A 144,179-nucleotide genomic window follows, 5' to 3' on the forward strand; every position below is an offset into this window, starting at 1 on the left:
GTAATATCACAGTTTAGAACCTTAAGATTGCTTAGATGCCTTGGTAAGACCTACGAAGGCCAGATGGTAGTGAACCATATGGTCTCCCATCTTAGTAACATTTCTGGAATTCTAGAAGTTTCAACCTGTTAGTACTTTAATTTACTGAAAAATAAATTAGAAGTCACTGCATATTGAACGCCAACCAATGAGATGGGAGACACTGTCTTCTTTAGGTTTTGGAGGTCAAAAAATACCACATTTGGAAGTGCTGCTATTACCCTATTACCAGGGGATCTCCCAGGCTGTCAGCTTGAGAGCATCTCAAAACGAGATAAAATAATCTGTCTAATGCAGATTGCAGTGAAAGCACTTGGTGCTTATGCACCAGAAGTTACAATGTTGCTTGAACTCTTGGTAGGCAAAAAGGATGCTATATGTAGACTGTGGTAAACCCTGATAGGAAAATCGCAGCAGAGAATCTCAAGTTTCTAGAGGAGTGGCTAGCAAACTAAAACCTCTACAGGCCAAATCTACTCTACTACCTGTTTTTACAAGTAAAGGTTTATGGAAATATAGCAATACTCATTCATTTGCATACTACACATTACTGCTTTTGTGCTATAGCAGCAGAGTTGAGTAGTTATGACAGAGACCACAAAGCCAATATATTTATAATTTGTCTCTTTACAGAAAAGGTTTGCCAATCCCTTTTTAGAGCAAAGCTGTGCACTTTTCATCACATAAATATTTTCCTTTTGAAAAATAGCTCTTGGCTTATAAGGAGTTTGTGGTAGATACTGAATCTTTACTATTGGATGCTAGATGACCATGCAATTATACTGCCCATAATAAAACTGATATATCTGACCCACCTGGCTATAAAGTCAAGCACATCTAACATAATCCTATCATTAAGTAGGACCCATTCCAAGGAGATCCTGAAGGCACACATAAGTTGCATAATCAGGTAGCTCACACTCCCAGTATGCCTATGACCACTGCACTGCCATCCTCCCTCAAACCACACTTGTGGATTCATGCAGCAGTGATGTGAATCAGTCTGCTGAGAGAAAATGATTTGAACATAATTTGCCGACTTTTCTGCCAGAAGTAGACTGCTGTGGCATTAAGTTCTATTTAGAGTGGCTCTAAAGGACGGTGGAGAAGGCTTAACCTTAAAATGAACATAATTTCAGGTGGTACATCTCTACTTTGCCTGGAGAAAGACTATGCCTCTGGTTAGAATCTGTATTATCTCAGAGGCAATGGCTAATGACTTGTCAAAAGATTAGATGCTGAAAATTAATATTGGGAGATAGATGAAAAGAAGAATTGAGGAAGAAATACGTGGATGACACTTTTGAAATCAGCACAAGTCATGTGGATATTTTTACACCATACAAATACTAAAAGACTCTCACTACAAAAGGAAGTTCTTAACAATTACATGAAAATGGTAAACTCTCAGTCAGCCTTCTTTCCCAGCTATTCCAGCTCACTACCTTGAGATTATAAATAAAGCAGTTATGGTGAGAGTTTAAAAGCCATGCATAGGTCCAATGACATAGATAACACCACACAATAAAGATGACCAATTCCACTCCACTGCTGAATGCCCAAACCTAAATAGCAGAGCCCAAGAAAGAGAGTGATATGAAAGACATTAAAAAAAAAAAAAAAAAAAAAAAAGATGAATCTGGAAACAGTAAAACATGGTAAGTATAAAATATAATAGTGGAAATAAAATTCCAGATGATTAAAATATAGTACATGGGAGATTAAGAAGACTAAAGTTCTCAGCTGGAGAGATAATATAGATAAAAATTAATTCTGAATGTTAATGAAAACATGTAAATTTAAATATTTTGTTAAATTTAAAAATAGGAGTTCTGACACTGCTAATGATAGAGAAGGTAATCCAGACCAACCCACACACCAAGAACCACTAAAAAGGCTTGAACAACCACAAAAGCTAAAGTCATTGGAGGGCTAATAAGACAGGACCAAAACCCAGGAGAAAGAGAAAAGAGACAGAGAGGTCAGCATTTTGGCTACTTTTCCCCTGGAGGCTTTTGCTGAATATGGGACAGGTGACTGTGAAGTGGAGACAATGAGATGTTAGCAGAACCTTGGCAGACTCCTGGGCTGGAGTTCAACAACCCCTAAAATGGAAGTGCCTAATATAACCCCAAACTTGGAGGTGGAAATCCAAAGGCTACATCCTTAGGAAAAGAGGAAAAACTGAAAATACACTGTACCTTTTGAGTCATCTCAACTATCTAAAAGATGAAAGAGAAATCAAAACATTTCTTTCAGTCATTAAAAAATGAGAAAATATATAAAGCATAGAGAAAACAATAAAGATATGAAACACAATAAATCTAAAATATTGACTGATAAAACAACAACAATAAACCAGGTGTGGTGGCTCATGGTTGTAATCCCAGCACTTTGGGAGGCTGAGGCAGGTGGATTACCTGAGGTCTAGAGTTCAAGACCAGCCTGACCAACATGGTGAAACCTCCTCTCTACTAAAAAATACCAAAAAATTAGCCAGGTGTGGTGGCAGGTGCCTGTAATCCCAGCTACTTGGGAGGCTGAGGTGGGAGAATCCCTTGAACCTGGGAGGCAGAGGTTGCAGTGAGCTGAGATTGCACCACTGCACTCCAGCCTCAGCAACAGAGTGAGACTTCCTCTCAATAATAATAATAATAATACTATCTTGTGTGTTTGTAAATGTAGTCATGTGTCACTTAACAACATGGATACGTTCTGAGAACGTATCTGCATAATTGCATAATTAGGTGATTTTGTCATTGTATGAACATCATAAAATGTGCCTACACAAACATAGATGGTGTAGCCTACCACACACCTAGGCTATGTAAATAGCCTATTGCTCCTAGGCCACAAACCTGTATAGCATGTTATACTATACTGAATACTCTAGACAATTGTAACGCAGTATTAAGTATTTTTGTATCTACACATAATTAAACATAGAAAAGTTATAGTTCAAATACAGTGTAATATAATCTTAAGGGACCACTATCATATATGTGGTCTGTTGTTGACTGACACATCTTTATGCAGCACATGACTACATAAGGAGAGTTAACAAACCTAACAACAGTAGAATATAACAAACAACAACAGACTGTAAGATTGAAGGAAAAGGTAGTAACTGGCTTTGAAGTGTTCTAAGATACTGATATTGTCTGGGACCATGAGTCTGAGAAACATTTGATACAGATTTTCAGACAGATTTATGGGGTTAAGCAATCTGTACCCCACTGTGGTGGCCAACTCAGTAGCATAACCTTGTTTTTTCCCAATTTGCTCCCACACTTCCTCACTCCTGCTCCCCATGATTATATTTCCTATTAAAGTATTAGCACACTTCTATCAGGCTTCGCTTTCTAGGGAACCCAGGCTAAAACAATATTTATAGATTAGAATAGTCTGTATTATAAAGATATCAGTTATCCCCAAAACTGATCTATAATGCAATCCCAGTCATATATCAGCATGTTTTTGTGGAAATTGATCACTGAAATCTAAAATTTACATTGAAATGAAGAGAACCCAAAATAGGCAGACAAGCCTAAGGAAGAAAAGCAAATAGGAATGACTTACTCTGCCAGATATCAAGACTTATTTCTAAAGCTACACTAATATTGGTATTTGTTGGGGTCCGTGTGTTTCCTAAACAAAGGAATGAACACACAAGACAACACAAGACAAGACAAACATGGCGGCTGCCTCGAATGGCGCACTCCGCTTTAGTTTATACAGTCGTTTGTGGAATGTTGCCAAGTCACAAGACACATTGTTGTTTTTCTGACCTTTCCCTGACTTTCTGGATTTTCAAGATGTTTACATATAAACAGGCCCCCAACGCCCTGCTTCCTTTGCAAGAGCAGGACTTGTCGGGAACGCCCTGCTTCGTTTGGGAGAGCAGGACTTATGGGGAATGCCCTGCTTCGTTTGCGAGAGCAGGACTTATCGGGAACACCCTGTTTGTGAGCACGTAGTCCTCTACAGGTACTGGTATTGGTATAATAATAGACACAGAGACAAGCATAACAGAATTGTGTCTTTAAATCGTTCTATGTTTAAAGATAACTGATTTCCAGAAAGGGTGCTATGACAGAGACAGAACAATTGGAGAATAATTTTTTTTCAAATCAACTCTACTATGCCAATTAAATATCTTTATTGAAATATGTGACACTTGATACCTATTTCAAGTATACATCAAAGTATTATTCCTGAAACATTGTAACTGAGATGTAAAAAATAAAACAGTGGAGCTTCTAGAAGAAACAGAAGAGAATATCTTTATAACTTTTAGGTAGAGAAAGATTTCTTAAATAGCATACAAAAGTATTATTCAAAAAGAAAGATTGTGCATTTTATTATATTAAAATAAAAAGGAAGTTTTTGTTCATCAAAAGATAGCATCAAGAGAGTGAAAATGCAAGCTGGGTGCAGTGACTCACGCCTGTAATCCCAGCACTTTGGGAGGCCAAGGTGGGTGAATCACTTGAGGTCCAGAAGTTTGAGACCAGCCTGGCCAACATGGTGAAACTCCATCTCTACTAAAAATACAAAAATTAGCCAGTCGTGGTGGTGTGTGCCTGTAATGCCAGCTCCTTGGGTGGCTGAGACACAAGAATCACTTGAACCTTGGAGTCAGATGTTACAATGAGCTGAGATCATGCCACTACACTCCAGCCTGGGCGACACAGTGAGACTGTCTCAAAAAATAAAAAATAAAATAAAAAAATAGGTGAAAACGCAAGCCACAAAGCAAGTGAAAAGACTGCAGTACAAGTGTATTAGTTTGCAATTGCTTCTTCAACATATTATTACAAGCTTAGGACTTAAAACACTAATTTTATATTATAATTCTGGACATCAAAAGTCCAAAATGAACCTTATAGAGCTGAACTCAACGTATTGGCAGAACTTTGTTTCTTCTGGAAGCTCTAGGGGAGAATCTGTTTCTTACCTTTTCCAGCATCTAGAGGCTGCCCCTGTTCCTTGGGTGTTGGCCCCACATTACTCTGACGTCTGCTTCTGTCTTCCCCTCTCTGTCTCTGACTCTGACCCTCTGCCTCTGTTACACTGGGCTCACCCTCATAATCCAGAACAACCTCCCCATCTCAAAATCCTTACCTTAATAGTATCTGCAGAGTTCCTTATGCCATGCAAATTAACATATTCATAGGTTCCAGAAATTAGAATATGGACATCTTTGTGAGAGAAGACATTTAGCTCTACCATAACAAACAATAGAAAAAGGACAAACATCCAGAATATATAAAGAATTCCTACAAATGAATATGCCATATTCCTAGGCAAAACTATCAATTAATTCCAAATTAACATATAAATTCAGTGCAGTTCTTGTTAAACACACATATGCGCGCACACACACACAAACATACACATATGATTGATTCTTTAGTTAGCTTGACATGTTTCGTATGAAGTTACCTGAAAGAAAAAAAAATGAAATAATAATAGCCAAATGATTTTGGAAAAAGAACAATGTGTGTTTCTTGCCCTAATAATCATTAAAGCAGTGCAATGCAAACCCCCAAAATAGAGAAATGGATGAAACCAAATGGAATCCAGAAATAAACTCACGTAGACATGGGAATTAAATATGTAGTGAAGATAGCATTTCAAATTAGTGGGGAAGACAGGCACATGATTAATATATTTTGATTACTGAGTATCTTTTTGAATGAAAATAATTATGTTATACACAAAAGTAAATTCAAGATGGCTTAAAAAGATGAATGCTTCTTAAAACTATAAAGTGTTTGATTATAATAAATATATCAATTATTGAGTGCCAAGCAATGTATTTGTAGGACTTCAGTTAATCTATAAAACAATCCTACGAAATGGGACTATTCAGATCTGCATTGTAAGATGAGAAGACGGAGGCACATACAGCTAAGGAATCTTGCTTGTGGTCACAGAGCTAGAAAAGGATGTAGCTAGGATTTGATCTCAGACATCATAACACTGATGCCTAACCACTTAACTGTTAGTCTGCCAACGTTAAGGTGAGGAATGCCTCAGTAGGAAATAAACAACTCTCAAAGCTTTTAAAGGAAATAATGCTAGATAAGATTAAATACCTATTAACAGTTTTTTGCATTTCAAAAAATGCTGTAAACAAAATTAATTAAAAAGCAACACACTAGGAGAAAGTGTTTGCAAACAGTTTCTTCGATAAAAGTTTAAGAAACAGAAAATCTACAAAGACCCTAGTCACTGAGAAAAGAATTTGGGAACAATAAATAAATAAAAAATATAAGTAGACAATTCAGGGAATCAGAAGCACAAATATTGTATATAAAAGGATGACAAACTTCACTGGTTCAGCATCAGATAGTCAAGAAAATGCAAATTAAAACATTGATTTTATTGTTGTTACCCACATTGAATTGAATAAACTTGTTAAAGAAAACGATGATATCCAGTGTCATTGAGGGTGTGGAGAAACATACACTTTTGGGAATGTAATTAATACCAGTTTTTAGAGTATAATTTAAAAGTACCTACTAGAATGCAAAATACGTATGCATACCCTTTGATTTAAGAATTCTATTTCTAGTTATCCATTTTACCAAAAATACCCCTCAGTGCATCTAAAATACACAACAAAGATGTTATTTACAACATTTTAGTAGAAGTGACCTATTATCGAAATGAAATAGTTAATTATGAAACTGTAGTACTATGAAATCCTCTGCAAAAGTTAAAAATGAGATAATCCATAGATATTGACATAGAAATGTCTCTAAGACACATATTTCTAAGTTATAAAAGAATTTGAAGAATAATATATTAGAAACCTATTTATATGTTTTTAAAACTACATGATGTCCATGTACTACATAAAAATACATAAAATGCTTAGAAATGGGTTAAGAAAGATACACAGCAAATAGTTAAAAGTTATTACCTCTGGAGAGGAGAGTTACATTGACAAAAGATGATGATTGATCGAAGGGGAACGTTTTATACCTTTGAGTAATTAACAAAAACAACAAAAACATGTTTTCAGCCATTACTTAAAGTTTTATTTTTAAGTTTATTTTTGAATTGACAAATAAAAATTGTATATATTTGGCTGGGTGCGGTGGCTCATGCCTGTAATCCCAGCACTTTGGGAGGCAAAGGCAGGAGGATCATGAGGTCAGGAGTTCAAGACCAGCTTGGCCAATATGTTGAAACCCCATCTGCCAAAAATACAAAAATTAGCCAGCCGTGGTGGTACACACCTGTAGTCCCAGCTACTCGGGAGGCTGAGGTGGAAGAATCACTTGAATCTGGGAGGTGGAGGTTGCAGTGAGCCGAGAAATGCGCCACTGCACTCCAGCCTGGGTGACACAGCGAGACTTGGTCTCAAAAAAAAAAAAAAATTATTTATTTATGATGTACAACATGTTTTGAAATATGAATACGTTGTGGAATGGCTAAATCAAGTCACTAACTTATACATAACTTCACACACTTATCTTTTCTTTTCATGGGGAGAACACTTTAAATCTACTCCCTGAGCAATTTTCAAGAAGATAATACATCGTTTATAGTCATCATGTTGTAGAACAGATCTCTTAAATGTATTCCCCTTGTCTAACTGAAATTTTGTGTCCTTTGACCAACACTTCCCCAACTCGTACCTTACCACCCCATCTCTAGCGCTGGATAACCACCATTCAACTCTCTACTTTTATGAAACCAACTTTTTTAGATTCCACATATGAGTGAGATCATGCAATATTTGCCTTTCTGTGCGTGGCTTATTTCACTCATGATAACGTCCTTCAGGTTCATCCACATTGTCATCACATTGTCAGGATTCCCTTCTTTTTTAAGGTTGAATAGTATTCTGTTGTGTATATACCATATTTAAATATTTATATATCATATTTTCTTTATCCATTTATCCATTGATGGACACTTTGATTGATTACATACCTTTGCTATTTTGAATAATGCTACAATGAACATGGGAGAGCAGATACTGCTAACATACTGAAATTATTTTCTTTGAATATATATACTCAGTTTTGGAATTGCTGGATCATACAGTAGTTATATTTGTTGTTTTTTGAGGAACCTCCATACATTTTTTATAATGACTCTACTAATTTACATTCCTACCAACAGCACTCAAAGGATTCCTTTTCTCTGTATCCTTCACAACATTTGGTATCTTTTGTCTTTTTGATAATAGTCACTTCAAAAGGTGTGAGGTGATATCTCACTGTAGCTTTAATTTGCATTTCTCAGATGATTAGTGATCATTTTTTCATATACTTGCTGGACATTTGTACATCTTCTTTTAAGAAATGTCTATCCAGCTCCTTTCTCCATTTTTAAAAATTAGGTTGTTTTCTAACTATTGTATTGTTTGTGTTCTTTATATATTTTGGATATTAACTTCTTATCAGATGTATAATCTACAAATATTTCCTTCTATTCTGTAGGTTTATCTTCACTGTATTGATTATTTCCTTGTCTGTGCAGTAGCTTTTTAGCTTGATCTACTCCTGTTTGTCTATTTTTGCTTTTGTGCCTGTGCTTTTCGGTTCGTATCCAAAAAAAAAAAAAAAAAAAAAAAAATTGCCCAAACCAATGTCATGGAGCTTCTCCCCATGTTTTCTATTAGTAGTTTTACAGTCTCAAGATTTACATTTAATTTTCTACTCCATTTTGAGTTGAATTTTAGTTATGATGTGAAGTAAGAATTTAACTTCATTTTTCTGTAAGTGGAGATCCAGTTGTCCCAACACCATTAATGAAAAAACTGTCCTTTGCTTATTGTGTGTTCTTGGCATGTTTGTTGAAAATCTATTGACCATAAATGCATGGGCTTGTTTCTGGGACCTCTATTCTGTTCCATTGATCTATGTACCTGTTTTTATGTCAGTACCATTTTATTTTTATTACTATAGTTTGTAGCATATTTTTAAGTCAGGTACTGTGATGCCCCTGGCTTTGCTCTTTTGTTAAAGATTGTGTTGGCTATTTAGGGTCTTTGTGGCTCCTTTTGAATTTTAGGATTCTCTTTTTTTATTTTTGTGAAAATATCATTAAAAATTTAACCAGGGATTGCACTGAATCTGTGGTATGGATATTTTAATATTATTAATTCTTCCAATCCATGAACATAGGATATCTTTTTTCATCAATCTTTTACAGTTTTCAGTGCACAGGGTTTTCATTTTCTTTGGTTAACTTTATTTCCATTTCATTTTATTTGATTTTTGTAGCTATTGTAATGAGATTTCCTTGCTTTCTTCCTTAGTTAGTTCATTGTCAATATATAAAAATGCTACTGATTTTTGTATGTTGATTTTATATCCTGAAACTTCACTGAATTTATTAGTTCCAATTTTTTTTGTAGAGTCATTAAGATTTTCTATGTATAAGATTATGTCATCTGCAAATAGGGAAAATTTAAATTATTTTTTCCAATTTGGATGCCTTTTATTTTCTTCTCTTGCCTAATTCCTCTGGCTAGAACTTCTATACTGAAATAAAAGTGTGAGAGTAGACATCCATTTCTTGTTCTAGATCCTACAGAAAAAGCTTTCAATTTTTCATCATTGAGTATGATGTTAGCTGTGGGTTTGTCATATTTGGCCTTTGTTTCATTGGAGTACATTTCTTCTATACCTAATTCATTGAGAGTTTCTATCATGAAGAAATATTAAATTTTATCGAATGCTTTTTTGGATCTATTGAGATAATTACATGGTTTTTGCTTTTTAGTCTGTTAATGTGTTGTATCACATTTATAGATTTGTGTATGTTGAACCATCCTTGCACGCCTGGGATAAATAATACTTGATCTTGCTGAATTATCTTTTTTTAATTTAATTTTTTTTTTTTTTTTTTTTAGATGGAGTCTCACACTGTTTCCTGGGCTGGAGTGCAATGGCGCGATCTTGGCACACTGCAACCTCTGCCTTCCAGGTTCAAGCAATTCTCCAGCCTCAGCTTCCCAAGTAGCTGGGATTACAGATGCCCGCCACCATACCTGGCTAATTTTTTTGTAGTTTTAGTAGAGACAGGATTTTACTACATTGGTCAGGCTGGCCTCAAACTCCTGACCTTGTGATCCACCCGCCTCAACCTCCCAAAGTGCTGGGATTAGCGGCGTGAGGCACTGCACCTGGCTATATTGGTGTCTTGTTTGTTTGTTTATTTATTATACTTTAAGTTCTAGGGTACATGTGTAGAATGTGCAGTTTTGTTACATAGGTATACACATGCCATGGCAGTCTGCTGCACCTATCAACCAGTCATCTACATTAGGTATTTATCCTAATGTTATTCCTCCCCTAGCCCCCCACCCTGCAACAGGCCCCAGTGTGTGATGTTGCCCTCCCCATGTCCATGCATTCTCATTGTTCAACTCCCACTTATTAGTGAGAACATGCTGTGTTTGGTTTTCTGTTCTTGTGATAGTTTGCTGAGAATGGTGGTTTCCAGCTTCATCCATGTCCCTGCAAAGGACATGAACTCATTCTTTTTTATGGATGCATAGTATTCCATGGTGTATATGTACCACATTTTCTTTATCCAGGCTATTACTGATGGACATTTGGGTTGATTCCAAGTCTTTGCTATTGTGAATAGTGTCACAATAACCATACATGTGCATGTGTCTTTATAGTAGAAAGATTTATAATCCTTTGGGTATATATCCAGTAATGGAATTGCTGGGTCAAATGGTATTTCTAGTTCTAGATCCTTGAGGAATCACCACAGTCTTCTACAATGGTTGAATTAATTTACACTTGCACCAACGGTGTAAAAGTGTCCCTATTTCTCCACATCCTCTCCAGCATCTGTTGTTTCCTGACTTTTTAATGATCCACATTCTAACTAGCATGAGATAGTATCTCGTTGTGATTTGGAATTGCATTTCTCTAATGACCAGTGATAATGAGTATTTTTTTCATATGTCTGTGGGCTGCATAAATGTCTTCTATTGAGAAGTGTCTGTTCATATCCTTTGCCCACTTTTTGATGGGGTAGGTTTTTTCTTGTAAATTTGTTTAAGTTCTTTGTAGATTCTGGATATTAGCCCTTTGTCAGATGGATAGTTTGCAAAAACTTTCTCCCATTCTGTAGGTTGCCTGTTCACTCTGATGATAGTTTCTTTTGCTGTGCAGAAGCTCTTTAGTTTAATCAGATCCCATTTGTCAATTTTGGCTTTTGGTGCCATTGCTTTTGGTGTTTTAGACAGGAAGTTTTTGCCCATACCTCTGTCCTGAATGGTATTGCCCAAGTTTTCTTCTAGGATTTTTATGGTCCTAGGTCTTACATTTAAGTCTCTATCCATCATGAGTTGATTTTTGTATAAGGGTAGGGAAGGTGTCCAGTTTCAGTTTTCTACATATGGCTAGTCAGTTTTCCCAACACCATTTATTAAATAGGGAATCCTTTCCCCATTTCTTGTTTTTGTCAGGTTTGTCAAAGATCAGATGGTTGTAGATATGTGGTGTTATTTCTGAGGCCTCTGTTCTGTTCCTTTGGTCTATGTATCTGTTTTGGTAACGTTACCATGCTGTTTTGGTTACTGCTGCATCACAGTGTAGTTTGAAGTCAGGTATCATGACACCTCCAGCTTTGTTCTTCTTGTCCAGAATTGTCTTGGCTATTGGTTCAATATGAAGTTTAAGGTAGTTTTTTCCAATTCTGTGAAGAAAGTCAGTGGTAGCTTGATGGGGATGGCATTGAATCTATAAATTACTTTGGGCAGTATGGCCATTTTCATGATATTGAGTCTTCCTATCCATGAGCATGGAATGTTTTTGCATTTGTTTGTGTCCTCTCTTATTTCCTTGAGCAGAGGTTTGTAGTTCTCCTTGAAGAGGTCCTTCATATCCCTTGTAAGTTAGATTCCTAGGTATTTTATTCTCTTCGTAGCAATCGTGAATGATAGTTCACCATGATTTGGCTCTCTGTTTGTCTGATAATGGTGTATAGGAATGTTTGTTATTTTTGCACATTGATTTTGTATCCTGAGACTTTGCTGAAGTTGCTTATCAGCTTAAGGAGATTTTCAACTGAGACGATGGGGTTTTCTAAATATACAATCGTGTCATTTGCAAATAGAGACAATTTTACTTCCTCTCTTCCTATTTGAATACCCTTTATTTTTTTCTCTTGCCTGATTGTCCTGGCCAGAACTTCAATACTATGTTGAATAGGAGTGGTGAGAGAGGGCAGCCTTGTCTTGTGCTGGTTTTCAAAGGGAATGCTTCCAGTTTTTGTCCATTAAGTATGATATAGATATGATAGATAGTATGATATGATACAGAAAAGGCTTTTAATTTTTCATCATTGAGTATGATGTTAGCTGTGGGTTTGTCATATTTGTTTTCAATGAAGTAGATTTCTTTTATACCTAATTTGTTGAGAGTTTTTATCGTGAAGCAATATTAAATCTTATCACATGCTTTTTCTGGATCTATTGAGATAATTATATGGTTTTTTCTCTTTATTCTGTTAATGTGTTGTATCACATTTATAGATTTGTGTATGTTGAACCATCCTTGCATCTCTGGAGTCAATAATACTTGATCATGCTGAATGATCTTTTTAATGTGCTGTTGAATTCCATCTGTTAGTATTTTGTTGACAATTTGTGCATGTATGTCCACCAGGCATATTGGCCTGTAATTTTCTATTCTTCTAGTGTTTTTGTCTGGCTTAGATAAAAGAGTAATGCTGGTCTTGTAAAATGAATTTGGAAGTATTACCTGTTCTATTTTTCGGACATATTTGAGAAGAATTGGCATTCACTGTTCTTTCAGTGGTAAAATTCAATGATGAAGCCAATATTCTGGGCTTTTCTTTGATGGGAGACTTTTTATTACTGATTCAATCTCTTCACTTATTTTTGGTCTGCTCAGATTTTCTATTTCTACATGATTCAGTTTTGGTAAGTTGCATGTGTCTAAGAATACATAACTTCTAGGTTATCCAATTGTTTTTATAAAATTGGTCATAATAATCTCTTATGATCCTTTTTATATCTGTGGCATATATTGTAATGCTTTCTATTTAATTTCTGATGTTACTTATTTATCTTATTTTGAATTCTTTGTCAGGTAGTTCTCATATCTCCATTTATTTGGGGTCAGTTACTGGAAGATTACTGTATTCTTTTGATGATGTTATGACTTCTTGGTTTTTCATGTTTCTTGTTGCCTTTCATTGATATCTGCACCTTTGAATAAGTAGGGACTTATTTCAGTTTGCAGACTGGCATTGTCTAGGAAAAGTCCTTCACCAATTAGCTTGTCCAGAGATGCTGGGCAGGCTGTCTGGCATGGTCCAATCGTGGACTTGCTGCTGGGATCCTTGGGCAGGCTAGCTGGTGCCTGGGTCAGCAGGTGGTCAAGCCTGGTGCCTAAGTCCACAGAGTTGGACCTGAAGTCTGAATTCACTGGGATAGGCCTGTTGGTGGGGTCTGTGGGGATGGGCCTGGAGCTTGTATCCATGGAGACCAGCCTGGAGCTTGGGTCTACAAGGGCTTACCTGGCACTGGGATGGGTCTAGAACCTGAGTCTCCATGGGTTAGCCAGATGCTTGAATGAGCCTGGCACCTGGGTCCACTAGGAGGAGTATAGAGCCTGAGTTCAAGGAGTTGACCTTGCACTGGGTTGACCTTGCACTGGAGCATGAGACTACTAAGATGGGCCTGGAACCCAAATTCACAGGGACTGGCCTGGAGCTTGGTGGTCTTGGAGCCTCAGTCCACAGAGTTCAGTCTGGAACCAAGGTCTACTGGAGTGGGCCTACACCCTGGGTCTTCTGAAACAGGCCTGTACTGTAGAGCCTGGGGCCACTGGGAGTGGTCTGGTGCTTGAGACTGCCTTTGTACTGAGGCCAGTTTGAAGCCTGGGTTTGTTGGGGCTGATCTGGAGGCTATAATTATGGAGCGTGACCCGGGATCTGAAGCCACTGGGGCTGGCCTGGAGCCTGTATCCACTAGTGCCAGCCTGGAGGCTGAGAGTACAGGTGCTGGCCAAGAGGCTAGGTCCATGAAAGTTGGCCTGGGGCCTCAGGGGCTGGCCTGGAACCTGGGTACACAGGGAGGTCTTGGAGGTTAGATATATGGGGGCTGACCCAGAACTAGAATCTACTGGGACAGGCCTGGCCCCTGGGTCTGCAGGAGCCAGACTGAAGGATGAGGCTGTGGGGACTAGCCTGGCAATAGGCAGGCAATACAGGGCAGCCTGCATCCATGGTGCACACCTGGAGTTTGAGGTCTGAGTGCCAGACTGGCATGAGGACAGGTCTAAAGCCTGGTGCCACAGGAACTGCCTTGGAAGTGGGTGGGCCTGGATTCTATGCCTTCAGGTGCCAGTCTAGAGGCTGGGTCTGTGGTTGTCAGCCTGATGACTAGGACTATTGGGGCTGGCCTGGTGCTGGGGCATGCCTGAAACTTGAGTCAGTGGGGGCCAGCCCAGTAATATGGACAGTCTGGAGCCCAGGGTTTCTAAGGCCAGCCAGCCCATGGGACAGGCCTGGAGCCTGATTCTGTGATGGCTGGCCTGGTACAGGGTTAGGCCTGAAAGCCAGTGGAGACTGCCTGGCAGTGAGACCAATCCAGAGAAAGGGCTGCTGTTGTCAGCTTGGCAGTGTGATGGCCCGGAGACCGAGTCTGTCACACAGGCCTGGAGTCTGCAGCTGCAGAATCCCTCCTGGCACTGGGGCAGGCCTGAAGCCTCAGTCCACGAGTACTGACATGAATTCTGGGGCTGTGGGAACCTGCCTGCACTAGTTTTACTTGAGTAAATCCTGTGTTGGGGTTTGAAGCACAATCTGGTGCTCCTACCCTCACACAGAGGCTATCTCTTTCCACTCTGTGCTGCCTGTGGTTGGGGGTAAGGGAATACGGTTGATGTAAAACTGTCCTTCCTACCTTCTTCAGTGTATCTTTTCTTATTTCTGTGCTACACCCAGGCGCTGTAATCTCTCATCTAGTTTTCCTAGCTTTGGTGAAGATATTTTTGCAGGAGGATAGTTGTTCAAATTGATGTTTCTGTGGGGGGAAGAGCACTGGAGAGTCCTATTTTATCATTTTACTGACGTCAGTCCTTGTATAAATTTTTAAAAGAAAAAAATACATTGTAAGTAAATACTGTGACTGGGAAAGAGTTTTCTATGGATGGCATGAATTGCCCCAGCAAAGCCCAGGACAGACACTGGCTGTCTCTTATTTTGGTTCCTAGCTAATGAGAATAACAGGTCCAGGCCACCTGAAAACAGAAAGATTCTTCCACATACCCCATACCATTCCCAATTTAAAGTTACAATATTATAACCCAAAGACGTCACTTGGAACTTAAGTGATTCTCATTTAAGCTCTCCCCATGGATTAAAATAAAAGCACAACAATATGTTTTGGAGATATTTATTTCTTTTCATTCCATTTCCCCCAAGAGCAGTATATTATCTTCAGCAGTTTCTTGTCCCTGCAGTGTAGCTGCTCTTGGGGAAGTACCTCTCTTCCTGAGATGAACTAAATTTTAACAGTTGCTTTCCATTTTAATCATTAACATGCCATGCAATACAGCTACTGCTAATTCAGAATTTATAACAAGCACTAGGATAGTTTCTGGATTAAAGAAACCCAAAGAAACAACTAGAAAGGGGCAATGGAAGAAATACATAAATTCCCCTTTAAATCTCTGCTGTGGACTATATTTTGGAGTGAGGAAAGAAATGAGCTTTCAAGTGCATAATTGCCCTTTTAGACAATAAAAGGCTTTCCTGACATTAGTTCCATATGCTGAAGATGGCATCTTCTTTTTCTTTTCTATAACCAGAAATCAGTAGTTAACACAGGCATTGAATTCCACATCTATTTCTAGAAACCACCTTTCTATGGCTATTTTTTAAACACAAAAATAACAGTTTGCAGCTTGCACAGCCTTAACCAGTAGGCTCTAGCCTCTATTGTTCTTGCTGTCTTCACTACATGCAGAAGTTCACTTTGCCCATTTAGAAAAACAACACTTAAATCTTTTGGTGCACGAAAGCATATACCCACAATATTAATGCCTTTGCCATTTCTCCAGATTCAAAATGGCTTTCCTATCACAGAGAAACTTCATAAACCCATACACTGATAAATCAGAATTTTTAGTAACTCAGATACTTTATATACTTCTCTGTTACAGATGCAGGTATGTTACCTGCATCAAATGAATTAAGAACTAATGGCATAGATAAAAACAGTAGCTGAATCTTATTTATAATTTTAAAATTCTTTGCCACTGAGTAAACTCCATTTTCCAGATTGTAAAGGAAATACAAGTCTTCCACATGAACAATTAATGTGCTAAATAGGTATAACTCAAGTTTTCTATACTGTACCATCTGGATGAGAGAAAGGAGGACAAGAGGTAGAGTGGAGAGTCTCATCGAAATCAAGAAATAATTATCTTTCCTCTGAGCCCATAAGTGACATCCTTATAATCCTACCAGCTCCCAAATTCCTGCTCTTCTTATTTGTAGAATTTCAGAGGCAGATAAGCTCACAACTTGAAATGGGACTTGAATATTAGAGTATTTGTATGTTGCTTCTTCCTTGGGCAATTTGCTTAGCTTTCCTAAGCCTTAGCTACCTTATCTGTCAAACAGAGATAATAATAATTGCTTTGAGGATTGAAAAGAATTGTACATGTAGCCTAAACATAGCACCTAGTATAAGTTCTTTGAGTTTCCCTGCTCTGTTCTCCTTCCCTCACTTAAGTTTTCCCTTCCCTGTGTTCCCATCACTGGTTGCATTATCACTCTCTCTGGTTGTAGCTGCTGTTCCAAAGGCTTCACTAGCCTCCACATGGAACAAAATGGTGGCAGCATTTTTAATTACTAAAGGGATCCTGAATATAAATTTTACTACTAAATGGATCCTGAATATAAATTCACTGCAAGATTTAGATCTAGGGAAAAGCGCAATATAGATTTGCTGGAAGTCTCCGAAAATTCCTTATATCAATGATGCCAGTTGAGTCAGTGTCTATATTTCTAACCAGCTGCTGTGGCCAAGGGATTAAAATTGTTGATTGTCTTGGGCCTAAATTACATGTTCCATCCTTGGAGAAAATAGCAATGCTCTATCCATCCACATAGACCAAATACAGGAAGGAATGAATCTCCTAATGACTTTTGCCAGTAGGGTGGATAGATGCAGAGAAGATACATCCTGTTATATTTTATGTCTCCCCAAATTACTTATCTTGGTTATATGATGCTTTTGCTGGAAGTATTCTTAAAAAAATTCATAATACACATATTTACATATTAATCCAAAGCGTCTGCTGCCTGAACATTCCCAAGTCTTTTAGCATTTGGGGAACTCATTGCTTTAATAATTAAATTAAAAGAATTAAATCCTCAGCCCATGTCCTGAGGAAAGTTCCAAACTCTCCAAAAAACGTTCCACATATTCTTGTGTGTAGATAGAATCTCCTTATCATCTCTCATTCTGAACGTCTCTTCTTGGTAAATTTCATGCCTTATTTCCTCACTTTCTGCAGCTGTTATCTTCTTTCCATACCACATGGGCCCTTCTCTCTTGCTCCTCCCAATAGAATGTAATTTGTAAATATTATTAAAGTTTTAAGTAGAATAGGAAATGATTACAGACAGGTGAAGATCAGGGGATAATTTTAAACTGAATTTGAGAATTACTATTCGTAGAAATTGTATGGCCACATGCCAAAGTTAATTCCTTACTACCTTGTTTTCTCAGATCTTGATATCTTACAAGTCTGCTACCTCTCCAATAGCCCCCTACACTCCACATTTTAGGAGTCATAAAACCCTGCCTCCCCAATTCATCAAGGAAAAACTTCTAAATTCCCTTCCACTGCATGCAGAGCGGTTTAGTCCCACACCCCTATTCAATGGAGTATGTCTCTTATTCATTTGATAATATAAATTTGATATAGTGTAATGACACATTTTCTAATATTTAATTTTCTTGTGTTGAATTTAATTCCTTAGGTGTAATACTCAGACTAAAGAAGGAAATGAAGACATATTAAGACATATTTTATTGGCCCTTTGCAATTTCAAATTTTAAAATTAAAAGAACAATACAGAACACCTGGTCCATTCTATAGAGCCCCATGATTCTGCAGCCCTGGAAGTTGTCAGTGGGTTTCACCTATTTTTTTCATATGTAAACTATGTTTGACAGCAAGGACTAATTCTTCATCTCAAGGTTTCCTGGCTCAATGTTACCATAAATTCTGTGGCAATTCTGTCTCCATCAATTTCATAACCATTGTTGTACTCATTTTCCAAACTATAAAACGTTATCATTGTGTCCATGAAAGTTAAAATATTCTCTAAGAAGGCATTTAGGCCAGTATTCTGCTTCCATGCTTGTATTTTGTTAAATGTAATACAATATCACCATTTACGTGTATAGTAACTAAGACTCAGACATGCTGTTTGCTTGTAGTAAGTTACAGAAAGAAAATAACTTTATCTCCTGATTTCTGGCACCATACTCCAAATCAGTAAACTTGGTAGATCCCCACAAGTATGTGAATAGATGCAAACTCCATCTTCGTGTGACCGCTTCCCTGCCAGGTTTTGGCAGTTCTACTACTATTCACAGATTGACCCAGGCCTTTTCCTCTGCTGTACTGCATGAAAGTCACAGTCCCTTTTTCTCTTGTTCTCTGCAACTTCAGTTCTACAGAGGTTGGCATTATGACCTCTAAAATAAATTTCAAGCCACTTTCCAGATGTCTTTCCTGAAAGCTACAAGCCAACGAGAAAAGACAGTCAATGCCCGATCCAGACTAAGATTGACTGAATATTTACCAACAAATCCACAGGTTACTGATCAACACATTGCTTCATATTTAAGATTCTTTTAAAACTGTAGCATATGCATAACTTTTGGGACTTTTTACATTGATATCAAGTTTGCATTTCATAATTTATATGTAATGGTTTTTGTGTTTAACTGATTGTTACCCTTCTTATCCTGTTAAGTAAAAACAGACAAACAAACAACAACAACAAAACTAGAGGTTCTCCACTATTCTAGGTGCTAGGCACAGTACGTGACATATTAGGAAAGCATGACAATGTAATCAGATGCCCTTCCTATGGAGAATGCACAGGGGCTAAGCCACCTGATTTTATAGTAGTGCTGCCTCCCAGCTCAACCACCTGTGCCACTCACGGGCTTCAATGTTCTCATCTTTTAAATTGGGGATAATAGTACCTACCTCAAAGGAGGATTGTAAGAATTAAATGAATTTCTATATGAAAAGGATATAAAGGAGTGGCTTGGATATGGTGAGTCATCTCTAAATGCTTACCACCATTGATTTTCATCAACTGGGTTGACATAACCTCATCGACTCAAAACTGTTTTTTAAAGTCTGAGAGCATTTGCATTGTAAAGCACGCAACTCTGCCTATTTTGCTGGAAAATTGTGTATATATATATATACACACACACATATATATGTGTGTGTGTATTGCCTCTCTACTTTTTTAAATCTTCATTTATTATTTTCACAAATATATATTAAACATCCAAATGTCATGCACTAGAAGAGGTGCCAAGCTTAAGGTACTAAACAAGAAAGAAAAATTCCCATGAGGCCTTAATTCTAGAGAAGAGAGAAAATAAATGTAAACAAACAAAATGATCAAGATGATATCAGATAGTAGTAGGGCTGCATATAATACCACATGAGTGATTAATAAGTGGGTAGAAAGGGTAGGGTCATGGTGGAGGGAGTGATACTCTAGAAGTGAGATGGAAGCTGAGATCTAAAGACAACTGTTGGACAAAGACTCAGCTGAGCACATTCCAGCAGAGGGTAGAGCTGCTGTGCAAAGAGCAGAAGGAAAGCCAGCATCGCTAGAGTGGATTGAACCAAGAGCATGGGAGATAAGGTCAGAAACATAGTCAGGAGCCAAATAATGTACAGCTTATAGGTCCTGCTCAAATTCAGATTTTATCCTAAATGAAACAGGAAGCCATTGGAAGGTCAGAGTGAGGAAGGATGTGATCTGATTTGTAATTCTAATCACCCTGGAAACTAGGCAGCAAATGGGTTATTGGGTGAAAGAGTACAAGGGGGCAGAGCAGCTAAGAGGCCACTGCAGTCAGGTGAGAGATGACAGTGACAGTGGGGATGCACAGATTCTGGATGGACTTTAAAAACAGAGCTGACAGAGGCTAGATTGGATGATGATGAAACCAGGATAATAGAGAGATGGGATCAAGAACGACCCTTGGCTTTGGCTTGAGAAACCACATGGCTGCTTATTTATGGAATTCAGAAGACTTGGGGAGGTATAAGTTTGGAAGAAAAAATCAAGTGTTCTTTTATGATGCATTTTATTTTGGCTACTCATACTGAATAAGAGACGTTTGTATTTTTCAAATTTGGAAATGCATTTTAAAAACTCATATTTTTGCCTTCTGAAATGTTAGCATGGGTGAAGCTAATCTTAACTGACCAAAGGGGAAAATTTTCCCTCCCTTAATTATCTGAGCTATGTTTTCCATCTGCACACACGTAACAACCATAACTTAAAGAATGTCTGTTATTCATGTTCCCCTATATCTTTCTATGGAACATTTTAGAAAGCATGAACTCAAGAGACACCAAAAACCATACCTGCCTAACTTACATTCTACCAAATACACCATATGACTTAAAGGGACATGGAATAAATGAACTTAATTGTGCTGACAATACAACAGCCAAACATGTAACACACGGGGGCTAACAAAGTCTAGAACAGCTTGTGCACAATGTTTTACACCATTTCTTAAACATTAAATAGTTCTCATTCCTAATGAGTAATTCTTCTTCTATTTCAGGTCTTTGACAAAGAATATAATCAGTTTTGCTATAAGTCTTGTTTTGGAAATGTGAATTTATTCCTACACAATTTATATAGTAGAGAACAATTTGAGGACAATGCAAATTTTGTATTTGCGTATGCACCATGTTGTCCATAAGCTACACTAGAGGAATGCAGGAAGCTGTACCCAATTCATACAAGCCACACAGAAATACACAACACACACACATGCTCCTCAAACATCTGCCAGCTACTTCAGTTCACCAGCCTGTGTTATGAGCCACACCCATCCGCATCTGCCATTAGAACTTTCCAACTGATTTCAGATAAGCCACCTTCTACAATTTCTCAAAAACTCGTAAGTTGCAACCCTCTGACACCCACTTACACAAGCAAACTTCAGGTTTGTTTCAAGGTAATGGGCCATATTTATGTTAAAATAGTATTTATGTATTTCCTGACCATGTAATGTGTGTAAAAGAGAACTCTCATGTTTGTTAGATTTCATACTTGTTTTATGTATCACTGACAAAGGTTTTGAGTGTTATGCCCCTCGTGCATAAGTCCTACAACACATATGTCATATTATAGCAGAGCTGGCTGTATTTGAAATGCAAATTCACAGTCTTTCTGAATTAAGTTTCTAAAACTAAGCAAACATCTAGGATCACTAGGGTGATTAGAGAACTCTAATTATGGTTTCTTTGAATCATAAAATGTGTTTAATAACAATTCTTAGAACAAGAAGGATTTTATAAGCTTAAGAAATTATAACTTTCTGATTGCATACGCTTTATATCAGGTGTTATATTGTGTTTCTATCTCATTTGGGTGTTAAATTTTTGTACTTTATTTTATTTTTCTGTTTATATATCTTACTTGCTTATATGAGATAAAAGAAGTAACTAAAAATAATTCCTTTTAGTTTTAAAAGAAATTGTGAATTTTGTGAAATATGTGTGTGTAGAAAATGGAGTTATAAGTTCAACCTAAATTCATCCTGAAAGAAAAGTGTTAATGTTGCCTAAATGTGAGATCCTTACAGTAAAAGGAAAGGGAGTAGGAAAAGTAAAAGAAAGGAAACTTTACTCTTTAAGCAGGCAAGAGGATCAGTGCTTTCAAGAAATTTTAATAACGCAGTAAAAAAATCTTAATGTTCATTAAAATATTATACAATTCTTATAAGCCAGACATACAATGGTCATATCTTTGTGGGAAAAAAAAGAGAAGAAAATATTAACATCAAAAGTCTTGCAGACGGTTTCATTCTGAAGCCCTTGAGGTTTAAGAAGGCATCCCTCCAAATTGTACCTAACCAGCTCAGTGTGTGGGCGTGTACCAGAGACTCCTGTCCACTAGGGGCTAGACTTTCACCAAAAAACTGCTTTTAACTATAGCACTTAAATCAAGTCCTATTTAACTGGCATACAAATACAAGGATATTTTTATTAAATTTCTGAAATATAATTCCAATCATAAAGAGATAATTTTAAAATAAGCACTTCTGATCAGTTTAATAGTTTAAATGTAACTGACTCAAAGATGTATAGTCTCAGATAAAATGCTACTGCAGGAACTTTATACTGTGAATTAAAATGGTTTGATCATAGAAATATTTGGGCTCTTTTCCTCTCTTTCACTTCTTAGCTTTGTGAAGACTAAAGACTTTGTCAAGTACTAATCATGCTTAATTAACATCAAGCAATCAGGTCATGGTGTGCCTATTGTCATACAAATATATTAGAAGCAGCACAAGACTATAAGTAATTTTTTTTTTAATTTTTAGAATTCACTCATTCATCAAAGATGTATTGAATTATCTCTGGATACTGTTATTTGGAAATGACTTATACTCTTTGTTTTTTATTGTCTAGTTATTCCTAACAAGGAGGTGTAACTTTTATGATAACAAAAAGGAGTAATTTTTAAATTTAAGTTTTGTTCATTGAACTCTTATGCATCCTGCTCTAACCATACAAAGATGAACAAAACAAGAACCCTATCTCAAGTTTGTCAGTCTCATTAGAAAGACAGACAGGCATAGAAGCAAAACCCTCTCCAAACCATGAACTTCTACCCCTCTAAGGTATATAAAGGGCAGCAGTACACTACAATGCAAGGTGTGCAACAATTAAAAGCAATGGCTTTGGAATCAGAGAGAGTATAGTCTAAATATTGGCACTACCATGTAGTTCTCAGCATGTTTTTAGTCACTCTCAGTCTCCCTTTCCTCACAGTGAATCAGGAATAGTAATTCCTACCTCACAGGATTAAGTGGAAAAATGTACGTAAATCTTTCAGTACAGTGCCTGGCATGTACTAAGTCTTCAAAAATGGTATATGTTTTCACAGTGGAGCACTAAGGAAGTGTGGAGCAGGGCATTGAGAACTGACATCTACCAATCAACACGTAATGAACAGAGGCGGGAAGATTGTCACTGCACCAAAGACCATCTACTTAGTGTTGCACAGCATTGGAGTTTTAGGGTGAGGTTGTGTGTGTGTGTGTGTGTGTGTGTGCGCGCGCGCGCATAAAAAGCATAACCACTTAATGGCACAGAGTCTATTTTGAAGCTCAAAAACCAGTAAGACCATAGAACTCTCTCAGGAGGAATGAGGAGTTGGCTGAGTACTGCCCAAGGAAGTTCTCACAAGAGGGCATTGTAAAATGTCCTTATTCCTCAGAACTTAACTTTAAAATGTTCCCACTGAAGTCCAATGGGAGTTTTATGGGAGTAAAGGATAGAATTAGGTCTTGTGTATTTTTAAAGGGTCATTCAAAAAGGCAAAGTCTAAATTTTTTACAGATGGCAGAGTAGGAGTAATGAAGTTGGCCAAAACTGACCTTTTATGTTTTCCAAAAGCAAATGTTTACTGAAAGAGGACTCTACTATACTACCAATGGAAAAAGAAATACTGATGCTTACATTGGAGAGCTCAGTACACATTCACTGCCAAATACATTTATAAAAATCAATAATAATATTTTCCATGGTACCTGTTTTCAACCTTCCTCCAAAATTTTGCCCTGCAGTTGCTTTTTCTCAAACACAAATATTTCGGAGGAAAAATAATATTTTAGGTGAGAATAGGCTTGTGAAATCATATGCATTTAGGAGCCTCACTGTACCTTCACAGTCCTAGCTCCATCACAGTGATGCACAGACAGGGGAGAGGATGACCAATGTCGCCAGGTCTTCTGGATAGTGAATTTAAAACTGGTGTCAAGTTCTTCCAGAATGAAACTCCTTTTAAACTTTGTTCAAAGAGGGAAAGCAATGTTAGAAATTCCTGTGCTCTTTTGAACATTAAATAACTCTTAAAAAAACAAAATTTCGATGTGTTCAGTAAGTTTTAAAATGTAAGAAATATTGAAATCTATCGAACATGAAAGGGAAAACTTAAAGTGGCTTGTGATGATACACTTTGGGTTTTGTAAATTTTAAAAGTTCAGGGAGAAAAAATGGAAATGTGAGCTCAAATTATCAGTAAAATTTAATCAACCCACAACAGCCATAGTTTAGAACTTTCTTATCTTTGTACTTATTAAGTGGGTTGCAAGTACCATTATAATGTGTAGATTTTTAAAAAAAATTGTTCCATAGCCAGTCCCCAGAAAATCAGAACCATCCCACTTTTCTCATTCAGCAGAAAGCATACACGGTAGATATTTAGACAACACTTCAGTACCTGGCATATACAGAACGATTTTGGCAACTAGTCCCCAGACGGCCATGTTCTGTTAAGGAATGGAGAAGTCTATACCTTTTTAAAAAACAATAAAAATAAATAGATAGCTTAAGCGTAAAGTAGTATACTCACTTTGGAAAAAGTTGTGACAGTTCTTATAAAGTTAAATATATACCCACTTTTTGAAAATTGTAATTCTACTCCTTGATATTTACCAAAAAAATAAAAACACATCAAAAAATAAAACCCACACACTTGCACAAGAATGTCCATAGCAGCTTTATTCATAAGTGGCATAAACTGGACACTCAAATTTCATTAAGAAGAGAATGGGTAAACAAATTTTAGTATGTTCTTACAAAGGAATACTACTCAGCAATAAATATATTAATACACACAACAACATGAACAAGTCTAATAGATTTTACATTGAGCTAAAGAAACTGAAAACAAAGGAGCATGATTTCATTCATGTGAAGGTCAGTATTAGACAAAACTAATCAACAGTTTTAAAAATCAGAAGAGTGGTTGCCTCACTGTGATGGGGAGGATTAACTGGGAAAGACTATGAGAGTACTTACTGCGATGTGACAGCAGTGGCAGTGTCTAATTTTTTTAGGGGTGTAAGTTACATGGGGCTGGCTATGTGCGTTTATCAAAACTCATTAAATTATAAACTTAAGATTATGCATTTCATTGTAGATTAGTTTTATCTCAAGAAAGAACAAACGAATAGATTCTTAAAGATTTAAATATATCATGCAAATAAATAAAAGGAAATATGGCCTCTTTTATGTGCCTTCCTTTATTGCTGTTTTTGAACTTAAATAGTTCTAACAACTCAATGAACATATTTATTTCTGCAACTGTGCATCATTTTTCTAACTGGTCTATTTTCCAGAAGGCAAGAGCTTGCCTTTTTTTAAATTTAAATTGTTTGTAATACAGCACATAAATTGCCATTAAACATGGCAATGCAATGAGAACCTCTAGAAGGAACAGGTGGAATCACTTCCCTTTTTTTTTCTTATGACTTTGAGAATAAATCTCCCCCAAATGACACCTTTCTCCTTCAAATACTTTAGTTGTATATTTTATAACTTTTACATATGTCATTTTTACATGACAGTCACAGCTCCCACCTGGAGTTTTGCAACACTGTCCGCATGTTACCTTTTTTTTTTAGAATATGCATGTTTTATTCTGAATAATTTTGCATAATAAAAATGGAAGTACAAAATAATTAAGACACAAAATATTTTAACAAGCTGAAATAAATCATGAAAGAAAAAAGCAGAAATGCAAATCCATGGCAAAGTCTTTCTTATAAAAGTTCAAAAACATCCTTTCAGTTTCACTAATGGAGATACTTGAAGGTCAAAATCTAAATCCCAATATCAAGAGTCTAAAATATATACTATAAAGGCAATGAATATTAATGTTAAGAATAGCCAGATTCAACCAGTGAAGTTAAAAAAAAATATCATGCAAATGGTTTAATATACCACAGGAATTGTGACTAAACATGCTGGAAAAAATCTTCAAGGATCCCAAGATTTATATCAGTCATTTCGAAAAAGATTGACTTTTTCACTGCCCCCTTGTTTATTCATTCATTCATTCATTTGTTCAATCTATAACAAGTATTTATTGGGCATGTATTATGTACCATAATATTCTAAGAGCTTGGAATGCATAAGAAACTAACAGATAAACATCTCAATTTTTCAATGAGAGAATGTTGATAGTTATATGTACTGAAATGCAAAAGTAAGGTAAGGAAAAGAATATGAAATTAGGAGAGGGAGTTAAAATTTTTAAGAGGGTAGCCAAGGAAACTCACTGGAAAGGTGAGTTTTGAGAAAGAACTAAAGGAAATGAGAGAGTTCAATAATGCCAATATATGTTGAGGTAAAAAGTGATGTTGTTTCTTCCACTAAAGGGATGTATGTGATTAATGGTAGCATCAGGGTATATTGGAATGGTTTCCTGAACCAATCAAGCCTCTTTCCCAAACAGCCACTCTTATTACTGGTTCTTTACTTCTTTTCTCTTCCTTTCTTCCTTTTTTCTTTTCTTCCTTCTTCCTCTTTTCTCCTTCCCTTCCTTTCTTTTCTCTTCTCTTATTATTTTTTGGTCCTTGTGCATGACAATTGATAAATAGAATAAAAAGAGGAGATGGGAAATGACTTTGATTTGCCCATAGCACGTAAGGTTAACAACCTGTAAGTCTTATTTGTAGTAATTTAACAATAAATATGACATAGAAAATGCATTTTATAGCAATAACACTGATGATATAAGAGTAATATGAGCTAAGTAAAAAGTCATTTCTCTCAAAAGAGAACACTCAAGCAAAACTCTTTAGATATTTCATTATTTATACTTTCCTCTTTTATAGAGATGGCCAACGATGGTTGAAATAGTTTATATGACAAAAAACTTGTGGAATATAACAATTTCTGGCAGAAACATCCACAGTTAGCTATAATAATAATCAATATACTTGTTCTTTACATTTGCTAGCATCCTCTCGGATAGGCCAAAATGTTAACTATTACATTTCACTGTAAGAACCCAAAGGCATACAAACATCACACCCTGGGATTTGATTAAGAACCATAGCAAATGTTTTGCTTTTCTGATAAAGAAAAGAGTACTATTCAGCAGACTGCTATAAAGCTAGAATGAATGAGAATGTGTGTGTGAGAAAGAGAGAATTAACGTGAAAATCTGATGTCAATATAATGCTGAAGTTAGTGCAACTAATCCTTGATTTAAACTAAACATGGATCTTTCCATCTACAAATAACACAGCTGCTTTTCCTCATGTAAGATCCATCTCCAAGAGACTAAGCTTAGGATTCCAGGATTACTAAATCCCACCAATCCTCTTGAGATTTCTGAGAACAACAGTTAACCTTTGTGCACACACTAACGTCAATAATCACAGTCTGGGTGGGCATGTGGATAATATTATCCCAACTCAGGGACCTGGATCATCTTTAGACAGACATAGGGAGAGGATAGGGAAACAAGCCATCAACTCTCAAATCTACTGAGGGAAAAAACTCCTCTCAATGTATATGAAAACACCATTGCTCCCAAAGATAGATGTCTTTAAAAAAAAAAAAAAAAACAAAAAAAACTTGGAACTCTACTAAAATTCTAGAATGTTTCTGGTGCAGCCCCAATGAAAGACAAAAACAGAATGAATGAGCTCAAGCTCCTCAAATTTTCAATTGTAAAGAAGGCAGTATTCAGATCCTAAGTCAGAGAGGTACCTGATCTGGATGAGAAACTCAAAAACCCAGCTCCTCAGAGTTTTTAGAGTGGCCCTATTTCAGAAAAAGGATCTTTTGGTAATGGTGCATGGGCAAATGACCTGTGCAACAAATTGTATATGTCCATCAGTGGATGACTGGATAAAGAATATGTGGAACACATACACAATTGGATATTATGCAGCCATAAAAAAAAAGGAATGAAATTATGTCTTTTGCAGCAACATGAGTGGAACTGGAGGCCATTATCCTAAATGAAATAACTCAGAAACACAAAATCAAATATCATATCTATTTATTACTAGGAGCTAAATGATAGGTACACATGGACATACAAAGGGAAGTAACAGGCACTAGGGATACCAAAAGCAGTTAGGGAAGAGAGGGGAGTAAGGGTTGAAAAATTACCTACTGGGCACAATACTCACTATCTGGGTGACAGGCACACTAGAAGCCTAAATCTCACCATTATGCAATTTATCTACGTGACAAACTTGTACAAGTACCCCCTAAATCTATATATGTATTTAAAAACTATATGAATACACACACACACCAAAAAAGATTATTAAATATCTCCTTTATGTTAAAGCTCTGCCCTAAGTACTATAAGTACGGATAAGTTACAACTTCTACCCATGAGGAAGTTCCATTCTAAGGGGAAAAGGAATATAAATATGTACTATCAGACAAAGATATCAGCAAAATAGCAGATGACTTGGGAAATCACTGGAAGAAATATGCTGAATGTTTTAGTTAAGAAGAAAAGGCAGCAAACTTCTGCAGACTTAAATGTCCCTGTCTGACAGCTCTGAAGAGAGCAGTGGGTCTACCAGCACAGCATTTGAGCTCTGAGAATGGACAGGCTGTCTCCTCAAGTGGGTCCCTGACCCCTGTGTAACCTAACTGGGAGACACCTCCCAGTAGGGGCCGACAGACACCTCATATAGGCAGCTGCCCCTCTGGGACAAAGCTTCCAGAGGAAAGATCAGGCAGCAATATTTGCTGTTCTGCAATATTTGCTGTTGATACTCAGGAAAACAGGGTCTAGAGTGGAACTCCAGCAAACTCCAACAGACCTGCAGCTGAGGGACCTGACTGTTAGAAGGAAAACTAACAAACAGAAAGGAATAGCATCAACATCAACAAAAAGGTCATCTACACCAAAATCCCGTCTGTAGGTCGCCAACATCAAAGAACAAAGGTAGACAAAAACCACAAAGATGGGGAGAAACCAGAGCAGAAAAGCTGAAAATTCTAAACATCAGAGCAACTCTTCCCCTCCAAAGGATCACAGCTCCTTGCCAGCAACGGAACAAAGCTGGACAGAGAATGACTTTGACGAGTTGACAGAAGTAGGCTTCAGAAGGTTGGTAATAACAAACTTCTCTGAGCTAAAGGAGGATGTTAGAACCCATCGCAAGGAAGCTAAAAACCTTGAAAAAAAGATTAGACAAATGGCTAACTAGAATAAACAGTGTAGAGAAGACCTTAAATGACCTGATGGAGCTGAAAACCATGGCACAAGAACTTCGTGACGCATGCACAAACTTCAAAAGCAGATTCGATTAAGTGGAAGAAAGGGTATCAGTGATTGAAGATCAAATTAATGAAATAAAGTGAAAAGATAAGGTTAGAGAAAAAAGAGTAAAAAGAAATGAACAAAGCCTCCAAAAAATATGGGACTATGTGAAAAGACCAAATCTACGTCTGACTGGTGTACCTGAAAGTGATGGGGAGAATGGAACCAAGTTGGAAAATACTCTTCAGGATATTATCCAGGAGAACTTGCCCAACCTATCAAGGAAGGCCAACATTCAAATTCAGGAAATACAGAGAATACCACAAAGATACGCGTTGAGAAAGGCAACTCCAAGACACATAATTGTCAGATTCTCCAAGGTTGAAATGAAGGAAAAAGTGTTAAGGGCATCCAGAGAGAAAGGTCAAGTTCCCCACAAAGGGAAGCCCATCAGACTAACAGCAGATCTGTACACAGAAACCCTAGAAGCAAGAGAGTGGGGGCCAATATTCAACATTCTTAAAGAAAACAATTTTCACCCCAGAATTTCATATCCAGTCAAATTAAGTTTCATAAGTGAAGGAGAAATAAAATCCTTCACAGACAAACAAATGCTAAGAGATTTTGTCACCACCAGGCCTGCCTTACAAGAGCTCCTGAAGGAAGCACTAAACATGGAAAGAAACAACCAATACCAGTCACTGCAAAAATATGCCAAATTGTAAAGACCATCAATGCTATGAAGAAACTGCATCAATCAACAGGCAAAATAACGAGTGAACATCATAATGACAGGATCAAATTCTCACATAACAATATTAACTTTAAATGTAAATGGGCTAAACGCCCCAATTAAAAGACACAGACTGGCAAATTGGATAAAGAGTCAAGACCCATCAGTGTGCTGCATTCAGGAGACACATCTCACATGCAAAAATGCACATAGGCTCAAAATAAAGGGATGGAGGAAGATCTACCAAGCAAATGGAAAGCAAAAAAAGCAGGGGTTGCAATCCTAGTCTCTGATAAAACAGACTTTAAACCAACAAAGATCAAAAGAGACAAAGAAGGCCATTACCTAATGGTAAAGGGATCAATACAATAAGAAGAGCTAACTATCTTAAATACATATGCACCCAATACAGGAGCACCCATATTCATAAAGCAAGTCCTGAGAGACCTACAAAGAGACTTAGACTCCCATACAATAATAATGGGAGACTTTAACATCCCACTGTCAATATTAGACAGATCAACGAGACAGAAGGTTAACAAGGATATTCAGGACTTGAACTCAGCTCTGCAACAAGCCTACCTAATAGACATCTGCAATACTCTCTACCCCAACTCAACAGAATATACATTCTTCTCAGCACCACGTCACACTTCTTCTAAAACTGACCACATAATTGGAAGTAAAGCATTTCTCGGCAAATGCAAAACAACAGAAATCATAACAAAGTGTCTTTCACACCACAGTGCAATAAATTAGAACTCAGGATTAAGAAACTCACTCAAAACCATACAAATACATGGAAACTGAACAAATTGCTCCTGAATGACTACTGGGTAAATAACGAAATAAACACAGAAATAAAGATGTTCTTTGAAACCAACGACAACAAAGACACAACATACAAGAATCTCTGGGACACATTTAAAGCAGTGTGTAGAGGGAAATTTATAGCACTAAATGCCCACAAGGGAAAGAAGGAAGGTTCTAAAATCAACACCCTAACATCACAATTAAAAGAACTAGAGAAGCAAGAGCAAACACATTCAAAAGCTAGCAGAAGGCAAGAAGTAACTAAGATCAGAGCAGAACTGAGAGCTATAGAAACACAAAAAAACCCTTCAAAAAATCAATGAATCCAGGAGCTGTTTTTTTGAAAAGATCAACAAAATTGATAGACCACTAGCAAGACTAATAAAGAAGAAATGAGAGAAGAATCAAATAGATGCAATAAAAAATGATAAAGGGGATATCACCACTGATCCCACAGAAATACAAACTACCATCAGAGAATACTATAAATACCTCTATGCAAATAAACTAGAAAATCTAGAAGAAATGGATAAATTCCTGGACACACACACCCTCCCAAGACTAAACCAGAAAGAAGTTGAATCTCTGAATAGACCAATAACAGGCTCTGAAATTGAGGCAATAATTAATAGTCTACTGACCAAAAGAAGTCCAGGACCAGACGGATTCATAGTCAAATTCCACCAGAGGTACAAAGAGGAGCTGGTACCATTCCTTCTGAAACTATTACAAACAACAGAAAAAGAGGGAATCCTCCCTAACTCATTTTATGAGGCCAACATCATCCTGGTACCAAAGACTGGCAGAGACACACACACAAAAAAAGAGAATTTTAGACCAGTATCTCTGATGAACATCAATGTGAAAATCCTCAATAAAATACTGGCAAACCGAATCCAGCAGCACATCAAAAGCTTATCCACCACAATAAAGTTGGCTTCATCCCTGGGATCCAAGGCTTGTTCAACATACACAAATCAATAAATGTAATACATCACATAAACACAATCAATGACAAAAACGACATGATTATCTCAATAGATGCAGAAAAGATCTTCGACAAAATTCAGCAGTGCTTCAGGCTAAAAACTCTCAATAAACTAGGTATTGATGGAACATATCTCAAAATAATAAGAGCTATTTATGACAAACTCACAGCCAATATCATATTGAATGGGCAAAAACTGGAAGCTTTCCCTTTGAAAACTGACACGAGACAAGGATGCCCTCTCTCACCACTCCCATTCAACATAGTATTGGAAGTTCTGGCCAGGACAATTAGGCAGAAGAAAGAAATAAAGGGTATTCAATTAGGAAAAGAGGAAGTCAAAATGTCTCTGTTTGCAGATGACATGATTGTATATTTAGAAAACCCCATCATCTCAACCCAAAATCTCCTTAAGCTGATAAACAACTTCAGCAAAGTCTCAGGATACAAAATCAATGTGCAAAAATCACAAGCATTCTTATACACCAGTAACAGACAAACAGAGAGCCAAATCATGAGTGAACTTCCATTTATAATTGTTACAAAGAGAATAAAAGACCTAGGAATCCGACTTACAAGGGATGTGAAGGACCTCTTCAAGGAGAACTACAAACCACTGCTCAATGAAATAAAAGAAGACCCAAAAAATGGAAGAATATTCCATACTCATGGATAGGAACAATCAATATTGTGAAAATGGCCACACTGCCCAAAGTAATTTATAGATTCAATGCCATTCCCCCCACATCAAGCTATCAATGACTTTCTTCACAGAATTGGAAAAAACTACTTTAAACTTCATACGGAACCAAAAAAGAGACCACATTGCCAAGACAATCCTAAGCAAAAAGAGCAAAGCTGAAGGCATCATGCAATCCAACTCCAAACTATACGACAAGACTACAGTAGTATACTGTATACCAAAACAGCATGATACTGGTACCAAAACAGATATATAGACCAATGGAATAGAACAGAGGTCTCAGAAATAACACCACACATCTAAAACCAACTGACCTTTGACAAACCTGACAAAAACAAGAAATGGGGAAAGGATTCCCTATTTAATAAATGGTGCTGGGAAAACTGACTAGCCATAAGTAGAAACCTGAAACTGGATCCCTTCCTTACACCTTATACAAAAATTCATTCAAGATGGATTAGAGACTTAAATGTTAGACCTAAAACCATAAAAACCCTAGAATAAAACCTAGGCAATACCATTCAGGACATAGGCATGTGCAAAGATTTCATGACTAAAATACCAAAAGCAATGGCAACAAAAGCCAAAATAGACAAATGGAATCTAATTAAACCAAAGAGCTTCTGCACAGCAAAAGAAATTACCATCAGAGTGAGCAGGCACCCTACAGAATGGGAGAAAATTTTTGCGATCTACCCATCTGACAAACATCTAATATCCAGAATCTACAAAGAACTCAAACAAATTTACAAGAAAAAAACAACCCCATCACAAAAAGTGGCCAAAGGATTTGAACAGATACTTCTCAAAAGAAGACATCTATGCAGGCAATGGACACATGAAAAATTGCTCATCACTGGTCATCCGAGAAATGCAAATCAAAACCACAGTGAGATACCATCTCACGCCAGTTAGAATGGCAATCATTAAAAAGTCAGGAAAACAGCAGATGCTGGAGAGGATGTGGACAAATAGGAATGCTTTTACACTGTTGGTGGGAGTGTAAATTAGTTCAACCATTGTGGAAGACAGTGTGGCGATTCCTCAAGGATCTAGAACTAGAATTACCATTTGACCCAGCAATACCATTACTGGATATATAACCAAAGGATTATAAATTATGCTACTATAAAGATACATGCACACGTATGTTTATCGCAGTACTATTCACAATAGCAAAGACTTGGAACCAACCCAAATGTCCATCAGTGATAGGCTGGATTAAGAAAATGTGGCACACATACACCTTTTTTATGCAGCCTTAAAAAAGGATGAGTTCATGTCCTTTGCAGGGACATGGATGAAGGGAAACCACCATTCCCAGCAAACTATCACAAAGACAGAAAATCAAACACTGCATGTTCTCACTCATAGGTGGGAATTGAACAATGAGATCACTTGGACACAGGATGGGGAACATTGCACACCGGGGCCTGTCGGGAGGTGGGGGGCTGGGGGAGGGATAGCATTGGGAGAAATACCTAATATAAATGGTGAGTTGTTGGGTGCAGCAAACCAACATGGCACATGTATAGCTATGTATCAAACCTGCATGTTGTGCACATGTACCCTAGAACTTAAAGCATAATAAAATAAAATAAAAATCGGGAAAAAAAAGACAGGAACAATTCTCCCCAATATGAATTCCTGTTAGAATTTGAGACAAAATGAGAATAATACAACATTAATAGGTGAAAAGTTCAGAAAGAATAGGAAGGCAATGTATGGAGTCCTATAAGCAATGCTATCTCTTGTCAGACAAAAAGTGGGAAAGACCATGGAAAATAATCTGAAAACCTAATGTGTTGATTATTTATTCAACGTATCAGTTATAAAGCACATTCTGGTGCTGATAATAGAAGTCCAGGCTTCTGTCTCATATAAAAGAAGTACAGCGGTTGATCAACCAAAGCTGGTATGGGGGTTTCATTGTCATCATGAGCCCAGGTCCTTCGGGCTTTCTGATCCAACATCTTTAAAACTGCCTCACGATCTGAGAAGACTACTGCAGCTCTAGTCATCATAGTCACCCTCCAGGAAACAGAAGAGAGGAAGATGGCTTGGGACAGAAGAATTTTCACAGATATCACACCCAGCAGTTTCCACTAATACCTCATTGTTCATTGATGTTGGTAAGGAAGGCTGAGTGATATGTTTTTTTACTTGCTCAATGTTAGGAAGGAAGATAGAAAAGATGAACACCCATTTTATAACACTTGTGTTGGACACAAAGATTAGTTATATTCTTTTGTCTGACAGAATATAAAACTCCAACTGTAGCTGTTTTTTCCCTTACATAATGATAATAGCAAAAACTAACCACAGTGTTTAGCACATGCCAGGCAGTGTTTTAATTACTTAACCTGTACTAGTTTATATACTTCTCACAATAACCCCATTGAAGCTGGAAACCATCATTCTCGGCAAACTGACACAGGAATAGAAAACTAAACACTGCGTGTTCTCACTCATAAGTAGAAGTTGAACAATGAGAACACACGGACACAGGGAGGGGAACATCACACACCGGGGCCTGTCGCCAGGCTGGAGGGGACTAAGGGAGGGATAGCATGAGGAGAAATACCTAATGTAGATGATGGATTGATGGGTACAGCAAACCACCATGGCACGTGTATACCTGTGTAACAAACCTGCACGTTCTGCACTTGTATCCCAGAACTTAAAGTATAATAATAATAATAGGTATATTTTATCCCGGTTTATACTCAAAAAATTAAAACACAAAGAGTTTAAGAAATTTGCTCACGGGCGCAGTGGCTCATGCCTGTAATCCCAACACTTTGAGAGGCCGAGGTCGGTAGATCGAGACCATCTTGGCCACCATGGTGAAACACCGTCTCTACTAAAATACAAAAATTAGCCAGGCGTGGTGGCATACACCTATAATCCCAGCTACTTGGGAGGCTGAGGCAGGAGAATTGCTTGAATCCAGGAGGCACAGGTTGCAGTGAGTCGAGATTGTGCCAGAGCAATCCAGCCTGGTGACAGAGAGAGACTCTGTCTCAAAAACATAAAAAATACAAATAAATAAATAAAATAATAAATTAATTTAATTTAAAAAATATTTTCTCAAATTAATAGAACTGGCAAGTGTCAGAACCAGGATTTGAATCCAAGTAGTCCATTTGATTCTGTAGAATAAAAAGCTGTGAGTGAAATAGTGTTTTTTAAATAAAAAATAAATGATATCTCCAAAACAAAAATATGACCCAGAAAAGAAAATTACAGTATTTTATTGATGCCATCCATATTTTTTTTCTCTGTGGCAATGATCTATTACTTTCTTCTTTAAACTTTTCTGAATTCTTCAAAATCCCCATAATGGATGGGGATTGCTTTTGTAATGAGAAAGAAAACATGTTTACTAAAATAAGGAAATATGGCGACTAAAATATGGAAAATATATTTAATCTGTAAGTCTAACAACAAGTATTAAAAATATCAGCTTGAGAGAACACCGCATAGTACTCTTCATAAATGCTGACACCACCCAACCATTGATGCATGCAAAGCTATGTCAGTTAATGAACTTAAATGTAATTCTCTCTAAAGGCAAATACTGTTGATCAACAAGCTCTCTCTGAGTAATTATCAACTTAAATGCTAGATGTTTAAACAATGTGCATTAAATTCATCTTGACCAGGCACAAATTCTAATAACAATATTTATTGGAGATACCACATTGTGGTTCAACAATCCTTAAAGAATATTTCAGTCAAACTGTCAAAGAATGGGGAGGAAAAAGGCCAAAAGCTATGATGTGGGGAGAAGGAGAATTTTCTATGGTGAATAAGGCTAAATTTTGCTTAATGGCTAATTTTATCACTCTCAATGTGATAAAGACAAAATCTTTGTGCTAATGGAAAAGAAAAGAAAAAAAGCTTGGTAACAACTAAAAGGGTGGCTGACTAAGCATTGTACAAGAATACACTTTGTTTTATAGGTCTTTAATGCAGAGCCATTACAATATAAGCAGTGACAATTTAACATTATTGAACCTAAATTTGGGGTTTAGGTCTTTTACATCAACAACAAAACAAGACCAATAAAACAAGACATTAAAAAAAAAAAAAAAACCTTTCCAAGAATTGACTCTGTTGCAAGACCTATTCAATTATAGAACTCTTAAGAACTGAGAATGTTTTTAGAAAAAACAAACCATTCTACTTCACCCTCAAATTATAGACCTTATGGAAAGAGAATTACTGACAACTGGGGATATGAATCAGAATATTTAAACACTAGGGAGGCAGTGGACACATGAGTTTCTGGGTTTTGTACATTAGACGGAATTAGATGGAGAATAGAACGTGAATCAGAGGGTGAGAAGTCAAGTAGGTCATAAAAAGGCCAATCTCCTCTTCCAAAGAAGAACACACAGTCAGGGGACACTGAGAGGCAAGAACGGGTGAATATCTGAAAGTTCAGAGTTCACGTTCAGTATATCTAATAAACAAAACAAAACTTCAGATGCTTATTTGAATCTTCTACAATCACCTGAGTTTACAAAACTGAGCATGTGCAGCTGCCAAGAATACCAGCTCTCTTGGGAGACTGCTGGTCCTTCTACGTCTCCTCCAAGCAGAACTACTCGAATCTGAGCTTATCTGGGGACTTCTCTGGGCCCTCCTTCTGGTCAGAAACTAGAAATCAAAGATATCCACTTTAATTCAACTGCAAGAGGTCTGTGCATAATATTTTACTTTCTTAAAAGGTTTTGAAGGAAACTCATAGTTTATTGTATTTCACTCATGCTTATTAAAAAATGAAACAATATTCTTTTTTATTTTGTCAGATATTTTTTAATGAATGTCAAAGAACCATGCTTTCTAGGAAAGCACTCAGTTGGCATCTAAAATTAATTCCATAGAATATTCTGAACCAAATATGATATGTGGTTTCTGTGCTCTTTTCATTTTCATTGTTTAAAAGAAGACAAAATGGGGACATAAAAATGTTTCTTCCTCACTTGTTCTAAACAAAGCCTTTATTGATATACACATGAAACAAAACTTCCCTTACTTTAGAAACTTTCGTGGATACTTTCTATATTTCTGAAGTAGAGTGATAGGGCAAAAATTGTTGTGTAGAAGACACCAGGAGGTATCTCTCTCAGCAGCCAAAGAACTGAGGTGAGTCTATGAATTTAGGCACCATTTGTAAAATCACCCTGTTTTTCCATTTTCAAGCATTGTTCCATTTTCTCACTGTTGTTTGAGGAAGTGATCTTATCTGTTAGACATGAGTGTCTTCAAAGGAAATCATTAGAGGGAACATCTGAAGTTCAACATCTTGCCCCTTGTTGGTGGGGCTGTTCATGGAGGATAGCAGTTGTTCCCCAATATCTTCTTCCCCTTCTTCCACAGTAATTGAAGTCTTAGCTATGCAGATGTATTCCCAGAGAAAAAGACTATCTTTCTCAGCCTCCCTTGTAGTGAAGGGGACTAGTTACTAAGTTTTGACCAATAACATATGAGCAGACATTTGCTTTGGCAATCTCCGTGAACTTTCCCTAAAACACAGGTGCTGAGAACACCTTGCCTCTTTTCCAATTCTTCAACTAAGCCTGGACTATGGAATGTGGGCAGGACCATCTTAGACTCTGAAGATAATAACTATTCTCTTAGAGGCAGAGAGAGAGAGACTGGAAGAAGGCTGGATCCCTGAGGATTTTGAAAAGTAGACACTAGTAAAACTTTCAGACTTTTCTGTGGAGGCCAAAAACACTTCACATCACACTCCACGCTGTTTCCTGAACATGTTAAGCATCCTACTGCCCCAGCACCATTACACTTGCCCTTCCCTGTGCTTGAATCTCCTCACCTCAATATATCTGTATTAGTCCATTTTCATGCTGCTATAAAGAACTGCCCAAGACTGGATAATTTACAAAGAAAAGAGGTTTAATTGACTCACAGTTCTGCACGGCTGGGGAGGCCTCAGAAAACTTAGAATCATGAAGGGGAAGCAAGGCACGTGTTACATGGTGGCAGGCGAGAGAAGAACGTGTGAAGGAGGAGATGTCAAACACTTGTAAAACCATCAGATCTCATGAGAACTCACTCACTATCATGAGAACAGTATGGGGGCAACTGCCCCCATGATCCAATCACCTCCCATCAGGTCCCTCCCTCAACATGTGGAGATTATGGGGATTACAATTCAAGATGAGATTAGGGTGGGGACACAGAGCCAGACCATATCAATATCTTTTTGACTTGGTCCTTTATTCACATGTCCTCTCTCAAATAGTTTTGCACAAGGGAGTTCCCTAGTCACCCCATTTGAATCACAACCCTACCCCCATTATTTCTGTTTCTCCTTCTCTGCTTTATTTCCTTTTCAGAACTTACCAACTAATACACCGTATGTTTTTCTATTTATCTTGTTTGCTATCTGTCTCCCCTACAAAAATATCTGGCTCAGCAAGAAAAAAAAAATTACCAATAGCTCACATATCCCATAAATGTTTGTCAAATGAATGAAACCAGTCAGGTGTGCAGAAATGACAAAATGAAGTGCAGAGATGACAAAAATAATCATGATGGAGTGAAGTTAATCACATGTGCTTTTCTGATTCACATTCCACAAATACTTTCTGAATGCCTGATATGTGCCAAGCATTAACAAGTTACCTTTCCATGTAACATCTAGTATAATCCCAATGAGAACGTACTTCAGCAGGTGTTAGTATCCTATTTTTACTGATGAGGAATCTGACATGTAAAAGAGCATTTTGAGCAAGTTACTGAAGCAAGTAAGACAAGGATTTTCATAGAGAATGATCACCAGACTGGGTTATCTCTAATTCATGAAAAGAAACGAGGCAGGAGAAGTCAGGAGAGGGGCATCTGCACCAGCATCTAAAACTAAAATGAGATATAAATAACAAAGCCTTAAACAGGGCCTCTTCTTCATTCTGTACTCAGGTTAAATAGGTAAACTGAAGAAAATTTCTATAAGTAAATTTGCACAATAATCTTAAGAAAATTGTAGTCACTAATAAAATACATAAGGATGTATCATAGTTAATAAGTGTATCTAGACCAGTCTTTTAAAAAACACAATCATAGCTGTGCCCTTCACATCTGCACTGGTTAGCAATCTACTAGATAAGCATCTTCTAAGAGTGAAAATGAATGAAAGTGAGCAAAAACAAATAAAGCACAACTTTCAAATTACTTTTATGTCTTCAGTTACAATAATAATTAAATCTTTTATTTTATTCTTATCCAAAAATTCATAAGCAGTATATTTTTAAAAACAGCATTTGTTTGCTCTCCTTATATGTGTTCTTTATAAATACATGTGTGCAGATAAATACATATAAAAGACATAAAATGCTTGTAGCATTAAACCTTCTTCAGATTAATAAAATAGTATCTGAATATTCACATTATGTTAACATCATTTCAAAATTCTTCCTCAGTTTATTTGGGCAGGAGCAGAACATGTGAAAAGAGAACAGATATTTCAGCCAAATAGAAGTAGATTCAAATCTACTAGTGATATAATCACAGATAAATCATTGAACATTAATCACTAGTCAGTACTTTCCCTACTAGCAAAATGAGAAAGAGAATATCTACTTTGCAAGGATTCCTACCTACGAGGAATAGAAATAACAACATATGCAACATGGCTAGCATGTGCCTAGCTCAGCATGGATGTTCAACAAATGCTAATCAGCATTATAATAGCTCTGAAAAGATAGCCCATCCCTCTCCTTTCATAAGAGGTCAATAATTACATTTCCTCTTTTTTTCCTGCAAATCCTTAGGGAAACAATATATCTCAGATTTCCCAGATTCAGCTAATAGATTAGTTCTTGGAACTTATTCTTCACAATGCTTTATTTGGTACAATATTCAAACCCAGCCTCCAAAAATATTAGCCTTTTTTCTTTGATCAAATAATCTAACCCACAAATTATAATTCTATCAAAAGTTCTATAGAAAAAAAATGATGGAAACTATATGAAATCTGAAAACTTTGCAAGAACCTGACCACAGATGTGAATATCTCTTCCATAAACATATTTATTCCCTTTCATACTGAATAATATTCCAGATGTTTTTGGGCAACACTCCTCCAGTGCAGCTGGCATCTACAGCAGTGTACCTGGGATGTTCTGACACTTCAGTCATTCTAAGAGATGTGCTAAATGAAATTGCGTGCAAGATGTTCATCTGGGCTATCGGCAGTTAGCTGATTAAAATGAAATGATTACTGGAGAAATTGAGAAATGGCCATTTAAGCATGTGTTCATGGTACATAAAAGAATAGTATTAGATATTAGTAAGAAACTTGTTTTCAAAGTGCCATTTGTTTTGAAAGTGCCACTATAGCAAAGAAATACACTCCAAGGAAATTCATTAGATTACATGTTTGTAATTTGGTCTTTGGGTAATGTAATCATACTAGACTTTGCCCCAAATGTTCCTTCAATGAATGAGTTCAAGGATAAATGGCCCAATATTTTGTTCCAAAGAACTAAAATAGTGAATTCAAGATTAAACTATTTTATACAATCTAAATATAAAAGCTGTAACAATGAATGTTGTTTTTGTAAAAATTTGGCATGATGGAGGCAGTTTTTAACTGCTAATTCCTCCACCTGTATACAAATTATTTCCTATTCTGACTGTTCATCGACAATGATCCAGTCCAACTGCTATATATTGTCAACTTTTTGATATTTATTGGGTCTTCCCATCAGCATTTCAGGTGGTTCAAGTCTCTACAAGCTTATGAAAGTCAAATGCTTTCGTCAAACATGTGACCCCATACCCCCCTTTATCCCCTATCCCTGGATCTCTTTTCTCATCTAAAATTTAGATGATTTAAGCCCTCTACAATTATATCCATAAAATAACACCTGAATACTCGTAATATTACTAACATTATTTCAAAATTCTTCCCTGGTTTATTTAAGTAGCAGCCATGGGTCTTTTTTAAGAAAAGGCCTACATTCACTCTCCCCTCCACTTTACAGCTTCACACACACACACACACACACACACACACACACACACACACACAGACACACACAAAGTGTTGTCATCAAGGTCACCAGAGAACTGTTGTTGCCAAAGGACAGGGGACTCCTTCCACTTGACCTCTTATTTCTCACAATCATTTAGTCGCTTGTACCAGGAAACCCTCTCTTTGCTTCATTTCCATGACAGCTCACCTTTCTGGCTTCTATGCTACCTCCCTTAATCCTTCTTGTCTGCCTCATTTTCACATTTGTCTTCTTCTACCTATTCCTTCCCGTTTGGTTCTTAGTCCTCTTCTCTACAATCCTTCTTGACAAATCATCCATTCCCATGGCAACAGTTAGTGACTCCTAGTCATCACTGTCCACCACCCCACACCTTCGGTTCTCCCTGTGTTCCCTGTTTCAGGCAACAGCATCACCATAAACCCAGTTGCTCAATGGAAGAATAAGAGTTACTTTAACTCCTTTATTTCCCTCACTCTCCATATCCAGTATATGGCCAGGTTCTATTGTTCCTGTTTCCTAAATACCTCTTGAATCCATTTACCTCTTTCCTTCCCTTTAGCCAGAATACCACCCTCTCCTTTCTCAATGACTGCAGCAGTCTAACTAGTCTTTCTGCTTCCCACTTTTGCTTCAGGCGCACTCCTATTTATTCTTTTGCCATGTAAAAATTTAGATTGTTTAGATCCTCTTAAATTTGTTTGAGTGACAATCTTCTTCCTAAAACAGAATCTTTCTAAAATCAAGTTGCTACCATGCTTAAAATGCCTCAACAGAGTCCTCTTGCCGCCATAATGAAGTCTATATCAGCACTGTTATATCAGAGGCCTGGTGACTTGTAAACTAGGTTTAACTTCCCAACATCATCTCCTTCATTGACTTCCCAGTCCAGTGGGCTGTACTGAACTAATTGCAATCGAACCCACATGACACAGTCTCCTGCACTTTTCAATGCTACATATGCTGTCTTCTGTCAGAATGCTCTTCCTCCAACTCTCATTTCACCAGCACCTATTCTTCTTTCTCTACTAACATGTCACCTGCTTCCTTCTCTGACCACCTCATTCTCAATCCTAGATTAGATATTCTTCCTGTGAATGTGCCTATCTCCCTTGACTCACAGCACTCTAGCACTTACCTCATTGTGTTTTAGTTACCCATTTGCCACCTCCCTCCTCCTCACACCCACTAGATTGTAAACTGTTTTCAGGCAATGACAGTGTGTAGTTCTTTCTTGCAGCCCCAGCACAAACTGTATGGTCCTGACACAAAGTCAGTACTTGATAATATTCACTGAGTGTAGAAATCCTTGCATGACAAGAATGACCAGTTGGAAATTGGCCCCCAGATTTATGATATTTTCCCACTACTACTTTATATCAACCTTCTCTCCAACCAAAACAAACTATGGCACAGTATAATCATGACTTTCTCTGCCTTTCAACTGTTAAAGTGCTTTCAGCCCAATTCATATTCCATGTCCTCCTTGAGTCCTAAAATAATTTCTCAAATCTAACATGCAATTTTCTTCTAAGTGTTCATATAATGCTTTCATACCTTTGTGACTTCTTTTAGAACAGAAACACCTGTAAATCTATGCCTTAGTCCCTAACAGGTCATCAGTATAATCAAATATTAAATCTCTAAGTTTAGGATGGTTTGTTACACGGTAATAGACAACCAGAAACATTTATGGAGTGCCTACTATGTTCTAAGCATCCTTTCTAGCATGTTCCTCCACATTCTTACAAACACTGATATTATCAGAGTTTTCATTGTTGACAGTCTGACAGTTGTGAAATGGCATTTATTTAGGTTTTAATTTGCATTCTTACCATGAAGTTCAGCTCCTTTCGACATGTTTGTTGCCATTCAGGTTTATTCTTTTGTGAATTACTTGCTCATGATTTCGCCCATTTTTGTTACATTGTTTGCTTTGATGTTAATGATTCACAAGAGTCTCATATAATATTACCAAACACCAGTCCTCTGTAGGTTGCAAGTATTGTAAATATCTTTTCCCAATTTTTGGCATGTCATTTCCCTCTCTTTATGTTGTCTTGATAAAGAGAAGTTTTATATCTGTTTTTTAAGGTTTATCCTTCTTCCTTTCTCCTTACCTTTCTCTTCCACTTCTTTTTCTTCTTCTCTCCTCTTCTTCCATAGCCTCAGCTCATTACAATAGTTCTCATATATTTTTCTGCAATGCATTCTAAAGTTTTGCTTTTGACATATAAACTCTTGATCCACCTCAAATTTACTCATTCATTTATATTGATATGGTTTGATTTAAGGATCCATTTTTTAACCCTAAAAGAACCTTTTGTTTGCATTGATCAGACTATCCTTTCCCCAGTGACCTTCAATACAAGCTCTTTGGTCTATCAGGTATCCATCAATAAATGGCTCTGTTTCTGTACTCCCTACACTATTCTGTTGGTTGATTTGATTATTCTTGTGCCAATATCAAGTTGTTAAAATTACTATTTTGTAGTAATTTTTCATATTGGGTAGGGGAAGCCACTTCATCTTCAGAAGTACCAGTATTCCTGGCCCTTTCCTCTTCCATGTGAATTTTAGAATTAGTTTGTAAAGTTTCATAAAGAAACCTTTCTGGAACTTGGGTTTGGTGGCATGTAAAAATGAAATTAACCTGGGTGAATTTAGCAAACTGGATAAACTTTTATAATAGTTTGTCTATGGATTCTTTAGGGTCTTCAATGTGGACAAATGTTTCATCTGTCAATGAATGTATGAAAGCTATGTATCTTCCTTACCATTCCTTACTTTTGATAAAAGAAAAACTTCAGCTGAATTAAGTTTAAAGGAGTTTAATTGTGCAATGAAGGATTTGCAAATCTGGCAGCCCCCAGTATCACAGCAGATTCACAGAGACTCCAGGGGTCCATGGTCAGAACAAACGTATAGACAAAAAAAGGTAAAGTGACATACAAGAATCAGAAGTGAGGTAGAGAAACAGTGGGATTGGTTACAGCTCAACATTTGCCTTATATGAACACGGTTTAAACGTTCAGCAGTCTATGAGTGGTTGAAGTATAGCTGCTGAGATTGGCCAGCACTCAGTAACTGTTACAGGTGCATACTATTTAGGATTTCAATTTTGTCTGACTTTTAAGCTAGGTTACAGTTCATCCACAAGAACTCGAATATAGAAGTACAGAGTCCTTCTCAGGCCATATTTAGTTTGCTTTAACACACTTTTCTTGTGTATTTTACTGTACAAACTGAAACTTCATGGACAATGTTGAATGGGTATAAAGTGTGGTAGTACTGATCTTGCTTTGTTCATGTTTTCAAAGAGAATGCTTGTAATGTTTCTTTGTTAGTATGATATTTATTCTAGATTTTTTGTAGATATTATTATCAGGTTAGAAAAGTCTCCCTTTTATTTTTAGTTTTCTATGAATTTTATCATGAAATGTTGTTGAACTTAAATGAATGCTATTACTGTATTTAATGAAATGTTTATAATTTTTCCTTTAATCTGTTAATTTTTAAATTCAGTAATAGATTTTCTAATGTTGACTAACTTGCATTTCTGAAATAAGGCTAGAGTTCATGTTTTAATCATGTCTGAATTCATTTTATAAATATGTTGTTTAAAATTTTACCATCTATAGTTAAGAATAAATTAACTTTTAATTTTTCTTCCTCATACTATTCACTTTTGGTTTCAATATTAAGGTTATATACTAGGTATGTAATATTAGTTTGTGTAAGATAGGAACAACATGATTATTGATTGCTTCAAGAACTCAAAGGTAAAATTATCTGGGCTCTTTATAGGAAGGCATTTGATCTCTGATTCAAAATGTTAATGGTTACAGACTATTAAGTTTTCCATTTAGCCTTGAATCAATTTTGTTGATTTGTATCATCCAGAAATGTATCTATTCTACTTTTGTTTCAAAAGTATTATAAAGGTTTTCATAATACTCTTTTCCTTTTTAGTGTCTGCTACATCTATAATTATATCTGCTTTTTTATTCATAATATTGCTCATTTCTTCTCTCCTTTTAAACTCAAGTTGTCTTTTGTAAGGGAATGTATCATACTTTTTTATCCAAATAACTAATCTTTAGTTTTATTGATCCTGTATTTTATATCTTTATGTTCATTTCATCCATTTCTGCTCCCATCTTAAGTTATTTCCTTTCATCCATATTCTCTACATTTAGATTGTAGTATTTTGTATTTGAATGCTTAGCTTGTTTATTTTCAAATGGTCTTTTTAAATATGAATATTTAAAGCTGCAAATTTCTTACCAACTATAGCTTTAACTGCATCTCATGAGTTTTAATATGTAGAATTTCCATTTTTGTAGAATCCAAATTTTTTCCTAAATTTCATCATAATTTTTTAATACACGAGTTATGTAGAAATATATTTCTAAATTTCAAAATACATTCAGAGATGTGTAATGGATTTCCAGCTTTACTGAATTATGGTCAGTGTAGGTGATCTGTAAGAAATCCCTTTTCTATAATTTTTTGAGATTTGCTTAATGGTCTAGTATATGGACAATTTTATAAAAGTTCTCCATATGCTTGAAAATGATGTGTATTCTTTCATTGTTAGATCAATTTTCTAAGCATAACCATTAGATTAAGCATGGTATTTATCATAATTTTTCATCAATGTAGATCCAACAACTTCTGAAACAGATGTGTGAATATCTCATCATGATGACATATTTGTCTTTCATCCTACTTTAACTTTTCTGTATATGTTTCAATACCATAATATTAATTACATACAATCTCACTTATAAATCCAATTTTAATCAACATTTAAGAGGCCTTGTGAGCTCTAGCAATGTTCTCCCAACTTGAAAATCTAAATCATTTGGTGTTAATGTGGCTTTCTAGTTTTCTTTTGGCCAGTATTTACCTAGTGTAGCTTTTCTCCATCCTTTCACATTCTACCTCCCTGTGTTGCTATATTTTTGGTGTGTTTGCTGTAAACAGAGTATGGCTACGTTTTGTTTTGTTCTGTTTATTCAGTCTGACAAACTTCGTCTGTTAACTAGAGCGTTTAGTCCATTTACATCGATTGAGATTGCTGTTCTATTTGGAATCATTTCTCCCAATTTGTTGTATACACTTTATGTGACCTATTTGTTCTGGATTTCTTTTGCTATATTTTTTGACTTCTTTTAGGTTGAGATTTTTTCTTTTCTTTATTTCTTATTAATGACAGATGTTTTATGCTCTATTTCTGTATCTTTAATGTTTCCTATATAGTTTAACATTTATATATAACATTTTTAGTTTAATCACCTCTTTGTATTTCTGGTAAATTATACAAAAACTTCAGAACACTAACCTGTATCACTTCTTTCTTGTTTGATATGCAATTACTATCCAGCATTTTAGTTTTTCTCTTGACTTTAATCCAACATAATAGACATTTTGTTACTATTTTATAAAGTAAACTATTTTTATTAAAAATCTGTCATTTTCTTTACTCACCATTTCTTCTTGCATCAGATTTTTCTTTTGGGATTCCTTTTCTTCTAAAAGTTCACTGTCTAAAATGTCCTAACTGAAGATCTGTATATAATAAATGCTCCTGATCTTATATTTTGAATTCAAATTATACTTACGTTGCTCTCAGCTCTGAGATATTATTTCACTCTATGTAACTCTAGTTTGACATTTATTTTTCTCAGTATTTGACGACATTATTCCACTAATTTCTAATTTCCATTGATGTTGTTGAAAATCAGTTATCAATATCACTCTCATTCATTTTTTATTATTTGTCTTGTCCCTCTGGCTGTTCTCAAGATCCTATCTTTATATTTAGTGTTACACAAATTTACTGCCACAAGACTACACATTTACACAGCTTAGAATTCATCAGGTTTCCTGAATCTAAGAATTTTAATACAATTCTGGAAAATTTTCATTCATCATCTCTTTGAATATTGGTAACCAATACTCCCTTTGAGAAGGATACTGCGTTACATATTTGTTGCACCTTCTCACTCTTTCAAGTTTCTTCATCTCTCTCCATATTTTCTAGGTATTTTCCTGACCTATCATCTAGAATACTAATTCTCTTTATTAGTCCATTTTGATTATAAAATATAACATACATACAAAAATGTATAAAACACAAGACGGTTTTAAAATTTACTTCATGAACCCCCATCTAAGACAAGAAATAGAATATTGCTAGCACCCTAGAAACGCCACCCCTTCCACCATGCACTTCTTCCCAATCATAACCTCCATGCTATTCTCTAAAGGTAACCACTTTATTGACATTTGTGCTAATTATCTTCTTGAATCTTCTAAATATGCATCCTTAAACACCATATTTTAATTTTATCTATTACTGAACTTTAAGTAAATTGAATCATACGGTATTCATGCTTTCATGTGTAGCTCATTTATATCAATACTACTATTGTGACATTTGGCATGTTATTGTGGGTAGCTATAGTTTGTTCATTTTCATTCTGTAATTAAAGATGCCCGAAGCAAAGCCAGTCCCAGATATTCATCTCACTTCTCTGAGTTTCTACCTTCTTTAAATTTTTGAACCAATAATCTTATTCTGTTATGTCTTCAATGCCTTCAAACACATGCTTTTTTGTTTTGTTATATTTTTGATACAGGGTGTCTCTCTGTCACCCAGGAAGGAGTATAGTGGTGGGAATATAGCTTACTGCAGCCTCAAACTTCTGGGCTCAAGAGATCCTGCCACCTCATCTTCCTGAGCAGTTGGGATAACAGACACATGCCACCACACCTGGCTAATTCTTTTTTATTGTTTGTAGAAACAGGATCTCCCTATGTCGTGAATCCCTGGGCTCAGTGATTGTCCCACCAAGGTCCCGCAGAGTGTTGGGATTACAGATGAAAGGCACCACACCAGGTCAGATGCCTTTTTGAAAAATAAATTGTCTAATTTTTACAGTTTCTTTAATGCATTGATTACACCAGATTATGTAGTATGTCGTAAACAAAGTAGAAGTCTTCTGACTCTCTTATTGCATCCTATCCATTGAGCTTATAAATTGAATTATTATATTTCTTTATTTCTAGAAGTTTATTTTGGTCATTTTCAAATATTTCTGGTAAATTTTTGTATTTTTTAGTATACTTTTACTTATCTGTGTAAACTTGTTTTTGTTCTGTGTTTTTAATTGTCTGATTCTATTGCTTGCTATTTCTAACAACTTTCATGCATGCTGGTTTCTTTGCATATTTAAGTGTGTGTGTGTGTGTGTGTGTGTGTGTGTGTGTGTGTTCTCGGAACTTCATCTGTAGAAAACATTTGAGTCCTGTGTTTAAAGTAGAATGTGTTCCTTCAGAGAAGACCAGTGTTTGCTTCTGACAGGTGTCTGAGGTCATTAACAACCTGAGACATTTTCAAACGCAAATTTCACAATTATGTTTTGCGTTGTTTCATTTTTTAATCACACAAGGATACAAATTCATGCTCCAACTTACATCAGTACAAATTTGAAGTTAAGAATTCTCAGGAGAGGCTTTTTTTTTGCCTCAGAGCCAAGGCTAAAACAGGCATGTTCTTTACTGTCTCTTTTCAACGGGTGTTTTTCTTCCTAGTTCACTCTCTTAAATATTACTCTTAGATGAGCAAAAATTTTTTGAGAGAGTGTCTGGTCTCACCTCATATCTTTCTTGATTCTTGGGTTAGAGCACCTGACACCTTCACATGATCCATTTAAACCCATTTAACAGGCTACCAGGGATGCCAGAGACTTGTGGGTCAAGTGCCAGTTCCAGAGCCAGAGTCTGCTAATCCTATGGATTTATATTTATTTATGTATCATTTTTGACCTCTGAGGATTTCTTTCTTTTCCTGCGAACTCTGGTATTACAAAATATTTTTTATATTTTCAGCATTTTAGTTTTGCTGTGCCTGATTGTGTTTTTCTTAGTATCTAACTCAGAATAATGAAGAAATGAACATATAATTAGGTTTTTTTCGCATTAGCATGCATTTCTGCTGATTCGATGACACTTCTTACCTGTAACACCTTTGCGAGATGATTGACCAGATGTTAAAAGGAAAATTTGTGTCTGTGGAACAGAGCTGTTTTCTATAAGAAGTCAATTTATGTTCTCAGACCCATAGTTAGAGCCTGATACAATTTTGACCCCCTACAATGTTGCTTTAACCAATTCAATTAATCAGTCTTTTAAAATTTAAATGACAAACCAAAAATATTCCATATTATCATAATATATTATTGCTTAATTTATTGCAGGACACATTATCAAGACCCTAAAACACAGCATTTATTTCTAATTTAAGCAATTAGAATACTTTCAATAATTAGTGCTAATTCTTTGTGGCTGATTAGAACTTCTCTTACAACCACAATGAAAGGAAAAGGAAAGACTCAGTTGCTAGGGCAGGTGAAGCAGAATCACAGAAGGTAAACATCTTGGGGACTATTTTGAGAAGGCGATACATTCTTACAGTGACACCAGCACTGTGGCTGAGTATTCAACAACTGATTCCTTGGCACACTGTTGGAGATTTTCAACGCATTCTTATTTTTGCTGCAAATATATTAAAGAGGTATATGACAAGTTGCATGCTGAGCTTTTGATGACGGCTCAATTCAATAATTTTTTTCAAATTTTATTTTACTTAGTCTTAGTTGAAATTCACTTCTATGAAAATAAATTTGTTTCAGTGAAGGAACTTGAAAAGTAGATATTGGGATCACATATGCTACATTAAAACGGTAGTATTCTTTTAACAGCTCTTCATATAAATTTTGTTCAGTATGTGTATTCTTTAATCAAACCAATTTTAAACTTGTCACCAAATTTTTTATTTTCATATCTTAGTTCAAATGAAATCTTTTTTTTTTTTTTTTTTTTTTTGAGGCGGAGTCTCGCTCTGTCGCCCAGGCTGCAGTGCAGTGGCCGGATCTCAGCTCACTGCAAGCTCCGCCTCCCGGGTTCACGCCATTCTCCTGCCTCAGCCTCCGGAGTAGCTGGGACTACAAGCACCCGCCACCTCGCCCGGCTAGTTTTTTGTATTTCTTAGTAGAGACGGGGTTTCACCGTGTTAGCCAGAATGGTCTCGATCTCCTGACCTCGTGATCCGCCCGTCTCGGCCTCCCAAAGTGCTGGGATTCAAATGAAATCTTTTTAAAAAAATCTCTTTGATGTTACACTTCAAGAGGTTACACTTAAAGTATAGCATCTTAACACTTAAGTGTAGCATCTAACATGTAAGATGTTAGAAAAATTAATGCTACACTTTGTTCACATTAATTTTCTTCTAATTTTAGAAATATATTTAGAAAAATTTCACCAATAATAATAATGCATATACAACATTTAAAAATTGAGAAATGAAAGAACACCATAAAAATTACTCATATTTCTACCACCCAGAGATATTTATTGACATTTGCTTCATTTTTAGTTATTTATTTTAAACCATTTTTATAAAATTGAGATATGCTACATATACTGTTTTATGTCTAGTTATTTTCACATTAACTCAGCATTCTTCTTGTCATCAGATGTTCTCCCATGACAAATATGTCACACATGTATTTGTTTTATTTATTTGTTATTATTTCTATTTTTCAGTATTTTAAATTATGTTGTGGTGACTTTCCAAAAACTTACTTGTCTTCATTCATTATTATTTTATAAGGTAAATTCTTTGAGGTTTAATAATTAGATAAAAAATACTATATTCATCAAATATTATCAAATTATTTTAATGTATATACATATATGTGTATGCATATTTTAATATTATATATATGATCATTTATTCCCTGATGCCCCATAATATTAAAAAGAATCATGGGTAAGTATTTGTCCTTTATGTAAATATTAATAATCTCCTTTAGGTTTTTATCATCTTGTTTTCCTTCTCCTTTTGTACATTTACTTTACACACAAATTAAAATATCAACGGAGATCTCCCTGTGGAGAAATTGAAATGGTATTTCTTTTATTCACCAGACTTGAAACCAAAGCACTTTTCATAATCACTTTTCATCATATTATGGCAGGAGGCATGCAGTGTAGGCTATTACCCAATAACCAGTCAATATTAATATACAAAAAGCTTAGCTGGCCAGCTCAAACCCAACCATAAGAATACTTGAGTTATAAATGATGTATATATAAAATGCAAATACAAGATAAGAACATTGATGATACTTTTGCCTAAGATAAATATTAAATTACAGTCTTCTTGTGTGAACATCTCTAATTAAAAACTTACAATTTTCCTCATTGCAAATCTCATAATGTCCTCTTCATTCACTATACCATTAAAGCATTTTACAGGGATTAGAGATGGTGTTTACCAACCAAGCATAAATACTTTAGGTGCAAATTATCAGTAAATTGGCATCTCCCATGTACAGAACTCGTTTACCCATTATATGGCAATGAACCAGAAAATAAGAGGGGAAAAAAAGCCATACACACAACCAGAATAGATTTTCCTTAATCTCATCTTGTCAAATGCGTGTATTTTAACAGAGAAGAATTCAGATTCTCACTCAGAGCATCTTTACTGTTATTTTAGTTGAAATTCTAACTAGAGTAGTAATCTTATTTTCAAGCAAGTCACAGATTAGACAAGGCAAATTAGAAGTGCAAGGAGAGGATCAGGACTGACCAAGAGGTGACTGAGCTCATTAAATACATTTCATGTTGGAGTAAACATGCCTTTATGTAGATTTCTGCACAGACCCAATGGTTGGGTACAGTGGAGCTTACACAGCCTACACATTAACCCAGAGTCATGAAGAAAATGTTAAATTACACTCAATTTTTTTTTGTTTTAAGAGACACAGAAATATGTAATCTGTTTCAAAAAGAATTTTATCAAAGCTGAAATAATTTTAGGCATTTAAAGACTTGCATGGATTTTATTATTACTATGTATATGTTTTAATTTCTGGCCTCTAATAATAATATCTATTTTAAAATTTTCAACAAAATGGTAAATATTCATTAATATTAAAAAATTCTGGCTACTTAGTCTTTACCTTAACTATCTTTTATAGATCAGTATTTTTAATGGCTAGAGTACTGCAATCAATAGTATCAAAATAACTTCAGAAGCTAACTCCATTCACCCAAACAGGCAATAGGCCAAATATTCTAACTCATAGGTTTTCCCAAAGTAACTTTACTACATAGGGTATACCAATTAACTTCATTCCATGGGAAAACATATATTTTATGTTACCTATCATATATTTGTTTAATACATAGCCAATATATCTGTCCATGACAATGTAGTATTATTTCAGATTGTTACTCTCTAAAATGAAGAATAAGAATTATGCATTTTCAACTCAGCCTATACATTGATGTACACAGATGCAAAAGAATACATTGTTTGCTCTGGGTGCAGTGGCTTAAGCCTATAATCCCAGCACTTTGGGAGGTGGAGATGGGTGTATCATGAGGTCAGGAGTTCAAGACCAGCCTGGCCAACTTAGTAAAACCCCATCTCTACCAAAGATACAAAAAATTAGTTGGGTGTGGTGGCACATGCCTGTAATCCCAGCTACTCAGGAGGCTGAGGCAGGAGAATCCCTTGAACCCGGGAGGCAGAGGTTGCAGTGAGCCAAGATTGAGCCATTGCACTCCAGCCTGGGTGACAAGGTAAGACTCCATCTCAAAAAAAAAAAAAAAAAAAAGAATAAATTATTTGATGACTTGGCATGAATTTATGGACACATAATATTGAGTAGAGTTGAAAATACCATCATATTTTTAAATTAATATTGCTTTTCTCCGGTCACTATAGTGACATGGTTATTATAAATTCATGTTGTCAAATTTCATCTGTGCCTTTACTGCTTCTCAAATAGTGTTTTATTCATTCCTTGTTGATTTTCTAGGGTGGATTCCCAAAGAGAAACTTTCATTTCTTTAAGGCTTTCAGTCCCTCCAACTTGCCCTCCTCCCAATTTACCTCTTACTTTATTTTTAAAAGATTATGTCCTTAGGTCTTCTGAGCACCAACAGATTTAGCTAACAATACCTTATTTATTTTACAAATCAGAATTTCCTCTGAAAATCCTATTCACTGTGAACTGCTATTCCCAATGCCTCTAAAAAATTAAGACTAACCTATTATCAAATGTAGGAAAAAAAATAAACTATTAGTGAGGCCTGCACTGAAAATAAAGGAGAAAAGAAAAACAATTCTCATTATTAATGCACACCATGTATTATAGGTCAGAAGTTAACCTGATCTATAATAATATCTACATTTAATCCTCAACAAAACCATAAATATTTATCAACATTCCAAAATTCTGGCTATCAACCTAGTTTTTACATTAATTGTTATTCATAGATCAGAGCTATTAGTAGCTCTAATTAGTGGAGCTAGGATCTATATTAGCATCACCGCCACACTCTGAATTAGAAATTCAGCACTTTAGCACTCTGCTTGGTAGACATCAGTTTTCCATGCAGTCCGGATCTTGTTGGACTATCACATTAACTATCTTTCATAGATCAGCATTATTAGTGGCTAAAGTTCTACAATCAACAGTTATTGTTATTACTTCCCATAACATACTGTTCAGTAACAACTTTCAAGAAGGAAGCAGGCTATATAGTAGCCTGCATGATGTAGTTGCTACATGTAATGCTTTTGAGTCAGAGCAGAACTAGGAGGGATGCTGAGAGCAGCACAGGTCTGAGATAATGGCTTCTCAAGTTTCTTATCTAGGCTAAGATTCTGAGAGCCAGCAGAGCGGATAGAAATACTCATCTCATTCCAGCAGAGCCACACTACGGGAAAGCCTACTCAACACTAGGAACCAGAGCTACAGTCTTCCATTTCTCATTGCCAAGCTTTCTCAAAATTATGGTTTGTATCAATTAACTCTACTCCGCCATTTTCTTTAGCTCGGTGTGATCTGTCTTTAATCCACATTTGGTTTGCTCTAATAATATCCTCAACATTTTAACAATGACTTCCTAACAAACCCAATGGCTTGTTTTTAGGTCTTTTTTTCTGACTTCTCGCAAACATAATTGTTGAAAATTCCTTCCTTGAATTTTTTTCAGCTTTTATTTTTAGTCCCTCTTCATTAGCGTTTTCTAAAGTGTTTTCTTCAAATCAGTGACACAAAAAGAGGAGATTCAAAAGAATACTTATGGGCAACTAATTTTCCCAAACACTGCTCCCTGGAAGAATCATGGTCCTTATTAATATGTTAACGTCTCTGTGAAATCCGATAATAAAAGAAACTTGCATAACTGTGGTGAATCCAGGCTTTCCAAACTTTTTGGACTATGGAACTCATTTTGTCACAATAGTTACCTATTTCATCATTTATGTTAAAATGTGATAAAAATGTACGTCATGATAAACATGTTTATCACATGACATACATGTTTATCACATTTTAACATAGGGTTGTATCTAACAACCAATGGCATTTTAGAATCACTATTAGCTGGTAAGAGTCATGATGTAGTTGTCATTTCCTGTGCATAAGCAAACACGATCATAGCTGTTCATTTTTTCATCATAGCAACTGAGTAATGTGTTTTGTTGGTACTACACATGTCAATTTTAATTGCTATTTAAAATATCTTTAAAAAGAGTACACTATAATTTAGCATTTAAACAAAAAACTTACTTTTTAAGTAGAAAAGCATGAAAATAGAATGGGGTATAAAATATTACCAAAGCAAATATTTGTCATTGGAGAAATAACTGCTATTGCATAGTTGTTATTGTTTTTTTGTTTGTTTGTTTTTTAAAAAAACAAAAGCACCAACCAATTGTTTTATAAGACCATAGGAAAGAACTACCTATAAACTACCTCTACATACACGAATTGTGTTTTGTTACTGAAAAACAGAAACATATTTCCTATGACACATCAAGCAATGTAATTGAAGACTGGAGAAACTGCTCACTCTCTCAAAATGGATCAAAGAGTTTCAATGAGTTTCAAGAAATGAGCTCATATGGCTGTTGTTATTGTTAAAGCATTGGGTTACAATTGAATTGCCAATATGTTTTTTAACTTAAAAGCACATAAAGTTATGATGTATCTTATAACCCTTAAAGGTATCTTAGTTTCCTAAAACATGGTATGAACATGCTGTAAAACTAGTATTCTTTATTTATGAAATGCTGCTCTAATTATCTTTATATTCTAACCATTGTTCAGTTTATATTCTTTCTACCACTTATGCTGGACATGTATGCCCACTGCCAGCCCCCTGCCATATGATTTACTCATTATCTTGCTTTACTTTTTCTATAAACAAAATGACTAGATCTCATCTGTCTTTCCAAGTTGAGTCTATGGGATAATTTTCTCCCAGGTACCGAAATGTAAGGTATCAATCATGGAGGCAAAAGTGCCAAGATCAAACTCAATATTCCAAAAGAATCCATCTCAAATTCGTCACAGTCTAGACCTTCTTTGTAGGTTTCACACCCTCCTACAGAATAGGATTCCACCATTGGAGAAGAACACTAAAAGTTCCTAAGTGAGTAAGCTTGTTTCTCCTCTTCTTCCAGGATCAGAGCTTTCTCTAATAGATCATGGGCTTTCTTTTTTTTTTTTTTTTTTTTTTTTTGAGGTGGAGTCTGGCTCTCTCGCCCAGGCTGGAGTGCAGTGGCGTGATCTCGGCTCACTGCAACCTCTGCCTCCCGGATCCACCTCATTCTCCTGCCTCAGCCTCCCGACTAGGTGGGACTACAGGCGCCTGCCACCATGCCTGGCTAATGTTTTGTATTTTTTAGTAGAGATGGGGTTTGATCATGTTAGCCAGGATGGCTTGATCTCCTGACCTCATGATCCACCTGCCTCAGCCTCCCAAAGTGCTGGGTTTATAGGCATAAGCCACCGCGCCCAGCGGATCATGGGCCTTTAAATGCTAAAATATGTCTTCTGATGGGTGAGACAAATCAAATAACAAAAATGTAAACCTCTAAATTTCAAAGAGAAGCCTTTGTGAAGGTATTGGTGTCAAGCCCACTTCTCCTCCTGTCTGTAGCCATGACATTCCTTGATTCTGACCTGGGAGAATGTGACCAAAGGAAATAAGGGAAAAGGGATAATAATAACTATGTTATAGCAGGTTCCCACATATCTCAGTTTATCTGTATAGCACATACTGCTATGAGAGTTATTACTACACACATGCTATAGATGAAAAACATCTGGAAAGTTGACATTTTTTAAGAATCATAAAGCTATTAAGAAATTCAATTAGGGCTCTAAACTTGATACCCTTTGGGTAGAACACACACTGGATTTTTTAATAGCAATCACTCCAGGTGATATTGAATCTGTGCCTAAACAATTCCAGTGATAGAATAAAAAATTCTTTTCTCAAGGCACCTCAGTTCATCTTTGGACAGGTCATAACCTATGTAGAAACTTGATTTTCAGGAGCCCTGAGAATTAAGTAGGTCAGGTAAGTGTGCAAAGAGAGAAAGCTGGGAGAGAAGTGTAAAAAACTGACCCAGCTAAAACTTATCCCTCTGAGTACATGGTCAGCTTGTCTAATTTGTCTAATTGCCAAAGATGGGGCATACTTTAAGTGCTTTGGCCTACCAGTAATATAGAAGAAATTTGGATCCCGAGTGGTTATCTAGCAGCTGCAGTAGGATCAGCAAGCTTCATTTGCTGTCCAGCATCCTTGACCAAGGCATCCTTACATGGTCAAGTCTGACTCCATAGTTAAGAGTATAGGGGTGTGAAGGTCACTATCTATGTGAGGTCACTCCTGGAGAAGATATTAGAGAGGCTGAAAGGTGGGAGAGGAAAGAATTAGGCAATCTCAAGAATCTCACCAAATGGTTGAAGTTCAAAATAGCTCATGTGTCAGCAAAACCAGCAAAAGAAAGTAAACCACATCAGTAGATTAGTTATAGGATCTGGGCCAACCCTGTAGGGGTTGAGGAAATGTAACCATGGAAGACACTGTGGACTGAGGCTAAGGCAAGACTTTACCAATAGGTGGGCTCACGTAGGCCAGAAGTGCCTCATGAATGAAGCCTGGCAAAATGAGCTTCATGAACTGAGCAGGAGTGAGCCTGCGTGGAGATAGCATCACTGATGACTGAGAAAGGATATGAGTAAGATGTCTTGTTCACTGCTAAAACCCCAGAACTTAACAAAAGATCTAGTCCCCAGTATGGGTTCAATGAAAATTTTTTCTTACATAATGGATATAAAATTTACAGCTAATGTTCACTGAAAATCATATAAAAGAATGAATAAAATGCTACATAACAGTGAATATGAACAAACTATGCAACAGCAAGGCTAAATCTCCCTGATATAATGTTAAGCAAAAGAAGCATGAGAGAGGATAGAGCAAGATGGTGAAATAGAAGGTTCTACTGATTGTCCCACCTGCAAGGACACCAAGTTAACAACTATCTACACAGAAGAAGCACCTTTATAAGAAACAAAAATCAGGGAAGCACTCATAGTACCTGCTTTCAACTTCATACCACTGAAAGAGGTACTGAAGGGATAGAAAAACAGTTCTGAACCTTCTTCTAATGGTGGCAGGAGAGAGAAGGGGGATGTACCACACACTTTTAAACCATCAGATCACAAGAGAACTCACTCACTATCATGAGAACAGCATGGGGGAGATCCACCCCCATGATCCAATCACCTCCCACCAGGTCCCTTCCCCAACATTGGGAATTACAATTCAAAATGAGATTTGGGTAGGGACACAGCCAAACCATATCAGATAGAGAATTTAAAACAGTTGTGCTGAGGAAACTCAAAGAAATTCGAGATAACAGAGAGAAGAAATTCAGAAATCTACCAGATAAATTTAATGAGGAGATAGAAATAATTAAAAAGAATCAAAAAGAAATTGAGAACCTGAAAAATGCAATTGTCATAGTGAAGAATATATCAGAGTCCTTTAATAGCAGAATTGAAGAAAGAATTAGTGAGCTTGAAGACAGGCTGTTTGACAATACAAAATTAGAGGAGACAAAAGAAAAAAGAATAAAAAACAATGAAACGTACCTACAGGATGTAGAAAAATAGACTCAAAATAGCAAATCTAAGAGATATTGGCCTTAAGGAGGCAGCAGAGAAAGACATTGAGGTAGAGAGCTTATTCAAAGGGATAATAACAGAGCACTTCCCAAACCTGGAGAAAGATATCAATATCCAACTACAAGAAGGTTCTAGAACACCAAGTAGATTTAACCCAAAGAAGACTACCTCAAGACATTTAGTAATTAAATTTCCAAATGTGAAAGATAAAGAAAGGATCCTAAAAGTAGCAAGAGAAAAGAAACAAATAATGTATTAATACAATGGAGCTCCAATATGTCTGGCAGCAGACTTTTCAGAGGAAACGTACAGGTCAAGAGAGACTGACATGACATATTTAAAGTGCTAACAGAAACAAAAACTTTTACCCTAGAATAGTATATCGGGGGAAAGTATCTGTCAAATATGAAGAAGAAATAAAGACTCCCAGATATTTCATCAATACCAGACCTGTCCTACAAGAAATGCTAAAGGGAGTACTTCAGTCAGAAAGAAAAAGACATTAATGAGGAATAAATTATCATCAAGGTACAAAACTCACTGGTAATAGTAAGCACACAGAAAAACACAGAATATTATAACCCTGTAACTGTGATACGTAAACTATTCATATCATAAGTAGAAAGACGGAACAATAAACAAATCAAAAATAACAACTACAACAACTTTTCAAGACATAGTCAGTACAATAAGATACAAATAGAAAAACAAAAAAAGCTAAAAAGTAGAGGGATAAAGTTAAAATGTAGAGTTTTTATTAGTTTTCTTTTTGCTTGTTTGATTGTTTATGCAAATAGTGTTAAGTTGTTATCAGGTTAAAATACTGGGTTATAAGATAGTGTTTGCAAGCCTCATGGTAACCTCAAACCAAAAAAACATACAATGAATACACAAAAAATAAAAAAGCAAGAAACTAAGTCATATTACTAAAGAAAATCACCTTCATTACAGGAAGACAAGAAGGAAAGACAGAAGGAAAAAGACTATAAAACATCCAGAAAACAACAAAATGGCAGAAGTACGTCCTTATCAATAATAACATTGAATGTAAATGGACTAATTCTTCAATCAAAAAACATAGACTGGCGGTGGCTCAAGCCTGTAATCCCAGCACTTTGGGAGGCCGAGACGGGCAGATCACGAGGTCAGGAGATCGAGACCATCCTGGCTAACACGGTGAAACTCCGTCTCTACTAAAAAATACAAAAAACTAGCTGGGCGAGGTGGCGGGCGCCTGTAGTCCCAGCTACTCGGGAGGCTGAGGCAGGAGAATGGCGTAAACCCGGGAGGCGGAGCTTGCAGTGAGCTGAGATCCGGCCACTGCACTCCAGCCTGGGCGGCAGAGCGAGACTCCGTCTCAAAAAAAAAAAAAAAAAACAAAAACAAAAACAAAAAAAAAAAAAAAAAAAACATAGACTGGCAGAAAGGATGAAAAAACAAGACCCATTAATCTATTGCCTGCAAGAAACACACTTCAACTATATAGACACACATAGACTAAAAATAAAGGGATAAAAAAGGGATAGAAAAAAAATTCCATACCAATAGAAACCAAAAAAGAGCAGTAGTTATTATACTTATATCAGACAAAATAGATTTCAAAACTAAAACTATAAGAGGAGGCAAAGAAGGTCATGATATAATCATTTTAGGATTTCTAAACATAAGATCATTTAGGAATAAACTAAAGACTCCACAAGACAACTATTAGAAGTGATAAACAAATTCAGGAAAGTTTCAGGATACAAAATCAACATAAAAAATCAGTAGCAGATATAATGATAAAGGGTCAATTCAGCAAGGGGATATAATAATTTTATTGTATATGAACCAAATGCTGGAGAACCCAGATATATAAGGGAAATATTAGATCTAAAGAAAGAGATAGGCCCCAATACACTAATAGCTAGAGATTTCAACATTCCACTTTCAGTATTGGACAGACCGTCCAGATAGAAAATCAACAAAGAAACATCAGACTTAATCGACACTACCGACCAAATCAATCTAATAGATATTTACGGAACATTACATCCAACAGCTGCAGAATACACTTTCTTTTCCTCAGCACATGGATCACTCTTAAGGACAGACGACATTTTAGGTCACAAAACAAGTCTTAAAACATGCAATTAAACTGAAATAATATCAAGCATCTTCTCTGACCACAATAGAATAAAACTGGAAATTAATAACATGAGAAGTTCTGGAAACTTCAAATACAATACATGGAATACATACAAATACGTGGAAATTAAACAATATGCTGCTGAATGACCAGTGAGTCAATAAAGAAATTAAGAAGAAAATTGAAAAATTTCTTGAAACAATCGATAATGGAAACATAACATACCAAAACCTATGGGGTACAGAAAAAGCAGTACTAAGAGTGAAGTTTACAGCTATAAGTACCTACATCAAAAAAATAAAAAGAAAAAGAAAAACTTCAAATGAACAATCTAATGACGCATCTTACAGAACTAGAAAAGCAAGAGCAAACTAAACCCAAAATTAGTAGAAGAAAAGAAATAATAAAGATCAGAGGAGAAATTTTAAAAATGAAATGAAAAGGCAGGGCATGGTGGCTCAAGCCTGTAATCCCAGCACTTTGGGAGGCCAAGACGGGCGGATCACAAGGTCAGGAGATCGAGACCATCCTGGCTAACACAGTGAAACCCCGTCTCTACTAAAAAAAAAATACAAAAAGACTAGCCGGGCGAGGTGGTGGGCGCCTGTAGTCCCAGCTGCAGGAGAATGGCGTGAACCCGGGAGGCGGAGCTTGCAGTGAGCTGAGATCTGGCCACTGCACTCCAGCCTTGGCGACAGAGTGAGACTCTGTCTAAAAAAAAAAAAAAAAATCAATGAAACAAAAAGTTGGTTTTCTAAAAAATTAAGCAAAATTGACAAATCGTTAGCCAGACTAAACAAAATAGAGAGAAAATTCAAATAAATAAAATCACAAATTAAAAAGGAGACATTACAACTGATACTGAAGAAATGTAACAGATAATCAGTGGCTACTATGAGCAACTATATGCCAATAAATTGGAAAATCTAGAAGAAATAGACAAATTCTGAGATACAGGTAACCTACCAAGATTGAACCAGAAAGAAATCCGAAACCTAAACAGACCAATAACAAGTAACAAGATCAAAGCTATAATAAAAATTCTCCCAGTAAAGAAAAGTCCAGGACCTGAGGGCTTCACTGCTGAATTCTGCCAAACATTTAAAGAACTCATACCAATCCTACTCAAACTATTCTGAAAAATAGAGGAGGAAATAATACTTCCAAACTCATTCTATGAGGCCAGTATTACCCTGATACCAAAAACAGACAAAGACACATCAAAAAAAGAAAACTACAAGCCAGTATCTCTTATGGATATTGATGCAAAAATTCTCAACAAAAGACTAGCAATCTGAATTCAATAATAATTAGAAAGATAATTCATTATGAACAAGTGGAGTTTATCCCTGGGATGCAAGATGTTACAACATATGCAAATCAATTGATGTGATACATCATACAAACAGAATGAAGGACAAAAACCATATGATTATTTCAGTTGATGCTGAAGAAACATCTGATAACATTCAGCATCCCTTTATGATAAAAAACCTGGCCGGGTGCAGAGGCTCACGCCTGTAATCCCAGGACTTTGGGAGGCCGAGGCAAGCAGATCATGAAGTCAAGAGATCGAGACCATCCTGGCTAACACAGTGTAAGCCCATCTCTACTAAAAATACAAAAAATTAGCTGGGGGTGGTGGCACGCACCTATAGTCCCAGTTACTCAGGAGGCTGAGGCAGGAGAATTGCTTGAACTCAGGAGGCAGAGGTTGCAGTGAGCTGAGATCATGCCACTGCACTCCAGCCTGGACTCCATCTCAAAAAAACAACAAAAAAGAAAATACTGGAGGTAGAAGGAACATACATCAACCTAGTAAAAGCTATATAGGGCAAACCCATATCATAGTGAACAAGGAAAACCTGAAACCTGAAAGCCTTTCCTCTAAGATCTAGAACATAACAACGATGCCTACTGTCAGCGGGGTTATTCAACATAGTACTGGAATTCCCTGCCAGAGCAATCAGGCAAGAGAAAGATATAAAGAGCAAAAACTGGAAAAGAAGAGGCCAAATTATTCTTGTTTGCAGATGATATAATCTTATATTTGGAAAAACCTTAAGACACCACAAGATAACTATTAGAACTGATAAATTAAGGGAAGTTGCAGGATACAAAATCAACATACAAAAGTCAGTAACATTTCTACATGCCAACAGTGAACAATTTGAAAAAGAAATGGAAAAGGTCATCCTACTTACAATAGCCACAAATAAAATTAAATATCTAGGAATTAACTTCACTAAAGAAGTTAAAGATGTCTACAATGGAAACTATAAAACATTGATGAAAGACAATTGAGGAGGATACCAAAAAATGGAAAAACATTCCGTGTTCATGAATTGTAAGAATAAATATTGTTAAAATGTGCATACTACCCAAAGCAATCTACAGATTCAATGAAATCCCTTTCAAAATACCAACAACATTCTTCACAGAAATAGAAAAAACAATCCTAAAATGTATATGGAACCATGAAGCACCCAGAATAGCCAAAGCTATCCTAAGCAAAAAGAACAAAACTGGAGAAATCATATTACCTAACTTCAAATTATACTTCAGAGCTATGGTAATCAAAACAGCATGGTACTGACATAAAAATAGACACATAGACAAATGGAACAGAATAGAGAACCCAGAAACAAATGCACCACCCATGGTGAACTCATTTTTGACAAAGATGCCAAGAACATACACTGGGGAAAAGACAGTCTCCTTAATAAATGGTTCTGGGAAAACTGGATATCCCTACACAGAAGAATGAAACTAGCCCCCCATCTCTCACTATATACAAAAATCAAATCAAAATGGATGAAAGACTTAAATATAAAACCTCAAACTATGAAACCACTGCAAGAAATCATTGGAGAAAATCTCGAGGACAGTGGTCTGGGCAAAGATTTCTTGAGTAATACCCCACAAGCACAGGCAATCAAAACAAAAATAGACAAATGGAATAACATCAGGTTAAAAAGCTTCTGCACAGCAGACAGTACAATCAATGAAGTAATGAGACAACCCACAGCATGAGAAAAGATACTTGCAAACTATTAACAGGGATTAATAACCAGAATATATAAGGAGCTCAAGCAATTGTATAGGAAAAGAATCTAAAAATCTGATCAAAAAATAGGCAAAACATTTGAATAGACATTTCTGAAAAGACATACAAATGGCAAACAGGCATATGAGAAAGTGCTCAACATCACTGACCATTAGAGAAATGCAAATCAAAACTACAATGAAATATCATCTCATCTCAGTTAATATGGCTTATATCCAAAAGACAGGCAATAACAAACGCTGGCAAGGATGTGGAGAAAAATGAACCCTCATACACTGTTGGTAGGAATGTAAATTATTAATGGTACAACCACTATAAAGAACAATTTAGAGGTTCCTCAAAAAACTAAAAATTGACCTACCATATGATCCAACAATCCCATTGTTGTTGGTTCTACACCCCAAAGAAAGGAAATCAGTATATGGAAGAGATATCTGCACTACATATTTATTGCAGCACTATTCACAACAGCCAAGGTTTGGAAGCAACCTAAGTGTCTAACAACAGATGAATAAATACAGAAAATGTGGTACTTACACACAATGGAGTACTATTCAACCATAAAAAGAATGAGATCCTGTCATTTGCAACAACATTGATGAAACAAGAGATCATTATTAAGTGCAATAAGCCAGGCACTGAAAGACAAACATCACATGGTGTCCCTTATTTGTGGGATCTAAAAATCAAAACAATTGAACTCATTGACATAGAGAGTAGAAGGGTGGTTACTAGAGGATGGGAAATGTAGTGAGGGCCTGACGCAGAGGTGGGGATGGTTAACGAGTACAAAGAAATAGTTACAAAGAATGAATAAGACCTACTATTCGATAGTACAATAGAATGACTATAGTCAATAATAACTTAATTGAGCATTTTGAAGTAGACTAATGTGATTGTTTGCAACTCAAAGAATAAATGCTTGAGGGGATGGATACCCCATTCTCTATGATGTGCTTAGTTCACACTGCATGCTTGTACCAAAACATCTCAAAACATATATATATACACATACTACGTACCCACAAACATGTTTAAAGAATGAGATAGTTACATGTTTAAAGAATGAGATAGTTACATATTGCATGATTCCATTTATGTGAAGTTGAAGAAAAGGCATGGTTAATGTATGGTGGTAGAAGTCAGAATAGTGGCTACCTTTGGGTGGAGAGTACTGATTAGAGAGGGACTCAAGGGAAACTTCAGGAGTGTGGAAAATGCTCTATATCTTATCTGGATGGTGGTTTCATAGGTGAACATACAGGTAAGAATTTTTGCAGCCATATAATTAAGATTTGTAGGCTTTACTAAACGAGAGTTATGTCACAAAATAGAACTATTTTTAAAACATACAATTCAAAGTATTATGAAATTTTTATTTACATTGAATAAAATATGTTCCCCTGTAGTTTCTACCCATTGTTCCTAATTCTACCCATTAGGGCCCCAGAGAACATTCATGTTTTTTAAGTCCTTCATAGATTTAACGGCAGTCACCACTTGCCCTAAAAAGATGCTCCCTTCTGACTGATGATCTCAGCTTTTTCAGCCAAAATATCAAGTCCCTTCACCCAATTTATTGGCCTTAATTGTAGAGAATTCCAAAAATTTTATGACAAAAAAAAATTATTTTCTTACCTCTCAGATAAAAAGGCTACATATGCTAGCCATGTCTCTAGGGCAACCTCTCTGGAATATCACTTGTCCCCAAAATTTCATAGTGCTCTCTGTCTCTCTCTCTCTCTCTCACACACACACACACACACACACACACACATATACACACACACAGTCACTAAAGCAGAATTGCTCCAGCTCATAATAACCATTCTAAAACATAACTTTGAAAAACACAGTCTAGGCCTGGGAAGAAGTTCTTTTTTTTCCCAAAGGGACACAGTTTAAAAAAAAAAAAAAACGTTGCTTTGATGCTACTGCATTTGTAGTCTATTCTAAGAGCTGTTAAAAAGAAATATAAATCTGAGAACAGAATGCAAGCAACTCAGTGTTATCCCTCAAGGAATGAGCAAGTTGCAGGAACAAAGGTTACCTACTGTACTTTTACCTTAAAGTAGTAGGAGTAGGCACTGTAGACAACATCACACTCATCTAACATAGGAAGCAGTGGATTAAGACTAGATACTCTAAATCTCTTCCTCCTTGCTATTTAAGAACTATGACTCCATGAACCATTTAATAATTCACCATCATTACCAAGAGGTATCACCTTTATTAAGGAATCATCTTTAAAAACAGAATGGTTCAAGATAGAAACATATGTCAAAATAACCATGAAGGCTATAACATTTTACAATTCATGCCATTTAATTATGAGTTGAAAATTGTGGAAGTTATGAGAAATTTTACCCAGTTTAACTGAAGGACTCAAACTGTAAAAGTATACCCTAATGATGAGATGATTACCAAATTTACAAATCAGTAAAAGTATTCAAATAAGTTAATTGAAAAATGAAGCATGAAATATTTTTGTTCATGTGTTTTGAAAAACATAGTTTGGTTTTAGATAGTGCTTACACATAGTTGTACAGGATTAAATTACTATAGCATACTTCTCACAAAATTACTGAAATCTATTAATATGAATGAGGAGTTGCACAATAAGGCCAAAAGTCTTTGTAGCCATGAGAAGTCAGCTGCTCATTTCCAGTCTCATTGTTCTGAATATCATCATCATTGTTGAAAAAATAATAATAATGTATAACTTTCAAAATGAAGTCTTCAGCTATAATGATATACACTTTTAAAATAAAATGTTAATTATAAAAGCTATAATACTGATCAACTATTAGATATTAGAAAATGTATGTTAGCTTTCTAAGGTATGGCAATATTACCTTGGTTAAGTAGGACAATGTCCTTGTCTTCAAGAGGTTCATGCCAGAGGATTTAGAGGTACAGTGTCATCTTATCTGCATTTTCAAATGATTCACCACAAAAAAAAACATGCACATACATGTACCTACATTATCAAGTGAATCCGACAAAACAATAACAATGATTAAATTAAGGTGTCAAATACACACATATGCTTTCAACTTTTCTGCATTTACCTGACAAAGTCCAGTTAGATACAGTGAGTCTACTTAGTAGTTGAAAGAGGAATTTTAACACGGGAACTTATTACAAAAATGTTAGACACCCTAAAAACCTGAATAGGGGATCGTACAGCAATTCTGAAATGATGAGTAGCAGGAAGCCCTGCTTACCCAACAACTTGAGGAGCCAAGAGAAAATGTGGTAGCATCAAGTGGCAGGACCACTGAGCAGGATCAGCGTCTGAACAGGACCTGGGACTACTAAGGAGATGCAGTCACTGCCAGAGATTCACCTGAAAAAGATGATTTCTTATGATATGCAATCTCCTCCCAAAGGCAGTGAGTAAGGGAGCTTGGGAAATGCAGGCTTCCCAGACTTCCCCCTGACATAAGGCCAGACCAAGGAAAGTGGAGAAATAGATGGAGAGCAAGCAGAAAAGTGATCAGCACACTTTTTATTGAGCAGTTTTATTAACAGCTTTATTATTAACTGCTTTATTACTATTAACAGTTTTATTATTAAGTTTTATTAACTGTTTATTGAACAGTTTGAAACTGTTCTCAATAAAAATGTGTACAGAGAGGAATTGTGTGTCGAACATACTTTTTACAATTTTTTATAATAACAATGCCTCCAAAATTTTAGTTATATCAGAGGCAAAATAGCTTTGCTCAATGCATCCTGTTCGGTCAAAACAAATTTCTTTAGAAGAGAAACAAACACAATGAATCAAGGTAACTGTAAGTTAAAAGTCATTGCAAAGTATTTATCCCCAAAAGCATCTTAACCCTGTACATTAAGGAACCTGGAGTTAAATTTAAACATGAGCTTCATGAAACTTCTCCCAAGGTAAAGCACATTTAAACCCAAGTTAAAGTGCCATGTATTGTTTTACGGAATACTATCATAATGGATATTGTCTAAGGAACTTAATGATATCTAAAGCAACAGAAGGACGTACGAGGCTTGTCTGCAAAGAAGCTACGAGGTCAGGAATAATATGTTTCTCTTAAACAATAAGAGAAACCAAGCCACTCAATTTGACATTATTAGAGGTTAAGTGAATGATGGTAGAGGTATTATCTCTTGGAAACATGAGGACACGTTACTTCGAGAGATAATACAATTACCAGGTCCTTGAGCTGCCTGGCCTGGGATGAATTCACTAGTTGATGCTACCTAGCTAGCAGTGGTGCATTTAATCACAATTTTTAAAAAAATACAATGGCTATATTGAGGTATAATTCATATACTATATAATTCACCCAATTGAAATGTAGAATTCAGTGGTTTTTAGTATTGAATTTTAGTAATGAAGTTGTGTAACAATCACCACAATTTTATATTATCACCTTCTAAAAGCAACCCTGAAGCCATTAGCACTCACCACTTCTCCATAACCCTTCTGCCCTCTGCAACCATTCATCTACTTTCTTCAAAAAATGGTTAAGCCTGAGAAATAAAGAAACTAGGCAAACACCGACAAAAATCAAGAATAAAAACCTAAAATTTGAACTGACTTTCCAAGCCATCCATGGCATACAAATGCTGATCAAAATATATTGACTTTATACTGTATTAACAACTAATCCTTTTTTTAATGTTGCATAAGTCTGGATGAAGTAATTAGGCTCCTAGTTATGCCGTTATACCCATGCAGAATACAGGCTCCCTCATAGCCAGTCACTTCTTAACCAAACAAGCAGCAAATTTTAGAAACACAAATCATTTTGACTACAATACTACTTCTTCATTTCAGAAGGTGTAAAAATATATCACTGAGGAATTTATCTCCAGAGACTTTAGATATAATATCTTGAGATTTTACATTCAGAGGTAATGAATTTTGTAAATATTTACTGAAGAAAAACTATACTGTAAACATTTAAGATTTCTTTTACATCTGACAATCCGTTCCCATTCTTGAGAGTATTGCTAGATTCTGCTAACAGTATCTTTCCTATATATGGTTTTTTTGGAAATAAAAAACTATAGACTGAATTGTGTCCACCCAAATTCAGATGTTTAAGCCATAACCTCCAGTGTGATAGTATTTAAAGATGGGGCCTTTGGGAAATAATTAGATTTATTTGAAGTCATGGGTGTGAGGACCTTCATGATGGGCTTAGTGTCTTTATAAGAAGAGACATCTGAGAGCTTTCTTCTCTTTTCCCTCTCCTTCTGCCCTCTCACTCCCGCCCCATATGAGGGCACAGTGAGAAGAAGGCTATCTGCAAACTGGAAAGAGAACTCTCACAACTCTTACCAGAATCCAACCGAGTTGAAACCTTGTTCTTAGAATTCCAGCTTCCATAACTGTGAGACATAAATTTTTGTTGATTAAGTCACCTTTTCTATAGTATTTTGTTATGGCAATAGGGGCTGACTAAGTCACCATTGTACTAAAATTTGGCAAAAAGAAAGTACCTAAAAAGACACCATTTTACAAATTCAACTCTGCTACTTCAGTAAAAATGCATATCACTTACATTAGCCATGTAACTAAATAATATGCTCTGAGCCCTTAGAGTACAATTTTAGCACATTGCTTTACATAGGCCAGGGTTTCTCAGCCCTGGAACTATTGACATTTTAAATGGGATAATGTTGTTTTGTCGGGGGTTATCCTGAGCATTGAACAATGTTTAGTAGCATCTTGGCCTCTATCCACTAGATGCCATTAGCAACCTCTCCCAGTGCCATGGAAATTAAAAATGTCTCCAGGCTTCTTTGCCAAATGCCCTACAATGTACATTGAGAAACAAAGTTTTAGGCCATTCATAAAAATAACATTTAAACACTATGATTTGTTTTCTAACAAACTCACTTTTTATGCAATATGTAATGAGAGGTGTGAAATGTTGATTGCTACACATATAAATAGAGAATTTCCTAAATAATACTATATTTTACCATCCGACGTAAAAAAAAAAAGAACAGAAAATAGTTTTAACATCTACTATTGCTCCACTGCCCTATCTTTGTTTGCTGAGATCCTGTGCAAATGAAATAAAGTTTTGTTTTAATTATAATTAGCCATAGGATTTTGCCAGCTTCTTGTGTTAATACCAACACCATCACCTTCCAAAATCTCAACCTAGAACAGTGCATCTATCTGAACAGCCCAGCCAAGGTGCATTAAGTTGGAAGGCAGGTATGTTTCATAAGGTGCATTAAGTTGGAAGGCAGGTATGTTTCATACCTTCAGTGGAAACTGAAGCCACATGAGGTATATTTGGAAAGGAGGTTGAAAAGAATTGACTCAGAAAATGAATGAAATGTGAAGATTGACTAGTGATATATCTTCTCTTTGTCTTCAAACTAAAAAAAATGTACTCTCCACCAGAAATTGTGTTCAAAGTAGTGCTTATCTTCCAAAAAACACTGTTAGTTTTGTGGTCCTGCTACTTCCTGGCTTACCTAAGATGCTGACTTACATAGAGAGCCAAATCAACATTTCTCACACTGTTTAAATGAAGAAAAGAATTCCAACTACCAAGAAATTGATTTGTGAAAGAACTCACAGAACATAATTTGCTCATAAATTTAGAGCCTGGTATGAATGGGAAAACATGGAAGGATGACATTCTTCTCCCTCACAAAGTCATCACACTTCATTTGCAGGTTCTGTTGCTTGGGGAAACCACAACAGTACCTGTAAAGTCAACATCATATAGACTTTGACTTTGTGATCCTTTAGGGAAAATGAGAACTCTTCACACCTTTTAGCATCTACATTGCAGAAAACAACATAATATTGTGTTTTAAACATCATTTTTCACAGAAAATGGAGCTTCAGAACTTTTCCCAAGCTAAATCAGTAACATCTTGGTAGAATTGGCTTCTAACTGAGATGATCTACTTTGTATGCGGTCACACTCAAAACTTGAGAACAGAAGGAAGGGAAGTAAGTTTCATTTGCATCCCTCTTGACAAACCTCTCTGAGTCTGGGTCTCCTTATCTGTAAAAAGGGAGTACATGTACTTACTTAATAGAATCAATCAAATCTTACAGTAACTAGCCCATGGTAGGACTCCAATCCATTTTATTCCTTCCTCCTTCTCATCCCGTCACCCATGAGACATCATGAGCTTTTGTTTTGCTGGAAAGAATGAGAGAGAGAGAGAAACAGAAAGCAGACAGCAGACAGTGAGAAACTGTTCAGTGACTGAGAAACAAAACAGAAGACAATTGATTTATTCTTTGGCACCACTTCAAACGTCTCTGTATAAAAAAATTACAAATAAGTAATTATGATCCTGAGAAATTAAAGGATTTTTTCCTCTGTGTTAAAGTCAAATGATCTTGAAAATAATTTACTTTTTAATGCCAACAAGATTTACCATAAGCAAAATCCTTTTTTCCATTGTGGCTAAGAGTATGTCTTGAAAACTATAAACTTTATAATTGATTCTTCCAATGGCCCCTGGTGATCATGGCATTCCGAAAACACTGCAACCCAAATACTTGAAAACAGAACTAAACATGAACTATGCCCTCATCATCAGCCCAATGACGAGGTTGCACACCTTTCTCACTCTTTGCCTCCCACACTTGCCTTTCTTTCAAGGTTGCATAGTTGTAGAGTGGTGAGCTTTCAAAATATAAACTGTAATAAACTCTAAAAATATTGAGCATGACTCATTCACCAGAAGAAGCAGAATTCAATCACTATTAATTAGTGTACTTTTGATTATCAACCTAGATATTATCTAAAGGCTAATCTTATGAATACAGTTGAAATGTTAAACAAGAATATTGATAGCATAAAGGATTTGCTCACTTGTAAATCTTCACCTAGACTCCTGAGCTCATCAAGCTAGTAATATAAATTTATTTTCATCTTCATCTCTATGAAAAAAAAATCACACCCAAGTTCCTGGAAAAGTTGGTGGTTAATATTTGCTGAAAGACTAATATTTGTTTTAATTATGAACTATATCACTATTTGTCTTATAAAGGTATTTTTGAATAGGTTGATTTTAAATAAAAATTATGTATTCTTTCAAGGACAACTTAAATATAAGCATTAAAATGGCTTTACTTGATATCTTTAGTAAGCTATAACCAGATAATCAAGGACTATAAAGGATTAATTTTTCTCTTACTTTATCAAAGAGCAGCTGTAAAAGTACAAAATCCACTGTTAAACCTGTGTTTACAGTTCTAATGGTAGATTTATAAAGTAATGTGTATAGCAACGGTTTCTCTATCATGTTTTTTTCTTTCCTTTTCTTTTGATAGAAAACTCCTCTTGCTTTTCAAGCCTAATGTTGAAGATTCCATGGTAACTGCCTTTTTATTTGGTTTCCTTTCTTAGCCTTTGTTGTTCTTTTGCTTTGCTTTTAAGTTGGAAAAATATTTTGCTTAAAATACAGCACAGGGAAATCAACAATCCAGGCTTTAGTCTATGTAACAACTCTTGAGTCTTCCCATCTTAAGAAAAGATAAAAGTTTTTTTAAGGTTTTGAATTAGGTCACAATGCTGAAAAGAATCAAACTGCAACATTAGAGTGGGGCAGAATTTAGCGGCCAAAATGTTACATTGAGTAATTCAGTGTTCCATTTGTATACACTGTTCTACCTTTCTGATTTTTTCATGTTTGTAACTACCATTAGTTTATAAAAATTATTTGTAGAAAAGACATTACAAGTTGTGAGAATTACCAATTATTTTTGAAGTGTAACCTACTTCAATCACTATCCATAAAGTGGAATTGAAAACACTTCTTACCTCTTCCCATTTCAAGGAATGTGGTGATTACCAAGCCTGAGTCTGTGAGGCATTTGAAGCTGTTTATCTCCGTATAATGTAGTGTTATGCTTAATCCATAGCTAAGTTAAACATTTATTTCTTCCATTCATATGTTCTGCTTCCACTTGATATTTTAATGAATTTGTTGATGTTTTTGAATAGAAAATTTCAAGTTTGAGACTACCAATATCCCTTTACTTTCTTCAAACTGACAGAAGACATAAAGAGCTATATAAAAAGTTATATGAGTCACAGGTGAGTTTTAATGATTAATGTAAATGTTTTATGTAAACTTAAATTGTAGGACTTAAAAACCATGTTCACTGATGATTTATCATACCTCTGTGAGGAAAGTCAGAATTATAACCTTACTTTTAAAGTTATTGAATGCCGTTTTGTTACCCATCATTAACAAAAACTATTACACAGGATATCAGCAAAAATTCAGGAGAACTGAACATTATCAACCAACAGGACCTAATTGACTTATTCAGAAGACTCTATTCAACAGGAGAAAAATACACATAATTTTCAATGTTCATAGAACATGCACTAAGATATATCTTATCCTGAATCATGAAACAAATTTTAACAAATCTAAGAGAATTAAAATTATATAGAGTATATCCTCTGGCTATAAGGAATTCAAACTAGAATTCAAACTACTAATTAAGTAGCAAAAAGAGAACAGGAAAATCTTTAAACACTTGCTAATGAAAAACACACACTTAAATAATTCATTGGTCAGAGGAAATTTCAAAAATAATTTTAAAATGGACTTGAATAAAGGTAAAATTAAATATGTAAATTTTAGGATACAGCTAAAGCAGTGCTGAAAAGAATGTCCACAGCACTAGATGCTTACAAATAAATAAGGAAAGGTCTCAAATCAATAATTTAAGTTTCTATCTAAAGAAATTAAAAAAGAACAATATAAATTCAAAGACAGCAGAAAAATATTAAATAATATAAAAACAGAAATTAATGAAACTGAAAACAAGGAAACAATAACGAAAATTACTGGAAACTGGTCCTTCAAGCAACCCCAAGACACATAGTTGTCATATTCTCCAAGGCTGAAGTGAAGGAAAAAAATGTTAAGAGCAACTAGAGAGAAAGGTCAGGTTACCCAGAAAGGGAGGCCCTTCAGACTAACAGCAGATCTCTCTGCAGAAACCCTACAAGCCAGAAGAGAGTAGGTGCCAGCATTCAACATTCTTTTTTTTTAACTCCTTTTTTTTTTTTTTTTTTTCCTTCTTTTTCTGAGGTGGAGTTTAGCTCTTGTTGCCAAGGCTGGAGTGCAATGGTGCGATCTCGGCTTACCGCAACCTCTGCCTCCCAGGTTCAAGCAATTCTGCCTCAGCCTCCAGAGTAGCTGGGATTACAGGCATGCACCACCACACCCAACATTCTTAAAGAAAAGAATTTTCAACCCAGAATTTCATATCCAGCCAAACTAAGCTTCTTAAGTGAAGGAGAAATAAAATCCTTTACAGACAAGCAAATGCTGAGGGATTTTGTCACCACCAGGCCTGCCTTACAAGAGCTCCTGAAGGAAGCACTAAATATGGAAAGGCAAAAACAGTACCAGCCACCGCAAAAACGTACCAAAATGTAAAGACCATAGACGCTATGAACAAACCACATCAACTAACAGGCAAAATAACCAGCTAGCATCATAATGATGGGATCAAATTTACATATAACAGTATTAACCTTAAATGTAAATGGGCTAAGTACCCCAATTAAAAGACACAGACTGGCAAATTGGATAAAGAGTCAAGACCCGTTGGTGTGCTGTATTCAGGAGACCCATCTCACATGCAAAGACACACATAGGCTCAAAATAAAGGCATGAAGAAAGATTTACCATGCAAATGGAAAGCAAAACAAAGCAGGGGTTGCAATCCTAGTCTCTGATACAATGGACTTTAAGCCAACAAAGATGGAAAAAAGACAAAGAAGGGCATTACATAATGGTAAAGGGATCAATGCAACAAGTAGAGCTAACTATCCTAAATATATATACAACCAATACAGGAGAACCCAGATTCATAAAGCAAGTTCTTAGAGACCTAAAAAGAGACTTAGACTCCCACTAAATAATAGTGGGAGTCTATGATATTCAGGACTTGAACTGAGCTCTAGACCAAGCAGACCTAATAGACATCTATAGAACTCTCCACTATAAATCAACAAAATATACATTCTTCAAATCAACAAAATATACATTCTTCTCAGAACCACCATCACACTTATTCTAAAATTGACCACATAATTGGAAGTAAAACACTTCTCAGCAACTGCAAAAAATGGAAATCATAACAAATAGTCTCTCAGACCACAGTGCAATCAAATTAGAACTCAGGATTAAGAAACTCACTCAAAACTGCACAACTACATGAAAACTGAACAACCTGCTCCTGAATGACTATTGGGTAAATAACGAAATGCAGGCAGAAATAACTAAGTCCTTTGAAACCAATGAGAACAAAGACACAATGTACCAGAATCTCTGGGATACCGCTAAAGCAATGTTTAGAGGGAAATTTATACCACTAAATTCCCACGTGAGAAAGCAGGAAAGATCTAAAATTGACACCCTAACATCACAATTAAAAGAACTAGAGAAGCAAGAGCAAACACATTCAAAAGCTAGCAGAATACAAGAAATAACTAAGATCAGAGCAGAACTGAAGGAAATAGAGACACAAAAAACCCTTAAAAAAAATCAGTGAATCCAGGAGGTGGTTTTTTGAAAAGATCAACAAATGGGTAGACTGCTAGCCAGATTAATAAAGAAGAAAAGAGAGAGGAATCAAATTGACACAATAAAAAATGATAAAGGGGATATCAATACTGATCCCACAGAAATACAAACTACCAGCAGAGAATACTAGAAACACCTCTATGCAAATAAACTGGAAAATCGAGAAGAAATGGATAAATTCCTGGACACATACACCCTCCCAAGACTAAACCAGGAAGAAGTTGAATCCCCGAACAGACCAATAACAAGTTCTGAAATTCAGGCAGTAATTAATAGCTTACCAACCAAAAAAAGCCCAGGATCGGACAGATTCACAACCGAAATCTACCAGAGGTACAAAGAGGAGCTGGTACCATCCCTTCTGAAAACATTCTAAACAATACAAAAAGAGAGACTCTTCCCTAACTCATTTTATGAGGCCAGCATCATCCTGATACAAAAACCTGGCAGAGATACAACAACAAAAAAAGAAAATTTGAGGCCAATACCCCTGATGAACACCGATGCAAATATTCTCAACAAAATAGTGACAAACAGAATCCACCAGCACATTAAAAAGCTTATCCATCATGATCAAGTTGGCTTCATTCCTGGGATGCAAGGCTGGTTCAGCATACACAAATCAATAAACATTATATTTTATATCACATAAGCAGAATCAATGACAAAAACCACAAGGTTATCTCAATAGATGCAGAAAAGGCTGTTGACAAAATTCAACACTCCTTCATGCTAAAAACTCTCAATAAACTAGGTAATGATGGAATGTATCTCAAAATAATAAGAGCTATTTATGACAAACTGACAGCCAATATCATATTGAATGGGCAAAAACTAGAAGCATTCCCTTTGAAAACTGGCCTAAGACAAGGATGCCCTCTCTCACCACTCCTATTCAACATAGTATTGGAAGTTCTGGCCAGGGCAATCAGGCAAGAGAAAGAAATAAAGGGTATTCAAATAGGAAAAGAGGAAGTCAAATTGTCTCTGTTTACAGATGACATGATTATATATTTAGAAAACCCCATCATCTCAGCCCAAAACTTCTTAAGCTGATAAGCAACTTCAGCAAAGTCTCAGGATACAAAATCAATGTGTAAAATTCACAAGCATTCCTATACATCAATAACAGACAAACAGAGAGCCAAATCGTGAGTGAACTCCCATTCATAATTACTTCAAAGAGAATCAAATACCTATGAATACAACTTGCAAGGGAGGTGAAGGACCTCTTCAAGGAAAACTACAAACCACTGCTCAAGGAAATAAGAAAGGACACAAACAAATGGAAAAACATTCCATGTTCATGGATAGAAAGAATCAATATCATGAAAATGGCCATACTGCCCTAAGTAATTTACAGATTCAATGCTATTCCCATCAAGCTACCATTGACTTTCTTCACAGAATTAGAAAAAATTACTTTAAATTTCATATGGAACAAAAAAGAGGCCGTATAACCAAGACAATCCTAAGCAAAAAGAACAAAGTTGGAGGCATAATGCTACCTGACTTCAAACTATACTACAAGGCTATAGTAACCAAAACAGCATGGTACTGGTATCAAAACAGATACATAGACCAATGGAACAGAACAGAGGTCTCAGAAAAAAATACCACACATCTATAACCCTCTGATCTTTGACAACCCTGGCAAAAACAAGTAATGGGGAAAGGATTCCCTATTTAATAAATGTTGTTGGGAAAACTGGCTAACCATTTGCAGAAAACTGAAACTGCACCCCTTCCTTACACCTTATACAAAAATTAACTCAAGATGGATTAAAGACTTAAACCTAAGACCTAAAACCATAAAATCCCTAGAAGAAAACCTAGGCAATACCATTCAGGACATTGGCATGGGCAAAGACTTCATGACTAAAACACCAAATGCAACGGCAACAAAAGCCAAAATTGACAAATGGGATCTAATTAAACTAAAGAGCTTTGGCACACCAAAAGAAACTAATATCAGAGTGAATAGGCAAGCTACAGAATGGGAGAAAATCTTTGCAATCTAGCCATCTGACAAAGCACTAATATCCAGAATCTACAAGGAACTTAAACAAATTTACAAGAAAAAAACAACCCCATCAAAAAGTGGGCTAAGGTTATGAACAGACACATCTCAAAAGAAGGCATTTATGTGGCCAATAAACATATGAAGAAAAGCTCATCATCGCTGATCATTACAGAAATGCAAATCAAAACCACAATGAGATACCATCTTATGCCAGTTAGAATGGTGATCATTAAAAAGTCAGGAAACAACAGATATGCTGGTGAGGATGTGGAGAAATAGGGACACTTTTACATTGTTGGTGGGAGTGTAAATTAGTTCAACCATTGTGGAAGACAGTGTGGTGATTCCTCAAGGATCTAGAACCAGAAACACCATTTGACCCAGCAATCCCATTACTGGATATATCCCAAAGGATTATAAATCATTCTACTATAAAGACATAGGCACATGTTCTGTTCCATTGGTCTGTGTATCTGTTTTGGTACCAGTATCATGATATTTTGGTTACTGTAGCCTTGTAGTATATAGCTAAGACTTGGAACCAACCCAAATGTCCATCAATGATAGACTGGATAAAGAAAATGTGGCACATATATGCCATGGAATACTGTGCAGCCATAAAAAAGGATGAGTTCATGTCATTTGTAGGGACATGGATGAAGTTGGAAACCACCATTCCCAGCAAACTAACACAGGAACAGAAAACCAAACACCGCCTCTTCTCACTCGTAAGTGGGAGTTGAACAATGAGAACACACAGACACAGGGAAGGAAACATCACACATTGGGGCCTGTCGGGGGTGGGAAGCTAGGGGAGGGATAGCATTAGGAGAAATACCTAATTTCTCCTGCTCAGGGTTGATGGGTGCAGCAAACAACCACGGCACATATATACCCATGTAACAAACCTCCATGTTCTACACATGTATCCCAGAACTTTAAGTATAATTTAAAAAAATAAATAAATGAACCACAAACTCCCATATCTCAGTCAAGATAAAATAGATACCCGGGATAGTCCTATTATTATGAAATAAATTAACTGTATAATTAAAAACCTCACACAAAAAAAGAGATATCTTCAGACCCAGATTGTTTCACTGAATATTTTTACCAAATATTTAAAAAATTAACACCAATTTTACATAACCTCTTCCACAAGGCAGGATAGGAAGAAACACTTCTAAACTCAATTTATGAAATCAGTATTACCCTGATTCTAAAACTAAATGAAGACAACACACAAAAACAATGAAAATGGCTGGCCAATATCTCTCATAACCTTAGACACAAAAATTCTCAACAAAATATTAACATACTGAATCCAACAATATATAGAAAGAATTATACACCATAACTATGTAGAGTTTATTCCAATTATGCAAGACTGGTATATGTCATATTAACAGGCCACAGAAAAAAATCTTATGATCAAATTCATTGACACAAATAAAGCACTTGACAAAATGCAATATCCATTCAGGATCAAAATCATCGGTATCCTAGGAATAGGGAAGAACTTCCTTAACCTTGTAAAAAGCACTTACAAGAAAACCTATAGTTAACATTATACTTTATGGTGAAAAACTGAATATTCTCCTTCCAAAATCAGGAATAAGACAAGGACATTCACTCTCACCATTCTTAGTTAACAATGCATTGGAAGTTTTAGCCATTGCAACACAGCAAGAAAACAAACAAACAAACAAACAAAAACAAACAAACAAAAACGCCCTGTTCAGAAAGGAAAAAAAAAAAAACACTACCTATATTTATGGATGTCATGATTGTCTATATAGAAAACCCCAGCCGGGCGCAGTGGCTTACACCTGTTATCTGAGCACTTTGGGAGGCTGAGGTAGGTGGATCACAAGGTCAAGAGATCGAGACAATCCTGGCTAACACAGTGAAACCCTGTCTCTACTAAAAATTGAAAAAAAAAAAAAAATTAGCTGGGTGTGGTGGTGGGCACCTGTAGTCCCAGCTACTCGGGAGGCTGAGGCAGGAGAATAGTGTGAACCTGGGAGGCAGGAGCTTGCAGTGAGCTGAGATCGCGCCACGACACTTCAGCCTGAGTGACAGAGCAAGACTGCGTCTCAAAAAAATAATAATAATAAAATAACAAAAAAAGAGAAAAGGAAAAAGAAAACCGCAAGGAATCAACAAAAAAATTATTCCACAGACTAATAACTGATTCCAATAAAGTCATAGGAGACAAAATCAATATGAAGAAATTAATTGCATTTTTATCCATTATAAGTAGACAAAACTAAAATAAAAAACGCAATACCATTTACAATTGCTCCAAAATTAAAAATTTAGGCATAAATCTAACTAAACCTGTATGGAATCTGTATAATGAAAACCATGAAATTATTGTGAAAAAAATAAAGGAAGACTTGAATACTGAAAGGGAAAAATCATTTTTCTGGATAAGAAGTTTCAACATAATAAAGATTTCAATTATCCATAAATTGATGTATAGGTTTAGTGCAATGCCTACCTAAATCTCAGTAAGGTTTTTGCAAACATAGATAAGCTTATTCCAAAATTTATATGGTAAATGAAAGGCCCTAGAATAGTAAAAACAATTTTGAAAAAATGAACAAAAAAGGAGGAATTCTTCTTTCCAATGTTAAGACACACTATATAGCTTCATTAATCAAGACAGAGTAGAGTGCTAAACACATTTATCAATGAAACAAAATGGGAAGCCTAGAAATATATCCACATAAATGTGTCCAGCTAATTTTTAGCAAAGGAACAAAAACAACTGTTAAACATACATAAAAAATATGAACTTCAAACTAAACCTCCCACCTTATTAAAAAATTAACTCACTGAATAATGAATGTAATTTAAAACTTAAAACTATAAAATGTCTTTAAAAATAGGAGAAAGTATTCAGGACCTACAACAGAAGAAAGAGTTCTTAGACTTGACACCAAAAGCATAACCTAAAAGAGGAAACCTTGATGAAGTGGACCTCATCAAAATTAAAAACATTTTGCTCTGTGAGATTCTGTTAGGAATGTGAAGAAAATATAGACTGGAAAAATAATTTGCAAATCACATACCTGACAAATAATTAGTATCTAGAATATATAAAGAACTCTCAAAATTCAACATTAAAAAACAAACAGGCCATGTGCAGTGGCTCACACCTGTAATCCCAACTACTGAGGAGGGTGAGGTGGGAGGATTGCTTGAGCCCAGGAGTTGGAGGTTGCAGTGACTATAATCATGCCATTGTACTCCAGCCTGGGCAACAGTGTGAGACCCTGTCTCTTAAAAAAAATAATTTTTAAAATCCAAGCAGAAAATAGGTAAAAGAATTGCAAGACATTTCACTAAAGAGAATATACAGACAGCAAATAAGCAAATAAAGGATGCCCAACATTATTAGTCATTAGGGAAGTACAAATTAAAACCACTATGAGATATCACTATACATCTATCTAAATGGCAAAAAAAAAAAAAAGTAATAAAACCATTTTCTGGAGAGCATATGGAGAAATTAGATCACTCATACACTGCTGGTGTAAATTTAAAATAATACAATAACTGTGGAAAAGTTTGGCAATTCCTTTTGAAACTAAAAATGTAACTTACCACATCACCCAGCAGTTAAGACTCTTGGACATAAACCCCACAGAAATGAAAACTTATTTTAATGCAAAAATGCGTACACAGATGTTCATAGAAGCTTTAATTATGAAGCTGAAAATTGGACACTCTGCAAATGTCCTTCAATGGTAAATGGTTAAACAAACTGAGGGACATCCATCCCATGAAATACATCCCATGAAATATACAGCAATGAAAAGAAAAATACTATTGATAAATGCAACAACTTGGATACATATTAGGGAAATTGTATGAAAGAATAAAAAGTCAATGTCATAAAAATGCATACTGTATGAGTCCATGTATATAATCTGCATGACAAAACACAAATTTAGACATGGAGAATAGGTTTGTAATTCCTGTGGGTTAATGAGAACAAACGAGATGATGGGTATAGCTATAAAAAGATAGCATGAAGGAACCTTGTGGTGATGCTTAAGTATTTTGATTTTGGTTATGTGATGATAGACATGATAAAATTGCATAGAAGTATACACACACAACACATATACACACACACAGATGACTGCATGTATACCTAGCAAAATCTGATTCAGCTGTATGGATCATACGAATGTTCATTTCCTGGGTTTCACATTGTACTAGAGTTAGGCAAGATACACATTGGGAAAGGCTGAGTGAAGGGTGCAAGGAAGCCACCTATAAATGTCTTTGCACCTTTCTGTGAATGCAGAATTCTTTCAATGTATATTTTTTTAAGTTAACAAATGAAACAAATCTGCTGGATCTATAAGATGCATACAAAGTTAAGATGAAATCTAAAACATCCAGAATATTTTACAAAAACTTAATATTTTGAAGTTGGCATATCAATTTCTCATTAATAATTGAAACAAGTAAACTAATTCAACCACATGTCTGTCTAAATCTGTAATCAATTATATTTATCTATAATCATTTCTCCGTTTATTTCTCCCTTGACTATGTTGTGAATTGTTATTATCATAGTTGATTTGTCTATGTCATAAATCTCTTCATTTTTTCAGAGTATTCTATAATCTTAGCCATAGGAATATTTTAATTAAGATTCAATTGTTTCAGAAGACTATGAAGCTAAATCATTTGGAGGTAACATGAAAGATTCATACTTTCTTCATTTTAGAAGGATTTTGCTATTAATATCATTGATAACTTCAATACAGTTCACCTTGAAATTTTTAGAAATTGTGTCTTAATAAACCTTAAAGGAGTAATTCAAAAGATTTGGCTATTTTGTGCACATTTTTGTTTTAAACCAGAAATGCTTAATATGATAATTTGCCACTTTTTATAATGTATTTAATATTCTTGACAAATGACTAAAAATTTTCAGGATATTACCAAACTAAAATTTCTGATTTGGAAAATATACTCATATCCTATAGCTACTACAACAAACTTCCACAAACTTGGTGGCTTAAAACAACATAAATTTATTCTTTCCCTGTTCTAGAAGCCAGAAGTCCTAAATCAGTATTACTGGGCCGAAATCAAGGTATCACAGGGCTGTAACTTCCTCCAGCAGCTCTAAGACAGAATCTACTCCAGTTTCTGGTGGCTGCTGGCATTTCTTGACTTGCTGCCACATCACTCCAATCTCTGTCTCCATCGTCACATTGCCACCTTTCCATCTGTGTATCTTTATCTACCTCTCTCACATAAGGAAGCCTGTGAATGTATTTAGAGCCCACTCAATCCAGGAAAATCTCTCTGTGTCAAGATGCTTAATTCAATCTTATCTGCAAGATTACTTTTCCTTTTAAGACGTGTTCCAAGGATTTGGACCTGATATATTTGAATGGCTATTATTCAGCTTAGTACAGAAGTCTTTAGGTGTACCATGGCTTTGGTTCTTTTTAACTTTTGCTTAGTGTAACGCTCAATAAATACTTGCATGTAAGTGTATTGTTATTTTTAATTGTTATTTCATTTTAATTTAGTAGATTTCTTTTTCTCTTGCTTATGTTTTCATAGGTCTTTTTCAACTGACCCTTTATTTTAAAAAATGGGTGTAACAAACGATGTTTAGAAATTAAAGCCCATGCAACAGCGAAATGTAAATAAATTCTACAACTAAGGATTCCAAGTCAATTTTTTCTAGTATAATCTATATGCATATGAAGAATAAGAAAGGAATGAAAATTAGCTAATAGTCTTAGAAAATATTCAGCCTCACTACTAATTAAAGCTATGCAAATAATATCGATGAATCCCATTTTTTCTTTTTAATACTGAATAAGTCAATAAGTATTTAACCAGGTTTGACGAACCTTAACATATTGTCATATTGGCTTTAAATCTGTTTATAAAAATATACCACAGATGTAATGGAAGCCTCTTGAATGCCATTTCACTGATTTCATTCTCTGTTTTCACAGTAACTATCCTGAGTTTGGTGTATTAGCATTCTTTCACATGTTCTTTATACACTTACTACATATTTGTGTGCTCTTTGTATCTTGACTAAGTGTGTGTATTTATAAGTAATTAATATTGTTTGCATGTTTTAAAACCTTTTACATTCAAACTTACAGTTTGTGATTTTTCCGGGGTTGGATACAAATAGACTAGACCTAGTCCCATTCATTTAAACTGCTAAATCGAGTTTCCTTGTACGGCTATACCCATGTTTACTTATCCATTTTCCTTTTGATGGAAATGTTTCCAATGTTTCCATCAAAATGCTTCAATGGATATAACATTTTTCATGTCTCAAAATGACAAGAGATTTAAGATTAAAATACTCCATGCTATGAGACTTACTGATAGTCATGCAATTTGATACAGTCTTTCTGAAAAACAATTTGGCAATATGTACCAAGAACCTTAAAAAATGTATATTCATTAGTCCAATAACCTTACTTCAAAAAATGTACTGCATGTGTGTGAGTGGTTCTATAACCAAGGCCCCCAGATGAGCAGCATAAACGTAAGCAAATTCTCAAGGCCCCACCTTAAACTTACTCAAGCAGAAACTTTGGGAAGGGAAATAAGCAGTCTGTTTTGCCAAGCCCAGCAAATGATTCTAATGCACACAAACGTGTGAAAAACAACTGCTCTAGATAACTAATCAGAACGACTCAAGGATATTCACTACAGAATCATTTATATTAACAATGGTGAGACTCACCTTCAATATCCTACAAAGGAAAATGTTGATATAAATAATGAAACAATATCAGTGCCTACAGAAGCATAGGGAAAAAAGAAAGAATATAGGATGAAAATTGTAATTACATGGGAAAATGGCTTTGACATTATGCTATAAGAAAATGGCAGGACCTTCTAAAAGGCGTTACCAAAAAAAGAGAGAGAGAAAATGGCAGGATCTGAAATTGTGTATATGGCAAAATCCTAATTGTTTTAAAAGAATACATACAGATATACACATACATATATATATCATTCTATTCAAAATCATTAAATAAAAAAGAATATCACCTATATGTACACATACATACTTTGAATTAATATATTTACATTTAGTTAATATACCACTCATTTATGCTTTCATTTATTACCTTACTAATTATACTTATTAACTATGAAAAATGTTTTTTCATAGTTAATTTTAAATAAACTTATAAATAAAAACATAAAATGCTTATGTTTTTATAATATAAACAATTGTTACTAAACTTTTTAAAATCCAAATACCATGATGCTTTGATGTACAAATACTTTCTCAACAAGGATAAATTAAAGAAAGATGTTGTCTTATGCAATAATTAGGTTAACATTGATAGATGTTATCTAGATATAACCCTTAACTGTAACATGTATTCACACATATTCTAAAGTCTATTAATAGAAATATAGGGAATGTTAAAACTGGATGGTGTGATATCCAGTGAAATAAAGATGTAAATTCTATGTCAATAACACTTGTAAATTTAAAAGAAAGAGCTTTAAATTCTTTGGCAGTTGAATTTCTATGAAAAGTTGCTAGTATTCTCTATGGCTATCAAGTGAATCATCATAACTTCCAGGTTCATTTATATAATTCAAATGTTATTTATTCTATTATATATAATATCCCCATTTATTTCAAAAAATAGTATTATTTTGCTCACATCTGATGTACATATCATGATCAAAATTTAATTTGAATTTTCCTGAACTGGAAAATAGATTTTGTCTGAGTGCTATAGCACTTACATTCAATTTTAACTTGTAATTATTGATATGTTCCTATTACATTCAAAGAATAATAAGGAGTATGTCTGTAGCGAGTTTAATACCTTTAAATTCCTATAGATCACAGTGAAAGAACATGTCCCAGCATGCTTCATGTTTCAAAGGTTGAGGGCTGTTAACACTGTACTTTTATTAAAATTCCTGTTAATTTTTTCACTGTCAATCTGAATACAAAATTACTTTATCATTTTTCTATAGAATAAAAAATAGAGAAAAATTACTTTATTACCAACTACTTATCTAGCCAACAAAATTGGAAAAAAAAATGTAGAAAAAGAAAAAGTCAACTATATCATAGCCTAAGAATGGCCAATGTATAAACACATTTTAATATTTGAATGACACAAATACACATTCACGTAGTCATTTGTCCAACAAATACTTAGTATTGCACTTCTACTGTGGGCCAGGAATTGTGCTAGGCACTGAGGATACAGTAATGAGCTAGACAATTAAGTTCCTGTTCTCAGGAAGCATTCATTTTAGTGGAAGTCATAGACTATAAACAGTTCAAATAGTGATAAAATGTGGTAAGAAAAAGAAGAGTTTAACATCTAAAAAAGAGATCAGAATTAAATGTGAAAAGTGGAGAGGAATATTTCAAGAATAAAGACTGTACAAAGACTCTAAGGTGAGAAGTTGCTGATGAGAAGTACTTCAAGAAGAGAGAGGAAGTTAGAGTGTCCAGGGATTTGTGAGCAAAAGACAGCAAGCTAGACTGTAATCTCAGCACTCTGGGAAGGCGAGGCGGATGGATCACCTGAGATCAGGAGTTGAAGACCAGCCTGGCCAACATGGCAAAATCCCATCTCTACTAAAAATATAAAAAATTAGCCGGACGTGGTGGCAGGCACCTGTGATCCCAGCTACTCGGGAGGCTGAGACAGGAGAATTGCTTGAATCAAGGAGGCTGACGTTGCAGTGAGCCAAGATCACACCATTGCACTCCAGCCTGGGTAACAAGAGTCAGACTCCATTTCAAAAAAAACAACAGCAACAACAACAACTAAAAACAGAGAGAGAGAGAAAAACAAGCTACAATATGAGGCTATGGTAAAGGCACGGACCAGACTACCAGATTAGTCAGTTCTCTTTAAATCATAACGGAGTATTTAACATACCCTAGGAGCAATGGAAGGTCATTGCTGTGTCAAAAGCTTTCCCTGGCTAATAATAAGGATGAAAAGATGGTGAGAGCACAGAGGTGTTGCCGGAAGTCACGCAACAGGTATGGGACCTGGAATGAGGTAATGCATTTAAGATGGAGAGACACAGAGGTGTTCACAGTCTGTGTGGGAATCTGTGTTGGAAATAGAGCTTGGTTATAAATTAGATGGAGAATAGGGTTTGGCTGTGGATGTGACAGGTGCAAAACTGACCCTCAGTTGACTCATTTGGAAATAGCAGAGCTGTGGTTTACTGACGTGGAAGCACCGGATTGGGGCAGACTTATTGTGTGCAACATAGGCCACATTAACTTGGAAATGCCTATAAAACGTACAAGGGAAGATATCACAAACATAATCTGTGGCTCAAAGGGGAGGTCTGGGCTAAAAATCCAAATATATTTTTTAAATTTTATCTTTCACTTTAAATTAAACGTAATGCATGACCATTGGGGAAAAAAAAGCATTAAAAATGACCACAGAGTCCTTTCTCTACATGTGTACACATAATTATTATTTATTTAAAAAAATTATATTATTTTTAATCTGATTTTCAACATTTTGAGCACAGTTTCTTCAGGTAAATATGGATTACTTCTGTGACATGTAACTTTACTGAGCATATAATATTGCTTAATATATCTATACTGTAAATTATTAACCCGGTTCTTATGTTAATATATGTAGATGGTTTCTAATATTTTGCTACAATAAGCAGCACCACAATTAACACTTATATGTCTTTGTGTAATTACTTAGTAAAATTCATAATTCATAAGAAATACTATACAACATGTGTGCTGTGCTTAATGTATATAGACAGGATGAAATTAATGTATCACTTGTAACTAAGAAGTGAGAAATAATGTAGTGTTTTCTTTGCAAACTATAATGAAAAATTTTGCTCGCAATCTTAGATGTTTTAAAGCTGCTTGTGGGAATACATATTTCATTTTCAACTAGGAATCAATTAGGTGTGAATATTTCTCAGTTCATAAGAGGATATGACCTCTACAAAATAAGAAAAAAAATTATTACATTAGAATTTCTAACTTCCTTCCCTTTTCACCCACCCTAGAAGCCCTGTCAAGAATGTCAAGAGAATCTCATGCCTGTAATCCCAGTGCTTTGGGAGGCCAAGGCAGGAAGATCACTGGAGGCCAGGAGTTCGAGACCAACCTGGGCAACATAGTGATACCCTGTCTCTACAAAACAATTTTTTCAGATGAGCCAGGTATATGGTATTACACATTTGTAGTCCCAACTACTTGGGAAGCTGAGGTTGGGAGGCCTGCTTCGCTTGAGCCCAGGATGTCAAGGTTACAGTGAGCTATGACTGTGCCACTACATTCTGGCAGAAAGAGATACTGTCTCAAAAGAAAAAAAGAGAAAAAAAAAAAACAAAAAACAAAAAACAGAATGTCAAGAGTTTTAAACATCCCTAATGAAGGATAAGCATCTTTTGCTTCTGGAAACCTGGCTTGCTTGTGTCTCCATCCATACATCTGTCTTTATCTCTCTCTAATCTCAGTTTGCCTGAGTCATACCACCATTCATAATATAGGCTAGCACCTTTTCCTAAAATCAAGAGCAAAAGAGAATCATTTTTCCAAGACCAGATTTTTGAAACCAGCATCCAGGCCTGCACTCCAGAAAATACAGAAGTATCTGATGAAAGCCGCTCCATTCAGAGGAGGATGCTCCCCCTACTTTACGTTTTTTTCCAAAATACTTCAAAAACAACAACCACAAAAAGACATGTGGCCAATCTGTCTCCTTTGAGAGTCCACTTGCTGAGCTTGGAGGGGTGTTCCCTGTTCTTAGTCACAGATATTACCTAGATATTTCTACCGCCTCTTCCTTCCCCCAGTCCCACCTGCAAACTGGAATTGAAGAAAGAGGTGTCTCAAAAACATGAAATCCTCTCTTTCCTGGTGGGATATCTTTATTCCTGAGTAATTTCTCCAAATAACACCACTGCGTCTCTGAAAATGTAAAAATTGCCTGTCGAGTTGAGGCAAATGAGGGCTAAATAGAGTCATTATTTCCCTCTAGATTCTCATTCACCTCTAGCTGTAGGAAGCATCACAAATACAGAATTGATGAAAAGTATATAAACATATTATCCAGATACTCAGGCTGTCACAGAGAGCATTTTTTGTTGTTGTTCTTGATTTTAATGTAAGCAAAGCTGAGCAGTGGGAGTATTCAGGTTTTAGAAGAGATTTTTCTTTCTGCAAGATAATAGTTCTAATTCTGAATTATTTTCCTCTTTTTCCTTTGAATTCCAAGGCAAATTCTGAAATCTGTTTCGACTTGACTTATTTTTGGATCCTCACCTGTATCTTAATTACGTAGCTAGAAGTAAGCACAATTGATAAGCAACCCACGCCCCTAACCTTTGATTTCTTATGAATTGTCTTTGAACTGCTTAGGATAGCCATGACTGTGTTTTGGTAGCAAAGTACTCCAAACTCTCTGCACCCTAACACAAGTTAACAGTGGTCAACACTCAGGGATCCTGGCAGATAGAGCAGCCACCATTTCAGAGGTTGTCAGTTGACACATGGAAGAAAAGGAAATTGTTACAGGGTTTCACAAGGGCAATTCCGTGCTCTGGCCCAGAAGTGACATGCTCAAGTCACTTTCATTCACAACTCATTGGCTGGAGCTAAACATATGGCCCCACACCACCAAAAAGAGGCCAGGAATTACATCCTAATTTGTCTTGTAAAGCAAAAAGCCAGAAAAATACAAGAAGTGGCAATAGGGACTATCCCAGACCCCTAAAAGAAAGTTCTCTAATTGAAAATATTTTTTTTCCTTTCAAAAATTGCGTAGGGAAAATTGAGTAAAGCTCACTGGACAGCAAAATATAGAAAAGCACACATTTTTTCAGTTCCTTGTTAAGAGTCTGGCTATAGAAGTAATATTCCACCAGCTGCACGTACCATTTCTTTGTAAATAACAACAATAAGAAAAACTGAGGTGATTACTCTCTTATCTCCAAAAGCACATACTTTGGGACTTCTGTCATTTATACATTACCTTTTTCCAAAAAACTTTGAGGGAGTTTACAAAGATACATAAAGCAAAACAGCATAGAAAAAAACGTAAGTCAGGAGAGAGGGAAAAGAAGAACAAGGAGTTAAAAGACAACGCTAAATACAAAATTAGAATCCAGTATCTGTGACAGGAGCTCTGGTATACTTTTCTAGAAGTCAGTGATAAATTTGGCTCTGAACATTCCACAAACCATGCAAAAAAAGAAATACAATCAGTGGTATGACACATAGTATCTACAAGATAAAAGAAAATTGTGTTATGAGAAGTAGCACAGTAATATCAGCTCTTGGGTGCCCATGAATAGGGCGTGTTTAACATAGGAAGCAAATGCAGAAAGCACATCTACAATAAGCATGAACCTCTAAGGCTGAATCTTATATCCTTTACTACACCCTCACAGTCACACAACACATTTTTGTTGTTATTTTATGTTTACTGATAATTATTATGATGACTTAGCTGTGTTTGTGAATATCCCACCTCTTTAAAATCATCTAGAATTTGAATGGAGCAAAGAAATAAGGTTTCTGTCTCACATATAGCATTTGTATAAATCACAGTGCACAGAGGAACATAAAGACTACTGAATGTGGCCTTCAATTGTTTGTTTACTTCACACAGCGCTGTTTTTGAACTTGAATTTGAATGTGTTTAGGCCTAGAAATTATTCTACAGTTTGGCCATAATTTCTCAGCACTTCCTACTGTGGTCCAATTTATGTTCTCCATGTAGCCCCTGTAGGAATTTGAGTTTGAAACCCTTGGTACATGACTCAATAAAATAAAAATGTTTCATAAATTCAGTGTCTGTTACCTCTGTACTAGCTGCTTTGAGGAAATATAAAACAAACAATAACTATACTCATATTTCTCAAACAGCTGAGCCTGTTGGGGAAGATCATAGCAAAACATTTAAGAACATATAGTACTAAAATGACAGTAACTATTGTATATATTTTATGGCCTTTTATGTCTTAGCAAGCTATTTTGCATTCATCACTGCAGCAGGTTCTTTCAGGAGCCCCATGAAACAATCAAAATAGGGATTATAGCTCCCATTTTTCAGATAAAAAAACTGAGATACAAAAATGTAAGTTGCCTGACCTTAAGGCACAGGGTTAATCACAGGCAGCATAAGCTTCATGGAAGACTGTTTTCCACAATTTCACCTCCTATACAGCATCACATTGAGTAGACTTTTCATCAACATTTCTAAATTGATAAGTAAAAGAACCTCTGTATCAACATACATATTGACTCATAAACATGGACTGTAGAAGAAGCTTATAGTTCAGAACAATCAGAAGTCACATGGGCTATATCATACCCAATGTTTTGGGGATATGTAAAAGCCAGACACAAATTATGACCCCAAGATACTTGTAATATGTAGAAAACATTAAAAAATCAAACATGTCTGTAAATATGATATAATATATCTGTAAATATGATACAATATATGTGTAAATATGAAAGGGACAAGTAATTACCCTTAATGCTTAGAAAATCAATGGATTTACTCAGAGGAAAGTATCCCAGAGTTTGTGAATTTTAAAAAGAAACAAGGTTACAAGCTCATTTATTGCAATATTATATATGTGATAGGAAAATATTGGAAACTATCTTAATGCCCATACATAGAAACTACTTGAAAAAACTATGGTGCCTCTTCACTATGGGATATTATGCAATGCCATAAAATAATAATGAAAAGGACTACACTAATACAGGTTATATTTAGGCTGATTGCAAAGTGAAAACAGTCAAAGTGTAGAAAAACATATATGTGAGCATGCATATGTATATATCATATGTGTATATATACGTACATGCATACATGTACGTATATATATGTATATTTAATGTGTGTTTACACACATACACATATAATATGTGCAATGAGATACCAATACATGCCTATTACATCTACATATATATCATATATAACATGTATTATATATATGTTGGGGGATATATAGATATGCACATACACATTTAACTTCATTTGTAAAAAAATGAAAAAGATGAGAAAGAAACACTGGCAGTATAAACCAAAAACTAATAAAAACGGCAGGCTGTGGGGTACGCAATGTGGCAAAAGGGGATGAAAGTGAGACTTTCATGAATACACTTTGTTACAAAGTTTTGACTTTGAAATTATACAAATGATTTATATATCTAAAAAATATATTAAAATATTCAAAAGCAACCTATAAATATCCAAAACAATTTGAAATAAATGAACCTAATTGTATACCAAATTTGTGACATAAGCATAGAAAGATTCATTTCAAGTAATCCTTACAGAAAGCACAAGGCTTTCACTGTATATCCTTTGTAGTTTTTATTCTAAGAGCAAATAGAGCATCACAGCATAATGTCATCATGGTGACAGAAAATCTAACTTGTCTTAGAAAACCCATTTGGTCTTGGCAACAATGGCACAGGTGGAGAAGAAAGTAGCTGAGTTTAGCAAATAAGGATATTTTTGACATTATGGTTGCCGGAGCAAAAGTGTGAGATAATGAAACCTACGTGAACAAATAAATGTTGGCATTTCTGTCAACAAAACTGTGTAAAGATCACCATATGCAAACCTCAAAGAGGTAACTAGTATCCATCTCTTTGATTTATTTAGAATATCATTTATAATGAGACTATTTTACAAATAATTTAAAGAGATTGAAGAAACTGGACTTACAGCACAACTTTTATAAGCCTAAGGGTGACTCAAATATTATTTGCTAGATGTTAACCTGTTCATCTTTATTGAACAGGAGGAAACAGATCACAATGAAAGCAAAAGGAAATTAGATCAGACCAAAGAATATCTTTGAAAAACCAAAGATTAAACACTAGAGTAGGAAGATTATGGAATTAATTTGCAAAATAATATATTCATTTCCCTGGACTTGAAGTTACAGTGAAACCCAACAAGATATGCTGAAACATAATATTTCTTTAGATAAAACATCCATGGTGGGGTGGGAAGAGATGTTAGCATTTACTAAATATAGACTAATGTTGAGCTTTGTACCAAAAGCAATTTGTGATTCTCAAGTTATTTAAGTTATTTCTGTGATGGCATTATTTGATTCAAAAAAAAAAAAAGAAGAAAAGATAAAGCTGGTCATACAGTTAGCAATATATACTGCTTATTTGTGAATAGAATTGTCTTGGTCCATATTGTGCTGCTATAACAGAATATCACAGGCCAGTTAATTTATAATGAAGAGAAAGTTCTGCAGGCTAGGATGTCCAAGGTGAGGGATTTCTTTCTGCATCATCCCATGGTGAAAGGCAGATGGGCAAGAGAGGGTGAGAGAAAGAAAAATAGGCATAAAGAGGCCAAACTCATTCTTTTAAAAGGAGCTCGTTCCCATGATAATGAACCCACACCTGTGATAATGGAATTATCCATTTAGAGCCCTTATGGCCTAATCACGTTTTAAAGGTCTTACTTATTAATATTGTTACAATGGCAATTAAATTTCAACATGAGTTTGGGAGGGAACAAGCATTCAAATTGTAACATTTTGCCCCGGGCACCCGAAACTCATGTTCTCCTCACATACAAAATCTATTAATTCTATCCCAATAGCTCCAAAAGTGTTAACTTATTCCAGCATCAAGAGTCCTAAGTCTCATCTCTCAAATATGGGTGAGACTCAACGCGCAATTCATCTTGAGGCAAATTCCCTCCAGCTTTGAGCCTCTGAATTCAAAACAAATTATCTACTTCCAAAATACTCTGGTGCAACAGGCATAGATTCCCATTCCAAAAGGGAGAAACAGGCAAGAAGAAAGGAGCAACTCTCTCCAAGTAAGTTCAAAACCCAACAGGGCAAACAAGATTAAAACTTAAGAATCTCAAATAACCTTCCTTCATATCATGTCCCACACTTTGGACACATTGGAGTGAGGGTTGGGCCCCCAAGGCCTTGGGCAACACCACCCTCATGACTTTACTGGGCTTAGCCCACAGAACAGCTATCATAGGTTGGAGTCTTGTGCCTATAACTCTCCCAGGCTGAGGCTGCATGTTTGTGGCTCTATAGTTCTGGGGTCCCAGGGCAATCTATACCTGTGGCTCCACTAGGCATTGCCTTAATGTGACTCTCTCTGGCAGTTCTGCCTCTGCAGCAGGTTTCTGCATGGGCCACCTAGCTTGTCAATAACTTCTTAGAAATGTAGATGTAGGTAGCCATTCCTCCTCAGCTCACAAATGCTGTGCGCCTGCAGAATTAGCACTAGGTGGGCACTGCCAAGGTTTACAGCTTATGCCCTCTGGAGCAGCAACCTGAGTTGCACTCAAGTCCACTTGAGCCACAGCTGGGGCCACAGCCAGGGAACATTGCACTGCAATGCAGGAAGCAGAGTCCCAAGGTAGCCCTGGGCAGTGAGCCCATGGAGAGCACCCTGGGCCCTTCTCCTAAAACCATTCTGCCTTCCTATAGCTCTGGGCCTGCAATGGGAGGTGCAGCCTCAAAGATCTCTGAAATGCCTTCAGAATCAATCTCCCATTGTCTTGATAGATAGCACCTGGCTTTCTTCTATCCATGCTAATCTCCTTATCAATTTCTCTCTTTTATGGTTTTACTGTACGCAGTTAAAAGAATCCACATAGCACCTTCAATATTTTGCTTAGACATTTTTTCTGCCAGATATTCTAGTTCATTGCTTTTAAATTCTGCCTTCCATAAAGCCCTAAGACACGGACACAATTCAGCCAAGATCTTGGCCACTTCATAACAAGAACAATATTCATTCCAATTTTTAATATTTCTCATTTCTATTAGAGACCTCATCAGACTTGCTTTCACCATCCAAATTTCTACCAATATTCTGATCAAAATCTCTTAAGTAATGTCTAAAAAGTTTTATACTTTCCCTGAAGTTCTTTTCTTCTTCTGGGCCCTCACTAGGATTGTCCTTAACTCTTTACGGAAATACTGGCTTCTTCTAGCCTGCTCCTCCAACCTCTTTCAGCCTCTGCCCACTACCCAGTTCCAAAGCCACTTCCACATTTTCAAGTATTTGTTACAGCAACACCCCACTTCTCCAGTACCAATTTCCTATCTTAGTTTGTTTTGTGTTGCTAGAACAGAATATCACAAAAAAGGGAAAGAGAGAGAGACAAAGAGAGGGCCAACTCACCGTTTATAAGGAACCACTACTGTGATAACAAAACCACTCCACAAAAATGGCATAATCCATTCATAAGGGCAGAGCCTTTATGGCCTAATCATCTCTTACAGGTCCCACCTCTTAACACTGTTATAATGGCAATTATATTTCAATTCCTATGAGTTTGGGAAAGGACAAATGTTAAAACCACAGCAAGGATTAAATATGCTCTTATGAAATCATAGAGTTTAAAGAGTATGAATCTTTTCAGCAAATAGTGCTAAAACAATTGGATAGCCCAAAAATTGTAAATGCAAAAGAATGAATCTAGACACAGACCTTGCACTCATCACAAAAATTAGATCAGAATAGATCACATACTTACGTAATATGCAAAACTATAAAATTCCTAGAAGATAACATGGGAGAGAATCTAGATGACCTTGAGTTTGGCGATAATCTTTTAGATATAACACCAAAGGCACAATCCATGAAGGAAAAAATTCATAAGCTATGCTTCATTAAAATTAAAAATCTCTGCCCTGCAAAAGATGCAGTCAGGAGAATGAAAAGACAAGCCACAGAGTGGGAGAAAATATTTGCAAAAGACATATCTGATAAAGTACAGTTATCCTAAATATGCAAAGAATTCTTAAAACTCAACAATAAGAAAACAAACAACCAATTAAAAAATGGGCCAAAGATCTTAACAGATATCTCACCAAAGAAGATATACAGATGGCAAATAAGCATATGAAAAGATGTTCCACATAATATATCATCAGGGAAATGCAAATAAAAATAGCAATGAAAACACCTATTGGAATGGCCAAAACCCAGAACACTGGCAACACCAAATGCTGACAATGATGTGGAGCCACAGAAACTCTAATCATTGCTGATATAAATGCAAACAGCTATCTGGAAAACACTTCAGTTATTACCAAACTAAGCATACTCTTACCATATGATCCAGCAATCACGCTCCTTGGTAATTTACTCAGAGTTTAAACTTACTCTAAGAGTTGAAAACCTATGTTCACACAAAAAACTGTACACAGATCTGTGTGGGAGCTTTCTTCATAATTGTCAAAACTTGGAAGCAACCTAGATGTCCTTCAGTAGGTAAATGGATAAATAAACTGTGGTGTATGCAGACAATGGACTATTATTCAACACTAAAAAGAATTGAGCTATCAATCCATGAAAAGACACAAATGCGTATTACTAAGTGAAAGAAATGAATCTGAAAAGGCTACATACTGTGTTTCCAACCATATGATATTCTGGAAGAGTTTAAGGGATGGTGAAAAGATCAGTAGTGCTAGGGGTTAGGGAAGAAGAGAGGATAAATGGGAGGAGCACAGAGGATTCTTAGGGCAGTGAAACTACTATGGTACGATAATGGCAGATACATGTCACTATACATTTGTCTAAACCAATAAAAAGTACAACACCAATAGTGAACCCTAATGTAAACTATGCACTTTGGGTGATAATGATGTGTCACATAGGTTCATCAATTGTAAAAAAAAAATGTACAATATCCCCACTCTAGTAGAGAATATTGATAATGTGGGAGGCTAAATATGTGTGGGGGCAGGATTATATGGGAAATTTCTGTACCTTCCATTAATTTTTCTGTGAATCTAAAACTGCTCTAAAAATTAAAGTCCGTTTTAAAAAGATAAAAACATGTTTGATTAATTCTTTTAATAATGATTCAAAATGACTAATCACTCATGAAACCTAAATATGTTTTGATTGGAAATTTAAAATTTGCCTAATGCATTATTCCACTGTGCTCGCTGTTAAGGGAGAAACAGAAATATATATTATATAAATATTTTACAGGATAATAAGCCATTTTAAGACATCTTTATTCTTGCCTATTCTAGCAGGTTTTGTGTGTGACAGAGTTCAAAGCCTGAGAGACAAAAAGAACCCATACAATTCAGCTATTTAAAGAGAAGTCATGTGGATGAAATCCAAAGAAAGCCCTTCTTTTGCTAAGATAACCAGGAATATGGGTCTCTATCTTGATATGATAGACAAGGCAAAGGAAAAAAGAGTCATGTCAGGAAACTGAATGAATCATTTAAGAAATATTACCAATAATTCGATTTTGATTCTCAGTGTGGCTTCATACTTATAGACATGCTATTAAGTAGCCAACAGGAATAGGGATTTTCACACATATTTATTTAATTTATACTGAATTGCCAAAGTCTACTTTTATCCCTTTGTCCCTCTAAAGAGAAATGTTCTTTTTTTAATTTTGTCTTGTATGTTTGAAAAACCTTAAATAAATATCTGGATTATTTTTTAAAATACAAGATTGCAAATAGGCAAACATCACAAAGTTGCATTTCAATTTAGGGTTTTGTGTAGTAAATCTTAAAATGGTACAGGGTTTCCAGGGATGCTGTCTAGTCTTAAAAAAAAAAATCAAATTGAAGATCACACATAAACAAACATGTTTATGCCATTTCCTGCACATTAAATTTTTCTTATTCTTGCAACAGGATCAAAAAGTAGCATTTTCAACACACCCTCTGATTTGTTGACTAAATTTTCTTTAGAAAATGTGAAGTTATTAGAGATCAATGTTAAATCAAGACCTAGTGGGTTTTGTTGAAATTTTAGATACATGTCTAAGCTAAATCTCAGTTAAGTTGACCTTCTTTACTAATCCTTCATTGAATTAATCTCCTTAAATTCTTGCTTCTTTTACCTGTGTAATCTCTATCCAAGGATTCTACATAATACCAAATGGCTAAAGATATGTTTTCCCGAATGAAATAGTCTTTTTACCAGTGTATCTGAATGCCTGCTGTGAAATATTATTTTAAAAATCCATGTTAATATTATATGCATGTCACAAAGAGAGTTTAATAGCTACAACAGAGATGAGTCAAAAAAGGCATATAAAATTCACTTGATAAAGTACCACAAAGTTACACAAGGAAAGAGACAAAATAAAATAAATTCCCCTAATGTACCGCAAATATCAACTACCACACACTACCTACAAGCCATATGTTTTTTCCATCTGTTCTGTTATCGTCAACTAAATTTATAGTATTTGGGCTATCAGAAGGATTGTCAAATATGAGCTGGGCATGATTTTAAAACCTAGGTGTTAGTGTTAGTTGTTTTTTTCTTTTCTTTGTATTTTTTTTCAAAGAAATTACCCATTTCTATGCCCATCCCACCACTGATAATATTTTGGGGGCTTAAATTAAGATCCCTTCAATATTTCTGAGGAATGTGAGTTAGTCCTCAGGAAGTTTAGGTTAGTCCTGGAGCTACAGATTACCTACTGCTTTCCATGCATCAGATGATGGCTACTAAATAGAGAAGCCAGAATTTCTGGAGTTGTAAATATAATTCTTCCAAGGGCAGAAGTGCTGAGTTTGTGGCTTTTAGATTTTGGTATGTGACAGGCAGAATTCTAAGGTGACCCCCAATGACCCAATCCCTTACATAAGCCCCTGCCCTTAAGTGGGAGAGGAGCCCACTGATTGCTTCTAGCTGATAGAATATGGCAAAGGGGTTGAATAGTTACTCCCTTGGTTAGACTATGTTATATGGCAAAGGTGATGGGTAGTCACTCCTGTGATTACATTACATTATATAAGACTCCACTTTAGCAGGTTGGTGAAAGAGATTTCTCTGCTGGTTTTGAAAAAGCAAGTTGCCATGTTGTGAGGGAAGACAATGGGTAGGCTGTGAAGCAAGAAATTGGGGCCTTCTAGGAGCTGAGAGAAGCTCTGAGTCATCAAGGCAGCAGGAGCCTTAGCTCTACAACCACAAGGACCCGAATTCTGCTGACACATGAATTGGAAGACAGCCCCAAGCTCCTGAAAGGATCACAGTCTTGCTAACACTTTGATTGCAGCCTCTGAGACCCTGAGCCTAGGACCCAGTTAAGCTCTGCCTGGACTCCTGTCCAATGGAAACTGTGGGATAATATACATATCATTTAAAATGGCTAAATGGTGGGTGATTTTTAAATAGCAACAGAAAACTAACACAGATGCTCCTCAACTTACAATGGGATTACATCCCAATAAACCCAATGAAAATTGAAAATATTGTAAGTCAAAAATGCATTTAATATATCTAACCTACTGAACATCATAACTTAGCCTACTTTAAATGATCTCAGAACACTTCCATTAGCCTAGAGTTGGTCAAAATCATTCAACACAGCCTATTTTATAGTAAAGTTTTGAATATCTCATGTAATTTATTAAATGCTGCACTATAAGTGGAAAACAATGGTTGCACGAATACTTCAAGTATGGTTTATAGTGAATGTATATAACTTTCACATCATTGTAAAGTCAAAAAATCCTCAGTCTTAAGTCGGGAAATGTCTGCACACTGCATGTAAGAATTCCAATGGCTTCTTAAATGTAGGTGAAGTCAGGCATCTTTGAGTAGCCAGGGGTTCCAATATTAGTCTTAATGGGAAGTCAATGAATGGGACAAAGTACATTCTTAAATTATAACAAGGAAATCCAAAAATACTGGATAGATTGGATCCTGGGTTAGCAAACATTCACCCTCCGACCCCTATTAAACAAATTACTTTTCCCTACCCCATTGGATACTATGTTCAGCCATATGACCTGCTTTGGCAAAGGGAATATGGGTGGAAGTTACAGAGTTCCAGCCCTTAATGGGAATGGATCCACTAAGCTTTCTGTCAGCCTTTACCTTGAGAAAAACTTGTCCCAGATATCAACTGCTCCTAGGTTTCCAAATTAGATATATAGAACACAGCCATCCCATCTGTCTCCTTGACCCAAGCCTAAAGCAGAGCTACTGCAGCTAACCTGTAAGTATGAGAATAAAAACTTACTGTTGTAGGCCACTAAGATTCTACGGTTATTTGTTACACACATACTATTTCTTTGAATTCACAAAATACTATTTGATACAAGTTTCTTTAGAAATCCTATTGAGTTAGGATGCAATGCAAATGTTCCAAATACCCCAAACTACCATATAAGATCAAAGACAAGAAAATCAGATCCATTTTATTATGAGCTCTAAAGGAAAGCAGAAAGTGACTATTAAACCCCTCAGAGGAGTTTAGTTAAAAACTCTACTTCACTCCTTAATAAGTCAAGTCAGGGAATTCACAATAATAATGAAGACAACATTTGACAATATATTTCTAAATTATTATGACCTCAAAATGTTTGTGGAAAACATTTAACCTCTAATATCAATCAGAAGTATTTGAAACATGAACAAAAATAAATTTTACTCTTTAAATTTGAAAGGAAAGATACTACTTGAACGTACCACATGAAGAAGTTGTTAAAATTATGGCATATGTACAAAATGAAATATATTTAAGGTAAAATGCTCTGGGGTAGATATATTTTTAATGTATCCTCAATCCAGATTCATGCATAAACTCTTTTCTCAAAATGCACAAAAACATACACACACATACACGCTCAGAGTACTCCTAATTGGGAAAAGGAGTAAAAGCACTCCAAATTCAAAGTATGCCACTAAACTAGGGCTGCTTTCATATTCAGGTGCAAAAATGTGCCTTGAAATACTTCCAGGACCAATATCATCATACAATTACATGCAGTTGAATATATGAAAGATATTTACATCATAACAACATATCATACCAATAATGGATGGACTTACATTACTAGACAAATTGGCAAACAACTTCACAACCTGAATCAAATTACCTTTTAAAATTACTAAAAAGAAGTATGATGTGTGCATATGTCTGTGCGTGAATAATGTATTTATCTCCTTTGAGTCTGTGATCCATGCCTAAAAGAATCCTAGAGGAGAAATGCATTTGACACTTCCTTTTATTACACTGAACAATGAGAAAGAAGTGAGTTAGAGGAGCTGAAGATCTGATGGGCTGTAGGTAGGGAATACATTCTATGGAATAAAAATGTCTTCCCCACAGTTTAGTTTTTATCACCTGTGTTCAAAAACATAATTTTTAAATGTAGGAAACATTTGTAAAATGCTAAAATAATTACAAGCTTGGAAAAAATCAACAGTTAACTTTCCCATCCTATGGCAAATCACAATTTAAACAAAAATGACTCAAAGAACTATTTTGTAAGAATAAGTGATAAAGTCTAAGAATTTTATCTTATGGTAAACTTTAGGTAATAAGGGTCTTCCCTGAACCTTTAAGGCTCTCTGACTAACATCTGCAAAGTTAACTATAGTAAATATATTAAAGAGACAGCCTAGGACCCAGTACTGTGTTAAGTTCCTTCTTCTGAAGGATGCTATATCTACAACTAGTTCTGTTTACTCATTTGTTTGCAGCAGATAGCTAATGTTCCAGGATATATTAATCCCCACATTTTTTCCAATTATGGCTTCAGAACAAAGAATATTTATTAATAGATTTTTAAAAATATATATAGTGTGTGATTTAGCTAATGCAATGGGATAAGTAAGCTTGTGTGCCCTTACTCATTTCCTTAAAGAAAGCAGTGATCTGGATATATTCAGTTATTCTTTGTTTCTTAAACTGTTACATTTCTTTCCTTACAATTTTCTCAGAAAAGAGTATTTCTTTACCTAACTGCAGGAGTATGCTAACCTAGCACATACAAATGAATTCTGTTTTTCTAAACCTACAACTACATTTGTTTTACATTGCATTTCTTTGATACAATACCCCCATTTTCATTTTCCTCTGAACATTCTAGAGATTACATGTGTAGTTGTGTGCATATATATAATTTTATAATATATATGCCTATGCACACATGCAAGCATGTATCTCAAAAAGAATTTCTAAATCTCCCTTCTTGGTATAAACCACTGATATGCATGGTTTGGTTAAATTACCCCTGCCAGGTTTATTATCGACTCTTTTTCCCTGCTGCTAGCATGTGTAATTGTATGGTTTTAAAAACTTGAATGACTCACCATAAAGCAAGCTGAAAAAATAAGGGACAGATGTGTTTCTATGTATTTTTTGAGGGTTGCTAGGATAAGAACCCTTTCAGTTTATTTCGGAATCTCATCTCAGAGGTAGCTTTTGCCTCCTTGCTGTACCTCTCCTACCCAATCCTTACCCCTCAATCACCAGAAGAATGGAATGCACACACTATAAATGCCACCCACCAACTTGAATGAGGGAGCAAACAATGGCCACCCATCAGCAAGAGAAATGATTATTGCAGTCTCTTCCAGTAAGGTTAAATGAAGGAGAACCTTCCTATGCACAAAAGATGCAGCAAAGTGACTCCCTCCTCCTCCTCAAAAGATGATTAATAGGAGGCACACTAACAGATCATTTGTGGTAAGAGATCGTAAACAGGACTATGAATGATGATCAGATTTCAAAACTTTTGGTCTTTATCCTTTAACTGCATAGAAAAACCCACCCCATGGTTAACATAACCAGAAGCAGGCAGGAGCCAAAAGTTTTAATGAGAGGTCAAATTGGCAGCAAGAGAGTTGAACTTTCACAGTTTCAGGGTCAAACAACTTGTCAACACGGTCAGATTTCCTCTTTAACAGAAGCCCAATAAACTCAATGTGAGTAGAAAATATAGCGTAAAAGCAGCTGTTGGCAAAACAGTGTTTTGTTTTTAAATGAAAAAATCTTAGTAATAAGCTGCTATGTAGTTTAACTCACGTCACTATACTTCCAGAGGAAAGTAACTCTCAGTTTGAGGGTACAGGAATTCTACCTTTATCAACTTGGGGGCCTTCTGTGATTCTCTGACTTTCACTATTAGCCAATTAAAAAGAATACTGTGTCCTTCATGAGTTGTATTTAGATGCTTATTTTGAAGATGATGTTAAGCTAATAGCGAATTGCTGTAAGCATGTTTTGAACAGAACACTGTATTCCCCATGTCTAAGGAGACAACAAAAGAAATTGTGAACTGGTCTCTGCCTTCGATATCACATAAGATCTCCTCGGGTATATAAAAGGCCCACAGCTGAAAAACATTTAGTAGTGTGCCACATACCCTTAAATGCAGTGCAAGCCATCCAAGGTGGAACTGAGCAAAGCGGCAGTCAAAGGACACCAGTTGAACGCGTGGTAGGAGTCTGCTTCTGCTCTATAAGCTTTTGAAAGGATGTGGTCTTGATTGATAGGCTGCAAGGCAAAGAGAAAGAAAGAAGAGAGTCATTCCAGCTAGGCAAGAAGGTGTGAGCAAGCAAAAGAAATTCACAAGCAGTGTAATAATGGGTCAGCCTGCAAAAAGTATGGGCCAAAGACTCTAGACCTGTGCTCTGTCACTCACCAGCTGAGAATCCTAGGGCAAATTAGTTCGTTTTTAGGACCATCTATTTCCTCATTTCACACATTGGTCTATTTATCCTCCTCATGAGGCTGTTTGCTTATTAAATGAAATCATATACATAAAAAGATTTCTCTTCAACTGTAAAACCCTCTGCTATTATAAATCGCTTATGTCATAATTATGTTTTATAATAAGAGTACCAAATATACCTAATGAAAAATGAAAACAATGTAGGAATATATAAAGTAAATAGTGACAACTTCTTGTACTGTCATCCTACTCCAGCCCCAGGGTGGGAGTGATGGTAAATGGTTTACAACTTGATCTCTGTTTGTTCTGATTTTTTCCTATGCTTATATAAGCATACATGTTACTATTATTTGACAAGAATGGAAAACAGTGTTGCTCTGAATTTGTCTTTTTCAACTGCTAATACCTCATAATTATTTTTCTGGTCATCTTTCCTTACCTGATTCACTATAATGGTTGTATAATACTCAGTTATACAAATGCATTCTAGTTTTACCTGTAACCTACTAATAGACTACAACTATCTATGTATCTATAATTTATACCATTCAGTCTATGCATTAAATGCTAAAATAAGCATTTTATTTGTACAAAGGGATATCCTAAAGACAAAGTCTTAAAAGTAGAATTGCTGGTTAAAAGATGCAATTTTTGGGGGTGGGCTCAGTGGCTCATGCCTATAATCCTAGCACATTGGGAGGCCGAGGCAGGCAGATTGCTTGAGCTCAGGAGTTTGAGACCAGCCTAGGCAACATGGTGAAACCTCATCTCTACAAACAAATGAACAAACAGAAAAATTAGCCAGCCATGGTGTCATGCACCTCTAGTCCCAGCTACTCAGGAGGCTGAGGCAGGAAGATGTCTTGAACCTGGAAGGTAGAAGTTGCAATGAGTCAAGATTGCATGTCTGCACTCCAGCCTGGGTGACAGAGCAAGATCTTGTCTCAAAAAAAAAAAAGAAAAAAAAAATATATATATATATACACACACACATATTATATATTTTATATATATATATGCAATTTTTAAATCAAGAGTTATTTTCATCTTTTTCTCTAAAATGTAGAACCACTTATTATCAAGAGAAAAATATATGAGTGTGCCCATTTTTCTATAACATTTATTATTTTTTATAGTTTTTCAAACTTTTTATTTTGAGATAGTAGTAGATTCACATGTCCTTACTAAAAAAATTACAGAGAGATCCCCTTACTCTTTCCCCAGTTTCCCCCAATGGTAACTTATTATAAAACTACGGTACAATATCAGGAGCAGCATAGTGACATTGATACATGTCAAGATACAGCATTTCTACCCCTGCAAGTATTCTTCCTGTTGCCTTTATAACCACACCCATCTCCCTCCTAGGCTCAAATTCTTCTTTAACTCTTGGAAACCACTAATGTGTTTTACAGCTCTATCATTTTATAATTTCAAGAATGTTACATAAATGAAATCACAGAGTATGTGACCTTTAGACATTCGCTTTTTTTTTACTCAGCATAATAACCTTGAGATCTATCCAAGATATTACATTAATAAATAGTGTTTTCCGTTTTATTGCTGAATAGCATTCCATAGCACGGATGTACCACTGCTTAAACATTGCCCTATTGAGGAGCATTTTGATTGTTTTCAGTTTTTGTCTATTATAATAAGGGACTTCCAGAACCATGTTCATTAAGAGTGGTAAGAACCCACATCCTTGCCTGGTTCCCAATCTTAGAAGGAAAGCATTAAGTCTTTTGCCATTAAGTAGAGATTTAGCTGCAGGTTTTTTGTAGTATTGCAGTCGTCTTTATCAAGTTGAAGTAATTCCTCTTTATCACTGACTTACTGGGATTTTATCAATGCAAGAAACACTTGACAGACTGTAGGAACTTGTCAAATGCTTTTTTTGTATCAATTGATATGGTCATATAATTTATATTCTTCAGCCTGTTAATGTGGTATGTTACATCAACTGATATTCAAATACTGAGCCAGCTTTGCATAACTGGAATAAACCCACTTCAAGATGTTGTTTAATCTTCTTATACCTTGTTGATTTGGTTTGCTAATATTTTGTTGAGGATTTTTGTGTCTAAATGCAGGAAATCTTGATCTGTACTTTTCTTTTTTTGAGATTGACATTGTCTTATCTGGTTTTGGTATCAGAATAATTCTGGCCTTATAAAATGAGATAGAAAGTATTTCTTTCTCTTCTGTTTTCTGAAAGATTGTATAAAATTGGCGTTAATTCATTCTCCAGTAAATTTTTTGGGGGCTGGAAATTTCTATTTGGGGAAGTTTTTAAATTAAAAATTTAGTTTCCCAAGTAGTTATGGGGCTATTCAAATTATCTATTACATATTTAGTGAGTTGTAATAGTTTGTTCTTCAAGAATTAGTCCATTTCATCTAAGTTGTCAACTTTATATATGCGGAATTGTTCGTAGTATCCCCTATTATCCTTTTGATGTCTTCAGGGTATATGCAGGTATTATCTACTTCATTCCTGATATCAGTGATCTGTTTCTTTTCTTTTGTCAGCATTTCTAGATGTTGGTCAATTTTATCGGCTATTTTGAAGAACCAGTTCTTTGTTTTATTGATATTCTCTATTGATTTGCTGTTTTCAATTTAATTGATTTCTACTTATGCTAATTATTTATTTCTTTCTACTTTGGGTCTATTTTGCTTTTTCTAAGTTCATGAGATGGGAGCTTCTATTATCAATTTGAGATTTTTCCCCTTTTTATTTTTTATTTTTATTTTATTTTCATTTATTTTATTTTTTAATTTTTTAATTTTTTTTTTTTTTTTTTTGAGACAGAGTCTTGCTGTGTCACCCAGGCTGCAGTGCAGTGGTACGATCTCTGCTCATGGCAACCTCCACCCACTGGGTTCAAGAGAGTCTCCTGCCTCAGACTCCCTAGAGGCTGGGATTACAGGCGCCCACCACCCTGCCTGGCTAATTTTTATATTTTAGGAGAGATGGGGTTTCAGCATGTTGGTCAGACTGGTCTCGAACTCCTGGCCTCAGGTGATCCGCCCACCTTGGCCTCCCAAAGTGCTGGGATTACAGACATGAGCCACCAAGCCCGCCTGACTTTTCCCATTTTCTAATGCACGCATTTGTTGCTATAAATTTTGCTCTCGGTACTGCTTTAGCTGAGTCCCACAAAATTTGATATGTTGTATTTTTAGTTTTATTTAGTTCAGCATATTTTTATTTCCCTTGAGGCTTCCTCTTTGACCTATGTATTATTTAGCAGTGTGTTGCTTAGTTCCCAAACACTTGGGGATTTTTGTGTTATCTTTCTATTATTGATTTCTAATTTGGTTCCACATTGGTCAGAGAAAACACACTGTAATTTCAATGCTTTTAGATGTGTTAGCATTTGTTTTGTGGCCCAGGATATGGTCTACTTTGGCATATCTTCCAGATAGCACTCTTTTAAAAATTTGGATTTTGTGTGTGTATGTATATATATGTGAAAATTAATATCAATCTTAAATTGGCACTTTGAAAGTATTAGTAAATATGAAGTTTTTGCATGGTTATTAATCTTTTGTAACTCTTCTCTTGGATGCCTCTACTCTTTACCTTTCTTATTGTTTGACTTTTCATTGATTTGCAGGGGCTTTATATATATTAAAAATATCAGCCTTGTAGATCAAATGTCTTTCTGTTTGTAGTCTTTCAATATTGTTTACTGTGATTTTTCTATGTACAAACTTAAATTCTTAGGTATTTTAATTTATCAATATTTCCCTTTGCATCTGTCTTCATGTTATGCGCAGAAAAACCTTCTATACACTTTTATAAAATTATTTATATTTTCCTAGAATATTTTTATCATTACCTTCTTACATTTCAAATTTGCTTCCCCAAAAATGTTTTTTAACAATAATTTTATCATAATGCTTCCAAAATAATCCATACTTAAATTAAATACTTGATTTGAGAATAATTCATATCTACATTTGAATAAGACAGTGATTTTTTTATTCGTTAAACACAGAGAAAAATGACTAAAATGTAATGTGCACTTTAAATATGCCAGGATTTTTCTAGGCTCTTTACATTCTTTGCTTTGGATCTCACAACTCCTCTTTGAGTTATGGCCTCCCCATTTTATGAAGAAAACTGAGGCTTAAAGCAGTAAGTAATTAGCCTGAGCTGACAGTTGGGATTCAAACTCAGTCATGTCTCATTCCCAAACCAGTGGGAATTAATTCCACTACACTCCTTGGCTCTCCGTCTTGACATGTAAAAGGCACTGTGAACAGAACAAAGAGTTACAAAACTTAGTCGCTGCCTTCAAAGAGTAATTAATATGTTACATTTTCATGGTGATTTACAATATTCAACGGTGGTATTCAGCAACCATTTATTGACCACCTTCCACCTCTCAGGTACTGTAACTATACAGGGTAAAATATCATAAGCCAGTGTCCCTCTGTGAGCTACACTACATATGTTTACATCCTCATTCTTATAATAGGGCTACAAAACAGAGGCTACGTGAATGTAGTTCAGTTTCCTACATTACCACAGATAATCTTTACAGGAAAAAGCCAATTGAGATCTTAATATCACCCACTTGTCTGCCACACAGTGAAATTTTTTAAGGTGATCTTTCTTTTGGAATTATTTTATTAAGGTTTAATATGTTATATCTTAGTTTAGTTGGTTTCTTCATGCATAGAAAATTCTAACATATTGATAACTTCATTTTCCTTCCTGTAAACATTCAATGAAATCATAGATACATAAGAAATCTGCTCACAAACAAAACAATCACTTGTACTTTTTTATTTGCCTATTCAGTGTGGTTTGAATAGTTGATATTTTAAACAGTTTTATTGAGATATTCACATTCTGTACAATCACCTGTTTAAAATGTATAATTCTGTGGCATTTAGTATATTCACAGAGTTTTACAAGCAGCACCACAATCAATTTTAGGACATTTTTATCACCCCTAAAAAAAAGAAACACTGTACTCCTTAGCTATACCCTCTCAGCCCAAGGCAATCATTAATCTGTTTTCTATCTCTATAGTTTTCCCTATTCTAGATATATCTTATAAATGAAAGCATATAATATGTGCAATGATTTATATTTTAGAGGTAGAAATATTTAACTCACTTGGAGCCTGATTTTTTTAAAACTCACTGGTAAATTAGTATATATTAGCAGATCAATATCATAGACTTTGTTTTTATAGCTAGTTGATTCATTAAATATCAGAATTATCCTGAATGCTTACAGGAAGCACTTCTCACTTGCTGGCAAGTATTAATCTGCCTGCCCCTAGTTTCTTTGTTGCCTCATGTTCCATGTATCCACATTTCAATTTCTTTCAATTCTAAGCAAAATCTCTGTTTACATAAATATTCTAACAAGCTTTTTCCTTCCCTTAAGCTAAATACCGCATTTGCTCTCATTTTCTTCCATTCCACTGTTTCTTCTACCACCCACTCCCACAGGACCTTAATTTTGGGGAATTTTGAGGAGTTTATGTGAGACTGTCTTTCCCACATAAATTCCCCCCTTTAAATCTTGGTTGTCAGTAGCAGCAGGAGATGCTGTCAAGGTACCAGAAGAGCAGCTGAAAGCTGTGAACAACCTTGTTTCTTGAAAGCAAGAGTGCTCAAGCTCTGTTAATACTTTCTCAATTGCTCTTCCCCAGACGTCAAAGGATCCTTAAGAAGCAAGTTCTCATGCAGATGCAGTCACATGGCTTTAGAATGCTTTGATTGCACCCTCTCAGCAAAAGTAATCCCTGTACACTTTTTCTAGTAAGGTAAAATGTACAAATGCACAATTCAATGAGATGTGGAAGAAATGTAAAATCCCATGTGATCACAATCAAGTTATAGATGGTTTCCTTCACCCCAGAGAGAGCAACCAGCTCATACTCCAGCACCCCACCCTCCTGTGCAGGTACTCACTATTCTGATTTCTACTATCACAGATTCGTTTTGCCTGTTCTTGAGCTTATCTAATGGTATAATATATACTCTTGTATTTGGCTTCTTTCAGCCAACAAAATGCTTTTGAAATTCATCCATGTTGTGTAAATCAGAAGCTCATTCCTTGCTTATTGCTAAGTAGTATTTCATTGTATGAAATGCTTGTATGAAATATTTGATACATTGTATGGAATACATGGAAAGTTGCCTACCCATTCTTCAGTTGATGGACATTTGAGGTTTTTCTATTTTAGAGCTATAATGAATACAGCTGCTGTGAACAGTCTTGTTCAAGTCCTTATGTGGACATATGTATTCATTTCTCTTGGGTAAATTCCTAGAATGGCTAGTCTATTGTTTAGCCTTGTTTAAAAACTGCTGTTTGTTTGTTTGTTTGTTTTTCTGAAGTGGTTGTATCATTTTAAGTCCTATCAGCAATATATGGGAGTGCCAGTTGTTCAACATTCTAAGTAATATTTGGAGAATTCAATTTTTAAAAAAATTTAGTTATTCTACTAGATATGAAATGGTATGTCATTGTGGTTTTAATTTGCATTCCTCTGACTAATGATATTGGCCACGTTACTTAATTTGTACATCTTCTTTTGTAATGAGTCTACCTCTGAAAATTCAGAGCCACAGAAAATATTTTTTAATCTCTCCACTAAAGTTATTTTGATTGTTTTTCTCTTTTAATTTTGCAAATAGTCATTAAGCTATAATACAAAGTAGGACTTAGGCTTAAAATATACATTTTGTGAAGAAGTTAAATCTAAATACTTATAACAGGTTAATCTAATGGCTAACATTATAAAAAAGTTTCAGAATTTAAAAGGTACATAAAAATTCACTCCATTTCAAGTAGCTGCAAAAAAAGCTGCCTTAAAAATATATTGCAAGTAATGAAGCACAACTTGAGAGAAACAATACTAAAGGATGCTTTAAATGAACATTCTAATATTCTGGGAAGTACAAAGCTACTTTCATAAGAAGCTGAAGAATGGAAAAGATGAGTGAGCAAACTTACCAAAAAATTAGGAAAGTATAAGTGAGACTGAAAAAAATCAAAATGGTAAAGAAAATCAGATGAAGACTCAGGGCGAACACTTTGGATGAAAGATTTGGGTTGCTGTTCTTGGATAGTGAGAACTTGGAATTGGATATAATAAATCCATTAGAAAATGGAGACCTCTTAGATGATTAATCCAAAGGAGTTTTGAAGAAACTGATTGATAAAGCTGAGTTAAATTTGTAATAACTCAGAGATAACAGAAATCAAATGCATACTAAATTAACTGAATAAAATAAATAACTGATGCACTTAAAGAACATATTAAAAGTCTCCAAACCGAGAAAGCTTCGCTGCAGTCAGAAAGGGAAAACAAAAATGTCAATTCCCTTCTGAACTGCACTGAGGAAATGAATTTTAACTAAATATCCAACTTACAGAGAATTTATCCTGGAAAAATAGAAGAGCATATTTTCAAGGAAGATGAAAAGACCAGCCATGTATGTAAAGAGCTGGACACCTATAAAATACATGCCAAAATTCTTTCAGAAAAAGTCATCACTCACTATTATGAAATCCAGCTTTGTAGGTTGAAAAAATATCATGTTAACTTAGAAAAGAAAATACACGTATCGAACAAAAAAACTATTAAGGAATAATTTAAATGCCTCAAAAACATTGTTATGTGTTCAGTGTTCCAAATAGGGCATTTGGCTAGGGAGGACTACCAGAGAATCTCCTAGACAACAAAGTTCCTAAGGAAGAAGGAATATCAGGCTGTGAGAGGATTCAGGGTCCAGTGTCAGATTTTGACCAGAGAGCATCGCCCCTGGGTCAGGACCACAGGATCAGGACCACCCATCTGGCCAGCTCTGTCCTGAAGCAGCAATTTCTCTATAAGACAGAGTTTGTCCTAGTGCTCACGTGCTGTCCTAGGGCAGATACTTGCCACTGTCTTTAGATTCAACCCCCCCATACACACACACAAACAACTGAACATGACACTACTGGCCCAGAGTCTTCTCTCTCCCCTACCCATCAGATGCATCTGAGGGGGAAACTCCTGAGAAGAGGAACCTCACAGAAATCACCTTCACTGAGGGACTTCCCTAGCCCAGCACCTCCTCCACCACCACCAAGAAGTGTCTCAACAGCAACTGTTGGATTTAGCCTTCTGCCACACAATCCAGAAACAGAAGTTGGTCACCTTTTGCCCCACCTCCCAGTGAGTCTCCTTCTGGAAATCCAGAGCCACAGGATGATGCTTTTTTGTCTCTCTAATGTAATTTTGATATATTCCTCTTCTAGTTTTATTGCAAATCACATTTAAGTTATAATACAATGGCTCAAATAGAAGGCAGTATAATTTTTAAGGTAATGGTTTATCATGATAGGTTATTTTAATGAACCTTAAGTTAGTTTTATATGTTCTTCCATTGTATTGTTTGTAGGTGATATAATTAATGTATATGCCTTGCTATTGACACATTTACCAAAATATTCCAGAAACACAGCACAAAAGAATTTCTGTCTTCTAAAACAATTTTGAATTTTTTCTCCTTTGTTTTATTGCTTTTATTTTAGTGATTATACAATGTCTCAAATGGAAATGTGATAGAATTACAATTCTTAGGATAGTGTTTTATAATTATACATTGTATAAATTATCTAAATTTGGAGAATCTTGTCAGTAGCAAAGCACAATTTGACTATCATGTTGAATTCCAAGGGTCAAAAACACCATTTGGAGTGTAGTGCGTCTTATTCCAGGGATTGAGCCTGCCTTTCTTTTTCCTGAATAGGTCAACAATTTTTCCCAGAGGGATTTCTTTCTTCCTTTAATGACCACTTAATGGAGTCTATTCTCCTAACATATATTCCCTTTTGTCATGTCTCCTTCCCTGACCTCATTAAGCCACTTTTGTTTTAAGGGCTTATAATAAGTCCTATTCCTTTGACTATCTTTCCTTTCATGGACTTTGCTTTATTATTCCCTTTCCTAGATGATAAATCAAAAGACTTTGTGTTTTACTTCTTTCACACACTAAGTCATGTTTCATCCTCTCCTCTGAACTGTGAGGAATCTTCTTTCATGCTCCTAAGCCAGAAGCCCCTATCCATCTCTCAGGCTCTCTTCCATGATACAGACTAAAATTCTTTTTAGGAGCTGGGCATAGTGGGATTCACTTATAGTCCCAGCTACTCAGGAGGCTGAAATGGGAGGATCACTTGAGGCCAGGAGTTCAAGACCAGTCTGTTCAAATAGCAAGACCCCATCTCTACAAAAAAATTTTAAAAATAGCCACATGTGGTGGTGCATGTCTGTAGTCCTTGCTACTTGGGAGGCTGAGGCAAAAGGATAGCTTGAGCCCAGGGGTTCGAGGTTACAGTGAGCTATGATTGCACAGCTGCTTTCTAGCCTGGGTAACACAGTGAGATTCTATCTATAAAATAAAATAAAGATGCAATAATGTTATCCTTTAGGGTGCATCAATATATTATAGTGAGCCATTTAGATGGACTTAAGTTTAAGTACACCACTTAACTTCTCAAGGAAACCTCAGAAGGAGACCTTTCATCTCAATATATTTAAAAAAAAAAAAAAAAAAAAAGGTCATTTCCTGACAAAAGTGGGTAAACAAAAGTGTCCTGGGTGGCAGAAGGCAGGTTTACATGTAATGAATAATTGGCTCTCGAGTATTTGGAAGTTTATCTTGTTACCATTATTCTTATTTGGATATCATATGTTCTCCCATATTAGCATTTTAACATCATTGAGCAAAATGCAGCTGCGCTCTATAAAACTATTACTCATGACTGTGAAACTGAAGTTGTGGAGATGACCCCAAGCTGCATCATGTTCATTAAGTTGCTTAACGTCCCTTAGCCTCAACTTTCTCATCCATATACTAGAGACAGTAATGCCTAACCACCTTATAGGATTGTCTTGTGGAGAGTGAATGTTTTTGTTTCCCAAAATCCATATGCTGAAACCTAGCCCCCAGTGTAATGGTAGTAGGAGGTGGCCTTTGGAAGGAAATTAGGTCATGAGGGTGGGGCCCTCATGAATATGATTAGTGTCCGCATAAAAGAGAAACTAGAAAATGCTCCAGTCCTCATTCTGCTATGTGAGGATGTAACCAGAAGTCAGCCGTCTGTGACCTGGAAGATGTTCCTCACCAGAACTTGACTATGTTGGCACCCCAATCTTGCACTTCTAGTCTCCAAAACTGTGGGAAATAAATTCCTATGGTTTATAAGCCACCCAGCCTATATGGAACTTTATTATAGCAGCCCAAACTGACTAGGACAAGACTTACATGCAATAATGTTATCCTTCACACGGATCCAGCCAAACCAACTTACTTGCCAGTCCCAGGTGAGTTATCAAACCTCTTGGACTTTGGAAACACCCTTCTTGTGCCTGGATGCTCTTTCTGCCTCCTTCTTAGCCTAACAAAATCTTAATCACTTGCAAAGGTCCAATTCAAATACATTCTTCTTGGGCAAACCTTCTCTTACTCACAGTAGGGCAGGAGTAGCTGCCCTCTCTAGGCCACATTGCATTCTGTGTATATCTCAAGTAATGCCTGAAGCACAATATGACTGTTTCCATATCTGGATAACCCTCAATAGGTTCGTTAATTCCACAAGAATAAACAAGTGCTATAGTTCCCTTTTTATCTACCACCCCTCACATTCCCAGCACCTACCACAGTGCTTGACACATAGTTGACATTCAGTAAGAATTTGTTGACTGTTAAAATTGTGTCTTTACCACTATTACCAACAGATGTCTAGATCAACCTGGTGACTGACAAAAGCATAACCCATTGTATAGAAATTAGAGCAACATGGGCACTAATTCTACCACTACTGCTTCCACTTGTCATAGCTATCAGAAAATTATGATGCTATTTCAGTAGCATATGGGACTCCTTTCAAACCAAGAATTTTGAATCTCTGTTGGATTGTATTAACTTGCTGTTGACCTATTTGCATTTCAGCAACTAGATCTGCCCTTACTAATAATTCAGCTGCATTAATTTTTCCATATTCAGGGTAGTGAGTATTCTCTCTCTAACCTCACTATTTGGGGTTTGTGAAATAGGATATTCATATTAAAACCAACAAGAATTTGTGGTTACATGGCTTTCAGTATACCAGGAATGGAGTTCACATTTTTCATGTGTCTCAACTCATGTTGTTTGTATACCTCTACTTGGTCATGTCTGAAACAAATTTTCTGAAATCTCGGTATTCATCAAAGACCATGAAATAAAATCAATTAAATTATAATTTATTTCTGGGTAATAAGTAAGCTGAGGATGATGTGTTCCATCTTTTGATGGAATGCAAATTTACCATTAAAAGACAAATTCTTCACTTCCAAAGTTTGAATAGGGTGGTTCTTTAAAAAGCATTCCATCTGGTTAAATTTAGGGTGCTGAAAAAAGCCCACTATAAGAATATTCTCTGGCTCTGGACCCGTAACATTTTTACTTGATTATGAACTGGATTCATTTTCATTTACTTGAAGCACTTCCACATCGCTATTTTTTTTCTTTCTGCAACAAGGCAAAGTTGTCACCATACATGTTGACTTTGGTAATATTGTGTTCTCTGAATAATGCATTTCAAATGCATTATTGCCAGTAAAAGAAAAGCTTGTCTGTCCTGGAATACATTTTTAAAGGATGTTTCTAAAAAAAATTTATTTGTATTTTTTTTCTTTACTCATCCTTTGGCCCTTTTCTTCTCACTCTCATTCTCCTTTTCTCCACATCCCGGCCCTCCCACCTCACCACCTGCAACCTGAATCCTGTATCAAGGTTCAATCACCAGTCTTTGGCCCACTTCCTATCTCATGGTCTTCATGATCTTTGGCTCAGAATTCCTACTTGCATACATATAAAATTCATGAATAAAGAAGAATGAACAAGTCAATGAATAAACCAACAGCCCAGTCTCCTCTACCTGCTAGTTGTGGGGTCATAAATGTCTTTGGTTTGCCTATCCCCTTCCCATAGGAGTTTAATGGGTCTGCAAGCTGAGACCATACATGTTACAGAGAAAAAGGATAAAGCCAAAGACAGAGTGAGTGAAAACATTGAAAATACCTACCTTGCTTCATCAATAGTCCCTCCAAGAAATTCAGTAAATTTTTGAAGGCCAACCAATTAGACAGCACAAATTTGGAAACTCTCCAGTGGAAGAAAAGGAAAAAGATTCACCCAGAATGTCAAACATAATTGACAAGTCTGCTAAAATAAAAGTAAGCTGGGACCTATTTTTGAGCTATAACAGGGCTCAGAGATTACTCTATATATGTGGGCTGGAAGCCTATCCGGATTCAAGCACCAATTTCATTCAGTATCAAGCCAAAACTTAAAGATTTACTTAGGTTTTCAAATAGCCTGGATGGATATTAATTAAGATCTAGCATTTTCAAGCTATAAATGCCAGCCATGCCTTATTTATTGTGTCCTATGGAAAGGTTGTAACAATGACTGAAAAAAAATATTTGTGTTAGAATAAACATTTCTATCTTTATTCATTCATCTAACAAATGTTTGCTATGCATCTACTACGTGCAGGTACTGTGCTCTCTGGTGAGGCTTATAGTGACATTACAATGATGAGTTTAGTAGACATGTTTCTTTTTCTTACAGAGCTGGTCATTTTAAATAGTATGTAAAATGTGTCAGCCACTGTTCTAGGTACTTTACATCTATATTAATCTATTAAATCCTGACAATCCTACTACAGGTAGATACTATTATATTCCCCATTTTACAGTTAAGGAAAGTGAAGCATGGAAAGTGACTTGTCAAGGGTCACACAGCTGTGAAGTATTAGAGCTACACTTTGAACACAGGCTGTTTGGCTCCATTGTCTATGCCCCGTTACCCCTTACTGACTCAGGAGGGGAGGCAGTAGAGAGTAAAATGGTAGTTACCAGAGCATTGGAAGTCAGAGGGTAGAAAGGGATGAAAAGATGTTGGTCAAAGGATATATAATTACAGTTAGGAAGAATTGTTTTTTAATGTTCAGAATAGGCAAATATAGAGAGACAGAGAGTAGATAAGTGCTTGCCTGGGGCTGGGGAGACTAGGGGAACGCTGTGAGGAGAGAATAGGTAAAGGAGGAGGAGAGAAATGGGAAATGACTACCAATGGTTATAGGGTTTCTTTTGGGGGTAATGAAAATGTTCTAAAATTGATTGTGGTGATGAGTGCACAACTCTGTGAACAAATAAAATCTATTAGATTGTACACTGTAAATGAATGAATTGTATTATAGAGGAATTAAATCTCAATAAAGCTATTTAAAAATATGAGAAGAGGAGGCAGACATCAAACCAACAGTCATGTAAATCAGTATATAATCAAAAAGTGAAATGAATCTTAGAAAAAACAAAAGGAAACAGGGTTCTAAGAGAACACAGAATGAAGAAACTTAAACTGAGGGTGTGGGTGGGGCTGCTAGGGCACTGATACTTGACCCCTGAAGGCTGAATAAGTTAACCTGCCTCAGGAGAGAGCATTCCAGTCAGGGTTGAGTGTAGTAGGAAAATCCTCACTAGGAGGTAGCCTAGTGAGTGAGGGGCATAAAGAGAGGTGGAAGTCAGCCAGGGCCCAGAGTAATGGGGGGTGGTGCAGGATGAGGATGGAGCACTAAGGCAGGCCAGGATTAAGAGAGAATTCAAGTATTAAAGTCCCATTAGTCTTAATTCGAAATACAATAAAAAGCTAATGAACCTTTTAAACTGGTGAGTGACAAAAGATCTGATTCTGAAAAACTACTTGGGCTACCATTTGGAGAAAGACCCAAGTGAATGTAGAGCACCAGTTACAGTCTTTGCAATGGTCTAGGTGAGAAATGTTAGTAATTTTGTCATGAAAGCCCCAAAGTACTGACTCTAAATTGCCTTTGTTTATATTGATCAGGAATAAGAGTTCTCATTCTATATATTCTCTCTTCTCATTTTACTAGTTTGTTTTATATTGGCTCAAACTTAGGAGCTAGGCAAGTGTCTTTGACAGGTTGAAAGATCAGTAAGAAAATTACTCATTAGAAATTGATAGATTATCTGCCTTTCACCAGCAACCTTTTCACTCTGCTTGTTCCCTTCCCAGTCAGTTTGATTCATATACAAATACAGGTGCTTAGAGAAAATACAACCTGAAGACTTCAGTTTCTACCACAGATACTCTAGGCCTTGAGGACATTAAATAAAATGGTCATCTTAGGCAAGCCAAGGAGAACCAAAAACTATCTTCCAACATGAAGAGATACTAAGGTATTATGGAAGAAGACTAATTTGGGAAACACGTACATTTGCCACTTTCAAGGTTTATAACCCTAGGCAAGTTGCTGAAGATCTCTTTGCCTTAGTTTCTCAATATGTGAAATGTGGATCTGAAAACTTACCTTATGGTTATCAAAGAGTTACAAATGATATGTATTACCTGCCTGGAATAGTTAATTGGAAAAAAAAAAAAAAAGTAACCTATATTGGACTCAACTATTTGTTACTGACTTGGTCTCTGGATCCATCCATTTGCCATTTATTTAATAATTTACTGAGGCTCTACTATGGACCAAGCTGTTTGCTAGATGCTCAGGGATAACTAGACAGGATAATGTAGGTTGTTCCATCAAGGATTATGCAGATTAGAGATGGTACCTACTTCCTACTTCCTCCATAAACAACAATTTTGTTGTGGGAGAGAGGATTTGGCTAACCCCTGTACCTGAATCAGGATTGATGTAATACCATCATGAGAATCCAATTCTCCTTTTCCAGTGACTAGTAAGATATACACATGTAAGCCAGTCCTGGTCAATGAGATTTAAGCCAAAGCAGCTGTTGGAGATTTCTGGGAGCAAGTTTCTTCCATAATAAGTGGGAGAGGAGAAGCCACCGCCAACCATGTCTCCTGCTTTATAAAGAATAAATATTTGGCTGGGCACGGTGGCTCATGCCTGTAATCCCAGCGCTTTGGGAGGCCAGGGTGGGTGCATCATCTGAGGTCAGGAGTTTGGGATCACGCTGACCAACATGATGAAACCCCGTCTCTACTAAAAATACAAAAAATTAGCTGGGTATGGTGGTGGATGCCTGTAATCCCAGCTACTTGGGAGGCTGAGGCAGGAGAATTGCTTGAACCCAGGAGGTAGAGGTTGCAGAGAGCCGAGACCATGCCATTGTACTCCAGCCTGGGCAACAAGAGTGAAACTCCATCTGAAAAGAAAAGAAAGGAAAGGAAAGGAAGGGAAAGGAAGGGAAAGGAAGGGAAAGGAAGGGAAGGGAAGGGCAGGGAAGGGCAGGGAAGGGCAGGGAAGGGCAGGGCAGGGCAGGGCAGGGCAGGGAAGGGAAGGGAAGGGAAGGGAAGGGAAGGGAAGGGAAGGGAAGGGAAGGGAAGGGAAAACAAAAGAAAAAAAAGAAAAAAGAAAGAAAGAAAACAGAACAAATATTTGTGATAACATGATGGCTTGGAGACTGCAAAAGTTCATCTTGAGACCATGAGAGGAGATACTCACAAATTATTGAGTATGACAGAGCAGAAGAATCAAAGGGGCCCGTTTCCTTGGTGATGTTGAACTACAAAGCAAACTTGGTACCATCTGCTAATGGACTTGTCATTCCCTAACAAGTATAGTGAATATTGGGACAGAAGCCTGAAGACAGTAGGTACTCTAGGAAGTAAGAAGTAGAAATGCCACTCATTACTTCATTCATTAATAAACTTTTATTAAATACTTATCCAGCTAATTTCCATAGCTCTTCAAGTGAATCTACCCTTCCTCCTTGGAAAGGAGGTATGAACCAGAGTTTAGGAGCAGTCCATAGAGTTGCATTGCCTGAGCGAATTATAACATTCTATCCTTCTACTCATAGCTACCACTCTGCTTCTGCCACAAAGAAGCAAAATCCCTTTATTAGAAGCAACACCGCAGATGCATCCAGAAGGAGACTAAACTCATGTCCACAACCAAGAGCAGCACTTCAAGAAGTAAACAGGGCCATATACTAGCCAATATTTTTTCAGCAATAATTTTTCTTACCACAAAAGAAGGCCTGTGCTTTAAAACATTACCATATTCTCAAGGTTTGAACCACCACAATAAACGTAATATTATTTCCATTCTGTTTGGGGATGTTGCTGAGACAAAACTGTTTGTTGGTTTAGCTTGTTTGTTTTATTCTTAAATAAACTGTAAGTGAACATCCAATAGAATCTGACAGTTCTCTTCCATGGATGTGCTGTAAAACTTGCAGCATTTCCATAGGAATGTGATTAATGTCAAGCGTCGGAGCCAATGGTGTTGCTCTCCTGCTGCCTTTCCACCTGTCCACTGCCAGGTGAGCATATCCAGCCACTGTTCCCTGTCTGACTGCCAGATGATGCTTTCCTGCTGATCTGTCCACGTGCTTGGTGGTATCTTCATACGATCTCACCACCTGTTAGGAATTAGCTCCTCAATACTTTCAAGTCTATAATTGACTTTGGACTTGATTTTTAATAAAGGTCCTATACAAGAAGACCATTTTCCCAAAGAGTCCAGTGACAAAATTCAATTTCCATTAGCAATCAATGGGGATGCTCAAGACTGAATACAGTTTTTCTTAATTACTACAAATTATAATTGTTTTCTTTACGATGTCACCTGTCTAGAGGATAGGTCGCACGCCTATGACTATTCTTATTTTATGATGAATCCAGGGCTCTGGAAGTTTAGTCAGCATGCCCAAGCCTCCTGGCTCACTGAGAATAGAACCCAGGTTTCTTACCTCACTACCTCATGCTGCATCATTTGCCTCTCAACAAAGCAATACAAAAACTTTGGGTTTTCCTTGGTTAGTTTGCAGGAAATAATATCTTTTGCCACAAGAGAAAGCCAGATGGTCATAGTGAAAGAACACACAAAGATGTCCTAATCACAGAAAAAGAACAGGCATAAAACATGTTGGATATAATGGATATAAGTTGTAAGATCCATAGCCTCACTGGAAATCAAAAGTGAGTTTCATGCCGCCCCTTCCCACCATGAAAATAGCTGCTCTATGCAAATAAGCATTTTGCCAGCCAGCTGAGATGGGGCAGAAACAATTGCTCTGCAGTCAGCCAGAAAGAAAAACAGCAGCCAAAGTGCACAGTGTTACTTTTCCCACACTGAATGAGGCATTAACTTCCAAATCTCTGACCCTTTAAATCTGTGTGACAATAATTAATGGGAGAAAGATAACTAATATTTACGTTTGCAGTCAAAGCCCCAAATAATAAGAATACAGGTTATGTAAGGAGACATGAGAGTCTAACCATTTCTTACATGTGTTTCCAGCAGGTGAGGCATTAATTTCTTTTTCACTATGCTTGAGCTCCTACTTATTCCAGCAATGCTGCCACATGCTGTGTGGGAGCAAATGACTGGGAGATTTGAGTGAAGAACAGAGAGGAAAAGTTCAATTTGAAGACTTACTGATTATCTGCTAGGGGTCTGGCCTTCAGCCAGATGCAGAATCTCAATTGTCCTTGTAAATAAAGATTTTTGTGGTATGCATATTTCTAACCCTTATCTTGGGGCACTGGCATCTTATTCAATACCAGGACAGCACGTTCTTAACGAAGTCACTTCCCTTCTCTTGATTCAAACTTCCTTTCTTGTGAAATAGCTAAGTTTAACCAGATCAGTGTTTTCAAAAACAAAATCACCTGCATCACAATCTTTTAAAAATACAAACCCTCAAATCTTTTCACCACATATTCCCCCAATTTGCTGAATAAGAGAGTTTGTGATAAATCTATATTATTAAAAAGTTTTCTAAGTAAATATGATGCCCAGTCCAGGTTAAGAACCACTAGACTACCCAATGAATACTATGATTTAATCTAAGTTAAGCAGGCTCTAGGCTTCCACTGATCTCTTCATTCAAGAACAGAAACATTGCCTGGAAAAAAAATCAAAATGGACACCGTATCCTTCCTATTCAACTCTTCAGATAAACTTCAAGGAGGCAGGAGTAAGGCTTGGTTGGCAAAAAGTTATGGAGAGGATGAGGGACCAAAGTTTTCAGAATATTCTAGGTCCATGAGATAACAAATACCTAAGGCGTTTATATTCACTGCAAGAAATTAAAGATTGTATTATTCTTTGGCTAGTAGAAAATTGTTTCTCTCTTTTTCTCTTCCACCTCCTTTCCTTTGATTTTGTTGTAACTTTTATTTTAATGCTCCGTTTATTACTCTCTTTTGAGAAAAAGAAATGAGGGTAAGAGAAAAGGTCTTCTTTACAATCAGGTATGTTTTTCTTACTTTTTTTTTAAATCAAAGTAGCGTTACTCTCTACCCTGCCTCTGACTCAGCCAGATCCTCTACCAGATGATTTAGCCCAGATCACGCTCCACTTTTATTTCCCTCCCTAATCAATTCCACTCAATACTTATTGAGATGGGAGACAGTGAGGGTGAAGCTGCCTTTCAATTCGCTTTTGTTTCGCCTTTAAAGATAGTGTATTACATTCTGCTTGAATCCTTCTCCAGATCCTCAAATAGAAAAACCCAGAATTTAACCTCAATTTTTTCCCAATGATTTCCAACCAAGTAAGATGAAAAATCCTCACTGGTAAAAGAAAGGATTAGAATTTGTTTCAAGCTTCAAAAGTGGCAAAGTAAGCAACACAATAACTTCATTCAATAAGAATTTCTGGAACTCTTACCATGTGCCTGGCACCATGCTAAGTGCTATGGATACAACAGTGAACAAGAAAAAATTTCCAAAATTTTGGCACTACTAAAAGCAAGGATTCTTTTACACAGGGTAGTTATAGCTTATAAAATATCAAAATAGTATCTTACATTCATATAGTGCTTTATACATATGCTACCATTTGATACTTATAATAACCTCTGAGATAGTCAGGGCAAGTATTATTTTCATTTTATACTTACTTGTGGTAATGGTTAATATGCACTGAATACTTAATAATAGTAATAATAACCTAACATATTTAATGCTTTCTTCTATAAGGCACTGTGCTAAACATTTTACACAAATTTATCTTCCTTTGACATGGTGTTAATCCCCAGAATATATTTAGAAAACTGAAGCTTAAGAGAGGTCACACAGTGGATGATGGGACAGAGCCAGTACTCAAACCCAGGTCTGTATTTCCAGAGACCGTATGTTTAACTAGTTTGCTGCATTCAGGGGGGTTAAATGATTTGCCCAAAATAATCTGACTACTAGGCACTGATTTTAACCCATACATTCTGTTTCCTTTTACATTATAAATATCTCAACATATAAATATCTGTTGGAGATACTTTATATAGAACAACACAGCCTGAGTAGAGAGAAAAGATTCCATTGTTTTGAATTTCGAATAACTCAAATGGACTTTAAGAAGGATGCCTCCTGTTAGGGAATGAGTCCAAAGTCCTGCCATGTCTGTAAATGAACTATATTAATTATTTGCGAACATGCAAATGCAAATGATAACTTTTTATTTTAAAAGAATTAAAAGCTCCTTGACTTTTAAGGAACTGCTCACAGATCCAAATGATGCACAATGAAAAAGGGAAGAACAAGAAGGAAGTTAATAGAATCTGTGCATTTTTTAATGTGAAAAAAAGTGAATGAGTATGATGCTGACCACCAGACTTTCAATATACTGATGAGAGAGAGAGAGAGAGAGAGAGAGAGAGAGAGAGAGAAAGAGAGAGAGAGACCAAAAAACTGAAGGAAATTGCTACCAAGTCTTTTGACTATAAGAATAATGTGATCTTGAAAATAGATTATGCTGGAAATTATAGCTTCTCCTCTAATGTTTACAGGGAAAAACCAGTGCTTTATGTAGCATTCATGTTTCCACCAAAGGTGCTACAATTACCATCCTACCTAAAAGATGTCACAGTCTAACTCTTCATTTAAAAAGAAAGAAAAGGAAAAATGGAGAAAAGCAGGTTAGCAATTATTCTCCATGGGAAAGATGACTATAAAGTAAGTGCACCTCATAAATTATTTGCAGACATGTCCATATTAGAATGAAATAAGATCTTTCAGAGGATAACACACCTGTGCCATGGATAATTGCCCTCATTCACAAATAATAAGTGGTCTACCAGATGTTTAGCCCCACACAGACATATGTAAGGCAAAGCAGTAGGAGAGGGTGTCTTAGCTCAGACCAGAGACAATCTTTTTTATCCTTTACAAGCTCTCATGCTGTGTCAGCAGCTTATTTAGTATGGTAACCAAATCGAAGAGGATTCCAACTGTTAAGTACTAGCATTTCATTTCAGTTATTAAACTTACAGAGAAACCCTCGGAGTCAGTAGAAATCTGAATAAGATGCCTGAATTTCTTTACTTTTTAATTTTGACAGATGTAAACTTGATAAAGATTTTCTTACATTTCAAGAATTTTATCAAGATGAAAAGGGCATTGTAAAGCTACATGGAAGTTCAGTATGTGACTAGAAACAACTTTCTTTACCTAATAAATGTGATTCAATTTTGGAGAACAAATATTTGGATAGTTCTATATTTACCCTTCTTGTACTTTGAAATATTCAATCTACCAAAAAATGCCATCTAAAATAAAGGCTGAACTAGTTATAAAAACTGTCAGGAGGTATTACTGGTGGGCTGGTTGGTGTTAAGCAGTGAACTAGGTATAGCCAGTGGTGAATATAGAAGATGATTTCATGAGTTACTTTTTGATAAAGAAGTATGTATTTCAAAACAGGTGATACTTTAAGTTTAAACTGTGGGACACCACTATGCATATTATGTAGCCAAGAGTACATCCAAAAGATAAATAACAATAATTATAATCACAAGTTCACTTTCATAAAGCCCTTGCAAGTAGAATTACAGTAGCATAACACATGTCTTTTTTAGGCTTGGTAGTGGGCCATCAACATCAATGTAATACTTCTTTCATTAATATCGAAGGAGATGTTGTGTGAAAATAGGATTACCTACATGACAGACTTGGAAGAGCACAAATCCATCCTAAAGCTTCCAAAGGTGGTGTTAATAATAATACTTCTACAGTACTGACACCCAGCATTCTTCCCTCTCTTCACCTGGGAACTGCTCCCAGCCATACCCCACCATACACACACACACACACACACACACACACACACACACACACACACAGAGAGAGAGAACTACAGTGGGAACTTCCATAATTTTACATGACCCTGTGGCCAGAAGTGGACACCTGAGCTAATCTACACCAGTCAGTGATTTTCCTTGAAAGAGAATCAGCCTCCTCTCTTCAGAGGGGCCTTTGATGAGGGGCTCAAGATGTGGAAGAACCAAGCCTATGGGGAGAGAGCATGAAAGCAGAAGGCCATGAGAAGCAGGAATGAGAGATGAGAGAGCTCAGAGGCATGCCTTATCTCTGGTTCTAAATGTTCTAAAGACTCTGCAAATCCCTGCCCTCCTGCAATTTAGTTGTGCAAATTGAATTTGGAGTCTATGAAATAATAATTTACTTTTTTGGCCTAAGCTAGTTTGATTTCTGTAGCTTATAATCAAAGAGATTGAATAAACTGTATTAAGTATAGGCACCATATAAGTGAACTCTTAAGCATCTTCCTTTAAAATTAAAGTTGACTCATACACATCTTAAAATCTGGCCTCAATGTAAACAAAGGCTTGAGTAAAACTGTGCATGGCACATCGAGGGAAAGAAAAGCAGCAAATATCACCAGAATACATGGATTTTGCAAGAAAGAGTGAAACAGTCTCATCATGGGTAAAATCAAAGTAAAGCACCAACAACACCAAACGATGTATTACAAGGGATGATAAGAATGAGGGGACTTCAAAATGTTCATGGAAAATTTTAACTAAAAGATTAAAATTTAGAATATAAACTTTATTTCTCAACATAAACTTCATCAAGTTCAAGACATTTTTGTAAGCAATCATACCAGCCATTTAGTCCATCCCTAAAGAACTGAGGGTTCTGGGAATTTAACCATGTCAATGCAGTCTTTTTTATACTAGTAACTAAAGAAAAATGGGTACCTTTCACAGATTTTTTTGAGTAGGAAACAAAAAGAAGTCAGATGGAGCCAAATCAGGACTGTAAGGTGAATACTTAATGATTCCTCAAAACTCTCACAAAATTGCCTTTATTTGATGAGAGGCATGAGTAGAAGCATTGTTATGGTGGAGAACTCTCTGGTGAATCTCTCCTGGATATTTTTCTGCTAACTCTTTGGTTAACTTTAGCTAAATGCTTTCATGATAAGCAGATGCTATTATTATTTGGCCCTCCAGTCAACAAGCACAATGCCTTGAGCATCTCAAAAAACTGTTTCCACAGCCTTTGCTCTTGGCTGGTCTGCTTTTGCTTTGATTGGACCATGTCCATGTCTTGGTAGCCATCGCTGTAATTGGGCTTTGTCTTCAGGATCATACTGGTAAAAGCCATGTTTCATCTTCTGTTGCAATTTTTTGAAGAAATTCTTCAGGATCTCATTAGCTGGGCATGCGGGCACATGCCTGCAGTTCTAGCTACTCCAGCTGGGTAATAGAGAGAGAATCTGTCCCTTAAAAAAAAATAATAAAAATAAAAAAGAAATGCTTCAGGATCTTGATCCCATTTATTTAAAATTTCCATTGAAAGCTCTGTTCTTGCCTGCAACTCATCTGAGCACAATGATTCTGACACCCATTGAATGGGAAATTTTTTCAACTTTAATTTTTCAGCTAGAATTGTGTTAACTGAACCAGTTGAGATGTCTTTGATGCTGGCTATTGTTTCTGCTGTTAATCAATGGTCCTTCTCAATTACGTCTTAAACAAAATGAATTTTCACTCTCAAATTGATGTAGTCACTGCAGACTTCATCTTCAACATCATCCCATCCCTTCTTAAAACGAGTTATCCATTTTTAAACTGCCGATTTCCTTGGGGCATTGTCCCCATAAACTTTTCATAAAGCACCAATAATTTACATTCTTCCACCCAAGCTTCACCATAAATATGATATTCGTTCTTGTTTTAATTTTAGCAGAATTCGTGTTGTTCTGATGGGGTTCTTTTCAAACAGATGTCTTCTTCTTAGTGCCTCAAACTAGTTTGTTCAGATATGTTATAACAAGTTAGTATGAGTTTATTTTGGTGCAAAAAAAATTTTTTAAATCCATGCATAGTTTTTCATAATATGCATTTTCCATGAACTTTTTGAAGTCCCCTCATGTTTGCAGTATGCACCTAGGCAGGGGAGTAACATGGTGAAAGCAGCACCTAGGGCATTACAAGTGAAGCATTAAAGAGAAAAAACTATAGGAAGCTAAAGGAAGGACCTTTACACAGACTCCAGTGGTAGGCTTGGGGAGAAAGGGAACCAAAAGAGTCCACATTTAATAAGAATAATTGACTAGGAGGAGTTGCAAATGATACTTAATGAGAACCCATTATATGCCAGTCATGGTTTTAAATAAATATCTCTCCATTTAAAAGTATAATATGTATATATTTATACACATACATAAGTACACTCATATACACACATATTTTAATCTTCATCACCACCTTATATGGTAATATCATCCCCATTTTAACTGAGAGTACTGAGGCTCAGAGATAGTACATTAAAATTTCCAAATTTATGCATATATATAGGGAAAGAGAGAGGGACAGAGACACAGAAGCAAAAATTCAAATCCAAATATGTCTGACCTATTTCATGATACCTCTCAAGCCTAATTAGACTCAGAAAACAAAGGAGAGGAAGCAGCCCACATAAAAAGAGAAACAGCCTGAAGGCACTTGGAAATATAATGTAAATAATGTTCCTTAAAATAGCATATGATTTCAGACCAATGTATTGTTAGCTTTGAAAGTTTGTGCATATCAGAGATAAATGTGAAAACGGTCAATAGGTAATGTCACAAGGTGATTAGAGTAACTGGCCCAGTAGAAAGCAAAAAAACAAAAAAAACAAAAAAAAACAAAAAAACCCCCAACTATTTGCATAATCCAATATAGGAGTTCAGGGAAATAGGTACATGGCCTTTTTTAAGCTTAACAAAGTGAGGAATTATATCTGTTTGGCTCAATCCTGTAATCCCAGGATTTAGTGCAGTACCTGTCATATGATATTTCAATTAATATTCCTAAATTTTGAATTCTCAATTAGGAAAATCTTTGAAGGGTTTAATGTAAATCTACAAAGTCTTAAAATGATAGAATAAAGACAACACGATGAATTCAGGATGGCCCACCTTGCAGATATGGTGTGGACAGGAGAAATCGTGGTGGACAAGCAGAAATCCAAGAAGGGAATGAGAGTCCTAGAGAAGTTCCCTTGGTGCTTTTACTTTAAAGAATTCTGCGTATTAGAGAAGAAACTACCCTCATGCAAAGCTGCAAGAAGCAAATATTAAGACCATGGATTTTTCAAGTTTCTTTCATATTAATTCCTTCCCATCATATTTACATGTGGTAATTTCAGGTGCTGCCTGTTTCTGGGAAAGTTCTTCTCAGATGCCAGTTTCAGGCTAACAGCAGTTGGACAAACCTTTTGTTGACTGGGGTTTTGTTTTGGTTTTTTGCTTTTAGCCTTTTATAGTGGTTCATCTTTTCACTCAATTCCACAATCTGCCCCAGATGATCTGCTGATGGCTCCTCCATAGGATATATAATGTCATATTAACTCCACTCTCTAGATGTGGGGCTTGGGGAAGTCAATCACTTCCTCAGAGCTTCAGTCTGCATGCGACAAAGCAAAGACACAGTCTTTCGTTTGTTTTAAAGGTGAATAGACAATCTCGAAAATTTCTCTTATCTAAGTATGTTAACAAAAGGTTACCAAGGCTTTAGGTCCAAGGCATCTGTGTTGCTATGCATTTTGTCTTACTCAGCTAGACCTGCAGCAGAAGTCAGCAAATGAAAATGTGGGGAGTAACCCTGCCGAACCTAATTCATAAAGCCGTAATGATATTCGACATATTTAGTTGTCTTCGGAAATATTTTTAGCAGTGGTTAACTTTTTCCAAATGAAATTTTATTTTATATAACTTTGCCACCTCCAAAACAAAGCAAATAATAAATAAATAATAAAAATCAAGACTTGAGAAAATGGCAATGGCATGAATTGTTTGGTCTCCAAGCACCTTCAGAAGCTCTAAAGCACATCCAGAATCCTTAAGGCTCCTAGAACCTTAAAATTCTAAGTAAAAATAGCAAGTAAAATATAAAGTTCTTCATCAATGAACAGTGTTAAGTCAAAATAAACAATTCACTTAAATTTTTATTCTGGGTTCTTACATTACTTAAAACAACGATTCTCAAACATTATCATGCATTAGAATCACCCAGAGGGCTTGTTAAATGACAGATTGCTGGGTCCTAGCCCCAGGGTTTCTGATTCAGATCTGGGGTAGAACCTAAGATTTGCATATTTAACAAGTTTCCAGGTGATGTTGATGCTGCTAGTTCAGAGACCATACTTTAAGAATTAAAATTATAATTATTAGCTGTTTCTCCAGTGGGACTTATGGCAGGCAGAATAATGCTCTCTCCTACTCCCCACCCCCCAAGATGTCCACATCCTAATCCCTGGAGCCTGTGAATATATGTTACAAAACAAAGGTCAATTAAGGTTGCAAAAGGAATTAAAGTTGTTAATCAGCTGACCATAAAATCGGGGTGGGGGGGGTAGTGAGGGCGGGCAGGGGTGTATCTTGGATTATCCAAAGATGTCCGATATAATCACAAGGGTCATTAAGTGTGGAAGAGAGCAGCAGGAGGATCAGTGTTAGACAGGATGTGAGGACTCCACTAGCCATTGCTGGCTCTGAAACTGAAAGAGAACCACCAGCCAGGGAATGTGGGCAGCATCTAGGAGCTGGAAAAAGTAAGGAAACAGATTATCTTGTTGAGCCTCCAGAAGAAACATAGCTCTGCTGGAATCTTAATTTTAGCCCAGTGAGGTTCGTTGTGAGTTTCTGATATCCAGAACTGTAAGATAAACTCGTGTTGTTTTAAGACATTAAGCTTGTGGCAATTTGTTGCTATACTTAATACAGGACCCCACAGATTACATTAGGATGAAGCACTGCACAAAGAAAATCTTCCTGTGGGGGAAAAAAGAAAAAAAAAAAAAAACAACTGATGTTATCTGATTTGAGGTAGTCTTTTTTTTTTCTCCCAGTGAGAAGGTACTGTGGGATAGAAAGACACTGGTCAAATCAACTGGTCTGAATATGAATCCTGGTGACCTGGACAAATCATCTTATCTGGTCTCAGATTACTCGTCTACAAAATGAAGGTGTGGAACTCGGTGTCCAGGAAGACTCCTTCCATGTCTCAAACTCTATGGTTCCAAGTCTCTAGACAATGCCACTGCCTCTGCTGTTGCCATCCTCCAAGGCCCCGCTGCAGCCAGTGATACCGTCTTCTGAATGCTTGAGTCAGCTGAGAATAAGGTAATATTTGTTGACACAAGCCAAGAGAAAAAGTTTTACTTTCAAGGCTTTAAGACCTGGGTAGCAATTCCTCAGATTAGCTACTTCAGACCAATTTAAAACTTGTATTTGCTCCAGAATTATCAGGCCACCTTAGACAGGTTCCTAAACCAAGAGGTCATTTCCTACTCTTGAAAACATTGACTTGAAAAACAGCAACTCATAGATTTAGCCTAAGGAGTAATGGTCTACTCTAAAATGGAAAAATTTCCCTGAAACAATGTTATTCTTCCCAATTAAAATTCATGAAGCCATAGTCAATGATGAAGGGGACTGGGGCAAGTTAAGGACTTCAAAATCTAAAAATGAATTTAAAAATATTTAAGTAGTGCTTGTGGCGTGTCAGGTTCATTTAAGATAATAATTATAAAGAGCCAAGTTTCAGGCTGAAGATGAAATATGAAATTCAGAAAAGTTAAAACAACTTTATTTTCCTTGCCTAGTCCATTTCACATCTTCAGTAGTCACTTTCCAAAACACTGCCTATTAAAAAACTTCTCTGTAAATACTGGGCAGAAACCCACACATGGGAACAGCATGCAGCATTCTTTGAGAATATGCCCAAAAATTCATCCCCTGCTACTCAAACAAGTTGGAGAGGGTTCAAAGAAGATCTGGAAAATTAACTTTAGGAGAGAAACTTGAAGCTCAAGTTCTTCATCCAGGAGATAGAAATGCAAAGGGCATCTTAAAAATGGTTTTAATACAAAGGTTTGCAACTCTGGAACTTACATGGCTCTCCACGGGCACTTGTTAAACAGGCTTACTACCAGCCCCCAGCCCCAGAGAGTCGGACTCAGTGGTTCTGAATTGGGCCCTAGGAATGGGTATTTCTAGTACGCACCCTGATGATGCTATTGCATGTGGTTTTCGGACCACACTTGTCGAAAAACAAGTTGAGAAACACTCACTAAACAAGTAGAAGAGGAACCCACACAGCTGTTCTGAATTTCTGCCACAAAACAAGTGAAATCCATTTAAACTGCATGAGCGACTTGGATCCAGAATTTGGGGGCGGGGGGAACCACCTCCCCGACAACGAGTGAGTTGTTAAAGGTGACACAGCAGAGCAGTTGTGTGGCAGTAACTGAGCACTGATAACCATTTAAAGAGGACTTAGGAAACAATGCTTGCTCTTAAAGAGTTTATAGTCTAAGACGGTGGTTCTCAAGTGTGGTCCTCAGACCAGCAACATGAGGATCACCTGGGAACTTGTGAATAATACAGACTATCAGGCTCTACTTTCTACCTTCTGAATCAGAAACTCTGGGGTTGGAGTCCAGAATCTGTGTTTTAACAACGCATCCCCACAAACTGATTCTGGTGAAAAATATTTGAGAACCATTGGTGTGAAGGAAGGAAACAAATAATATTAAAGAACTTATAGAAATAAGTTACATGGTGTGGTGGAAAGAGGAGTACTTTCAGATCCTGACTTTCTTGCCCAATAACTGTTGAAGCCTGAATAAGTTATTTAGTCAGGAAGAGCTCCAGTTTCTTCATCTGGGTGGTTATAACTCCTTCGCTTACTATGAATACATTAGAAAAGTAGTGAAGATCAAAGGAGATATGTAAGAACATTTGACAAGCTGAAAGCTCCAAATAAATCTAAGTTATTAATATAGCTATATACACAATCTCGAAAAGTAGCTAGGTTGGATAGAATCATTCATTCATTGTATAAACATTAATAGAGCACTTACCATATGCCAGTCATTGTTGTCTGTGCTAGGGACACAAAAGTAAGTTACTTCTGCTATCTGTTCATTAATTATTTGGAGGTCAGGAAAGACCTCATGAGTTGAAGAACAAGGCCACCAGAATTTCAAAAGTGGGAATAAGCTATTTTGATGAAGAGCAGGGAGTTGTATGCTCAGCCCAGTAGAATCTAACTTCCTCAGAGCAGAGGACTCGTTCTCTACTGCTTTATCCCCTTTACCTAAAGCAGTGCCTGGCAGGTAAAAGTCAATTAAGTATGGTGGAAGCAAGGGTGGGAGAAGTAAATCCCGAGGAATAGCTTGAAAGTTGAATGAACACGCAAATAAATATATTTAATAGAAGTAACAATTCCACCTGGAGAGTAATGAAGAATGAGGAAATTAGATAGGGTATACAAACAAAGGGGCCTGAAGTACCCAAGATGGAGTTTTGACTTACTAAAGATCAAGTTTGTTACGATATTTAAAACATCAACAAGAAAGGCCTGGTATAAGTTTTCTGAGCAAGGGTTATTTTAAAATTACCTCCTTTAAAGTCCTTAACCATAGACACAGAACAGTAAAGCATGGGCCTGTCTGAAGAATAGATTACTTCTTGGAGATCCTTACAAAATTCACATGTTGAAATTATCTATCCAATTCTTACTTCATTAATTTCACATTTACTGAATGAATGAAGAAATCCTGGGTGATTGTTTTTTTCTTCACCTCTGGGATGATAAAAACAGCAATGGGCTCTTCTGGCCCCTTCTACCCAGCAAAGCAGTGGCCCATCAGCCTTAGCAGAGGGCTCTTAAAAACAAAACAAACAAATGAACCCTGCTTTTAATTCCTAATCGAAGTTAGTGGGCCCAGATGGAAAGCTTCAAGGACAACTTTTGTTTGCCAGCTTGTCTGCAAATGTGGAGGTTTGAAAATGGCTAAAGAAGTTTAAGGGAAACTTAAACTTGTTAAGTTTCTCTTTTGCAAATAATGAAGTGTGTCTGTCTCTTGAGTTGATGCCGGAAAACATTCCATCCACCAGTGAGTGATTAGACACACATGTAATTAATGGTCTGAATTCCAAAAAAAGAGATGAAACTCATTAATAAATCATTAGGCATTGTGAGTTTGTATTTTTTCCACTTCCTCCTACCACCCACATGCTGGTGGCAAAGGAGTCTCTAGCTATTATTTTTAACATGTAGAGTTTGAAAGATTCTGAATCTCTGCAATTAAGCAAGCACTGAGACCTCACAACTAAGGAATTATTAATAATGCTAATTGTAAGGACCTATTTTTTTTCTCCCCAAAGTGGGAGTTCTGAGGCATTTTGCTAATTTTTCTAACGACTTATTTTAGCAGGATCTATTTTTAATTTTGGTTCAGAAAATCATGCTTTATGTGTTAAAGTTAAGCAGCTCTAAATTAGAGGTGGAGCCTTGTAATTGAAATCTGTTCCTCTAAGCACCAAGTGCACTCTGAGATAGCTAGTTAATGACACTTTAACAAATGACTCTCAGGCTTTCTTCAAATCCTGAATCAGCTTCCCAGCTAACTGAAAGCAGAAAACCAGTGAGCAGAGACAGGGCTTCCAGCATAGCTGCTGGTTTTGACCTGTTTCTAGTTCTCTAACTTCCTTCCATCAGCCTGACTGCAATGTGCTGGCTCTCTCAGGGCACGGATGTCCCCCTCACACTATTGCGTGGGTACCTTTCAAGTACTTTTTGAAAGCAGATGTTCGTGCCTGCCTCAATCTCCTCAATCTCCCTGTCTAACTCCATCGAAGGAAAAAAAAAATAAATGTGCTACAGTCCCTTATATCCAAAGAGAGGTAAAAACCCTAAAAGGTGATGGATTTCCCTTCTTGACTATTTACAGGATAGTTCAAAGTGCTTCCCCACCCCCTCTTACACCTACTTTCTAGGATAATGGAATTTTTCTCTGATCAGTTTGACTTTTACCCAATCATACCTCTGTTACTACATATAAATACACAGTTTAGGACTTAATGACAAACCTTTGTATTTGCAGAATTATGACTAGTATTTAACCCTTAATAAATTGCAGTGGTACAAAGCATTGGGGTTCAGGAAGAAGAGAAGTTGAGAGAAGGGAGCTACTTCCTATTCTGAAGGCCACAGGCCATTCTTTAAAAAGATCATTGCCAAAAATGTGTCCACACTTAACGTTGAATTGTTGAGGTAGAAATGCATACAGAACAACTTGTGTGAATTTACAATGAGGTTCAATGTGCTAGTCAGCATTTACCTTGGGACTCATGGTCAGGGATGCTCATTGCTGGAATGTGCTGGAAACATTTGTATTCATTCCATACAACTGTGCTTTCGAATCTTCTGTAGCACCGTTGTGTACTATTGCGTTCTAGCTGTCGGTATCACTGACCTTCACCAGAGATCCAAAAAGAGCTATCCCAAGTATCCCAAGTACTCCTTAAATTCTTTTTGTCTATTTCTTTTTTTTCTGGAAGCATGAATATGTTTTATTTGATTATTTTTCTTTTGTTGGTGAAGCTTGTCTATATCTTTATAACTATTAAACAATATGCAAAAAGCATGTAGAATAGGGTCTGGCAAATAGGAAGCACCATATGCACGTTAGCTCTTATTACTCATTTTTTCTTATGTGGCCTTCCTCTGTGGTACTGGCCCATGAAGTCCCGTGTTATCAAGACAAGGATCGTAAGAGGTATCAGCAATAAATTATGAGAACAAATACAATATGATGATTTCTTAAGCCTTTTTACAACTCTCAAAGCACCATTTGAATACAAAGCTCTTTTGTAAACAAAAAGAGTTTTCTGTGAAGAATAAGAAAATGACCCTAAGAATTTGACAAAACATGAAGCTGTCACCCTGAACATTTTTCTTTTTTGTGCGTGCATTTTAAAAATGGGACTATATCTTGTATCTTTTACCCCTGAATTATAAAGTTTTGCTTTTTAAAAATGATAAAATTTAAGTTGTAAATTTTTTTGCACTTTTCCTTTTCCTATAGTTAGCCATTGGGCAAACAAGAAGCATGAAGTCTATGTAGGGACTCTCACATGTAAGGTGCAATAATCTAATAAACGTCTTTCTCCAAGAGAGATCTCCCAATACCATAAAATAAATCAATCAAGTAGATAAAAATGATGTTGTAGATGATGTCTGCTAGCAGCCCTGATATTTACAATTGATTCCAAATTATTTTAAGTACAAATATATTATAAAAATTATCGTGTTGATGTCGCCACGTTCACCTGGAAGGGGTTTTTAAGAGGTGATGATGAAAATCCTTCATTCCTGAGGAAGGAGCATTATCAAATCATTCCAAACTCTTGGTAGGAGATTTTTCAGCTTCTCTTAGTAATTTGTTTTAGTATTCAGCCCCTTTCACTGTCACAAAATTTTTCCAGATATTGCATAGACCGTTTATGTTATCATGGAAACTCACTTGTAATCCTGCTGCCTGTGGAATGAGAAAACAGTGCTAAAAGCCCTTGGCATTCTTTGATCCGCCTGTTGATTTATTATTTTTTCTCTTTCCAGATTTATCATTTTTCCCAGAAGCTGTTACCTTTCCTCACAGATCTAATTGTTCAGCTGTTAATCAGCATCCCTGAGCCTGTCTTCAGAATTCTTTCAAGTTTTCTCAATCTTTGCTCCTAAAAGTGGCGCCTCTGGACTCCTCACATCTGTGTCATCTGGAAACTTGTTAGAAATGTAAACTCCCAGGCCAGAACTTGCATTTTTACAAAGTCCTCTGATGATGTGTATACATACTAAAGTTGGAGAAACATTGGTCTCTATATTTGCATAACTAGAATTATAGACTGCACTATAGTCACTTTAGAATAAAGTAGAAATCATACAATTTCCATTCTATTATCGTTCAGGGGAAATATTTATGGTGTTATGGGTGGATTAAACATCTAAGATTGGTGAGGCAAGATCCACTTCATTCTTTGGAAGTGTTCTTACCTATTATTTAGTTTTACCTATTAGCTAGCATTCTACAGTTTATAACTCACCCCATTTCCATGATCACACTATTCTAATTATCACTTTTTAAATGAGTTTCCTAGGATTAGGATGTTTTGCATATAGTGAAAAATAACAGGAAATTATGACTCTTTCCAGCAGATTCTGCTTGAGGAATTGCAGTGCAGCTTTCTGTACTCCATAAGTTTCCTCTCTGAGGTGGAAAAGGTATACTCTAAAGAATGTACACAATTTCTTTAAGGCCAGAATATATTGTAAAGTTGTCTTAAATATTGAATCAAGGGTCATTTCACTGCTCACCTACTTTGTAGGTGAGGGTTGGGCCTTATTTAAAGTTTTTCTTTCCTATACTGAGCCTCTCTTTACTTCTTACTATCCTCTTTACTTCTTTACTACTTGCAATTCAGGGATAGAATTTCACCCTAAAATGCTACCCCTGAATATCTCTCCCACTTACCTCCACATTAATGAATGTTATAGCCATCATTCTTTGACAGAATAAGGTTGTCCTAGTGACTGACAAGAGAACAAACATGAATTTATTTCCTGTAGATTTTTCTATATTTTTCTTCTTCTTTTTTTAATAACGCCTTCATTTGCACCAGAATTTTACAACCAAGCCATTTCATTTGTCAACACAGCCATGTTTACCTTTCATCTGTTTGGGGTCATGAATTCACAGATGCAACATGGTTAATCATCTTGTCAGTGTGGACAAATCGTGCATAGTAATCCACAAAAATGATGTATTTGGGACCTCAGGGTCGGTGTTCATTCATTTGCCTACACAAACATAGGGGTGTGTTTCCTTTAAGCTTCACTTAGCAGTCACCATTTTTTCCCCTCTTTCAGCAGTACATGTTGCTGATTTCTCCTGATGTGTGAAAATTTTCACAGCTGTATGCAAGAGACATTCATGTAACTGAAGAGCTTTTTGTTCCTGTATGACTAAAGTCAGAACAAGGAATTCAATAAAGAATAAAGAAACCCAGTTTTTCCTGCTCTGTTAGAACAAGATTGTGAACTTTGTAGTCTTACTGGCTGTAGGTCAAAAGACAGGTAATTTAGATGTCTGTGAGCCCCTGCCAAAGACAAAACTTAAAGGTGGAAAAAATTAACTATAGTAGTACAACACTCACAACTTATAATTCTGATTTTTTAAAGCCACTTTATAACCTGCTGAGCTTTTTTTTTTTGTTTTTTCTTTTTTGAGACAGAGTCTTGCTCTGTCAACCTGGCTGGAGTGCAGTGGCATGATCTTGGCTCACTGCAACCTCCACCTCTCAGGTTCAAATGATTCTCCTGCCTCAGCCTCCCGAGTAGCTAGGACTACAGGCACCTGCCACCACACCCAGCTAATTTTTGTAATTTTAGTAGAGACAGAGTTTCACTATGTTGGCCAGGCTGGTCTTGAACTCCTGACCCTCAAGTGACCCACCTGCCTCAACCTCCCAAAGTGCTGGGATTACGGGCATGAGCCACCATGCCTGGCCTTCTGAGCGTTTTAACATTAAATAATTAAGTGGCTCTTAATTCTCGTAAATTATTATTTAAACCTTCCAGAAATGTAGTCACTCCCACATTTGTGCCATAAATCAAGGATCAATAAGAGCTCATAATGATTTCTGTGTCCAAACAAAAATACAAACAAATAAACTCTGGGTGTGCTCATTTTGAATAATTTCTCGTGAGCACTCCTTCATGCATGTTTGTGACTTTCTATAGCCTTTGGGGATGGGTTTTCTTATGAATTCTAGGCTTATTATTGGTATTTCTGGATACCATGGGAATAATTAATGTTTTATTGTTTGTGTTTATACTAATCTAACAAAAAATTGCTTATTTACTATCAGGGTTAGGATGCATTACTTTTCAGTCTTCTAATAAGTGATAGCCTCAACCTCTTTTCTTTTGTATGACATAAGGATGACAAGATAAAAATCACACTACTGAAAATTGTCTTGGGCCATAAGAGGAGCTTGGCCTAAGCAGAGGATAGTGGGAAGTTCTTTGAATAGAATACACTTAGCTGAGCTGATGAGAAGGAGGTAGTGGAAGAAAAAGTCTTGGCACTGGTATTAAGACATCAAAAATATGATTACCACCAATGATCTATGAGGAATTTTAGAGAAGAAAAAAATGGCAAAAGGCCTGAACTGAACTGAACTAATACTCTACTCTTCCTAGACCCAGAATGAGACAGGATTCTAGAAACTAAAAACGAGCAAGCATGAGGCTTATCCCTGGCAAAACCAAGCTTCTAGAATAAGTTATTCAATAAACAATTCATGATGCAGTTAGGAATGTTTGAGTCATGGTAACTCGATGCATATTCATTGCTCAGTGAGTTATGTTGACTCAATGTCATTTAATTGCCCAGTATAAATTCTACACACAAACAAATGGAGAAATGGCAGACAAACGCTGTCTTTATTTCCCTAAGGAATTCGGCCTCCAAATTTAAATGTTTAAGTCTTTTATGACATCCTTTAGCGTAAGATAGATTGGGTGAGTGATGTCTGAATTTTTATCTGGTTAAAACTTCATGAAGAATATGAATGTTCTGGTAAATGTTAATATTAAGCAAGGGCCAGAAAGCCCTAAAATTTTATAGTAGGTGCTGTGCATACACCATCCAGATACTACACTGCAGGACCAAGGGTCTTATTCCCTCAGCTGCCTGGAGTGGTGCCTGCTAAGGGCCCACAGCTGAGTTCCTCAACACAAATTTCACTAGGCTAAAGGAATGTGACTCACCCCAGAAAGTACTGCTGGCAATGCTCCAGGTCTGCTCCCTCCTTAGGCAGAGCCTGCATCAAATCATAGGTGACACCATTTTAGCTTTAGACTTCTATGTGATTCACTGAGGCCTCTCTTGCAACGGCATTTCAGTTCAGCTTTTTCTCTTCCCTCTCCCGCTTCCCTCATTCTCTTACACATTTGTTTCTCAAGAGCAGTCTCCAATAACCCGTCTATGTGCAAATCTGTAAATCATTATTTATTTTCTAGGGAATCAAACCTACAAAAGTTGGCATGAGCAATGGTCCTAGGAAGTAGATTCTACAACAGGATTTTAGAGACAAATCACTTGCTAGTCAGGTGGTCATAAAGACCTGCCACTGGCAGTAGGTTGAGTACTTAAAGCCCTCCGCATGGTGTAGCTACGCAATTACTAAAACTTTCACCAGGGCCAACTGGAATTGAATACCAGAGGCTGGAAATACACTGGTGGTGGAGTATGTCAGGCATTTAAAAGACTGGAGGAAGTAGTAAATATAAAAGGTACGAAATCTGATAGTTATTAATGAGAGCTATAGGGGCATTAAAGAAAGATGTTGAAAGACAGAGAGATTTACAATGAATTAAAAGTACAGTATGAAAGCCAGAAAACCTTTGTGGCAGCATACAAACAGACTTCCAACTTTTGAAGCAGGAGGACAGAAAAAGCTGAGGATTCAGGCCCAAGAGACTTAATCATAAGGTCAGCAGAGCTACAGAGAAAGTTGAATTCTCAATCCTGGAAAATCACCTACACCAAGAGCAAAAGCCTAGTTAAAAGGGGTGGGATCTTGAGACTTGATAAGGACATCAGGGTTGATGTTTTCAAATCTTCAATCCCCATATTCCTCTGAGCTCTCTGGACTTGCAAAACAGACCACTGCTCCATGTTACAAAGCCACTGTTCCCTTCTTAATTAAAGGCATCACAAAGGCTTTTGCATGCGCCATTCCCACCATGACTTACCCCTACTTACCTTCCTGGCCCCAGTCCAAAAACTAGGACTAAGTCACAACATAACCAGATTGGAAATGTGCTGAACCTGCTGAAGGAGAAATGGACTATTTCCCAAAGGAGCTGCCAACATATATCAGTAAGATACAGGAGATGATAGAACTTGATCCCGAGGATGTGAATGAACAGATATGGAAGATGAAATGGGATAAGAAAGGGCTTATCAATATGGAGTGGCCAAACATTCTGCAAGACAATGCCAACAGGCTTTTAGGGTGGCTTATGTAAGTTTGAAGAAATAAATGAGCCATAGTAAGTGAAGGAATTGAAAGACTCAGAGAAGAGAAAATCCTGGAGATGAAAAACTAGTGAAGGTTAGCTAACCCAAGCCCACTATGTTCCATGGGAAAACCTTTATCAAAAGGATAAGGAATGCACTGCTCCGTGGGGCCACGGCATCATTGAGAAGCTCAGAGATGGTTCTTCTCCGCAGTCTAGCACTAAAAGTGAAAGATGGTGTTACAGAACTTGGCTCACTGATAGCAATGGAAATAAAAGGATCCTGAAATTAGAGAGGCTAGGTGATGACACATAACACCACAAGCAAGGTGGGCCCTGTTACCATAATGAACTGCAAAGTTGGAGTAGCAGCCATAAGGTCCTGAAGAAAAAGGAGGTGAAGTTGGTTAAAAGAATGTTGGTGGCAAAATACATGAATAGCAAACAAGAGACTCAGTCACCCTATACAATCAAAAGAAATTATAGTCTCCAGATATTTGAATATTAAAGAACATGTTTCTAAATAACTAATGGATCAAAGAAGAAATCAAAAAAGAAATTATAAAACATTTTAACTGAATTAAAATGAAAACACAACTTATTAGTGATAAAAAGAACAAACTGTTGATGGAAGAAACAACATGGATAAATCTCAAATTATTATATGTATCAGTAGACAGATAGAAAAAGATATATACCGAATGATTCCATTTACATAAAAGTCTAGATAATACATACTAACATATAGTGACAAGATGCAGATCAGTGGTTGTTTGGAGGGCAGGAAGGGTGGAGGGAGAGATTGCAAAGTGGCACAAGAAAATTTTTGGATGTTGTTATCTGTTTATTATCTTTATAATTATCTTTATTATTTATTTATAATTAATTAATTATTTATAATCATCACAATTATAATTGTGATTATGTTTTCCTGATTGCATACTATATGTCTAAACTTATAAAATTGTATACTTTAAACATGTATGGCTTGCTGCATGTCAGTTATATCTCAATAAGACTATTAAAAATAAGTAAAGGCCGCTCTACAGCTCTAATAGGTGGGAGCTTCCTGATAATGTGTATGTGAGAGGGACAGTGGATCCTTTGGTCATATGCCCAACATTGTACCTCCTTTGTTGTAAAGTGGGACCCTGAGTCTAAGGGAATATTATGCAGGATCCTGTGTTTGTTGTTAAGACACTCTGAAAGACATTAGAAAGTAGCACTGGCTGAGTCAAGCAAGACAGGCAAATTCATAACTGAAATGTGTGTTAATCTGGTGAAAATAAATCACTCTCCTTTCTAGAGTAGGAGGGACCAATGTAATCAAATTATCGCCAAGTACCTAGTTAGTCTCCTGGAGAAGTTGTTGTACACCAGATACTTAGCATTGGTTTCTGCTGTTGTCAGGTTGGGCATTTGGCAGTGGTAGTAACTTGGATGGCCTTGGTGAGTGGGAGCTTATGCTGCTGAGTGTATGCATAGCTTCTACCTCTGCCTTTTTAGCAACTCCATTCATATACCCATTATACCAGCTTTTGGGTGGCCAATGACAGAAGCTGTTTGAAGTCAGTCTACTGAGTTATTTTGTCTGTTTCATCATTTAGATCATTTTCATAACTCATGCCCAATCCCTTAGGCCTACCCATATATCTCTTACCCAGTTGTCCTGATCTCTGATCTTCCTAATATCTTGCCTTCATGACCCTGATAAACAAGCCAAGCCATTTGCTTCTACACACAAATATTCTTGAGCTACTTTTCTTTCACACAGTGGATAATCAAATGCATCACATGAAGTTCTGCCAATTGAAGGGATTTCCCTTAATTATGTACTTCAAGGCCACCCCTGAGTAGGGGTTTGTACATATTGGGTTTGCACGCAACAACACCAAACTTAATCTTTTTTCTTCCACTTTCAGTTGCTTAGAGAGACATGCACATTTTACCACTGGTTTGAGCCAAAGAAGAGTCACTGGTGCTACAATGGTGGATGACACGTGATTCTGGTCCATCTGGTCATGTAACATTCTTGAAATCCTTGGCCCTACCTGGGCCCAAACCTGGTATTGACATTTAATGTAATTACTGATATGTTTAGGTTTGAGTTTGTCATGTTTTCTTTTATTTATCCTATCTGTTCTTAGTTGCCTTTTCCCTTTTTGTCTACCTCTTTTGGATCAATATTTTTATGCTTTCATTTTGTTGGTTTATTAACTATAATGCTTTATTTTGTTATTGTAGTCATTACTTTAGAGTTTACCATGTACACTTGTCACTTATCATAGCCTACCTTCAAGTGATATTGTGCCACTTCATGTTTATCATGAGAGCCCTGCAATAATGTACGTCGATTTCTGAACTTTATGCTATAGTTGCCATGAATTTTATTTTTTACATATGTTATAAACCCCACAATAGACTACTATTTTTATTAGCCTATGATCTTTAAAAAGATTTAAATAAAAATTGGAATACCACTTATATACCATGTAATTACCATTTTGGGTTCTCCTTCTTCCTTTGTATAGATATAAATTTTTATCTGGCCTAATAGTCCTTCCAGCTGAAAGACTTCATCTAACATTTCTTGTAGTGTAGGTCTGCTGGTGATGAATTCTTTTAGCTTTTGTATGTGTATAAACATCTTATTTTACCCTTTTTTTGAGTAATATTTTTGCCAGTGATGAGTTCTTTTAGCCTTTGTATGTGTATAAGCATCTTGTTTTACCTTTTTTCTGAGTCATATTTTTGCCAGGTAAAGAATTCTAGGTTGACAATTATTATTTTCTTTCAGTAATTTAAACATGTTGCTTCACTGTCTTCTTGCTTTTGTAGCCTCCAACAAGAAATCCGATGTAATCCTCACTTATCTTCCTCTGTATGTGACATGTCTTTTTTTCCTAGCTCCTTTTTAAGATGTTCTCATTATCACTGGTTTTGACCAATTTGGTTATGACCTGCTTTGATGTTGCTTTCCTTATGTTTATTTTGCTTGGAATTTACTAAATTTCTTAGATATGTGGTTTCATAATACTAATTAAGTTTGGATAGTTTTTGAACATTATTTCTTCAAATATTTTTCTTCTCCATTCTCTTTATTTGGGGGCTCCAATCACTCATATATTAGGTCACTTGAAGTTGTTCTGATGGCAGTGACCCTTCTGAGGTGCGGCAGGAGCTCCCTGGGTGCCACTGCAGCCACCCAAACTGCCGCTGCAGGCCTGAACCTCCCACTCCATGGAGCAGGCAGGATCCCCACCCAACCCTGTAAACCATAGCTGCAGACTCAGGCATCCCTGCAGTCATGGGGGCCCAAAAAGTCTCCCTACTCTTGCAGGCTTGAAAGTGCCTGCTTCTGCCACCTGGCTTCTCCCTGCTATTGGTGCCCTCCCCACCCTAATCTTGGAGAAGTTGGGCAGAGCATGGGTGCCAACGAAGGCAGCAAGAGGCAGACAGGTTCCTGGGCAGAAGAGGGCGGTCCCCAGTAAGATCCCACCTTCAGGTCAGGGAAAGCTTGAAGGCTGGGGGCCCAGCTGCCAGCCCTGTGGACTGGAGTGGGGATTTGTGTGCCTTTTCCAGGGCACACATGGCCACCCCTGGATCAATCTGTACACACTTCCTCCCTGCTGAGGCCCCAGGCTCAACCAGAGCAGGCACAGGATGGAGAGGACAGAGAGAGGTTGGGACAACCAGCTGCAGTAAGGAGCTACCCTCTCCACTGAGAGCTGCAGAGACAGCCAGATGACCTGCCAGTAGAGACGAGTCACCCTCTCCAGGGCCTCCTCTCTGCTGAAAGCTGAACACTCCATGAGATTACCTGCTTGCAGAGAGGAGCTACCTACCGTGGGTCTCCTTTGAGCTGTTCTACCACTCAGTAAAACTCCTCTTCATCTTGTTCACCTTTTACTTGTCTGCATACCTCATTCTTCCTGGACATAGCATAAGAACTCACAGGTCAAGAACTCGGGCAAAGGTGCCACCAACCACAGAGGTTTCTGGCCAGAAAATCAACACCCTATAGATCCCATAACAGTTCCACAGCTCACTGGTGTTCTCTTTATTTTAAAATTTTTCTGGACAGTTTCAGTTGCTATGTCCTTAGGTTCACTAATCATTTTTTCTGCGATGTTTAATCTTCTCTCAGTTTCATCCAGGTTATTTCTCTTCTCATTGTTTTTATCTCCAGGAATTTTGTTTGTATTTTAAAATACATTTCATATCTATATGGGATACAATTATAATAACTGTTTCAGGGTCCTCCTCTGCTAATTTTAATGTCTGTGTTCATTTGATTGATTTTTCTCCCCATTATGAGTTGTGTTTTCTTAACTCTTTTTATGCCTTGCAATCTTCGTTTGGATGTCAGACATGAATTTTACCTAGTTAGGTGCCAGATAATTTTGAATTTCTGTAAATCTTGAACTTTGATCTGGGCTGCAGCTAAGTGACTTGGCAACAACTTGATTATTTCAGGTCTTGCTTTTATGACTTGTTAGGATGTCCACAACAATGTTCAGTATAGGACTTATTATTTTTCACTACTAAGGCAAGACCTTTCTGAAAAGTCTACATAACATCCTGTTAATTATGAGTTTTTCGGCTGGGCGCGGTGGCTCAAGCCTGTAATCCCTGCACTTTGGGAGGCCGAGACGGGTAGATCACGAGGTCAGGAGATCGAGACCATCCTGGCTAACATGGTGAAACTCCGTCTCTACTAAAAAATACAAAAAACTAGCCGGGCGCGGTTGCAGGCACCTGTAGTACCGGCTACTCGGCTACTCGAGAGGCTGAGGCAGGAGAATGGCGTAAACCCGGGAGGCGGAGCTTGCAGTGAGCTGAGATCTGGCCACTGCACTCCAGCCTGGGAGACAGAGAGAGACTCCGTCTCAAAAAAAAGAAAAAAAAATATGAGTTTTTCTAGTCTGTCTGGTGTGAGCAAGTACTATTCCCCATGGCCCC

This window comes from Macaca nemestrina, chromosome 11 (assembly GCF_043159975.1).
Source record: "Macaca nemestrina isolate mMacNem1 chromosome 11, mMacNem.hap1, whole genome shotgun sequence".
NCBI classification, from domain to species: domain Eukaryota; kingdom Metazoa; phylum Chordata; class Mammalia; order Primates; family Cercopithecidae; genus Macaca; species Macaca nemestrina.